Source organism: Hemitrygon akajei, chromosome 30 (assembly GCF_048418815.1).
Source record: "Hemitrygon akajei chromosome 30, sHemAka1.3, whole genome shotgun sequence".
NCBI classification, from domain to species: Eukaryota; Metazoa; Chordata; class Chondrichthyes; order Myliobatiformes; family Dasyatidae; genus Hemitrygon; species Hemitrygon akajei.
In genome coordinates this window covers 10,208,686-10,330,581 of record NC_133153.1, presented here as the reverse complement: position 1 = coordinate 10,330,581, position 121,896 = coordinate 10,208,686, and the positions used below count along the sequence as shown (strand labels likewise).

At 43.9% G+C, this 121,896-nt stretch overlaps 1 protein-coding gene and 1 long non-coding RNA gene across 2 annotated transcripts; one reads left to right on the top strand and one right to left on the bottom strand.

The window, feature by feature from the left end:
• Positions 1-5,794: 5,794 nt before the first annotated feature.
• Positions 5,795-64,606, bottom strand: LOC140718799 (uncharacterized). Its single transcript, XM_073032971.1, has 6 exons — positions 64,330-64,606; positions 63,594-63,719; positions 62,947-63,069; positions 17,575-17,679; positions 14,770-14,868; positions 5,795-7,711 (listed from the first exon to the last, which is right to left on the bottom strand). The coding sequence occupies exons 1-6, from the start codon at positions 64,336-64,338 to the stop codon at positions 6,731-6,733; spliced, it is 1,443 nt and encodes a 480-aa protein (XP_072889072.1). The 5' UTR covers positions 64,339-64,606; the 3' UTR covers positions 5,795-6,730.
• A 1,743-nt stretch (positions 64,607-66,349) lies between these two features.
• LOC140718800 (uncharacterized) lies at positions 66,350-86,484 on the top strand. The gene is made up of 3 exons (XR_012096793.1): positions 66,350-66,462; positions 67,159-67,213; positions 85,597-86,484. It is a non-coding gene; the product is annotated as an uncharacterized lncRNA (long non-coding RNA).
• Positions 86,485-121,896: the final 35,412 nt, after the last annotated feature.

Genomic DNA, 121,896 nt, shown 5'->3' with positions numbered 1-121,896 from the left:
GGCCAGCACAAGATCATGGGCAGAATGTGCTCTAGTGCTCAATGTTCTATTTGAAAAAGGTATACAAAATTATGAGAGGTATAGATAGGGCCAATGCAAAGAGGCTTTTCCCACAGAGGATGGGTGAAACTAGAACTAAAAGTCATAGGTTACAGTAAAAGGTGAAATTTTTAAGGGGAAGCTGAGAGGGAAATTCTTCACTCTGAAGGTAGTGTTAGTGTAGAATGAGCTGCCAGAGGAAGTGGTGATGCAGGATAGAATTAGAATCAGGTTTAATATCACTGACATCTCTGCAGTGAAATTTGTTGTTTTGCAGCAGCAGTACATTGCATACATATTTTAAAAAAAGAAAACTTTACAATAAGAAATATCATATAAAATTAAACTAGATAATGCAAAAAGAGAGCAAAAAAAAAAAGAGGTAGCATACATGGCTTCAGAGTCAATTCAGAAATCTAATGGTGGAGAGGGAGAGGTTTCTCCTGAAAATGTTGAGTGTGTGTCTTCAGGCTCCTGTGCCACCACCTTGATGGTATAAGAGGAGAGCACGTCCTTAATGATGGATGCCACCTTTCTGAGGCATCGTCTATTGAAGTTGTCCTCAGTGTTGGGGAGGCTTGTGCCCATGATAGAGCTGGCTGAGTTTACAACTTTAAGCAGCTTTCTTCAATCCTGTGCAGTGGCCCCTCCATTGAAATGATTTCAACATTTAAGAGAAGTTTAGATAAATACATGGATGGCAGGGGTATGGAGAGCTATGGTCCAGGTGTGGGCTGTTGGGACAAGGTAGAGCAACACTTCAGTAAAGACTAGATGGGCCAAAGGGCCTGTTTCTGTGCTGTAGTACTCTGACTCCTCTCCAGTCTTGATGAAGGGTCTTGGCCCAATACATCGATTATTCATTCCTCTCCATCAATGCTGCCTGACCTGGTGATTTCCTCCAGCTTCATGTGAGTTGCTCTGGATTTCCAGCATCTGCAGAATCTCTTGTGTTTACAAAGGCCAGAGAATTTGGTGGAGGAGAGGGTGTGCTGAGGAGGGCTGGAATGGGCGCAGTGGTATGGTAGTTGGTAAAAAAGATTCTAAATATATATAAGAACCTACCTAATTGTATCTTCCCAGCCAAGTGAGAAAGGAAGTGATATTGGATCTGGTTTTGGGAGTAAATGAAGTGTGTTACGGTGAGAGAACATCTGAGTAATTACAATCATAATCTTGTTATGTTTAAACTAATTATAGAGCCTTGTGGGCATCCAGTACAGCACCATTGCCTTTGGCTCACTATGTCTACACAGACTTCAAGAACTTATCCATACTATAATACAATATCCTGGCAATGCAAGTGTTCATCCAGATGCTGTTTTAAGTGCTATGGGAATAGCTACTTCTGATACTTTCTCAGAGAGTGTGTTTCACATTTTAACTACCCTTTTGAGTGATGAAAAAAATTCTTCTTCACTTCCCCTAAAAACCTCTCACCATAAACCTTTACGCTCTGGTCATAGACACAGAGGAAGTGGGTGAAGACCAGAAAAGTAGCAACATTGAAATAGTATTTCAATGAGCAGAGTATCAAGGGAAATGGAATTAATGCAAGCAAGTGGGATGATTATGGACAGACATGATGTTTGGTATTGACCTGATGGGCTGAATGGTTTCTTTTTCTGCTGTTCAGCTCCATGACTTGATGAGCTACCCTTTCTGAGTCCCTCATAATATTCTCCACCTCTATTTGGTCCCTGTCAGCCTCCTCTACTTAAAGAAAACAAAGCATGCCTATCGGGTATCTCATTACAACTGAAACACACTACCCCAGGCAGTGTAGAAATCTCCTCTGCACCTTCTCCAGCGTAATTACATTCTCCCTAAAGTGTGATGACAGTAACTGCACACAGTTCTGGTTTAACAAACATTTTATAAAGTTGCTCTAAGATGCTCCTGCTTTTGTATTCTATGCCCCAGCTAATTACGCTAAGTGTCCTGTGTGCATTCTGCATTGCCTTATCTCCAGTGCTGTCACTTTCAGGGACCTTTAGATTTGCACATCAAGGCCCTTCTGTTTCTCAGTTCACCCTAGGGACCTTCTCTTCATTGTGTATGTTCTACACGTATTAGACTCTCCAGAGTGCGTCACTTCACATTTATCAGAATTCAACTCCATCTGCCACTGCTCTGCACAACTCAAGAGCTCAGCAATATTCAGCAGCCAGCCGGTGGTAGTGGCATCAGCATCAACACCAGTCTTTGAGGTAGGTGGTCCCAGGTTTGGCTCCTTGCACGTTTTCCATCTGTGCGGGGTTGGGCGTCAAGCTAGCAACTTGGCCTCATTTTAAAAAAACAGACAAAGTGCTAAAGAAACGGCAAGATTGCTGCCCAAAACACCACAAGGTGTGGAGAGGAAGAACAATATCATGTAGCCTGAAACCACTCACCTATCACCAACACTGCCACTTTGTGTATTCTGCAGGTACAGAACCACGCCTCCTACATTCACACCCAAGTCATTAATGTATATAACAAACAGCAAAGGTCCCACATCGAACATTGCTGGTCTCTCTGAGTGAGGTTCAATATCATCGAGTCCATTCCAAAATGAAGTTGGTGATATGGTACGTTACAGAGATGAAAAGATTGCTCTGATTCCTGAGGTTTTTCTGTTCCTGGGGCAGAAAGTTTGTGGCAGTACAGTAAAACATTGATAATCCTCTGTCTGACCTGTCAGATATCCCAAAGCTTCAGCATCAGTCCCTGTAGGTGAAGATTGCATGAACTCATGATTCTGTCTGTCTACACAGCCCAAGCATTGACCAAATCATGGCTTCTCCGCACGCTTTGAGAGAACCAGATTTTTTGAAGAATCCAAATTCTGTAGGCTAGGAGAGATAGAACAGCCCTCTCTCTCTCTCTCTCATTGAGAGTCAATACCTCTGGCCATCTAAGGTCTTTATTTATCCAAAGTGCTGGCATCCACACTCCTGTTATAAAATAGAGGCTCTATTTGTCTGTTTTTTTCTAGAAATTTTATAGACAGACTGGAACTGTTTGTCCACAACACATGGAGACACATCAGTCCTGCTGAAGGGTCTCTGCCCGAAACGTCGACTGTACTTCTTTCCATAGATTCTGCCTGGCCTGCTGAGTTCCTCCAGCATTTTGTGTGTGTTGCTTGGATTTCCAGCGTCTGCAAATTTTCTCGTTTGTGACATGGGGATGGCTTGGTTCAACTGCAGGAAGCAGTTCTTCACTTACCTCCTCACTTGAAATCTGTACTTGATTGAAATTTTACTGCAAGGGAGCATTTGGCACAGAATTGAGAACCTCAAGTCCATGCATAAGTGGTGGAAGAACTGGAAAGTCTATTAAAGGGGTTTTCCCTCAATAGTAATGATCAGTTAGGCACCAAGAGGATCTGTATTTACTAACAAGTACTTTTATTGGCTCAGTTCACAAGCACGTGAATTTACACAACTGAACACCTTTGTGCACACCCACTAAGTTTCCCTGACCCTCCATGAACAAAGAAGAGAAAAGGTAACACCCTGCAAAAGGAGTCTATGCTGGCCTGGCTTTTTTCTTGATCCCAATGTAATTTGCATGATACTGACGTGGGGTTCTCAACTTCTGTGATGGTTGGTCTCCACACAGTTGTCGCTGCCTGTGCTCCCAAAATCCTCCATTCTTATTATCGGATCAATCTATATTTAAATTTTGTTGGCTCATCTGACTGTCCTGTGTCAATTTCTCATTGGAAGTGGCTCAAGGCTACAAGTAGTATTGGGGGTTATGGCTGTTTCCTCTAGCCCTGTGCCTTAGGTAACTTCTTCTGTCTAACTCAGACTGCTTCAAACCAGTCTAAACAGGTCAGCCAAACACTGGGCCCAGGTGACCAGATCACAGTCCATTCCTTCTTCATGCCTGCCACTTTACATGATAAACAACTTCTTATTGAAAGATGAGTAAGCAGTTGGTGGAGATCCAAAGCAATACACACAAATTGCTGGAGGAACTCAGCAAGTCAGGCAGCGTCTATGGAAATGAATAAACAGGTGATGGTTTGGCCCACGACACTTTTTCAGGACTCCTGGTATCAAGTTCAGCAGATCATCAGCAGAAACTCGTGTCCACATTCAATTGCTCTGATTAAATTGTCCCTGAGCAAGAACCAGTTTACCAGTTAACAAAATGGCAGCTGCAAGGGCAGCCTCACAAAATGGCTGTCTCCATTCCTGCAACCACAGGACAAGAACAAGGACTTTTGCTAGTCCATTTCCACTGCCCCTGCCTCATTTCCTTATTCACTGATTTGTAGATTGTAGTTATTTCTGGCCAACAAGTCAAACCAGCATAGGACGTATACTATGAATGGATTTATACTAGGGAATGTAATGGAACAAAGAGACTTAGGAGTACGAATGCATTGTTTGTTGAAAGTGGTAACACAGGTAGACAGGTTGGTGAAAAAGATGTTAACCACACTGGCCTTTATCAGTCAGGAGAATAAGGAAGGAATTGAGTAAGTCACTGGTGAGGCCACACTTGGAATACTGTACAGTTTTGGTCATCCTGTTATAGGAAAGATGAGGTTAAACTGGAAAGAGCACAGAAAAGATTCACAAGTAAGTTGCCATGACCTTTGCACTTCCCTGTAAATTCCCTGCACATCTTCTCCTCTATTTCTGTCATTCACTGGTGATCTACAGAATAGACCCAACATCATAAAGTTCTCTCTACTGTATCTAGATAGATTCTCTCTTTAACCTCTGCATCATCCTCTGTCCAGCATTAATTTGGGCAGCTCCTCCTTCCTGAACACTTTGTATCAAGCAATATCTAATGCTCAGTTCTACTCCATTTTAAGCCAAAGTTCTGCTGTAGCAGCCTCATCATTTTCCCAGGTGGCTATGTGGGCCTCTAGATCACAGCTTTATTTAACACATTATATGCATTCTCATACGTTTAGTAAACCAGACTTGGTTGTTAAATTACATCCAATTTCATCTACCAAAAAATCCTTCTGTGATTGATTCTAATGTGATCTGTCTTCTTACAGTGTTGCCTGTAACTTCATCCTACCATTTCCTTACTCTGACATTACTTGCTGGTGCACTCCTGTGCTTGCAAATGCTGTCCCTTCCTAAAATACCCAGTTATTATTACTCCCGACATTGCCAGACCAACTGCCTCCCTAAATACAATCCCTATCTTCCACTTCCAGGTTGGATTTTCTTCCTTCTGATGATACTCTCTGGTTCCCACACGCCTGTCAAACTAAGCCCTCTCCTTCTCAAGTGCTCTCAGAAAGCACCAGCAAACTCTCCCGTTAGGATATTATTCTCTTTTCTCCACAAGTGCAATCCATCTGACCCCTTCTCCCAAAAACTGTTTCAGTTCCCCAGTATCTGAAGCCACGCCTTTGCTGTCTTTATCTTTCTATTTCTGTACTAACACATGGGACTGGTGGTACTCACAGATTACAAAGAGTTTTATAATACTCCTAGGTCCACAACCCTCATCCTTCTTTTTACCTACTATGTCATTGGTAGTACAACACAGTACGACTGAAGTGAACTGGAAAAGGGGCTGATTTTCAAAGTAAAATATTAAACAGGGCCTTGCCTTGCCCAGGTTTATATCTAGTACCCCAGATTATCCGATTAAAGGCAAAAGGGGTTCAGGCAACAGTAAGACAACTGTGGGTGGTGACTTCTCCGCCTCCTTAGGAGATTAATTTCTAGCCAGAAAGTGATTAAAACTCTACACATCCAAAAGCATTCAATAAAGGTAATGCTGTAGGTGTCAGAATGCCATTTTATTTTGAAGTTTCATGGCATGACTTCCTTATTACAGAAAAGTATAAACATGGTTAAAGTATAAATAAAGCAATAAGCCAGTGTTAATTGATAGGATAATATAAAAAAACATTTCACTGGGTATAGACTAAGACAGTCATCTTGGGTTTTTTGCATAAATATTAATACTGGCAGTAAAAATAATTGGAATTCACAGAAATACAAATATTGTTTGACCAATGCAGTTAATCTAAAGACAATAATACTTGCGGTAATTCAAATACTGACTGGAAAATACAAATCATCAATCATACATTCATGTTTCAATGATTACAGAACCTTGAACTGAATTGCCTAACCCAGGTCAGGAGTAGATGTGGTAGCCTGTGTCTGTCACAAGCAAATCTCCTACATTCACGTTCAAGCAAAGTTCTTCCCATTACACTGACAACACTGTCAGAAGGAAAACTATTGCAACAACCTTCATCATACCATTGGACAATTTAAGAAAGGACATGCTGCATGCAGTAGGAATTCTATGTCCCCTGCATTTGCTCAAAATCAGGAAGGAGCAATGCAGCAGGAAAGCCAGAGAGTTGAAACAACAAGGTCAAAGCAAAGTAAGGGCAGAAAAATCTGTGGAAGCTCTTGTTAGCTAAAAGGCAAAAACTGAGCATGTGCAAAATGTTTGAATCTCCATAGCCATCAAGCTGGTGATTAGCATAATCATATTGGGATCATCAGTGCACGATCACAGAATCTCAGCTCCACACCATACAAACGATTCTTTTACAAAAAAATCATTTGCCCATAACCTCCCACTTCCTGCCCAATTTCTACAAACAAATTTAACACATACGAAACCTGGTTTAGGATTGGTGCATTGCATCTTGTCTACCCACCAAGTTTGTGCTGACATTCTTGTATATTACACAATCAACCTACGGCACACTCCTTCTATGGATAGTCAACTGATTCTTACGTCTTTCTTTCTCCTCCAAGGTGAGTGTGTCAGATCTTGTGCACAATTCCTTTAAATCTTTAAGTTCCTGCAAGACTTTGTCAGCCTCCGACCACTTTGCCACAGCTTCGCTTAGTAACCGTGCAGCATTCCGGTTTGACTGGCTGTCACGTGTAATATCGCTCTGAGGACGGTGCACTCCTTCTGTGTCATCACCTGGACTACAAACTTGTTGCAGAAGTTCTTCTGTTACCTTTAGCTCCAGTGCTATTTCTCCTTCCATTTGTTCCACTTTCTCTTTCTTTAGGCCTGCATAAGGGGCTTTATATACTTTTTTCATTACTTTTGGCTTGGAATCCGCTAAGATATCTCCCAAGGAAGAACATTTGGCTCTGGATAGATTTGATTTAGCAAGTGAACTAATACTGTTTGTTTCACAGGACAGCTTCTTCACTTCACCGTTCCTGGATACATTTACTTGGAGATTAGGCTCATCTTCTAGCCTATGTGAAACAGTTTCTACAGTGTGTGATAAAGCATTTCCTTTGAACTCCTTGGCCGCTGACTCCTCTCCTTCCTTGGCCGCTGACTCCTCTCCTTCCTTGACTGCTGACTCCTCCACCTCCTTGGTTGGTGGTTCCACCTCCTTGGTTGGTGGTTCCACCCCCTCCTCCGCTGCAGGCTCCTTCCCCTCCTCAGGAGTTGGCCCTTCCTCCTCTTTCTCGACTGCAGGCTCATCCCCTTCATTTGCCACTGGCTCCTCACTGTGACTAACCACAAGTTCTGACCCATCATCCACTTTTACTTTACTGCGTTTGATCTTCGGCATGAGGACAGGCATATTCTTGTTGCTGTTGTCACTAACTTTTGCCTTTGATTGCTCTTCACTTGTACCTTCAGTGGTAGGACTGTGAACGCCAAGTTCCAATCGCTGCATTCCGTCAGACACAGCCGAGGCAACCTAACATTTAAAAAGAAACTATGTGAGTCTATCGATACTTTCTAACATGACTATAAACATTAACCAAAAGTGAAAAGAAGTGATAAACTTGGCCATAAACACAAATCAGCTGGAAATCTTGAGCACACAAAATGCTGGAGAAACTCAGCAAGTCAGGCAGCAACAATGAAGGGGAATGAACAATCAATGTTTCGGGCTGCGACCCTTCATCAAGACTGGAAAGGAAGAGGGCAGAAGCCAGAATAAGGAGGTGGAGCGGGGGAGGAGTGTATGCTGGCAGATGATAGGTGCAACCAGGTGAAGATGCCTGGGTGGGGAGGTGGATAAGATTAGAAACTGAGAGGGTAGAAGAGGTATGGAGCTGAAGAACAAGAAATCTAATAGAAGAGGACAGTAGGAAGGAAGAAGGGAATCAGAAGGAGATGGGCAAGCGAGGAGAGGAAAACGGGTGAGAGGGTAACCAGAATGATGACTGGGGTTAAATAATCAGAAGTTAGAGAAATCCATGTCCATGACATCAGGTGTGAGGCTAACCAGACAGAGTACGAGGTGTTGCTCCTGAGTTTAGCCTTAGCAATGCAGTAGAGGAGGCCACAGACAGACGTTTCAGGAATGGGAATGGGTGGTCGAGAGATCTTGCAGCATCTATGGAGAGAGAGCTAAGCAGCTGGTGAATCAGGTATGGACTGATACAAGCTGCCTGACACAAGTATTTAACAACAGCAATCTCTAAACCAGGATAGAAATGTCAACCTCTAAGGAGAGAGAGGGTAAGCTTAAGGGAGATGTGCAGGACAAGCGTTTTTTTTTTACACAGAGTGGTAGCTACCTGAAACAAGCTGTTAGTGAAAGCCAATACAATAGTGACATTGTTAGACAGACACATGGATAGGCAGAGAATGGAGAAAGATGTGTCATGTGCAGGCAGAAGAGATATAATTTAATTCGGCATCGTGTTTGGCGCAGACGCTGTGGACCAAAGGGCTTGTTCTCATTCTCTGTAATCTATATGCCGAGTTTGATTGAGGAATACCGACATTGTTAAGTGGTGTGACCAAGGTTCAGATAGTAGGATGGCAGATTAGTTTCCATGCCAGAGTTAAGGGTCAATATAGAACAGCAATTGAGCGAGTATTACTAACTGCTGACTAACACACACTGTCTTAATTAATAATGGTGCAAATACTGATTTGCAGCCAAAAATTATATGTGTGCCAGCTGTACACAAGATACATGTTCAATGGTAATTAAATCATTAATTACAGTTAATGTTCAATGGGGTTCGATATTCAATTGACTCTTCTCCTTGCTGGAGTATTCTAGACCCAGTTCAGGCCTCAAAATGAGGGATCAGCAATTCAAGCCAGAAATGAGAAGAAACTGCTTCCCCCGAGAGGTAGTGGAGCTGTAGAAGTTGAGTGAAGTTATTCCCTGGTTGAGGGAATTCCTGAAGCTGGTGGGGTGGGTCCTGAGGCCCCTGTACTTACTTCCTGATGGCAGCAGTGAGAAGAGAGCACGACCTGGGTGGTGGGGGTCACTGGCGATGAATTCTGCCTTCCTACAAAAGCACTCCATGCAGATGTGCTCAATGGTGGTGGTGGTGGGGGGGGGGGGGCTTTATCCACTACTTTTTTTAGGCTTTTCTGTTCAGGGCATTGGTGTTTCCATACCAGCTGTCATGCAACCAGTCACCACGCATCTATTGCAGTTTGTCAAAGTTTGAGATCACATGCTGACGCTTCTCAAACTTCTAAGGAAGTAGAGGCGCTGCCATGTTTTCTTCGTAGTGGCATTGGTTAGAATGTGCTAGACTCAGGACAGATCCTCTGATATGATAACACTGAGGAATTTAAAGTTGCTGACCCTCTCCACCACTTATCCCCTGACGAGGACTGGCCCATGGACCTCTGGTTTCCACCTTAAGTCAATAATCAGCCGCTCGGTCTTGCTGATGCTGAGTGAGAGGTTGTTGTTGTGGTACTGCTCAGCCAGATTCTTAATCTCTCCCCCATATGCTGATTCGTCACCGCTTTCAATTCAGCTGACAGTGGTGTCGTCAGCAAATTTAAATATGGTATTGGAACCGTGCTTAGCCTCACAGTCGCAAGTATAATGCAAATAGAGCAGAGTAATAATCCCACAGGCTTGTGGTGCACCTGGGCTGATGGAAATTGTGGAGATGTTGTTACCAATCCAAACTGACTAGAGTCTGCAAGTGAGGAAATCAAGGATCCAATTGCACAACGAGGTATTGAAGCTTATTGATTAGTTTTGAGGGGATGATAAGTACTGAATGTCAAGTTGTAGTCAATGAAGAGTATCCTGATGTATGTATCTTCACTGTCCAGATATTCTAGGGCTGAGTGAAGAACCGATGAATTGGCATCTGCCGTTGATCTGTAGGGTTGACAAACTGAAGTGGATCTAAGTTGCTTCTCAGGCAAGAGTTGATGTGTTTTATTAGCAACCTCTCAAAGCATTTTATCACACTGGATGCAAGTTCTAATGGACAACAGGCACTGAGGAAGGTTACCACATTCTTCTTAGGTACCAGTATAATTGAATTGACTTTATTTCTTACATCCTTCACATACACGAGGAAAATCTTTACATTATGTCTCCGTCTGAAAGAGCAATGTGCAAATTATAGTAATTTGTAATAAATAGTATGTACAACAGGACAGTCAATATAACATAGAAATACAATTGTGTCAGCATGAGTTAATCAGTCTGATGGCCTTGTGGAAGAAGCTGTCCCGGAGCCTGTTGGTCCTGGCTTTTATGCTGCGGTACCGTTTCCTGGATGGTAGCAGCTAGAACGGGATGACTCAGGTCCCCAATGTACTTTGGACCCTTTTTACGCACCCGTCGCCATAAATGTTCTGAGTAGTGGGAAGTTCACATCTACAGATGCGCTGAGCTGTCCGCACCACTCTCTGCAGAGTCTTGCGACTGAGGGAAGTACAGTTCCCATACTAGGCAGTGATGCAACTAGTCAGGATGCCCTCAATTGTGCCCCTGTAAAAAGGATTTGGGGAGTCATGCTGAATTTCTTCAACTGTCTGAGGTGAAAGAGGTGCTGTAGTGCCTTTTTCACCACACAGCCGGTATGTACAGACCACGTGAGGTCCTGTGCTGTGTATTCTGAGCGACTCGAAGCTGTTTACTCTCTCAACCCCAGATCCACTGATGTCTATAGGGTTTAGCCTGTCTCCGTTCCTCCTGTAGTCGGCAACCAGCTCCTTTGTTTCTGCGACATTGTGGGAGAGGCTGTTTTCTTGACACCACTGTGTCAGGGTGGTGACTTCTTCTCTGTAGGCTGCCTTGTTATTATTTGAGATTAAGCCAAACAGCGTAGTGTCATCGGCAAATTTAATTAGATTGGAGCTGTGGGTGGTGACACAGTCGTGGGTGTACAGAGAGAAAAAGAGGGGGCTTAAGGACACAGCCCGGGGGGGGGGGGGGGGGAGTCCTGTTTTGAGGGTCAAAGGGGCACTCTTACCACCTGCCGGTGATCTGACAGAAAGTCCAGGATCCAGCTGCACAAGGCAGGGTGAAGGCTGAGGAATCTGAGCTTCTTGCCAAGTCTGGAGGGAATTATGGTGTTAAATGCTGAACTGTAGTCCAAGAACAGCTTTTTCACATAAGCATCCTTCTCCAGAGGTGTAAGGACGGTGTGTAGAGCCGTGGCTATTGTGTCATCTGTCAATCGGTTGTGTCGGTAGGTGAATTGTAGGGGGTCCAGTGTGGGTGGTGGCAAGCTGCAGATGTAGTCCTTGACCAGTCTCTCAAAGCATTTGCTTATTATTGAGGTGAGTGCGACAGGACATCAGTCGATCAGACATGTTACCTTGGTCTTTTTAGGTACCCGAACAATGGTGGATGTTTTGAAGCAGGAGGGCACTTGACATTGGGAGAGGGAGAGATTAAAAAGCCTGCTCAAAGAAAGTGGATACCTCAGAATGCCGAAGCGAGAGGTTAGGGACAGCAGTTGATCAACACAGGTTTGTAGTACGCGGCCAGGTGCTTTCAGTGGGCTTACCCTCATGAAGGATGCTCTCATATTGGCCTCAGAGACTGAAATCACAGGGTCATCGGGGGCTGTGGGAGTTTGTGACGGATAAAGCAAGCGTAAAAGGCATTGAGTTCATCTACAAGCTAAGCCTTGTTGTTTAGTTTCACTTTGTAGGAAGTAATAGCCTTCCCGCCCCCTGCCACAGCTGTTGAGCATCCTTCAGGGCAACATACACAAAATGCTGGAGGAACTCAGCGGGCTAGGCAGCACTTATGGAAAAGACTATGCAGTCGACGTTTCAGGCCGAAATCCTTTGTTTGTTCCGGAATTGCCACTCCATATGTGAGATGGCTTTCTGGACATCGTACCTGGACCTCTTGTATCCTACTTGTCACCAGACTGGAATGCTATTGATCTGGCCCTCAGCAGACTGCAGATCTCATGAATCATTCAGGACTCCTGGTTGAGGAAGACACTGAATAATATTGTGGGGGCACACTCGCCTACGACTGTTTTTATAAAGTCCATGGTGTATTCATTCAGATCCTCTGGTGAGTCCTTGAACACAGCACAGTCTACCAACTCGAAGCAATCCCGTAATCACTCGTCTGCCTTCCAGACCACCTTTTTGTTGTCCTTATCTCTGGAGCCTTGCTCTTTAGCTTCTGCCTGTTTGCAGGTAGGAGGAGGACAGCCAAGTGATCACATTTCTCAAAGCACGGTGTAGATATGGGAGGCCTCCTAATCATAGTATAGCAGTGGTCAAGTGTGTTGGGACCTCTGGTGCTGCAGGTAATATGTTGATAATAATTGGGCAGCAATTCCTTCTAACAAGCCTGACTGAAGTTCCCACAATGAGTTGAAAGGCGTCAGGGTAGGCTGTTTCTTGTTTGTTGATGTACGTCAAGTGGCTGCTTAACGTCGGCCTTCGGCAGAATGTAAACTACAGTCAGGATCACGGAGGACTCTCTTGGTAAGTAAAACGGTCAGCACTTAATCATTAGATGTTCCAGGTCAGGGAACAAGAGTGCAACAAGACCAGTGTATCCAAGAGCACCACAAGGAATCAGCGGTTTGGTCCATGGTGTGTACTGAGAAGCCCTTGATCCTACTAACATTATGTGGCATGTCCGGAGTGAGCCATGTCTCTGTAAAACGGAGAGCACAGTAATTTCTCATTTCCCTCCAATATAGCAATGTTGCCCTTGGGTCCTCAATCTTGTTCTCCAGCGAATGTACATTTACTATCAAGATGCTGGCGAGAGCAAGTTCCATGCCCCTTCATTGTAGCCTGGCTTGGTCTCCTCTCCTCCTCCCTCTCTTTCAGCCATGGCAGGTACCTTTGTTTGCTTAAAGCATGCCTGAGAGTCAAGTCTGCTGTCCTTCAGAAGATCGTGAAATCACTAGTTCATTTAAGACTTTTCAAAAGTATGTTACTTAAAGGGAAATTACAGGCTGCAGATTGCAGTGTAAAAGTAGTTCAAAAGAGATATATTTAGAACATTTGTAAGTTGCCCACAGCACGTCGCTGTGATTACCAGCACCATCTTATACAACCTATGGATTCACTTTCAAGGACTCTTCATCTCATGTTCTCAATATTTATTGCTTACTTATTAATTATAGTTATAATTTTTGTATTTGAACAGTTCGTTGTCTTTTGTACATTGGTGCCTATCCATCCTGGTGGGTGGGGTCTTTCATTGATCCTACTGTGCTTCTTGTATTTACTGTGAACGCCCGCAATAAATCTCAGGGTTTTTATATGGTGACATATATGTACTTGGATAATAAATGTTCTTTGAACTTTGAATTCTCTGGGCAAGAGGGTTCAACGTATTCTAGAAACAGACGGCTTTTTTTTTAAACATCAAGGGATAAGGGTGCAGGAAAGTGATACCAAGGTAAAAGGTCAGCCATGATCTCACTGAATGGGCTACTCCTGTTAATGTTTCTTATGTTATTGCTGGTTGCTAAATAGCAGTTTCTTAAAATTAATCTGCAATAAATTCTTTTTGAAGCGTTTACTCTGCTCTCACTACAACTGCTGCCATTCCCCTCCTGGTTTCACTTATCACCTCTCCCTCCCCCACCTTTTGAATCTACTCCTCATCACGCTTTTCTCCAGTTCTGCTGAAGGGTCTCAGCCCGAAACATCAACTATACTCATTTCCATATGTGTGTGTTGCATGGATTTCCAGCATCTGCAGATTTTCTCTTGTTTGCTGCCCGTCCTGATGGCTTTCAAAGATCTTCATTTTCTTTCGATTTCAGATTTCCAGAATCTGGGGTAATTTGCTTTAACATAGTTTCATCTTCAGCATGAACTGATGAAATGAAGGTGGTTCATTAATTTTAGGGCCTGTGAATTGCTGAGAGGGTTTGAATCAAAATTCCCAGTCCCTGAAATAATAACTCCAGGCAGACTAGATCCTCAGAGGTCACTTATTGGAAAGGTACTTAGCCATTTCACGCATACTTCATTAAATTTTCCTAAAGCCCGTTACTTGGACCTTTGGCATACCATAAATTGAACCTGCAACATACCAGGATATAGAGAAGTTTGAGAACTACAGATAATGGGTCAGTTATAGGGGATCAAACAGGTCAACAAAGCTGACTTAAAACTACAAAATGCATTTTGTGCTACACTCTTACGGAAGAGGAAATATCTGACCATCTCTGGAGCAGAAACGTAAATTGACCTTTGGATTTTAAATGCATCATTTTTGACCAATTAAAGCAATGTTTCTTTTTTAATGCATGTTCCATGTGGATGGGTCCTGTGGCAGGAAATGAAGCTGAAAACAGGGTGTGTCAACAAGCCTCGCCATCTCACATTGGATGCTGTTTTATAAATAGTTCTTGCTGCAGAGGTTTGTGAATCTTCCTCACAATCTTGATGCATAACATTCTTTCAACAACTCTTAATTTTGTAAAACTATGGTTGCAATGTGGTTCTCGGTAGTAATATTTAGTGAGTTTTGACGTGTATGCTTAAATTGTAGAAAGTCATAATTTTACAGCTATCTAGCCAACTTACCTCTCTCCGGTGCTGTCTGGTGGGTGGTCTTCGGGTGTGGTTTATTTTTACTCTGTCGCGCGTCAGGTGATCCAGAGAATTTTTTTCATCCACTGTAACCTGAACAAAAACAAGTTACTTAGCTACCAATACTACAATGCTCAGAAACACTGCAGGCACACAAACGTGATTACATGTCTGATCACACTCATGGTCCAAGAGTGAAAGCAAGGATATCCAGCCACATTTATCTGCACTGCTGTTCCTTGCATCAGCACATTTACGGGTTCAGGTTCTCAACTGCATACAGCAACTTTCATCAAGATACACAGTAGCTAAACAGCAACAACTCCATAGGAATATGATGAGTGCAGAATAATGGGTTACATTCTCTATCACAGGATCTAGGTTTTCATCATCTTACAGTGTCTCAAAATTAAAGTCATTTTTGTGGAGTAAATTGAGTGAAGTACTAAATTTTTTGATGAGGTAATGGAGTAGACTGATGTAGAACTTTAGAAGACATTAGACAAAGTCTCACACAAAAGGCGTGTTATCAAAATTAAGGCACATAAAATAAATGGGTTAGTTGTAACATTATTAAGAAATTGCCGTAAAACTCTGGAGATTGCAGGCAGTTTCCCGAGGGGCCCATGCTTGGACTACTACTTGTTATGATGTACAGTACATTAGTGAGGGCAGAAGTGCAAAAGTTGTAGGTGACCCCAAACCTGAAAGTGTAACCAACACTGAGAATGGTGTTAAAGTAGTTCAGTGGTTCAATGATTCCATTTAATATCAGCAAATGCAAACAGTATACAACCTGAAATTCTTACTCTTCACAGACATCCATGAAACAGAAAATAAAACCCAAAGAACGAATGACAGAAAAATGTTAGAACCCCAAAGCCACCCCTTCCCTTCCCACACACAAACAGCAGCAAAAACATCAATCCCCACCTCCTCCTCCCAGCATCTGCCTCAAGCTCCCCCTTACCCACTACGCAAGCAATAGCAAAGCCACCCAAAGAGACCATGATCTAGTGCAAGTGAGCATTGATGGGCTGGCAGGATTTATAGAAAACAGGCAGCTGAAACTTAACATGGAGAAATGTGATACTAGAAGGCCAGAAATCTTTGAAAGTAATGGGGCACACTAGGAACATGGCTCATAAAGTAGATCCCCATTTATCCAGAATTTGGTGGTGATGGACTCGCAGACTTTCTGGATTATTGGAAGTTACTTCATTAGTATTCCAACACTCCTTTAATGATATCTAAAAATGCTAAGCAGTAGTAATTCAGTGAGGCTGCTAACTTTGAAGAGAACATAGGAAATAGAGACAGGCAAGTTTCAAGGAATGCAAGACCTGGGGTCCCAGTGCCTGCACAGGGAACACAGCACACATTACAGTATATGAGCAGCCAAATGCCAAGCCACACAGCTTCTGAATGGTCAGACAGATTATCAGAGTTTCACCATGGAGCATACTGGATCCTGAATACAGAAGAAAATTATAAAGCAAAGAGAGTACTGGAAATATTTGGGAGTTAACAGTTGGTGAAGAACTAGAATTAATGTTTCAGTTCAATCATCCTTTATTAGCCTGAAATGTTAACTCTGCTTCTCTCTGCTTGCCCTGTTAAGTATTTTCAGCATCTTCTGTTTATATTTCAGATTTTCAGGATCTGCAGTGTATTTTTTTTTGCTTTACAAAATCATGAAGGTTATGTTGAGCATTTATTAATAAAAAAAACTAGTGAAGCAACAACTGGGTTATTAATGGGTATTGCATCCAATACGATGGATGTGTAGGAATGATATGTAGAACCTCAAAAGTACATAAAAGATTTGCTGGAAAGTATCCAGGAATGATAACTTTAACCACAAGGTTAGACTATGATGTTGTTGCTGTTCTTCTTGGAAGTTGAGATTAGTTGGAGGTACACAAGATCATAATGTGCTTAGATAAGGTCAATAGAAAGAAGGCATTCCTATCACAGCGAGTTCAAGGACCAGGGAACACAGACACAAAGTAACAAACATAAAATGCTGGAGGAATTCAGCAAATCAGGAGATCCTCCAGCATTTTGTGTCTGTTGCTCAAGATTTCCAGCATTTGCAGAATTTCTTGTGTTTAAAGACTTAAAGTAATGGAAAAAGACGAGGGATATAAGAAGAAGCTTTCTTACAGACTGGAATGTATTGCCCATCAGTGGTGGAAAGGGAGCTCTATTGACACAGCCACAGAAAAAAAGGAAGAATGATTCTTTCTAATTCCTGTAGAGGCTCGATCATTTCCAAAACAATGCAGCCCATTAAAGCCGCTTAACTACTCTGTGTAAAGGTTACTTCTTTATCTCCTGTGTCTTTTTCCATCACTTTCAGACATTGTTGCCTGAACCTTGAACTCACTGAAAACGAAACAGCTTCTCTCTATTTATCCCATCTAAGCACTTTATGAGATTGGAAAGCCCCTGGGAAGTGAAAGAGGAAAGTGAGGATACTTTGTTTTTGTAAAACTACGCAATAACTAACTACCAGTTACAGTCATCATTGTGATATGTGAATCTATTACACTCTTCATCTATGTTACCCTTTTATATTTTAATGCTCAACATTGTAAAAACATACTGACACTGGCCATCTGTCTGCATTTCCTCTCTGTCTGCTTCCAAGAGGGGGGAGATATTTGTGACTCACGAAGATCAAAACTTGTGATAAGTGTACACTTATTGAACAAAGAAGCTGAAGTGAGGACAGCAGTCACAAGTTGATTACCAATCCAATCTGCGCAGCAGCTTAATGACACTGAAAACAATTACCTTATCAAACTGTTCATTGTTGGCTTCTTTGATTGCTTCATTTAAGGCTTTCAGCCACAGATCCTTCTCTTCAGCATTTGGAACTTGAAACTTTGGTTCAGGAACCTGAAAAACAAGGACACAAATGGCTTAGTTCATGTATCAAATCATCTTTCATTATTCCTCAAACATACGTGGTGGTCTAGTCAGTTTTGCAGAAAAATGGGAACATAGTGCCTTTCGTGAGGTAAAGAACTCAAAGGAACATGGGAGGATATTGAGTGGTGTAAACTCAGAAAGTGATCTCCAAGTGCGTATTTGTGCATGTTCTTAAAGTTAGAAAGTCAACAAATGTTTACAGAATCAATGGGATAACTTCCTTTAATAGTATTCAACGTTCTAAGTAAAATTTATTATGAGAGTACATATATGTCGCCACATACAACCTTTTTCCTGTGGGCATACTTAGCAAACCTATAGAACAGTAACTGTAAACAGGATCAACGAACAACAATCTGTGCCAAAGCAAACATAAATAAATAGCAATAAATAATGAGTATGAAATAACAAGATAAAGAGTCCTTAAACTGAGATCATCGGTTGTGCGAACACCAAAGAAAGAGTGAGAGTAGCCTTTGTTCAAGAGCCTGATGATTGAGGACTGTTCTTGAACCTGCTGGGGTGAGTCCTGAGGCAGCCAAACCTTCTACCTGACGGCAGCACTGAGAAAAGGAGCACGGCCTGAATGGTGGGAATCTTTGATGGTGGATGCTGCCTGTCTACAGAAACTGATGTGCTCACTTGGTTGGAAGGGCTTTACCCGTGATGTACTGGGCCAAATCCACTGTCTTCTATAGGATTTTCCACTCAAAGGCATTGGTGTTCCCGTACCAGGCTGTCATGTAGCCCATCAGAACACTTGCCAACACACATTCATAGAAGTTTGCCAAGGATTTTACTGACATGCCGAACCTCAGCAGATTCCTGAGGAAACGTCATGCTTTCTTTGCAATTATATTTACTCCCCCAAATCTTGAGACTATGTCCCCTAGTTCTAGTCTCACCTACCAGTGAAAACAACTTTCCTGCCTCTATCTTATCTATCCCTTTTGTATCTTTATATATTTCTATGACATCCCTCCTTCTTCTGAATTCCAGCGAGTACAGTCCCAGGAGACTCAATCTCTCCTCATAGTCTAACCCCTTCATCTCTGGAATCAACCTGGTGAACCTCCTCTGCATTGCCTCCAAAGCCAGTTCCTCAAGTAAGGAGACCAGTACTGCACACAGTACTCCAGGTGCGGCCTCATCACTACCCTGTATAGTTGCAGCATAACCTCCCTGTTCTTAAAATCAATCCCTCTATCAATGAAGGCCAACAAGTAAGTGTTACTGGACAATAGTCATTTAGACAAGTTACCACGCTCTTCTTGGGCACCAGTACGACTGAAGCCTGCTTGAAGCAGGTGGGTACCACACACTGCCGAAGCAAGAGGCTGAAGATATCTGTGAACACACCAGTCAGCTGGTCAGCACAGGTCTTTAGTATTTGCCCAGGAACTCTGTCCGGACTGGATACTTTCCTTGGATTCACTCTTTTGAAGGCAGCCCATACATCTTCTTAAGATACTGAGATCATTGGGAGACATGGGGTGCATGATGGTTCCTCCTTATTCTGGTGGTCAAAGTGAGCACAGAAGGCATTGAGCTCATCTGAGAGCCAAGTTCTGCCATTCCCCATGTTGCAAGATTTAACTTTGTAGGAGGTTAATGGCATTCAAACCCTGCCACAGCTCTCGAACATCCCTTGTTGATTGCAGTCTCATCTCCACTTTACCCGTGAGATGGCTTTCTGGAGATCACACCTGCACCTCTTGTACCATTCCTGATCTCCAGACTTGTGAATGCCTTTAATCTGGCTCTCAGAAAATTCAGAATTTCATGGTTCAAATGGGGCTCTTGATTAGGGAAAACCCTGAACAATTTTGTGAGGACACAATCATCCCCAGCTGTTTTAATAAAGTCTGTTAAGATCCTGGTGTCATCATTCAGGTCCTCAGATGAGCTCTTGAACACAGTCCAGTCCACTGACTCAAGGTATCTGTAACCATTCCTCTGCCTCCCGTGACCACCCTTAGTCGTCTTGATCTCTGGAGCCGTGCTTTTCAAGCTCTGTTTATATGCAGGTAGTAGGAGTATAGGCAAATGATCCGATTGGCTAAAAATGCAGTCTCGGAAAGGAACAATAGGCATTCCTTATCGTAGTAAAGCAGTGGTCTAGTGTGTTGGGACCTCTGGGTCACCAGGTTACATGCTGTATTGGCATAAGGTTAGTATTGGCACAGAATAGAAAAGGTTACTCTAGACCCGTATACAATAGCAATTTGCTCACAGCTGGAATACCTGACACAGTTTTGATCACTGTTTCACAGGAAAGATGTGATTACACAGATGAAGGTGTGAAGACATCAACAAAGACGTTGCCAGGATGGGAAAACTGTAACTACTGAGTAAGATTACATTATCTAGGGTTCTGTGATGCAGAAGGCTGAAGGAGAAAACCCAACAATGCACCTAAAGTTACAAGGGCACACAAAGATAGAGCACACAAGAGACATTTCCCTCAGCAAACCGTTTAAAAAAAAAGCTGAAGGCACAAATCTGGATTAATTTTAGTGAAAGGACTTGAGACAGGAAAATCATTTTTCACCCAGGGATCTGGAACTCATCACCTCAAAGGGTGGAAAAGGCAGAAATTCTCATCAAATTCAAACATGTACTTGAAGAACTGTAAACTACAGGACTATGGAACAAGGCTGGAATTAAGGTTCTTTTTCAACTAGCAGAGAAACAATGGGCTGAATGGCCACTTCTACACTTCTAATCCTTTGTGATTCTGATGATGACAGAGCAGCCAGCCAAACTAAACCAAAAGAATAAGGTCTAAGAAGTACAACCAGAAATGGAATCCGTTTTTCTGACATGTTTCTTTCCCCTGTTGTTTGCTGTTCATTTGCAATATATTCCAATGTTGCAAAGAAAACCCCACAGATGATGACCTTGTGGCTAATTATTTCTAGCACCTTGTTTTACATCAGAGTTCCATGATTAGGAATATTTTAGTTTTGTTTTAAACTATATGGGAACCTTGTCAATATCCTTCTGATTTTACTCATGGATTTACTGTTCCTTCCAAGGGGGCACAGTTGCCCTTGTGGTCTGAATAAGTGTCTCTTAGCACCTGTCAGCTGTCTCTGCCTCTGTTCCAGGGTGGGTAACCAGCTTGAAGCTCTGAAGCTTCCCAAGCCCGATATGGAAGTTGTGTCCCAAACAAGACAAACCAGTTATCTGTTCACTTACTTGTTTTCCCCAAATCTGTACAAAAAAAAAGACAAGTTAAACCCCAATAATGAATACTATCTTACTGCAACTTCCTCTATTAATCCCAGCAAATACTCTCTCCGGTGCACAATTCCTCTTTCATTTCCTCTTAACAATCTTTTTAGTCCTTTCAATTTCGTGCCACTGGTTCTCTTTCACTAGCCAATCCGCTAGCTGTGGACGCCAAGTAAACGAGTATATCTAATGTGGAGATTGACAGGCTCTTGATCAGCAAGGGCATCAAAGGTTATGGGGAGAAGGCAGGAGAATGGGGTTGAAAGGGATAATAAATCAGCCATAGTGGGGCAGACACAATGAACCGAATGGCCTAATTCATCTCTTATGTTTTACGTTCAATAGCACTGAGCACTGGTCTCCCTCTCAGATTTGTTACTCTCTGTGTTCCTTTAGTCTCCATCTTAAGCCAGGCAAATACTGGGCAGTTTCCTGTCTTCAATCCACTCCCAAACTGTATGAAGTTAACTAATTCATACAGCACAGAAAGAGAACATTAACCCAACGTGTTCCTATTGATATTTATGCTCCACCGAATACTGAAGCATGAGAAGATGCAGCTCACTCAGGGTACGTAAGGCATTGACTCTCAGCACTTTGGTGCTTTGAGCAGCGGCTAATCAGCGATTGGGATTAATTGGCAAGAACAAATTAAAACAAGGTAGGGGCAAGTGGAGCAGCCATTGTGTGAGTGGACAGTATTACAGTTGGGATTCTGAGGCTTCAGCGAGGAGAAGCTTGAGTGAGAGAAAGTGAAAAGCTGTAATAGAGCTTTGAATAGAATGAATAGAGAGGCTGTTACAGTCAAGGTGCAGGACAACAGGAAATTGGGTGACAGTCAGGAAAGGGAAAGGGGTTAAAGAGCCAGTGCCGAGTATTCCCCCTCAACAACAGGTATACATTTTGGATACTACTGGGGAGATGACCTAGCAGAGGGAAGTCACAGCAGTCAGGTCCCTGGTTCTGTGACTCAGAAGGAAAGTGGGGGGGTGGGGTGGTGCAGGGGAAGCAGAGGTGAACAGTGGTGATAGGGGATTTGTTAGAGGAACAGAAAGGCTGTTCTGGTGACGAGAATGAGATTCCCAGATGGTATGCTGCCTCCTGGGTTTCAGGGTCCGGACATCTTGGATCGAGCCCTCAGCATCCCTCCTTAAGTGGGAGGGTGCACAGCCAGGGGCCGTGTTCCATGTAGGTACCAATGACATAGGTAGGAAGAGTGACAAGGTTCTGTAAAGTGAGTTTAGGGAGTTAGGTATTAAATGGCAGGACCTCCAGGGCTGTGATCTCAGGATTGCTACCCATGCTTCATGCCAGTGAGGCCACATATAAGAAGATTTCCCAGTTTAACATGTGGCTAAGGAACTAGTGTAGGAGGGAGAATGTCAGTTTTTTGGATCATTGGGCTCTCTTCCAGAGAAGGTGGGATCTATAAAGAAGAGATGGCTTGCACCTGAACTGGATGGGGACTAACATCTTAGCGGAAAAGTTTGCTGTTGCTGCACGGTGGGTTGGGGGTTCTTAAGCTAGAGTTGCAGGGGGAATGGGGAATGGGAACCAGAGTGCTAGAACAGATAATGGAGAGGTTTTGGAGGAAGATGTTGGCAAGACCTCAGTCGAAGCCAGGAACCAAAATGTTGAGCATGGTGTGACTAACGTCCTGAGCTGCATATATTTCAATGCAAGAGGTATCGTAGGAAAGGCAGATGAGCTCAGATCAACACCTGGAATTATGATGTTGTAGCCATTAGTGAGACTTGGTTGCAGGAGGGCAGGACTGACAGCTCAATAGTCCGGGGTTCCATTTTTAAAAAATGTGACAGAACTGGATGGACTCAAGGAAGAGGGGTGGCGTTACTAGTCAGAGTAAAGATCATGGCAGTCCTCATTCAGAACTCATCAAGTGAGGCGTTGTGGGTGGAAATGAGGAATAAGAAAGGTATGACCACGTTAATGGGGATATATCACAGACCACCCAATAGTGCACAGGATTTTGAGGAACAAATTTGTCGAGAGATTGCAGGTGACAGTAGGTGATTTTAACTTTACACATGTTGACTGGAACTCCCATACTGTAAAAGGACTAGATGGGATAGAGTTTGTCAAACGTGCTCAGGAAGGTTTCCTTAATCAGTACGTTTGAAGTCCCAAGGAGAGGATGTGCGATACTTGATCTGTTATTAGGGAATAAGACAGGGCGGGTGACAAGTTTGTGTAGGGGAACACTTTGCATCTAGTGATCATAACGCTGTTAGTTTCAAAGTAACTATAGATAGACAGGTCTGGTCTGCAAGTTGAGATTCCAGTTTGGAGAAAGGCCAATTTTGATGGTACCCCAAAGGAACTGGTGTACTTCGTAAATAGGAGGCCTTCAAAAGTGACTTTTGAGAGTACGAATCTTGTTTGTGCATATCAGAATGAAAGGTAAAGATGACAGGTTTAGGGAACTTTGACTTTCAAGCTAAGTAGCGGCCCTGGTTAAGAAGAAAAAAAGAGGCATAGGTAGGTGGGAACAAATGAAGTACTCAGGAAGACTGGTAAGAGGCAAAGTGTGGGAAAAAAGGGAGCATTTTCTGGTTGGCTGTCAGTGACTAATGGGGTCTGTGCTGGTGCTCATTCTTTTTATGCCATTTATTAATAATTTGGATGATGGAATTGATGGCTTTGTTGCAAAGTTTGCAAATGATATGATGATTGGTGGAGGGGCAGGTAGTTTTGAGGAAGCATAGAGGCTACAGACAGGCACATTAGGAGAATGGGCAAAGAAGTGGCAGATGGAAGACAGTGTTGGGAAGAGTACGGTCATGCACTTTTGGTAAAATAAATGAAAGGGTTGACTATTTTCTAAATGGAGAGAAAATACAAAAAAAACTGAGGCGCAAAGGGACTTGGGAGTCCTTGTGCAGGATTCCATAAAGGTTAATTCGCAGGTTGAGCTGTGGTGAGGAAGGCAAATGCAATGTTAGCAATCATTTGAAGAGGTCTAGAATATAAAAGCAAGGATGTAATGTTGAGGCTTTACAAAGTACTGGTGAGACTTCACTTGGAGTATTGTGAGCAGTTTTGGGCCCCCTACCTTAGAAAGGATGCATTGAAACTGGAGAGGGCTCAAAGAAGGTTCATGAAAAAGTCTGAACGGCTTGTCATATGAAGAGTGTTTGATGGCTCTAGGCCCGTATATAGTAGGAATCAGAAGAATTGAAACCTATCGAATAGTGAAAGGTCTTGATAGAGTGGATGTTGAGCGGATATTTCCTATGGTGGGAGAGTCTAAGACCATAGATTCAGCCTCAGAATAGAACAGAGATGAGCAGGAATTTCCTTAGCCAGAGAGTGGTGAATCTGTGGAATTCTTTGCCACAAGCAACTGTGGAGGCCAAGTCTTTAAGGCAGAGGTTGATAGATTTCTGATTGGTCAGGGCATGAAGGGATTTGCAGAGAAGGGAGGAGATATGGGGCTAAGAGGAGAATTGGATCAGCCATGATGAAGTAGTGAAGCAGAATTGATGGGCCAGATAGCCTGATTCTGCTCCTACATCATATGGTCTTATGGAGTATAAGAAATGCAAGAGAACACTTCAGAAAGAAATCCAGAGGGCTAAAGAAGGCATAAGATTGCCCCAAGAGATTCTGTAAATATGTTAAGAGCAAAAAGGACAAAATTAGACCTCTGGAATATAAGAATGGTAATCCCTGTGTGGAGTCAAAAGAGATGGGGGAGATCTTAGATGGATTTTTTGCATCTGTATTTACTCAGGAGATGGACACAGAGTCTATAGAAGTGAGGCAAAACGGCATCGATTTCATGGACCTTATCCAGATTACAGAGGAGCAGATAGAACATAGAACAGTACAGCACAGGCCCTTCGGCCCACAATGTTGTGCCGACCCTTAAACCCTGCCTCCCATATAATCCCCCCACCTTAAATTCCTCCATATACCTGTCTAGTAGTCTCTTAAATTTCGCTAGTGTATCTGCCTCCACCACTGACTCAGGCAGTGCATTCCACGCAGTAACCACTCTCTGAGTAAAAAACCTTCCTCTAATATCCCCCTTGAACTTCCCACCCCTTACCTTAAAGCCATGTCCTCTTGTACTGAGCAGTGGTGCCCTGGGGAAGAGGCACTGGCTGTCCACTCTGTCTATTCCTCTTAATATCTTGTACACCTCTATCATGTCTCCTCTCATCCTCCTCCTCTCCAGAGAGTAAAGCCCTAGCTCCCTTAATCTCTGATCATAATGCATACTCTCTAAACCAGGCAGCATCCTGATAAATCTCCTCTGTACCCTTTCCAATGCTTCCACATCTTTCCTAAAGTGAGGCGACCAGAACTGGACACAGTACTCCAAGTGTGGCCTAACCAGAGTTTTATAGAGCTGAATCATTACCCCGCGACTCTTAAACTCTATCCCTCGACTTATGAAAGCTGACACCCCATTTCTTAACCACTCTATCTACCTGTGAGGCAACTTTCAGGGATCTGTGGACATGTACTCCCAGATCCCTCTGCTCCTCCACTTTACCAAGTATCCTGCCATTTACTTTGTACTCTGCCTTGGAGTTTGTCCTTCCAAAGTGTACCACCTCACACCTCTCTGGGTTGAACTCCATCTGCCACTTTTCAGCCCACTTCTGCATCCTATGTTTGCTGTTTTGAGGCAAATTAGGTTGGATAATTCTCCAGGGCCTGACAAGGTGTTCCCTCCAACCCTGTGGGAGGTAGGTGCAGATTGCAGGGGACCTCGCAGAGATATTTAAAACAGGAAATTATCAGCCAGTGAACCCAGCATCAGATGTGGGAAATTTATTGGAAGGTATTTTAAGGGACCGGATATATAATTATTTGGATCGACATTGGCTGATTAGGGATAGTCAGCATGGCTTTGTGTGTGGTAGGTCATGTCTAACCAATCTTATAGAATTTTTCAAGGAAGTTACCAGGAAAGTTGATGAAGGCAAGGCAATGGATGTTGCAACAGGCACTTTAGCATGGCATTTGACAAGGTCCCGCACAGGAGGTTGGTCAGGAAGCTTCAGTTGCTCGGCACTCAAGATGAGGTAGTAAATTGGATTAGACAGAGTGGTGATAGATGGTAGCCTCTCTGACTGGGAAGTCTTTGGCTAGTGGAGTGCCACGGGAATCAGGGCTGGGTCCATTGTTGTTTGTCATCTATATCAATGATGTAGGTGGTAATGTGAGTAACTGGATCAGTAAATTTGCAGATGACACCAAGATTGGGGGGTGTAGTGGACAGCAAGTAAGACTATCAGAGCTTGTACTGAGATCTGGACCAGCTGGAAAAATGGACTGAAAAAATGGCAAAAAGAACTTAATGCAGACAAGTGCGAGGTCTTGTACTTCGGCAGGACCAACCAGGGTAGGTCTTGCATAGTGAATAGTTGGGCATTGAGAAGTATGGTAGAACAAAGGAATCTGGGAATACAGGTCAATAATTCACTGAAAATAGCATCACAGGTAGATAAGGTAAAGAAAGCTTTTGGCACATTGGCCTTCAAAAACCAAAGTATTAAGTACAGGAGGTGGGATGTTATGTTGAAGTTGTATAAAGCATTGGTGAGGCTTAATTTGGAGTATTGTGAACAGCTCTGGTCACCTAACTAAGGTGTAATTAAGGCTGACAGAATACAGAGAAAATTTACAAGAACGTTGTCAGGGCTGGAGGACCTGAGTTATGAGCAAAGATTGATTATATTGGGACTTTATTCCTTAGAACGTGGAAGATTGAGGGGAGATTTGTTTGAGAGATACAAAATTGAGGGGTAAATGCAATCAGGCTTTTTCCACTGAGGTGGGGTGGGACTACAACTAGAGATCATAGGTTGAGGGTGAAACGTGAAAAGTTTAAGGGGAACGGGGGAAATTTCTTCACTCGGAGGGATGTGAGGGTGTAGAATAAGCTGCCAGCACAAGTGGTGCATACGAGCATAATTTTAACATTTAAAAGTAGTTTGGATAGGCAGGTGGATGATAGGGGAATGGAGAGTAATGGTTCTGGTGGAGGCCGATGGGAGTGAGCAGTGTAAGTGGCTCAGCATGCACTAGGTGGACTGAAAGGCCTTTTATCTGTGCTGTACTTTTCTATGACTCTGACTGCATAAATTGTGTGTGCAGGTGGGAAAGTAAGGTGCAAAGTGGAATGATACGTTGAAAACAAATGCAGAACTGTGGCTGTTATTGAACTGTCAGTATTCATGAAAAGGAGATGCTCTGCACAGCACATTGAGCAGGCACGTGGATTGTGGGAAGGTAATTGCTGATTCAGTTAAAGACCTGTTGACTTGGGCTGACTGCAAGAGAAAGTTCCCACAATGAGCAGTTGCCAGATATAGGAGTAAACATAACTCTGCAATGTCATAAGAACATAAGAAACAGGAGCAGGAGTAGGCCATCTGGACCATCGAGCCTGCCCAGCCACTCAATAAGATCATGGCCGATTTGTCCGTAAACTCAGCTCCATTTATCTGCCCTTTCCCCATAACCCCTAATTCCCTTACTATGTAAAAACCTATCTAACTGTTTCTTAAATATATTTAGTGAAGAAGCCTCAACTGCTTCCCTGGGCAGAGAATTCCACAGATTCACCACTCTCTGGGAAAAACAGTTTCTCTGCATCTCCATCCTAAATCTTCTTCCCTGAATCTTGAGGCAATGTCCCCTAGTTCTAGTCTCACCTACTAATGGAAATAACTTTCCTACTTCTAACTTATCTATCCCTTTCAAAATTTTGTATGTTTCTATAAGATCTCTTGTCATTCTTCTGAACTCCAGAGAGTATAGTTCCAGGCAACTCGATCTCTCCTCATAGGCTAACCCCTTCATCCTTGGAATCAACCTGGTGAACCTCTTCTGCACTGCCTCCAAAGCCAGTATGTCCTTCTTCAAGTATGGAGACCAGAACTGCACACAGTACTCTAGGTGCAGCCTCACCAGTACCCTGCATAGTTGCAGTATGACCTCCCTGCTCTTGATTTCAATCCCTCTAACAATGAAGGCCAACATTCCGTTTGCCTTCTTAATAACATGTTGTACCTGCAAGCCAACTTTTTGCGATTCATGCACAAGCACTCCCAAGTCCCTCTGCACAACAGCATGCTGCAATCTTTCAACATTTAAATAATAATCTGCTCTTCTATTATTCCTGATGACCTTGCATTTATCAACTTTGTATTCTATCTGCCAGACCTTGGCCCACTCACTTAACCTCTTCACATCCTCTTTACAATTTGCTTTTCCACTCAGTTTAGTGTCACCAGCAAATTTTGCTATGCTACACTCAGTCCCCTCTTCCAAATCATCAATGTAAATGGTAAACAGCTGCAGGCCCAGCACCGACCCCTGTGGCACCCCACTCACCACTGACTGCCAACCGGAGGAACACCCATTTATACCAACTCTCTGCTTTCTATCAGTTAACCAATTCACTATCCATGCCATTACACTTCCTCCAACTCCATGCATCCATATCTTAATTATAAGTCTCTTGTGCGGCACCTTATCGAACACCTTCTGGAAATCCAAGTACACGACATCCACCTGTTCGCTCATTATGTCCTCAAATATTGACTGGTTTCCTTCTTTCGATGGTTCACTCAAATCACAAGGGCCAAGGGCACCATGATCATTAAATGCCTGTTAAATATGTGCTACACCCCTCCAAAAGTGCCCAAAAAGTCTCATATTCCCCAGAGGGAGTTGCTCATCAAACATGTAGCTAAAGGTGATACCCAGAGAAAGTCTACTTGTGCTTCACTATGCTCACAGAAGACTGGAGGCCATTCAGTCCAGGATGCCAATGCAGACGTTCTGAAAGAGCACAAACGAGAAGTCAAAGCCACCAATAAAAGCCAAAGAGAGGGCGTATAATAGAGCAAAAATGAGTGGGAAGTTAGAGGATTGGGAAGCTTTTAAAAACCAACAGAAGGCAACTAAAAAAAGTAATAAAGGAAAAGATGGAATATGAAGGCAAGCTAGCCAAGAATATTAAAGAGGATATCAAAAGTTTCTTCAGATACATGAAGTGTAAAATAGAGGTGAGAGTAGACATTGGACTGCTGGAAAACAATGCTGGAGAGGTAGAAATGGAGGACAAGGAAATGGTGGACAAATTGAATAAGTAGTTTGCAACAGTCTTCACTGTGGAAGACATTGGCAGTATCCTGGAAGTTTGAGAACATCAGGGCCCAGAAGTAAGTGAAGTTACCATTACTAGGGAGAAGATTCTTTGGAAACTAAATGGTCTGAAGGTAGATAAGTAACCTGGGCCTGATGGTATACACCCCAGGGGGTTGAAAGAGGTAGCTGAAGAAACTATGGAAGCATTAGTAATGAACTTTTAAGAATTACTAGATTCTGGCATGGTTCTGGAGGAATGGAAAACCACAAATGTCACACCACTCTTCAAGAAGGGAGAGAGGCAGAAGAAAGGAAACTATAGGCCAGTTAGTCTGACCTTAGTCATTGAGAAGATGTTGGAGATGATTGTCAAGGATATAGTTTCAGGGTACTTGGAGGCATATGATAAAATAGGCAGTAGTCAGCATGGTTTCCTTAAGGGAAAATCTTGCCCGACAAATCTATTGGAATTCTTTTAAGAAATAATAAGCAGGATAGACAAAGGTTGATTTTGTGTACTTGCATTTTCAGAAGGCCTTTGACAAGATGCTACACATGAGGCTGCTGAACAAGAGCCCATGGAATTTCAGGAAAGATACAAGCATGGATAAAGTATTAGTGGACGATATGAAGATAGGTGGAGGGGCAGGTAGTTTTGAGGAAGTAGAGAGGCTACAGAAGGACTTTGACAGATTGGGCGATGGACAAGGAAGTGGCAGATAGTTTACAGTGTCACGGAAGAAATAAAAACATTGACTATTTTCTAAATGGAGAGAAAATTTAAAAATCTGAGTTGCAAAGAGATCTGGGAGTCCTCATGCAGGACTCCCTAAGGGTTAATTTGCAGGTTGAGTCTGTGGTGAGGAAGGCAAATGCAATGTTAGCATTCATTTCAAGAGGACTTGAATATGAAAACATGGATATAATGTTGAGATTTTAGAAGGCACTAGTGAGGCCTCACTTGGAGTATTGTGAGCAGTTTTGGGGCCCTTTTACCTACGAAAGATGTGCTGACATTGGAGAGGGTTCAAAGGCGGTTCATGAAAATGATTCTGGAATTGAACAGCTTGCCTAATGAGGAGCATTTGATTACCCCAGGCCTCTAGTCACTGGAATTCAGAAGAATGGGGGGGGGGGGGGGGGGGAGAGAGAATCTCATTGAAACCTATCAAATGTTGAAAGGCCTCAAAAGAGTGGATGTGGAGAGGATGTTTCCTACGGTGTGCGAGTCTAACACCAGAGGACACAGCCTCGGAATAGAGGGGTGTCCTTTTAGAACAGATGAGGAGAAATTTCTTCAGCCAGAGGGTGATGAATCTGTGGAATTGGTTGGCACAGGTGGCTGTGGAGACCATGCCATTGGGTATATTTAAGGTAGAGGTTGATAGATTCCTGATTAGTCCGGGCATGAAGGATTATGGGAAGAAGGCAAAGGATTGAGGCTCGGAGGGAAAATCCATCAACCATCATGAAATGGTCGAGCAGACTCAATGGGCCAAATGGCCCTACTCTGCTCCTATATCTTATGGTCACTGGAAGCACTCAGCAGATCAGGCACATCTGTGGAAAGGTCAGAAGTTTTTTTTAAGCAGAGTTGGTGAACTCTTTCTCTGTCTGTAGATGCTGTCCAACCTGCTGAGTATTTCCAGCATTTTCTGTTTTTATTTCTGATTTGCATCAAATGCAGTATTTTTGATTTGAACTGGTAGTCCAATTACTACCAATTCCTTGCTCATTTCCTAAGGCACTGCACGTTTTCCTCTCTATGTACTTAACCAATTAACTTTTATAGAAATTTTTGTTTTAAATTTCTTGCACCAGCCTTTACAAGTTGTGGTTTCCTGACCAGCAAAGCAACACTAATTAGTAATTAAAAACAGGTGATCAGGAGATGAGAAATGGATGAGCACAGATGTGTTGAAGGGTTAGGTAGCAGGTTACAAAGATTTAGTTGGGGTGGGTACAAGGGTATTTTTGATACTACAACGCAGATAGAAATCTGGTGGGGAAACATTCCAAGCCAGTACCAGCAGAGGAGGAAACACAAAGCTGAAAGGAATCAGTTGCAAAGCTGATAAGCAATAAAGCAGGAGTATAATCAAATCTGACTGACAAAGGCAAAAGAAGCTCAGAAGATCACTGAATGATTCTTTGAAGGTTATAGCAAATCTACTGGATCTATGGATTTATAAAGGGAAAAGCACAAATTAGAGCACAACATTAGGATTATAAGGGTTTTACTAAAATGGATACAGCACTCAAGTTGGAGACTACTCACAGTCTGGAGTTTGCATTCAAGATGTGGCCTGAGTAATGGTGAACACAGTAATTTAGGTGCACTTTGACCAAAATTCCAGAGTGGTTAAGGAGGAGGAGTGACCCTGATAATAAAAAAATGGGATAATACCACTAGAAATATAGAGTCTTAGCATGAGAATCAAGTAGCAGAAGTTTTTTTTGCTTGGGGAGGTAAGAAACAAAAAGAACCTAAAAATAGTAATAATATAGATCATAGTGAAAATCAGGAACATAGACAGGATCCTGTCTATCAAGGATCTTTACACAGGATTTGGCAAACCAAATTAGCTGTAATGTGGTAAAAGACAAATTCAAAGCATGCAAAATAGATGTTCGTTGAGGATTCAACAAGGTAAAAAGCCAACTTAGATTTAGTACTGTAGAATAAGAAAGATTCATTAATAATTTGGAACATATATAAAGATTGAAAGTTGCTTAGTTCAATCTGAAGCCAGCATCTTGAAGCGAAACAAAACACATTATGGAGAGGTGTGAGTTGGCTACGATACAATATATGACAATAATTAAGCAGAGGGTATGGGTTTAAATTTAAAGGATTATTATAAAGTTTGCAAACAAATATATATCCCTTGTGGCTGACAAATTAAATCAAAGAAAGGGCAGAAATTGCAGCAAGCCTAAGGACTGAGACAGGGAGGACTCAGGGTAAAAGTGCAATTTCAGGAAAAGTTTAGAAACACATCAAACTATAAGTTTGTCTTCTCCCTCCTTGTTCAATCTCTTCCCACCTATGTTCGTGACACTTCTCATGCTTTGAATTTTTTCAATGATTTTAAGTTCCTTAGCCCCCACCGTCTTATTTTCACCATGGGCGTCCAATCCCGATATACCTCCATCCCCCACCGAGATGGTCTCGAAGCTCTTCGCTTTTTTTTGGATTCCAGACCTAACCAATTCCCCTCTACCACCACTCTCTCCCGTCCAGTGGAATTAGTTCTTACACTCAATAATTTCTCCTTTGGCTCCTCCCACTTCCTCCAAACCAAAGGTGTAGCCATGGGCACCCATATGGGTCCCAGTTATAAGAACGTAAGAACATAAGAGATAGGAGCAGGAGTAGGCCAATCGGCCCCTCAAGCCTGCTCTGCCATTCAACAAGATCATGGCTGATCCAATCTTAACTCTAGTTTTCACCAAATCCCACAAGGCAACAGTGCCAACCAACAGGGCACCATGCCGCCCATTTTATTTTATTATTCATCCCGCCCAAACCCATGTGATCACCCGGGGAAAAAAAACCGAGTTGCCAATTGAGGAGAAAAAATCTGGAAAATTCCTCTCCGACCCATCCAGGCTATCGAAAACTGGTCCAGGAGATCACATGGCTGATCTAAACCTAGCCTCATGTCCACTTACCTCCACTTACTTATGCCTGCCTTTTTGTTGGCTTTGTGGAACAGTCCATGTTCCAAGGCTATACCGGTATCCATCCCCCTCTTTTCCTTCGCTACATCGACGACTGCATTGGCGCTGCCTCTTGCACGCATGCTGAGCTCGTCAACTTCATTAACTTTGCCTCCAACTTTCACCCTGCCCTCAAATTTACCTGGTCCATTTCCGACACCTCCCTCCCCTTTCTTGATCTTTCTGGCTCCATCTCTGGAGACGGCGTATCTACTGGTATCTACTATAAGCCTACAGACTCTCACAGCTACCTGGACTATTCCTCTTCCCACCCTGTCTCTTGCAAAAATGCTATCCCCTTCTCACAATTCCTCCGTCTCCGCCGCATCTGCTCTCAAGATGAGGCTTTTTATTCCAGGACGAAGGATATGTCTTTGTTTTTTAAACAGAGGGACTTCCCTTCGTCCACCATCAACTCTGCTCTCAAACGCAATCTCCCATTTCCCGCACATCTGCCCTCACCCCATCCACCCACCACCCCACTCGGGATAGGGTTCCCCTTGTCCTTACCTACCACCCCACCAGCCTCCAGGTCCAACGTATAATTCTCCGTAACTTCTGCCACCTCCAACGGGATCCCACTACCAAACACATTTTTCCCTCCCCCCTTTCTGCTTTTCGCAGGGATCGCTCCCTACGCGACTCCCTTGTCCACTCGTCGTCCCCCATCCCTTCCCACCGATCTCCCTCCTGGCACTTATCCTTGTAAACGGAACAAGTGCTACACCTGCCCTTACACTTCCTCCCTCACCACCATTCAGGGCCCCAGACAGTCCTTCCAGGTGAGGCGACACTTCACCTGTGAGTCGGCTGGTGTGGTATACTGTGTCCGGTGCTCCCGGTGTGGCCTTTTATATATTGGTGAGATCCGACGCAGACTGGGAGACCGTTTCGCTGAACACCTACACTCGGTCCGCCAGAAAAAGCAGGATCTCCCAGTGGCCACACATTTTAATTCCACGTCCCATTCCCAGTCTGATATGTCTATTCATGGCCTCCTCTACTGTCAAAATGAGTCCAAACTCAGGTTGGAGGAACAACACCTTATATACCAGCTGGGTAGCCTCCAACCTGATGGCATGAACATTGACTTCTCTAACTTCAGTTAATGCCCCTCCTCCCCTTCTTACCCCATCCCTGACATATTTAGTTGTTTGCCTGATCTCCATCTCCCTCTGGTGCTCCCCCCCCTTTCTTTCTCCCGAGGCCTCCTGTTCCATGATCCTTTCCCTTCTCCAGCTCTGTATCATTTTCGCCAATCACCTTTCCAGCTCTTAGCTTCATCCCACCCCCTCCGGTCTTCTCCTATCATTTCGCATTTCCCCCTCCCCCCACTACTTTCAAATCTCTTACTATCTTTCCTTTTGGTTAGTCCTGACAAAGGGTCTCGGCCCGAAACGTCGACAATGCTTCTCACTATAGATGCTGCCTGGCCTGCTGTGTTCCACCAGCATTTTGTGCATGTTGTTGTTTGAATTTCCAGCATCTGCAGATTTCCTCGTGTTTGAAACTATAAGTTTCTATTGATATATACAAGGAAAAGATTAACAAAAGCACATGCTTTACAAACAACCAGGGAAACTATATTGGTGAATAAGAAAACCGCAGATAAATCAAATAGAGTCCTAAAGAGTTACAGTGTGGAAACAGGCTCTTCAGCCCACCGAGTCTTTACAAGGAGGTTTGGAGAACTTCCTCAAATCTTTTCTCCGTTTACCTCTCTGGACAAACGTGGAACAGCCTCTGGTTCGGAAGCCTGATGCAAACCTGGTCTAGCTGATGGAACCATTTGAATCTTGTCTTAATCAACAACAATAAGGCCATCACAAAACCTCATGACAATATCTTCCAGTTGCCTGTGCTCCACTGCAGATACGATTGACTGCTATACCAATTATTATCTCAACCTAGAGGAAAAATATCTACATAAACAAACATATTGCAGCAAAAAGATCAATAACAAAGGTTTCAAGGTGGTCTCACCATGTGACCACGTGAAAGCAAGATCTTTCTGAAAGCACCTCAAAGACAGCTTGCAACTACAGAAAGTCATGAGAAGCTGAATGGCGTATTCCTGCTTCTATCTCTTAAGTAATGATCCCACCATTGCTCCCAGATGAGCTAAATCTTTTTGACTCCCGATTCGATGTTGCCAACACTGAGCCCCTGAGGAGAGGCACCAAAGAGACCTGCACCTTGGTCATCTCGGAGGCTGAAGTACGCAGGTGTTTCCAATGAGTGGATAGTTGCAAGGCTGCAGGACTGGACAGCATCCCAGGGCGGGTACTCAGAGTGTGCACGGCACAACTGGCAAGTGTGTTTACAGACATTTTTAATCTCTCCCTCTCCCAGTGTAGAGTGCCCTCCTGCTTCAAAACATCCACCATTATCCCTATACCTAAAAAGACCAAAGTAACATGTCTGAACAACTGCCATCCTGTCGCACTCACATCAATAATAAGCAATGCTTTGAGAGGCTGGTCAAGGACTACATCTGCAGCTTGCCACCACTCACACTGGACCTACTACAATTCACCTACCGACACAACTGATCGACAGACAACACAATAGCCACAGCTCTACACATCGTCCTTCCACACCTAGAAAAGGATGCTTATGTGAGAATGCTGTTCTTGGACTACAGTTCAGTATTCAACACCATAATTCCCTCCAGGCTTGACAAAAGGCTCAGAGACCTCGGCCTTCACCCTGCCCTGTGTAGCTGGATCCTGAACTTCCTGTCAGATCGCCAGCAGGTGGTAAGAGTGGGCTCCCTCACATATGCCCGTCTGACCCTCAACACAGGTACTCTTCAGGGCTGTGTACTAAACCCTCTCCTTTACTCTCTGTATACCCATGACTGTGTCACCACCCACAGCTCCAATCTGCTAATTAAACTTGCTGACAATACTACAATGATTGGCCTAATCTCAAATAATAACGAGGCAGCCTACAGAGAAGAAGTCATCATCATGATACAGTGGTGTCAAGAAAACAGCCTCTCCCTCAATGTCGCAAAAACAAAGGAGTTGGTTGTGGACTACAGGAGGAATGGAGACAGGCTAATCCTTATTGACAACAATAGATCTGGGGTTGAGAGGGTGAACAGCTTCAAGTTCCTTGGCATACACATCACCAAGGATCTCACGTAGTCTGTACGTACCGGCTGTGTGGTGAAAAAAGCATGACAGCACCCCCTTCACCTCAGACAGTTGAAGAAGTTTGGTGTGGAACCCCAAATCCTAAGAACTTTCTATAGGAGCAGAATTGAGAGCATCCTGACTGGCTGCATCACTGTACCTCCCTTAATCACAGGTCTCTGCAAAGAGTGATGCGGACAGCCCAGCGCATCTGTAGATGTGAACTTCCCACTACTCAGAACATTTACAAAGACAGCTGTGTAAAAATTGCCCGAAGGATCATTGGGGACCTGAGCCACCCCAACCACAAACTGTTCTAGCTGCTACCATCTGGGACATAGTACCACAGCATAAAAGCCATGACCAACAGGCCAGCTTCTTCCCCCAGGCCATCAGACTGATTAATTCATGCTGATTCAATTGTATTTCTATGTTATGTTGACTATCCTGCTGTACATACTATTTATTATAAACTGCACATTAAGACGGAGACGTAACATAAAGATTTTTAATCCTCGTGTATATGAAGGACGTAAGTCAATTCAAATCAATTCCTCCAGTCAGAAGTGGCCATTGCCGCCAACTTACAATTAGCTTTTTTAGTTATTTAATGTAACTGTCCAGTAGTATTTGTGATTTCTGTGCAAGAACCTATGTATTCACCTACACTTCTTACTTATGATAAACAACAAAGATATTTTCTTCTTTGGTCCAAGGAGAACAATCTCACACTTTCACATTTTCAACTTCAGCTACCAGTTTTCCCATGAGCCTTACAGGTCCTAGCTCTTCAAGTACAGTATACAAGTACATTTCGGCATTTATTAGGTGAACAAAGAATTCACAAGTGGTGTCAGATCTTTGTAAAGATCAGCAAGTCATATTCTCTCATTTTTAAGCTTCTTATTATCTTGACCTTTCATAATTTATGCATTTTTCAAAATCTGCAGTCAGTCTCCTCAGACCTACTAAATTCATTAATATCCTTTTGCAACTTTCTGCTTCCATTTACTCTATTTAGCAAGCCTTTCTTTCACCATTGTTGATAGAATATGATTTTAATTATGCCAAACTCTTTATTGCAGCATTTCCTAAACAAAATGCATCTTGGGGGGGGGGGGGTTAAACTAAATTTGCAGGGGGCGGGGATCCAGAATGTGAGAGAGGATAGCAAGAGAAAGAATAAAGGACAGGTGGGGACTACATGGTTCCAGAATATTAAGTGTGTAGTAGAGGAAGGTGGGGCGGAACAAGTGATAAGGAGGACTTATGTACAGAGGGATGGTCTGACGGAACATGGAGTTAAATGTGTTGAAAGAATAAGTAAATTTAGGAAGGACAACAAAATTCTAGGGGTGTATAGCCCAATGGGAGTTCGGGGAGCTGGGTTAGATAGATAGATAGATAGATACTTTATTCATCCCCATGGGGAAATTCAACATTTTTTCCAATGTCCCATACACTTATTGTAGCGAAACTAATTACATACAATACTTAACTCAGTAAAAATATGATATGCATCTAAAATCACGCTCTCAAAAAGCATTAATAATAGCTTTTAAAAAGTTCTTAAGTAGTTTACTTAAATACATTGAGTCCTAACCCCGGCACTTTAACATATCTTACTCCTGGCGGTTGAATTGTAAAGCCGAATGGCATTGGGGAGTATTGATCTCTTCATCCTGTCTGAGGAGCATTGCATCGATAGCAACCTGCATCGATAGGTTAAGCACAATAGGCAGCGATTCAAACAGAGAGAGGAGAAATGGGTTAAAAATTCTATATCTGAATGCACGAAGTGTCAGAAATAAGGCGGATGAGCTTGAAGCCCAGGTGCGAATGGGTAACTATGATGTTGTTGGGATAACGGAGACATGGCTGCAGGGAGATCAGACCTGGGAAATGAATGTACAAAGGTATACGTGCTATCGTAGGGACAGAAATGTGGGCAGAGGGGGTGGGGTGGCCCTGTTGGTGAGGAATGAGATTCAGTCCTTTGCAAAGGGGGACATAGGGTCAGGAGAAGTAGAGCCTGTGTGGATAGAACTGAGGAACAGTAAGGGCAAAAGGACCCAAATGGGTGTTGTCTACAGGTCACCAAACAGTGGCATGGATATTGGGTGCAAGTTGAAAAGGGAGTTAACATTGGCACGTGGCAAAGGTAATGTCGCAGTAGTTATGGGGGATTTCAGCATGCAGGTGAACTGGGAGAATCAGGTTGGTGCTGGACCACAGGATAGGGAGTTTGTAGAGTGCCTACGGGATGCATTCTTGGAACAGCTTGTACGAGAGCCGACCAGGGACAAGACTATTCTGGATCTAGTGTTATGTAATGAACAGGATTTGATAAGCGATCTTGCAGTAAAGGAGCCATTAGGAGATAGTGATCATAATATGATAAGCTTTTATCTGCAATTTGAGAAGGATAAGGGCAGATCGGAGGTGTCAGTGTTGCAGATGAACAGGGGAAACTATGGAGCCATGAGGGAGGAGCTGGCCAAAGTTGACTGGACGGATAGCCTAGCAGAAAAGACAGTGGAACAGCAATGGCAGGTATTCTTGGGAATAATGCACAAGGTGCAAAATCAGTTCATCCCCCAGAGAAGGAAGGATTCAAAGGGGGGAAAGGGGCCACAGCGGTTGACAAAGGAAGTCAGAGATTGCATAGCATTAAAAAAAAGGAAATATAACAGAACTAAGGTGAGTGGGAGGACAGATGATTGGGAAGTTTTTAAGGAACAACAGAACTTAACTAAAAAGACAATACTGAGAGAAAAAATGAGGTACGAACGCAAGCTAGCCAGGAATATAAAGGAAGATAGCAAAAGCTTTTTTTAGGTATGTGAAGAGAAAGAAGATAGTTAAGAACAATGTTGGGCCCTTGAAGAATGAATTGGGTGAAATTGTTATGGGAAACAGAGAAATGGCAGAAGAATTTAATGAGTTCTTTAGATCTGTTTTCACTAAGGAAGACACAAGCAATCTCCTAGATGTATGGATGGGCCAAGGACATAGGGTAACAGAGGAAATGAAACAGATTGACATTCGGAAGGAAACGGTGATGAGAAGACTGATGGGACTGAAGGCTGACAAATCCCTAGGTCCAGATGGTCTGCACCCTAGGGTACTAAAGGAGGTAGCTCTGGAAATTGCGGATGCATTGGTAATCATTTTCCAATGTTCCTTAGATTCAGGATCAGTTCCTGAGGATTGGAGAATGGCTAATGTTATCCCACTTTTTAAGAAAGGAAGGAGGGAGAAAACAGAGAACTATCGACCTGTCAGCCTGACATCGGTGGTGGGAAAGATGCTAGAGTCCATTATTAAGGATGAAATAGTGGCATATCTAGATAGCAGTGATAGGATTGGGCCAAGCCAGCATGGATTTACCAAGGGTAAATCATGCTTGACTAATCTGTTGGAGTTTTTCGAGGATGTAACCAGGAAGTTAGACGGGGGAGATCCAGTGGATGTAGTGTACCTCAATTTTCAGAAGGCATTTGATAAGGTCCCACATAGAAGATTGGTGGGTAAAATCAAAGCTCAGGGCATCGGGGGGAAGGCATTGACATGGATAGAAAACTGGTTGGCAGATAGGAAGCAAAGGGTAGCGGTGAATGGGTGTTTCTCGGAATGGCAGGTGGTGACTAGTGGGGTGCCACAGGGCTCAGTATTGGGACCACAGCTGTTTACCATTTACGTTAACGATTTGGATGAAGGCATAGAAAATAACATCAGCAAATTTGCTGATGATACTAAGCTGGGTGGCAGTGTGACATGTGATGAGGATGTTAGGAGAATTCAGGGTGACTTGGATAGGCTGGGTGAGTGGGCAGATACTTGGCAGATGGCGTTTAATGTGAATAAGTGTGAGGTTATCCACTTTGGGAGTAAGAACAGGAAGGCAGATTATTATCTGAACAGTGTAGAGTTGGGTAAGGGAGAAATACAAAGAGATCTCGGAGTTCTTGTTCATCAGTCACTGAAGGTGAATGAGCAAGTGCAGCAGGCAGTGAAGAAGGCTAATAGAATGTTGGCCTTTATTACAAAGGGAATTGAGTACAAGAGCAAGGAAATCCTCTTGCATTTGTACAGAGCCCTGGTGAGACCACACCTGGAGTATTGTATACAGTTTTGGTCTCCAGGGTTAAGGAAGGACATCCTGGCTGTAAAGGAAGTGCAGCGTAGATTCACGAGGTTAATTCCTGGGATGTCTGGACTGTCTTACGCAGAGAGGTTAGAGAGACTGGGCTTGTACACGCTGGAATTAAGGAGATTGAGAGGGGATCTGATTGAAATATATAAGATTATTAAGGGATTGGACAAGATAGAGGCAGGAAATATGTTCCAGATGCTGGGAGAGTCCAGTACCAGAGGGCATGGTTTGAGAATAAGGGGTAGGTCATTTAGGACAGAGTTAAGGAAAAACTTCTTCTCCCAGAGAGTTGTGGGGGTCTGGAATGCACTGCCTCGGAAGGTAGTGGAGGCCAATTCTCTGGATGCTTTCAAGAAGGAGCTAGATAGGTATCTTATGGATAGGGGAATCAAGGGATATGGGGACAAGGCAGGAACCGGGTATTGATAGTAGTTGATCAACCATGATCGCAAAATGGCGGTGCACGCTCGAAGGGCCGAATGGTCTACTTCTGCACCTATTGTCTATTGTCTATAAAATGGAATTCAGAAAGCCGAACTCCTTCTTGAACAAAAGAAAGATATTGCAGTCTTTCAGTTACTATTTGTAACATTAATCACAAGTTAATTATAACTTTTAGTAGGAAATAGAACCCACATGTACATGAAAATGAAAAAAAAAACTGCAGATGCTGAATATCTGAAATTTAAACAGAAAATGGTGAAAACACTCAGGCATAGTCTGTGGAAAGAGAAAAAGTTAAAATCTCTGGTCAACAACTGGGAAAGACAAAAATCAGCCAGTTGTAAATTGCAAGAGGGATTAGAGAGAGTGAGTTCCTCTGAGAGGGCAAGGCTAAGGTTGGTGAGCAGATATGGTATAGACACTATCAAGTGAAAGGAATATTGGATATGGAGAATGAAAATACAAATGAAAGAGTATAATAGTCCTGAAATGCTGGTTGGTTATGCCCATGAACTCAAGGTGTGCTAAAAGAGAGCATTTTGAAGGAATATTAGAGATGGATGACAGTTAGCAGAAAAGGTCCATTTTAACCTCATTCGCTTACTATACCTGTGTGCTTATCCTCTCTCCTGGATAGAGGAAGGACAGCATTTTGATGATCCTTACTTTCCATACAAGTTCAAGTTCATTGTTATTTCAGCCATTTACACATAGACTGCCAAACAACATTCCTCTGAACCAAGGTGCACAACACAGGATATATAACTCACACACAAAACAAAGTAGTATTACCAAAAACAAATTTACAAATGATAAGGTGCATTTATGACACAAGTTAAAAAGTAAACAGTGTAACACATCTGTCATTTCATAGATGGTGAGACCATCAACCTGCACATTTAACTGATAACCCTTTGCAACTTCTGCCAGGTACAGAAGGAGCAGCAGCAAGCCATCAGGTCTTCAAAGTCTTCCCCGCCACCATTCAGTATGATCATAGCTAATCTATGCTGGCCTCAACTCCTCTTCTTTACTGGTATCCCATAACCCTCAAACCTCAATTTTTCAAAAAAGTATCTGCTTCCACTTTAAATACTTCTATTGATCCTACATCCTGGGTACATTCCTCATTGGGATCCCATATATCTCAGTAAGATCACCTTCGTTCTTCTAAACTCCAAGGAATGAAGACCTAACCTGGTTACCTCTCTTAATGGGAGAATCCTCTTCTCCCAGAAATTAGCCTGGAGAATCTCCTCTGGAATGTCTCCAATGCTACAATATCTGTTTTTGATTGGATCACAAAGGAACAATTTTCTTTGTATCTTCCAGGTCCACTCCCACATTCACCCCAACTATTGCCTTACTAAGGTGCTTTCCCATGCAATCGCAGGAGATGCAATCTTGGTTCTTCCACTCCCTCCCTTCCAACTGTCCAGGGATCCAGATATTAATTCACTTCTTCCAATTTACTGGTTGGCATTCACAATGTGGTCCTCCACACAGTGGTATGTAGATAGTGTGACTGCTTTCTATAAACACTGCCTGACCTGCAAGGTACTCTAATATTTTTGTGTTTATATACTGTAGTGCACATTTGCATTTACAACTGTATAAAGGGATTGTGGGAAGTGGGGTGATAGGTGCCAAAATTGGATTCTTCTCAAAATTAAATGAATTGCATTCAATCGCAAATTAGCTTTACCAAGCCAGGACAAGTTTAAGGGCTGGACTGCAGTCAAGCTGGCCTTTAGAGTGCACCAGAGTGTGTGGCATTCAGTCATCCAAATGACCATCTGTTGCTTAGTCACCAACTCTCATTAGACTGCTTCACCACAGGAAATAAGCGATACCGAGCTCTGTCTAAACTTCTGAACGCAAGGTATAATATAGGATTAGGCAAAACTATACAACGGAACTCCAGCCTGCAACACATAGAATGACACAATTTCCTAACTCAAAGGAAACCCAGAATTTAGAGTTAATCCCACAGATACATTGCCTAACATGCACACAGGGCCAACTACAGCAAGGCTTTTGCACTTTACAAACTCTGAACTGACCTTTAAAGCTCAGATTCCCATCTAAGAAATAAAATCCAAAATAATTCTATTTATTGGTCAATAGAACCCAATTGAAAACAAGAAGAGGCTTAAAATTTTCAAAATGTCAAAATTTAAGAGCATGAAATGGACAATGTTAATTAACTAATTGAAAATCTTTGTAAAAATCTTAAGTAATCATAATAACTCACCAAAATAATCGTAACACTGAATTCAAACAGTATCAAGCAGGTACTGGAGACACATAAGAAAATATGTATCTACTTTATTAAGGAATGCTCTGTTTGCTCTGGGAATGATTAAACTAGTGCCAGGATTGCGAGTTATCTCCACTCAATGACTGTTCTCAGCACTTAAACAGGCCTTGAAAAATATGCATTTTTAAAAACAATGTTTACAACCATAACATCTGTGTTTTTAAAAGCAATATCAAGTTAGTTATTTTTCCAACATGGAGGTCACGACAGGGAGTTCTACAGTGAAAGGAACAAAGGAGCAGAGACATTATTTCCTCCCTTATGAGAGTCATTGAGAGGGCTGATGCCTACCTTGTTAGGCTCACACTCAGGGCTGGAGGTCAAATACCACACTCACCATTAGCCACAATTCTGGGTGCAAAGTGCTGTGCCCTATAAGTGACATCCTTTGCAGTAGATTATTTGCTCCCTTTGGATATTCCTTACAGGGGCCCAAAGTGGGACACTAGGCCAGGGACTTGAACAGAGACAACAATAGGGGAGATGTCAGAGGAAGAGTTTTGTGGTTTTTTTTAACATGAAGAGTGGTAGGTGCTTGGAACACACTGCTAGAGATGGTGGTAGAGGCTGATGCAATAGGGACATTTAATAAACTCTTAAGATATGTTCATGGATGTAAGAAAAAATGGTGAGTTATGGACTGTGTAGGAAGACAAGATTAGATCGATCCTGGAATCGGTTTAAATGCTGGCATGACATTGAGGGCTGAAAGGTCCATACTGTACTGTTCTACGTTCCAAAAGGCTAGTATCTGACCTAAGAGCTACCACTTCATCCAGCTTCCAGATCTTGGCCAACCTCACTCAGAAACCCAGAGGACCAGCACACAGCTCCTGATTATTTTCACTTTCAGGGTCATCATTAAAGATGAGGTCAAAAAGCATCTCCTGCAATATCTACCAATAGTTTGACCCCTTCCCTTCACATCACCTCGGGAACTTCCATGTATGAATTTAGTATTCACAATGTTGTCGACGTGATACAATACAATGTAGATACCAAATGCAGGTTGGGACACTGCTTCACAGACACCTTGACTCAGTTCACAAAGCGGATCTTGAACTTCCTGCTCCCAATCTGACCTCAGTACTCTGGCTTCTTATGTTGTTCCAAAATACCCAGAGTAACCTCAAGACGGTACAACCCACAGAATGCAACTATTTCAGATATTCAACTTTCCAGTTTGTGTCAGAACTGACTAGTTGTGATCAAATGTCATCAACCTGTAATTTTAACTCAACATTTCACTCGCCACAAATAGATTACCTGAATTGCTGGATATTTCCAACATTTAGATTGCTCTAAGTGCAGAGACTGATATCTTAAAATTCAGGCACTTTTTAAACACTCTTCGCTCCAACCTCATCCTTCTAGCTACACTGATCCCAGACAGATGAGCTACAATTAATTGATCTTCACCACTTTCCCTCATCTGGCAATACCACCCTCAGCCTCATTTGGTCTCCCTTGGACCTTACCCTATAGCAGATGTTCTCTTTGTCATTTCCACTTCACCCACTTCTCAGCAACAAAAGGTGTGCTTGACTTAGAGTCATAGAAAAGTACAGTACAGAAACAGGTCTTTTGGCATTCTAGTCCATGCCGAACCATTTAAACTGCCCACTCCCATCGACCTGCACCCAGAACACAGCTCTCCATACCTCTACTGTCCATGAGGTTATCTAAACTCTGCATGAACCACTTGTGCTGGCAGCTTGTTCCACACTCTCATAACTCTCTGAATGAAGAACTCCCCCCCACCCCATGTTCCTCTTAAACTTTCACCTTTCACCTTAACCTATGAGCTCTGGTTATAGTCCCACCCAATCTCAGTGGAAAAAGCCTGCTTGCATTTAGCCCTTATAATTTTGTATACCTCTATCAAATTTCCTCTCAATCTTCTATGTTCCAAGGAATAAAGTCCTAACATATTCAAACTTTCATTATAACTCAGGTCTACTAGAGTATGCAACATCCTTGTAAATTTTCTCTGTACTCTTCAAACATTATTTACATCTTTCCTGTAGGTAGGTCACGAAAACTGCACACAATACTCCAAGTTAGGCCTCACCAATGTCTTATACAACTTCATAACATCCCATCTCCTGTACTCAATACTTTGAAAGCCATTGTGCCAAAAGCTCTCTTTATTTCTAATTTGTCTCTGAAGGAATGAAAGACGATTAATCTGAAGCTCTGTGTTTTTTGCCTCTCCATAGACATGCCTGACTCACTATTTCCAGCACTTTCTGCTTTTAAACATATATGTGTCACTTTCAAGAGATCTAGGGGCATTCTCTCCACATCTCTCTTCCACACCTTCCAGAATCCTGCCATTTACTTTGTATTTGCTTACATATAATCTACAATTTTCTACCTCACAAATGAACAAATGATTAATTTTGGTATTGCCTGCACATTTTTGTGTGTGTTTTTAGGTACAGCATCGATTTTCATGTTCTCTCTTCACAGAGGCTGCTAGACCTGTAGATATACACTTGGTGTTGTTATTTCATTCCTTGTATTCTCAGCAATAGTATTTTACCTCAATTAACATATAATTGTTGACTGGGTTTGCTGAGTGTGACTTAGATGCCTAGCAAGTTTCTCAACCTTTGCATTAAGATCTGGCTTTAAAGGAAATATATACCTCTACAACACCAAAACAGTTTGGAAAATTTAACAGCCTCTCAAGAAAAACTGCAGAATTTGGCCTGAATGTTAGTAACAAAGGTGCAAAGCTTTAACTGCATCAGTGGGCTCAATGACACAGGAACAGCCACATAACATTAGTTCCTGCAGCCATTGCACACATATGCCTTCAGGTCCCATTGTGTTCACATACAAGCTTATTACAGGACAGTGACTTGTTCCTCCTACAAATTCTTTACAGTAATTTGGATTTTATTTTAAAAATTTATTTAAAAATAAAGAGGAAAGATTTAAAAGTGCAGTTAGTGACATACACATCATCTTTTTACTTCTGCTTATTGTATGTAATCTTCTGCTTTTTCACCAACACAATTAATTTAACTCTGATTTCAGAATTTTACTCAGCAAATAAACTGCACAGCTTTCACAACAGTTTCTTAATATATTTTCTCACAACTAAGCCTGGCAACTTTCTCCACTTGGTATCACCATATGAATAAGCAATGTTTACAACAAACATGGGCAAAAATGCCTGCCCAGAGGTGAGCTGTAAGTAACTACGGTACTCCTTACATCAAGGGAGCAATCAGAACTGTACAGCCTGCAAGGGATCCATTCAGACCATGCAGTCTGTGCTGACTTATTGTTCAGCAATCCAAACCAATATCCTATATTTTTCAAGTTGGCCTGCAAATTATTTTCCCTCAAGTTCCTCCCCAACTGACTTCTTGACTGATTCTGTGTCAATTACCTTTACTGGAATTGAATTCTAAATCATAAACCCCCCCCCCCCCCCCCCACCCCTGAGTACAGAATTTTTCCTCCATGTATCTTTTGGACAAAATCTTAGATCTGTACCATATAGTTCTTGAAATCATCTGATGAAGAGGACTATACACTCCATTTACCCTACCTAGAGCAGTCAAAATTTTGTACACCTCCATCTCATTTCCTCTTAACCTCCTCTGAATTCAAAGAACCCCAGCTTTTCCACTCTAAGCTTATCTGAAACTCTCACCCTGAAATTGTAAATCTTTTCTAAAACTTTCTCGGGTGTTCAAGTCCTTAATAAATTTAGGTAACTAGTAATGGAAGCAATACTCCTGTTGTTCTAACCAGGTCCAGCAAAACTTTCCTGCTGTGCCCAAGTTTACAAATCCCAGTATCACATATATTTTCTCACTTTCAAGTATTTAAGCACCTATGTCTCAAATCACTCTTTTCCTGCACTTCCTTTGAAGACCTATTTTCAGGTCAAGTGGAGAAAGCATCTGGTTAATTCATAACCAAATCATTAAATCAGAATTAGCAGCCTCCAGCTATGAGAGAAGACCAACCCAACAGTTGGTGAAAATCTCTCAAGCATTGGCATTTCAACAGACCTTTATTTTCCATACTGCTAATTTTTGTAGAATGTAGAGCAAAGGAAGCTGTCATATATTAAAGGGCAAAACCCTTCATCAATGGACAGAAGTGTTGGTGAAAATATTTTTGTGCTCAACCCATGCAGCAGCTCACATCACCAAGACAGTACTGAAGAATGACTTGGTAGCGAAATAAACTACCTTGAGTAAGCAGTCGATCAATTTATGGCATCTGAGTTATATGTCGGCTTCTACCTGCTCAAGATAGTTGGTCACTAAATCTATTCCCTGCACAATAATTCCCTTCTTCTTTATGAACTGAGAAAGACTGTTTACAATCTTTTTGATCCCAGGGTGAACAGTAAACCTCATCACATACACTGTAACATCTAGCAGAATTAGCATGGGGACCATAGGAACAGGTTCTTTCTATTTATCCTGTTCTGCCCTGCCTGAGCTCGCCTGCTGTTAAATTCTTCATCATTCTTTATTGTCTCTAGACTTGGCTGTCTGAATGCAATCCTGGCAGGCTTCCCTCATACAAAGCAAGGTTATCCAGAAGTTCACAGTTTTCTGCACTTCCTTTAAAGATCATTTCCTGGACCAGTGCGGCAAGAATCCGAATCTTCAGCTTAGCATAAGGCTGAATAATCAATCCAGTTAACAGAACTAGCAAGGTATTTAACAGAGCAAAATACACAAATTACAAACACAAATAAACAGTGCAAACAAAAAGAGTAACAAGGGAATATTCATGGTTCCTGGACTATTCAGAAATCTGATGGTGGAGGGGAAGAAGCTGTTCCTGAATCAGTGAGTGTGGATTTCAGGCCCCTGTACCTCCTCCCTGACGGGAGAACCAAGAAGAGAGCATTAGCCGGATGATGAGGGTCCTCAATGATGGATTCTGCCTTCTTGAGGCATTGAGTCTTGAAGATGTTCTTGCTGTGGGGAGGGTTGTATCTGTGATGGAGTTGGCTGAGTCTACAACTGTCTGCAGCCCCTAATGACCTTGTGCTTTGGAATGCCCATACCAAGTTGTGACTTAACCACTCAAACTGCTCTCCATGGTTTTGCAAGAGTCTTCTGTCACCTCAAACTCCTAAAGAAGTATCTCCACTAGCGTGATTGCATCAATAAGTTTGGGCCAGGATAGATGCTCCGAGATGTTGACACCGAGGAAGGTGAAGCTGCTCACCCTTTCGACCGCTGACCCCTCAGTAAGGATTAGTGTGTTCTCCCAAATTGCCCTCCCTGAAGTCAACAATTAATTCCTTGGGCTTGATGATGTTGAATGTAAGGTTGTTTCAACACTACTCGACCAGCTGAACATTGTCACTCCTGTATGCCTCCTCACTGTCATCGGAAACTTTATCAACAACAGTGGTGTCTTGCCAACTTATAGATGGTGTTTGAGCTGTATTTAGCCACAGAGTCATGAGTGTAGGGAGACTTGAGCGATGGGCTAAGCACACAATCTTGAGGTGCACCTATGTGAATTGACAGACAGAAGAATTACAGGCCGATAGCCACTGAGGCAGCTCACACTGCTCTTCTTGCACAGCAACATGATCGCTGCCTTTTTCTTTTAAGAATGTGGGAACCTCAGACCGTTGCAGTGAGAGGTTGAAGATGTCCCTTAACACTCCTGTCAGTTGGTTGTTATGGGTTTTCAGTACCCATCTACATACACTTTCAGAGCCTGATGCTTTGGAGGATTCACCCTCTTGAAGAACGTTCTGACGTCAGCCTCCAAAGACAGAGATCGGGGGAGTCACCAGATGTTGGGGGGGATTCACAGAGATGTAGTGCTATTCCCCTTTACAAGGCGTGGTTAAAAGGTGTCAAACTCATTCATGCTATTAGGTTTTGCCTTATAGGAAAACCCTCCACAGCCATTGTGTGTCTGATCGTGCCTCTAACTTCATACAGAAACGATGGATTTCCATGTCATACCTGCAGTTCCTGTAGGATTCTGGATTGCTGGCCAACGCCACAGAGCTAGCTCTCAGCAGACTGAACCTCACCCACGCGGGCCTTATGGAGTCAGTGACAGCGGTGGCATATTCATTCAGATCCAGAGATCACTCCCTGCATATATGTAGGCCATTTCCAATATTCAGATTCTGGATTCAGGTTTCAGCAACACCTCTGATGTGCATCTCACAGCTTTAATATGCCCATTCATGATCACTCCCTCCTTAACTGCCCTCATTAATCTGTTAACCATACAGCCCCTTAAATTGCGTGTTTATTTAGGGCTTTTTCTCACTTCCACACCGATACAATTTAAAAATAAATTTCCAGCACTGCTAAAGGGTCACTGACCTGAAATTTTAACTGTTTCTCTTTCCACAGATTACAGTGTTCCAGTACTGATTTTATTTAAAAATTTTGTACATTTTTAAACCCTTAGCCCATAGCTCCCAGAGGTATCTATGCTCCTCAATTCTGACCTCTTGATCAACCTCTGATGTGTTCATTCCAACATTAACGACTGATTTGTCACTGGAACTATAAAATGGTGCCTCCTACTTATGCAGAGGATGGATGCTTCTCATTTAAGTGCATATTCAAAATAAGGCAGAGACTGAAGTTTAACAAAATGGAAGAAATAGGGGAAAAAATTGTGTTAATATTCTAAAAAAGTGCCAGAATAATAAACGTGAGGCACCCACGGCCACAACAAAGTCAAGAGTTTGAAATTCAATGTGTAACATTACATAGAGAGTGTGAGCTGGTTAGTATTATCATTCATTTCTCTCCACTTTAATGGGATTTGCTCTAATTTACAACCCACTGCAAACCTTACAATCAGATTATTAATTAACCTAAATAATAATTAACATCAGAAATAATCATCTGAAAAATTAATTAATAGTGGAATAAATTAAGCTGGAAAGGATTGGTGATGTGCTGTGGTTTTAGAGTATGGAATGAGGATTACTGAGATCCACAGCAATATAAGCTGAAGATTTCCACAATCCAAGCAAGTTGCTCTCATATTGACAAGCTGAAGTAAGTTTCAGCCACTGCTGTGCTTTGAGGAACGGGAAAAGTATTTTGTTCTAGAAAGAAATCACATTCCATAAGTTGTGTAATGCAAGTTTGGTCATTGGGCAAGGACAGGAGGATTTAATTAGAGTAAGACGTATGTTGGGATCCAGAAGGTGGTATTGGAGGATCGTCTACCCTCTCACTTGTCCAATGACTTGTGTGGACAGGAACAACAACGGCAGGAAACTGAAAAAACTGACCACAATACAATAGTACAGGGAGTCATTTTTGTTGAAAGAGTGAAAAGGAATTAAGATGTAGTGAAAAATAGTATAGGTAAGATCTATGTACTACACCCTCAAGCCATGTGTGAATTTCAAAGGTTGTGTTGTCTGCCCAGTTAAGGATCTCTCCTTGGAAGTGGGAGGGGAAAAAGCTCATTTTCATTGTCCATGCAGGGAGAGATTTCCCTTTAAGAAGTTACATTCTGGGAAATGTTTTGTATTGTGAAAATGCACAAATTGAAAAGGCGTTTCCCATCAGTTTCAATGTAAAACTTTGGCTGCATACCAAAGCTGAAGAATTTTGATTAAAAATACTTAAAAATAACTCAATACAAATATTGTAAAAAATAAATGTTAATACTTACATCTTAAAATAACAATATACAGAATGTGCATAATGTACCATTTTAGAGTATCTATTTACCAAAATGTACAAGATATCACTCTCTTTCTCCCTCTGCCCAGGTTTCTACTACACAGCCTTGCCACCCACTCCCTCTCCCATCAGCCTACATTCTCTCCTCTTCCAGCTCTCACTTCTCTAAGCCCCTCTTTTTGTCACCATCTTTGACCCCCTCCCTCCATTCTCCCACCCATGTCCTACCATCTCCTCAACCTTTGCAGGCACTCTCATCACCCTGGCTCTTGTTTAAGATAGTTCTACTTACTGGTCTGAGCAACAACTTGTTGGTGGCCAATGAAACAAAACGAAGCAATTAAATACTTCATTATTCACATTTTTTCTGGTAAATAATTGCTATAAACAGTGGCCTATGACTTCCTTGGTGGAGTTAAGTGGAATTGCCTGTACAATTTGGCATTTTTGTGGTGGGATTGGAGTCTCACTGGGGCAGGATGGTTGTAGCATGTCCAGGTTAGAGGTGCTGGAGCGGACTTGGAGGTAATTCAATGCAGCAGAGTTATAGAAAGATCTGAGTTTGATCGACTTAAGAGCCAAGCCGAATTGAAAAAGGTGGGTAAATCAATGCACAGAGCCAAGGTGAAGCGAGGTGAGGGAAGATCGGGAACTGCCCTTATCAAGGTGGAGCCTGAGCCCAAGGACAGAAGGGACGCAAGGTTTGGACGATTAAAACGATTGGGGTGTCAGAGGTCAGAGGAAAAAGATGGGCTGGTTCAGCTCACTGTTCCACGGGGTTTGCTTAAGTTTGTGCTGGACTGAGGCTGTATCCTGCAACTGGTGTACTTCTGAATTGGCCTCTGTGGACTTCTGAATTGGCTGCAGTGATGCCTGGCATGGTGAACTTCAATTCTGGAAGCTGTTTGCTTACTTTATTGTTTGCACGATTTGTTATTTTCTCTCTGCACATTGGATGTTCAGCTATCTTCTTTTGTTTTCAATGCGTTCATTGTTTCATGGCTATTTGTAAGGAGACAAATCTCAAGGTTGTATGCAGTACAACCTTGAACTTTGTAGTAGAACAAGTGCACTTTGAACTTTGAATTTTGTTCTCACTTCCCTTTGGCTAGTCAATATTCTCCTCTGCCAATCAGCTGGGAACTCTTATCCCTTTTTCAGTAGCACTCACTCTTTCACTCTCACTTTGTGATTAACAGAAAAAAATGAGGCAGGATAAACATATTACTTTCCATCAGACAATCTGTAACTGGTAGGGTGCTGAAGGGATCACTGCTGGCATTCAACTGTTTACAACCTTAAGTGAAAGGCTTGTCTGTATTATAGTAATATTTGCCGGCAATACCAGCTAGGTGGAATATCAAAATTCCAAAAGGACAAAAAGTTTCTGCAAAGGATATAGTTAGGATAAGTGGACGGAAAAAATTTAGCAGGTCAGAAATAACATTATGCAGTTTGGTAGGAAGAACAGAAAAGCAGAACGTTATTCAAATAGAAAGAGACTACAGACAGGGAACCAAGGTGCCCTGGTACATGAAACACAAAATGCTAGCGTGCTGGTAAAGTGAGGAATGAGGAAAGCAAATAGAGTCTTGTTTTTCATAAAAAGAGGATAGAATACAAAAATAAAGAAGTAACACTTTGTACAGAGCATTGTTGAGATTACTGAATAAACACCTGGATTACTGAATACAGTTCTGCTTACTTCAAAAGAATTTGGTGACATTGCAGGCAGTTCGGAAAAGAATCACAGCATAAGGTTAACCCCAATGAAGAGCTTAGAAAATAATGAAATGAGATCTTACAGAAACTGAAAGGTCAGTGGGGATAGAAGATGAAAGGATGTTCCTACAAGTGAGAACCTAAAGTAAGGAGACATCATTTACAGATAGAGTATTGCATTTTAAGATAGAGATGAGATGGAATTTCAAGTCTCTGTGGATCATGGATCTTTGGAACTCTCCCCTAGGGAGCTCTGGAACCAGAGTTGTCTAATGTTTATTTTTTTATTTATTTAGCGATACAGTGCAGGGTAGGCCCTTCCAGCCCTGTGAGCCACACTGCTCAGCAACCCCGGACAAACCCAATGAGCTCTAACCTAATAACAGAACAATTCACAATGACCAATTAACCTACACAGTAAGTCTTTGGATTGTGGGAGGAAGCCATAGGACCCAGAGAAAACCCACGCATTCCACAGGAAGATGTAGAGACTCCTTACAGTTGGCACCAGAATTGAACTCTGAACTCCAATCACACCCTAAGCTAACTGTTACGAAGCCCATATTCGAGGCCGAGAAAGAACTCTGAACACTAGGGGAATCAAGTTGTGGAATACAAGAAAGTGGAATTGAGGCCCAGAACAGACCTGACATGAACTTATTGAATGGCAAAGCAGAATTGAGGGCACACTCTGGTGCCTCTTTCTTACATCCGTCAGCTGCCAGGTTCCAACCTCTGAATTCCCTATTCTTTCTACAAGATTCATCTTAAAACCCCTTCTTGGACAAAGCTTTTATGTTAGTATCACCTATTCCAATATATTTCCCTGAGGCTGATTACATTAAAGAGCATAACATAATTGTCATTACAGTCCCAAGTACAAGCTGGGCGTGACTGACAGCTATATATTCTTTTAAACTTGGAAAGGACAAGGAAATTAAGCAAGGAAGGAAGAACAGCCACATGGGAAAAAGATACTTTTACAACTTTTTATATTATAAAACACAAGGGTTTCATTAAGGATTTAATTAAGATGAAAAAGCAGTTGGAAGATATCTACAGATCTCCAAAGGGCAATGAAGCTGTACCCGGTTGTATAAATACAATCACCAGAGAAGCAGTTTGGTAAAAGCCAGAGTATATTGGAAAATTTTTACTTTTACATAGGTTGGAAAAGAACTGTGCAAGTCATAAATGTATCAAAGCTTGTTCAGAGAGTTTGTTCAAACAAATGATTTAGAACAAAAGGGAAACATGTGACGACCAGCAGAACTGCTTGACAATCTGACACGGAATGAATAGTTTTAGATCAGTGAACATAACAGGAACAAAACTGATGTTAGGTTTGGGAAGAAAAAGGGAAAGTCACAAAAAGTTTTACTGTTACATGAGTTGTCTTCCATGAAACATGAACTATTAACAGGTAAACCTACAAACAGAGACATTCAAAGGAATATTTAATTCAAGATCAGTATCAAGGACTTTAATGACTGAAGTTTCCATTGTATACTAAATTTTAAAAAAAAGTAAATGAATTATTGCAAGGCAAAACGAAAGGATTGTAAAGTGCAACATCAAGAGTAAAAGTAACATTTTATAAATATACTTAAGAAAGGAAGTGACTAAAAAAAAACCATGGACCTATTATAGAAAGGCACAGGCGCTGCAGTAATCATGATAAGGAAATGGTAGGTGTATACTTTAGCAATATTTTTACAGAAAATAAAATACCAATTACAGAAAGAAAACAAAATGAAAAGGAAGATTTTTTTTTACTTTAATGGGGGAAAACAAATTAGATTTAAAATTAGTAAAGTTGTTTTCACCCTGGGATATTAAAAGCAGTGAATGAGAAAAATTAAAGCAGACTAACTTACAATCTTCTGAACATTCTCTTGTTGCAGAAATTGTACAATGGGTTGGAAAATTTAAATATACAGAGCTGATAAAAAGTATTCACCCCCCCCCCAGGAAGTTTTCATGTTTTTTTGTTTTACAATATTGAATCACAGTGGATTTAATTCGGCTTGTTTTGACACTGATCAAGAGAAAAAGACATTTTCATGTCAAAGTGAAAACAGATCTCTACAAAGTGATCTAAATTAATTACAAATATAAAACACAAAATAATTGATTGCGTAAGTATTCGCCCTTTCAGGCCAGTATTCAGTAAATGCACCTTTGGCAGCAATCACAGCCTTGAGTTTGTGGATAGGTCTCTGTCAGCTTTACACATCTGGTCATTGCAATTTTTCCCCATTCTTCTTTACAAAACTGCTTGAGCTCTGTCAGATTGCATGAGGATCATGAGAGAACAGCCTTTTTTCAGTTTGTAACTCCTCCAGCGTTGTCATAGATCTCTTGGTGGCCTCCCTCACTAGTCCCCTTCTTGCACAGTCATTCAGTTTTTCAGGACGGCCTGCTCTTGGCAGATTCACAGCTGTGCCATATTCTTTCCATTTCTTGATGACTGACTTAATTGTACTCCAAGGGATAATAAGTGACTTAGAAATTTTCTTGTATCTACCGCCTACCTTTTTGTAGAGGTGCCTGGAGAGTTCTTTTGTCTTCATGGTGTAGTTTTCCCCAGGATACTGAGTCACCAGCAGATGGACCTGTGTATTTTTACTACAGTCAATTGAAACACCTTGGCTGCACACAGGTGATCTCCATTTAACTAATTATGTGACTTCTAAAACCAACTGGCTGCACCACTCATTATTTGGTGTGTCTTATTAAAATATCACATATGAATACTTAAGCAATCAAGACTTCTGCATTTTTATATTTGTAATTAGTTTAGATCATTTTGTAGAGATCTGTTTTCTTTTTGACACACAAGAGTCTTTATCTGTTCATCAGTGTCAAAAAAGCCAAAATAAATCCAGTGTGCTTCAATGTTGTAAAACAAAAACACATGAAAACTTCCAGGGGGGTGGGTGAATACTTTTTATAGGCACTGTATTTAATAATGTGATATTTTTTCAGTGGAAGAGAGAACTCCAGACTTTTCAGTTCAATGTCAATTGTATGTACAGCAGTGGGGCACTAATTTGATGGATTTCTGTAGATGGCATCTCTCGGAGGGTACTGTAGAACAGTGGTTAATGCACGAGTCTCCAGAGGCCTTAACTACTGATAAGGGACACAAGTTCAAATGGTGTCATGGCAACTAGGAACTAAAACTAAAATAAATATACAATGGTAACCATGAAACGACTTGGATCTTTTGTAAAAATCTACGTGGTTCACTCATGTCCTTCAGGGAAGGAAATCTGCCTCTCTTACTCAGTCTGGGATGCACACAACTCCAAAGTCAAGAATGTGATTGATTGTTCCGTGCTTCAATTCAGAGTCAATTAGAGCTAGGCAATAAATGCAGCCACAAAGAAAGGCATCTATCTCCCGTGAGCAAATAAGCAAAATCTGGCAGATGCGCCTCTGTGTGGGGATGGGTGAGGTCAGGCATTCTCAAAGGAAAAGTGGAGTCTTCTAAATAACTGGGTCTGAAAAGAATCCAGGGCCACATAAATAAATAATTAAAAGTTAGTGTTTAGGTGCAGAATGCAATTAAAAAAAAATAAATCTTGCCCTTGATCTGAAGACAACTGGACAGTAAAAGCGAGCAAGTTAAGTTCCAGCTGAACAGGGCTACCTATAGAACTGTGGTCAATTCCAGACAGGGAGTGGTAAAGATTCGTAAATTGTGCTAAGTTAAGAGTAACTGTGTGCATTAATGTGGCTTGTAGCCTCTGAGCACAGTCAAAAGTCATTTTAAACAAGGTGGTTACAATGCAAAAGGGATTTGAAAGAATAGGTGAACAGAAACTGTTTCCTCTAGCAGTTAAGTCTAAAACAAAAGAAACAACTTCAAATTTCTCATGTATCTTTCAATAAAAGTCATTCAGCCTATCAGGTCATTTGATAACCTATTTCCCAGTAATCTGTTACATAACGTGAGAAAATATTAGGACAAGGAGGAGGCTATTTGGCCTTTCGAGTCTGCTCTGTGATTCAAAGTTCAATGTAAACTTCTTACAAAGTACATATGCAACCCGAAGATTAATTTCTTGTGGGCATACTTAATAAATCCATAGAATAATAACCATAACCAAATCAGTGAAAGACTGCAACAACTTGAGCATTCAACCAGTGTGCAAAAGACAATGAACTATGCATATACAAAATAATAAGGAATAAATAGGCAATAAATATCAAGAACATGCACTGAAGAGTCCTAGAAAGTGAGTCTATTGGTTGTGGAAATACTTTAATGATGGGGCAAGTGAAGTTGAGTGAAATTATCCCCTTTGGTTCAAGAGCTTGATAGTTGAGGGATAGTAACTGTTCCTGAACCTGGTGGTGTGAGCCCTGAGGCTCCTGTACCCTCTTCCTGACGGCAACAGTGAGAAGAGAGCATGTCCTGGGTGGTCCCTGATGATGGATGTTGCTTTTGTGTGACAGCATTTCATGTAGATATACTCAATGATGGGGAGGGCTTTACTCGTGATGGACTGGGTCATATCGACTATTTTTTAAAGGATTTTCCATTCAAAGGCATTGGTGTTTTCATACCAGGCTGTGATGCAGCCAGTCAATATAGTCTCTACTACACATTTATAAAAGTTTATCAAAGTTTAAGATGTCATGCCAAATCTCTGCAAACTCCTAAAAAAGTAGAGGTAGTGCTGTGCTTTCTTTGTAATCGCACTTCCATGCAAATAATATCACTGAGGAATTTAAAGTTGCTGATCCTTTCCTCCTTTTATTCTTCGTTGAGCTGACATTCTGACACAGCATCATTATCCAGTATTATTCCCAAGTCCCGAGATTCACTTAAGTAATCTATTGATTTCTTACTGAGCTTATTGACTGAGTTTCTACAGTAGTGTCTGATACAGAAGTCTAAAGATTCATCACCCTGAGTGAAGAGGTTTCTCCTCATCTCCATCCTAAATGGCTGATATCTTCTTCTCAAACCATGTTCCCTGTCCTAGACATCTTTTTGTCAGGAAAACATCCAGCCTCTAAGGCTCTTGAGAAATTCTAAGAAAACCTGTTTAAATCACTTCTCATTCTTCTAAACCTAAAACTGTCCCAGTATACTCACTATCTCTCAAAGCAATAAAATGAATTTCTGGAAGCAGTCTAACAAATCTTCATTGTACTCCTCTATGGCAGGTTCATACAGTGCCTTGATAAAAGTATTCAGCGCCCACAATGACTTTCACATTTTACTGTCTCATTTTCTACACTTAAAATATATTGGAGTAGGATTTTTTTAAGCCAATTTATAAAACATGCATGATATCACATCAAAAGAAAAATTCCAAAACCTGTCAACAAATTTACTAAAAATTAAAAACCAAAATTGTGAGGCTGAAAGACTATTCATCCCCTTTGTAATTCCTACGCTAACTTTCCTTAATATTACCTTACCAACTCACCCAATTTGTTGATGTAGAAAATTGGAGGATTGCCTGGTTTCAACTAATTAATAAAAATTAATACTCTCTCTCTCTCTCTCTCTGTAAGATCCAACAGTATGGTAGATTTTCAACAGACCAAACCAACATGAAGACAAAAGAGCATCCAAACAAGTCAGGGAAATGATAAAGGAGAACCACCAATCTGTGGAAAGGTACAAGTCTGTCTCAAAGGCATTGAACATACCTTGAAGCTCAGTGCAGTCCAACAAAAAAGTGGAAAAAAATATTAAACCACAGCCACACTGCCTAGATTACACCGTCCCGCTAAACTTAGTCACCAGAGAAGAATGACACTTGTAAGAGAGGCTACAGTGATGTCAACAGTCACTCTGATGAGCTGTAGAGGACAGTGGCTGCAAATGGAGATGAGGTTCATGGCTCCAGAATCTCTAAGGCCTTGCACAAAACGGTATTTATGGAAGAATGGCAAGGAAGAAGCCCTGACTTAAAAATAAAGCATATCCTTGCCCATCAAGATTTTGCAAAGCTTCACTTACAAGATACCGTAAAGACGTAGAAGATGATCTTGTGGTCGGATGAGAATATAGTAGAACTCAAAAGTGCACTGCAGATGCTGTGGTCAAATCAAGACGTACAAAAAAACTGGATGAACTCAGCAGGTCGGGCAGCATCCGTTGAAATGAGCAGTCAACGTTTCGGGTTGAGACCCTTCGTCAGGACTAAAGAAGGAGGGGGCAGGGGCCCTATAAAGAAGGTGGGGGGAGGGTGGAAAACCAATCAGAGGAAAGATCAAGGAGTGGGGGAGGGGAAGCAGGGAGGGGATAGGCAGGAGGGGTGAAGAAGGAATCTAAGGGGAAAGCACTATGGGTAGTAGAAGAAGGCAGAGTCATGAGCGAGGTGATAGGCAGCTAGAAGAGGAGACAGAGTGAAGGTGGGATGGGGGAAGGGAGAGGGAGGGAATTACCGGAGGTTGGAGAATTCGATGTTCATACCAAGGGGCTGGAGACTACCCAGACGGTATATGAGATGTTCCTCCAACCGAAGTCTGGCCTCATCATGGCAGTAGAGGAGGCCACGTATGGACATATCCGAATGGGAATGTGATGGGAATGATGGGAATTGGATATGTCCATACGTGGCCTCCTCTACTGCCATGATGAGGCCAGACTTCGGTTGGAGGAACAACATCTCATATACCGTCTGGGTAGTCTCCAGCCCCTTGGTTTGAACATCGAATTCTCCAACTTCCGGTAATTCCCTCCCTCTCCCTTCCCCCATCCCACCTTCACTCTGTCTCCTCTTCTAGCTGCCTATCACCTCTCATGACTCTGCCTTCTTCTACTACCCATAGTGCTTTCCCCTTAGATTCCTTCTTCACCCCTCCTGCCTATCCCCTCCCCCACCCCTTGATCTTTCCTCTGATTGGTTTTCCACCCTCCCCCCACCTTCTTTATAGGGCCCCTGCCCCCTCCTTCTTTAGTCCTGACGAAGGGTCTCGACCCGAAACGTTGACTGCTCATTTCAACGGATGCTGCCCGACCTGCTGAGTTCATCCAGCTTTTTTGTATGTCTTAATACAGTAGAACTTTCTGGCCTCGACACTAAGCATTTTGTGTGGCATAACTCTAATACAATGCATCAGCCAAGTAACATCATCACTACTGTAAAGTATGGTGGAGGTAGCAGAATGCTATGGGGATGCTTTTCAGCAGCAGGGACTGAAAATCTGGTATGGATTGATGGGAAGATGAATGTTACTAAATAGAGAGATCCTGGATAAAAACCTGCTAGCCTCTGTCAGGAAGCCTAAACTAGGGAGGAAGTTTGTCTTTCAGCAAGAAAATGACCCAAAGTGCACTGGCAGAGCAACCATGGAGTGGCTTCGAATGCAGAAAATTAATGTCCATGAATGACTCAGTCAGAGTCCTGACATTAACCCAATCAAACACCTCTAGCAAGACCTCAAGATTGCTGTCCACCACCACTCCCCAATTAACCTGACACAGCTTGAGCAATTTTGCAAGGAGTAATGGGCAAATCTTGCTCCATCACATTTTTCAAAGCTAATAGAGAATTATCCAAAAAGATTACTGGCTGTAATAGCTGTGAGAGGTGGTTCAACTAAGTATTGAGCAAAGAGGGATGAATGAACTGCTGACATTTCAGTTTTTAAATTTTTAGTTTTCCATGCTCTACCATTTTCCCTGTTTTTTGGGCTCTACTGTGAAAAAAGGAGCATGTGATTCACAAGTTAAAATTCTCAGTTAACTTGATCAAAAACCCGGGTTGCAATACTCATTTATGTGAACAAAGGGTTAGGGCTGAATACTTTTACTGTACTTTCTTAGGTAAGGAAAGCAAAACTATACACATGCTCCAGGCTGCATCTCAACAATACAATCTGTAATTAAACCGTCTCATAATAAAAGGAAACAGGTCATTTGCCCTCCTAATCACTTGCTGCACCTCTGAGACTTATATACAAGCACAACTAGATCCTTTCGAATAACACTACGCAGTATCTCATCATTAAACAGTTACTCTGCTTTTCTCCTTTGTGCATCAAAGTGACTTCACATTTTACGATACCCGACCTGCCATGATCGTGTCCAATTCTCTAAAAGCCTCTTTATATCCTCTTCTGTACACATGCCACCAATTCAGTATCATCAGCAAGCAGGAAAATACAAGACCATGACCCCTCAACCAAATCAATGATCGTAAATAGCTGGGGCCCGAACATTAATCCCTGTACTAGTTGACTGAGCCCAGCCAGCCCAGCTTATCCTGGCCCCCTCCTACCCCTTCCCCATTTACTTTCTGTACAATAAACAATTCCCAATCCATGTCAATCCAAAACAATCCCTTATTTCTGATTAGAGTCATTACATGTGTTCCAATCTTGTTAGTCAATCTCCTGAAGAACGGTCTTGGCCCAAAACATTGACTGGTTGTACATTTCTATGGACGTTGCCTGACCTGCTGAGCTCCTCCAGCATTTTGCGTGTGTTGCCAGTTAATTTCCTATCTGGAATCTTATCCAAAGCACTGAAGTCAAAATACAGCATATTCACTCATTCAGCCTTATCTATTCTATTAGTTACGCACAGAAAAGAATAACAATGAGATTAATCAAATATGATTTTCCCTTCATTGTTGATTCTTCTGAGTACCAAATTTCATTTTAAGAAGTTATGTCATTATGTCTGGCACTTTCCCCACCACCTATATTAGGCTAAGAAGATGGCACTTCCTGTTTTCTCTCTCTCAAATAGTGGAGTCACCTTTTCAATCGACAGGAACAATTCCAGCACCTACAGAATCTTCCAAGATGGTAACAAAAGGATCCACTGTCTCTAACACCATCTCTTTCAAAATTTAGGACGTAATCATGGATATATCAGTGTTCATGCTTACCTACCTCCCTTTTTGTCAAATACTGTATTTATTTGCTTCAATTCCTCACTCTTACTGGACCAACTAGTTTCTAATATATCCAGCATATCTTATGTGTTTCATTCCTCTACCATTTCTTTTTTCCCCTTCTATAAATTATCCTATCTTTATCTACAAAAGCCTCACAGTTGCTTTTGCTGCTCTGTGTCTTTTTCATACCAATAAAAGCTCTTGCTGTTCGTTTGTTTCTTTCCCATCTACTCTCATATTTTATCTTGCAATTCATTATCAATGTTATTGTTCTCGTTCATTACGTTCTGAAATATTCCCAACCATAGGGTCCTCCACTACTTCTGACTTCTGATATGTTCCTATCTTTAATGTTTCTAGTTAGTCGTAGATGAATTTCTTTTCCTTTTGGGCTCCTGTGCATTGAAAGAACTTGCATTTTTACAATTTGCTCATTATTTGTTTAAATGCCCGTCCACTGTCAAGCCTTTCAACACTGCTACCTTTTCTTTCATTCTGTCAACCTTCCCCCTTAGATTGAACACTGTAGTTTTACATCAAACTACATCACTTTCAGACTTAAAAGTAAAATTCCACGATATTATGGTCATGGCCCCTCAACAACAAAATCTTTCTCTCTTAGATTCTTGCCAACAGCTTCCTGATTCACTGACCACACATCTACATGAAGAATAACTTACCAATTAACCCATCAACCAACAAGTCTTTGAATACACGAGGAAACTGGAGCACCTAGGGGAATTCTGCGTGGTCACAGGGAGAAACCACTAGAGCTTATTAGGGTTAAGGGTAAAATTGAGAAGCTGGAAATGACACTACCAAGAAGCTATAGATGCTGGGCTCAATTGAAAATAGCAAGGCAGAGACTTTTATTCATTATCAACAAATGATGAGCAAAGACATGCATATGGAGTTAAGGTGTTGAGCAGCCATAAGTTGGCCTGACACTAATAACCATGTTACTCCAGCCCGTGCCAACACACGTCAATGACATTGTATCCTAGCCCACCTTCATGCTGCAACTCCCCCTCCCATAATAAACAATGAACAGTATCACAGGAACCGGCTCCTCCCCCCAGGCCACAATGTCTGTGTTGAGCATGATGCCAAATTAATCTGTTCTGCCTGTGTATGATTCATATCCCTCCATTCCCACCTCCGTTATACCTACTTTCACAACCACGTCAGCAGTACACTCCACACACCTATACCACGCTCTATGCAAAAAGAAAACCTGCCCCACATCTTCTCTTTAATTTGCCTTCTCATCCTAAAGCTATGCCCCCTAGTATTCAACATTTCTACCCCGGGGGAAAAGATTCTGGCTATGTACCCTTTCTGTGCCTCTGATTCGTCAGGTCTCCCCTCAACCCCTGATGCTCCAGAGAAAATAATCCGAGTTTGTCCAATCTCTCCTTATAGTTAACACCCTCTTGGGTGTTTACTATCCTGGTAAAACTATTCCGAAATCTCTCCACATCCTTCCTGTAACGTGGCGACCAGAACTGCATGCAACACTCCAAGTTTTATACAACTGCAATGCGATTTCCAGACCTAAAGTCTCTGCTCCTAACAATGGAGGTACGCATGCAATACACACATATAGCATATTCAGAGCTTAGCCCGAATTCTGTTCTGACATCACTTGCATCTGATTCTCTTCCTGTGCCCAGTTAACAACCCAAGCATGAAGCAATCTGTACCACCCAACAGTGACCTCTTTGTACAGTCGCCACCGCTATCCAGACCCTTATGCTAATCTCTATCACAGCTCTGTCCACATTGAAATTCTGAACTACTACTTACTCACCTTCGCTCCAGAGCAACGCACAAGAACCAGTCTGAACTGTTTTCTCTTCTTTAGTAATCCTCGTAGTTCCTGGCAGCACTGGTACTTCCCAAGGTCCACTGTCTCCTCGCACTGGGCATCACCCTGAAACAGCGGAGAATGATTCTCAGTAAGCAGATTCCAGACTCTGGCGACAGTCCTCAAATCCCAGTGAAACATCAGCAATGGGAGCCAAAAACCTTGCTCAGCACGAAGCTGTCTCAAAATCCCCAGAGACTGATGCCAACGCTCTCAGCTAAAACAAAGGCATCCCCAGATCCCAGGCGCAAACCTTAGAATAACCTTCAAATGTCTGGGCTGAAACAGTTCTGGAAAACAACCAAGTTCAGATCCTCGACCTGTAGGTTAGGCAGCATGGAAAGTGGTCCTTCAACCCAAAACGGCTATTTAATCAACAAGAAAGTTAATCTGTGCACTACCCCCAGATACTCAGGGGAAACTACAGGTAGTCCTAAATGCCTGGGCTGAACCAGTTTAACCGAACCACTCCCAAAGGTAAACCAGGGACAGACCTCAAAAGTCCCGGTTAATCCCAAAATGCAGGGAAAACCAACAAGATGGGCCAAGACTAGAGACTTGGTGAGTACAGAGACTTGCCCTGACGTTACCTGCTGCTCGTAGATGAGGAGGCGGCCTTTGTCTAGTCGGATGTAGCGCTCCTTCCAGGCACCCCCGAGGAGCCCACGGCTGCACTGCTTGCGGACCCAACCAGCCTGGCCCGGACTGCCACCCTCCTGGTAACACAGATACAAAGACAGTGAGAGATGGGAAGGAAATGAAGACTCCAACTGTCATCGCCTGAGATAGGATAATCTGGATTATGAATCAACTCCAATCCCTAGACCTCAGATCCTCCACCGCCAACTCCCTTAACTGAACCCAAATCCCTTAACTTCAGCTCCAGCCCCAACTCCAGTCAGTCAGCACAGTCATCCCCACAGAGGCAGACTGAGCTCCATCCACAGCCCGCTGGAGTCTTTCCCCGGGTAGGGTCTCCAGGACGATAGACCACGGACTCGGGTCCAGTGAGAGACCCCAAACCATGAACCGCTGACCGAAACCATCACCCTTTAGACACGGCCCCAGACCCCAGAGACCCCCAGTTCCAGACCCGGGCCACCTAATGCCCGAACCCAGCCCACAGTGCCCTCGCTCCGAGCCCCGGCCTCAAATCTAGACCCCGATCCCACCAGACGTGGACGGCGCCACTTCCAGGCCCCGACCCCACCCGCAGACCCCCACCCCCAGCGGACCGGGACCCTCGCCAGGCACATCCCCCGGTCGCAGCACGAGGAGTGCGGCAGGCGAGGCCCGGCTCGGACCGCGGCGGCCCCTCACACCCACCTCTCCCATGCCGGCGGCTCAGTCTCTGGGCAGGGACGGTCCGAGCTCCGAGCATCCTGTGAGGGGCGGCCCGGGCTCGGCGCTTCCTCTCTCTGACTCACCGCGCCTGCTTCCGGCAACAGGCCGATCGCGGGGGGAGGGGGAGACGAGAGGGACGGCAGGGAGGGGCAGGGGTGGTGGTGCTGATGGCGGGAGGGGGTGAGGGAAGGGTGCAGAGGGATAGGGAGGGAGGAGAGGTGAGTTACGGCTGGAGGAGGCAGAGAGTAACGGATAGGAGGGAGGCCGGCAGAGGATAACGGAAAGAGAGAGAGAGAGAGAGAGAGAGAAGCAGAGGGTAAGGGAAGGAGGGAGAGAGGCAGAGGGTAAGGGAGGGGGAGGCAGAGGGGAAAAGAGGGAGGCAGTGGGTAATGGAGGGGCGGGGAGGGAGACAGGCTAACGAAGGGGGAGGAGAGGGAGGGAAACAAAGGGTGACGGAGGGGAGGGACGCAGAGGATAACGGAGGGATGGGGAGGGAGGCAGAGGGTAATGGAGTGGAGGGAGGGAGGCAGAGGTTATGGGAGTAGAGTGGCAAGGTAGGAGGGAGTGAAGATAGAGGGGTTAGAGAGGGAGGGTTTAGGCATAGAAAGTTGGAGGTTTAGGGATGGAGTGAGGGAGGAAGTGGGAAGAAGGGGAGCAAGAATGGAATGAAGGAGAGGATAGGATGGAAGGATCATGTAGGGATGGACAGGTGAGTGAGGGAGGGGTAGGAATGGAAAGAGGGACCAGGAGGGAGGGGAAGTAGAGATGCAGGGTGTGAAGGAGTAAAGATGGGTCAAGGAGGGAAGGAGTGAGGGTTATGGGGTAGGGAAGGTGTAGGATGTAGAGTGGAAGGGAGGGAAGGGGCAGGGGGTTAAGGGAGGAGGGAGGAGTAGAGAGGGAGAATGGATAGAGGGAGGGGGAGAGATGGAGAGGGACAGATGAGATAGAGAAATTGAGGAACAGAAGATCGGGATGGACGAGAAGGAAAGGTTGTGGAGGGAGGGGTTAGAGAGAGGTGGGAGGGAGGTTGAATAGAGGGCATGTGTGGAAGGAGGAGGGGTACACCAGAGAAAGCCATTTTTTCCTAAGCCCATGCTGGCCTTTTGTACAAGCATATATGAGCATTTCTAATTTGTCTTGTTTCTTGGCTTTTTGCTTGTGGTCCTACAAAAACATTTCCAATGGAAAGAAATGACTTCTCCTTCAGGCACTTATTGCAGATCATTGTTATTCATCAAATGAAACAGATTATCACGGAATCACATAAAGTTTAGCACACTGAAGATCAAAAGCAATTCTGCTGGTCACCCTCCTTGCCCTGGCTCCAATGCCCTCTTAAGTGTTTTTTTTAGATGCCCATCCAAGCCTCTTTGCATTGCTATGGTTAAATCTGCTTCTGTTTCTACCCTGGGATAGTAAACCAGATCCTAACCAGTCACTGATTAAAGATTTCTTCATGGTCTAGGTTCACAAAGTCACACAGCACAGAAACAAGTCCTTCAGCCCAACTCATCCATGCTGCCCAAAATGTCCATCTACGTTAATCCCATGTCCCTCTAAATTTGTCCTAGCCATGTACAGTACCTGTCCAAATGTTATAATTGTACCTGATTCTGCCAATTCCTCTGGTAACTCCATACACTCTCCTCTCTCCGTGTGAATTAAGTTGTCCTTTAGAGCTCTTTTAAATTTTACCCCTCTAGATTTAGAGTCTCCTATTCTGGGAAAAAGACTGTGACAATTGACCCTGACTACATATGCCCTCCTGATGTTAACTTCTACCAGATCACCCCACAGCCTCCTTACTACAGGGAAAAGAATCCCGGGCAATCCAGCCTCTCCTAATAACTCAAGACCTCCAGTCTCGTTAACAGCCTCGTGGAGCTTTTCTGCACCCTCTCACATCCTTCTACAGTGTGACAACCAGAACGGCGCCCAGTGCTCCAAAAGTGCGGTCTAACCTACGTTTCATTAACCAATGCTGTTTTGGGTTCTTCACCTTGTGTGCCCCACCATTTGACCCCCAGCAATTTCTCTCTTGCTTTATGATTTAAATGCCTTTATCATGGAGAACAAACCCATCATCCCAATCTGTATCGTACCCTCCGGATTAAGGTTAGTAAATCTGTTTTGCAGCCTCCCTTAAACTTTTCCATGTTTCATGTATGTATTGTGCTGTCATGCTCCAGCTGTGACTAAACAAGTGTTTCATGAAAATTCTTCTTTGCTTCCTTGTTGCTGAACCGTGTGCTCGATGTAGAAAGGCCAGGCTCCCAGATACATCTATCACTTTCTCAACCAGCCCTGCCAGGTTCACACGTAACCTCACACTTGCCAGTACAGTATGTGTGTCTTTTAGAATTATGTGCTTAGTCACATTGTCTCTCCTCATTCTTGCTACAAAAGTATAACATATTGCATTTATCAGCATAAAACTTCATGTGCTATCTGCTTGCCTATCGCTATCTCCTTGAAACCCGTCAGTATCCTCCAAATGTTGCATTACCAGCAAAATTTGAAATAGTGTCCTGTGCATGTCCAAATCCATGAAGAAAGGTAGTGAGCAGTAGTATCAATACCAGGAGCTGCACTCGACTTTTCCCCTTCGGTCAGAGACTAACTTCTTAAAAAATCGGAATACAGAGGGAATTGGTGACACTGGAGGACTGTTCAAGGTGCAGAAAGTAGGATGGGGCTGAAGAACTGGGTCTTGGGCTAGGTTTAATCGACACAGTTTGTGGACTAGACTCTGTAGTTCGCATTATGAAGTGTTTCTGGTTTCTGGTTACTATTTTGTTCTATTTTGATCAGGGCGTACTGGAGTCAACAAACGACACCGCTCTATATTGAACTGAACAGAGCTAAAGTGAGTATACCCACGCCACTTTGACAGTGACTTTGCAGGCTGGTTTTATATTCTGTGTGTATCGCTCGTTTGTTTGCTGTTGCAGAATTTGGTTCTTTTTGTGCATGAGGTGGGGGGGATGATGTTTTCTTTGAATAGGTTGCATGGTTTTCTCTGTTTCGTGGCTGTCTGTGGGAAGGTGAATCTCAGTGTTGTATACAATGATAATAAATGTTCTTTGAACCTTTGGTCTCAGCAGTTCAAGTACCGTCGATGGAGAGATATGGAAAATTGATGTTCTGAGACCCCAAGCGTTGACTGACCATTGCCCTCTACAAGCAGGCACCTGACCTGCTGAGTTCCTCCATCAGCTGTTTTGTTTCATTCCAGATATCAGCTCCTTCAGTCCCACGAGTCTCCACACGGTGACTTGCAGCCCTGGGATAGTGCCCAATGTGACTGTCATCATTGGGATGGTTACCAATTATCATGGTACAGGGTCCAGTTAACAGCCAGCGCAGGTTAGTATCCAGAATGAGAGGAGCAGTAGTAACCATATGGAATCCTAGGAAGCATCAAGATAAGTAATTGAAGGAGAAATGGATAACTTGGCCCTTCCATTTGCTTTGCTGATCTTTTCGGAGCTCATTCCGTATAGTTCCATTTCTAACTCAATTAACTGAGCCTCCAAAATACTTTTGTGTCAAGATTTCCAAAGAGTCACCACTCTTGTGCTAAAACACCGGCCTTCAAGCCCTGGGAGAATTTTGTATGTTTCAATTGAATCACCTCTCAGTCTTCCATACCCTAGAGAATATAGACCCCACCTGTGTCATTTATCTCCATGGAACAAACCCACCACCCAGGAATCAATCTGCAGTCTTTCCTGACAGTGTATCTCTCCTAAGGTAAGGAGAACAGATCTGTGTGCAATATTCCAGAAGTCATCTCACCATCCTCTATCATTTGGACAAGATGGCTTACTTTTGTATTCAAATTCTCTTGCAATAAAGCACAATTAATTGTTTGCAATGCTATTGGACCGTAAGACTATAAGATATAGGAGCAGAATTAGACCATTTGGCTCATCGAGTCTGTTCCTGCATTTCATCATGGCTGGCCCATTTTCCCTCTCAGCCCCAGTCTCCAGCCTTCTCCGCCATCCCTTCATGCGCTAACTAATCAAGAATCTTATTAACCTCTGCCTTAAGTACACCCAATGACTTGGCCTGCTTGCTGCTTGTGGCAACAAATTCCATAGACCTACCGTTCTCTGGCTAAAGAAATTCCTCCTCACCTCCGTTCTAATGGATGTCCCTCTACTCTGAGTATGTGTCCTCTGGTCTTAGTCTCTCCAAACCATAAAACACTATCTGTTTTATGTTTCAGTGAACTCTATAGATACACCCACATCCCTCATAACACTGATACCTTCCATTCTTTTGCCATTTAATAAAAAAGTCTTGCTTTTTTGTTACCAAAATGGATAGCCTCACATTTTTACAGATTATATTCTATCTTCCATGGTCTTATCCATTTTCTTGAGCTGTATACTGTATATTTCTGTGACCTCTCCACATACTACTTTGCCCATATTGGTGCTTGGCATTGTTGAAGGGATTCTGAGTAACTGTAAGTACCAGGACAAGGGCCAGTTAACTACAGAACTGGGGGGGGGGGGGGGGGTGGGATTGGGCCCACGTTGAATAAATGGTAGAAATGAAATAGTTTTTGGAATCACGTACTGGGTAGTGTCCAAGTAATTCATTGCACTGGGTTAATGAGCAGAATTGGGTTATGCTTCGAGATAACTGTCCTTATGAGGATAATGTCCAGGCTAATTGGCAGCAATCTGTTAATTGGTGGCACTGGGATGGCTTCATGGCAGTGGAGGGTCCAGTGATCATGCAGCTCTTGGACCAGGTGCCAGGTAACTGGCATCACCGGATTAGTGACTGGTGAAGCTGTCAGTTCCAAGACAGAGTAACTGCCAGGAACCTGATATATCCAAGGTAGCTAGACCATCTGGGATGGGATCCAGTATAATTAGCAAAGCTTGGATAGGGTCCAAAGTTACTGGCAGGTGACTGGAAAGGGTCTAGAATAACTTGTAGTGCCCCGGACATGGTTTGGGATAAGTGACAACACCAAGCTAGAAGTGCAGTTGTACTAGAGAGGGTTCAGAGTAACCAGCAGTGCCCTAAATAGAGTCCAGGGTAATCAGCTACAAGGAGAAAGGGATTGCGGTAACTAGCAAGAAATAGAGTTTGGGTTAACTGTCAGGAGGTCTACAAACTGCATTGGGATAAGATCTGGAATAACTGGAAACTTCAGCACAGGATGCTGGAGCAGAGTGTCCCAGGCTGCTAGTAGTATATGGTTAGGAGCTGGGCTGTGTTCTAGGACACCTACAGCATTGAATAGGGACTGGAGAAACCAGCGAAAAGAACCCAATAATTTCTGGGAATACTAGCAATACCAGCTGAGGGACCTGGGTAACTAGTCGTACTGGGACAAGGTCCAGAGTGTCTAGCGGCTCTAGGATGGGTTTACAGTAACTAGTGGCACTGGGATGGGGTCCAGGGTAACTACCAGTACTCTGACAGTGTCCAGAGTAACTATTAGCACTATGACAGTGTCCAGAGTAACTAATACCATTGGGATGAAGTCCAGAGTAACTAGTAGCATTGGGATAAGGTCTACTGTAATTATTAGTACTCTGACAGTGTCCAGAGTAACTATTAGTACTCTGGCAGTTTCCAGAGTAACTATTAGTACTCTGACAGGATCCAAAGTAACCAGTAACATTGGGATGGTGTCCACTGTAACCAGTCTGCAATTCTGTGCTGAATGTATTAATCTGAATATAACAACTGGAGGTAAGCTGTTTGCTGGGGATTCTCACTCAGCCTGGATAACCATTCAATTGGTGGGCATTGTGGAATCATTTCTGACAGCGGGAAGTAAAACTAAATCAATAGGTGACCATTATGCTGTTAGTCAAGGTCAGCAGAGGAAACTACTTTAGGGAATACGGTGACTGCCCTGTGGTAGCTCCTGTGAATGTTGCATGCTTGACATCTGCGTAGCTGCGTTCAAAGTGCTCGAGCGGCTGTGTTGATGGATGTGGCTACACATCCTGAGAGCAGGACTGTAGCCGTGCACAGGCTACGTGGATCAGCTGCTGCAGACTGGGGTATGTTACCCTCCCAGTGAAGGCATTTCACCGGTGATGCCTCTTGCCATCTGTAATTCTCTTCTGTTCAGTTCACTGGCAGCAGCTGACAGAGGCGGGGCACAATGCCACATGAAGATGGTAAGGAGAGAATGCCGCCTTACTGGGGCTACTGCAGACTCTCAAATGATGCAGAGTGTTTGGTCCCAGCAAGGCTGTGCCCTCCCATCACAATCCTTATGGGACGAATAAATGTTCACAACGTTCAGGTCCTTTTGCCTTTACATTGATAATAAGAGGATGGGATAGGTTGCCCAACATACTGCTTCTGATACAGGGCTTATTAAAGATGAAATGGTTAACAGTGCAAGGCATGATGAACAGTCACTCATTTGTGTATTAACTTACACATGATCAGATATAACCTTCTGTATGAATTTACGATGAAAGCCAAAAATCACTAGCTGCTTCTATCAAACTGAAAAATGCATCTGATGCTCTTGTCTGCACACCATCTTGTGAAATTCCCCAGAGAAGCAGGATGCAGCCCATAAATGGTCGAAATCATGTTGCACTCTGTGGAGAGTTCAAGTTCTAGTGCTTAGCATTGCAAAATAGAGCACAGTGAGAAGTCATTTCTAGGCAAAAGTTTCTTCATGGAGTGTGTGGTTGAAATCTGGAAAGTACTGTCTCAAAGTGCAGGTTCAATAGTATCATTCAAAGGGGAATTGGAAAAATATTTGAAAGGAAAACATTCACAGGCCTTTGGGGGGGAAAGCAGGAGCCCGGAACCAACAGGACAGCCGTTTTGAAGACCGACGTCCTTCTTTGCCCGTCTCTCTCTGATGACGAGCCCTCCTTATGTATTTCGTAAATTTATGTCCTGCTAGTAAAAAAAAAACTCAAACAACACCTTTTTGCATAGAGTTACTCCTGAACAAGGATGTGGTTTTACTGCACATTATCATTAACCTGTAGTTCATTGATGCTGTATTTGGTCAGTGTTTGAATATTGTATGTAACACACAGTTAGAATGTTTGTATTATGATCCAATTAAGTGTTTAATTTGCTTGAAAACTAGGCAGCTACTTGGCACTGGATTGAAACAATTGCCGAGAGTAATTGATAACCTTCAGGTAACCTGTAGATTCAGTTAATGACACTGAATAGTTCAGAAGTTAGCTGGAGCTGAGGGCCAGCAAGAAAACTGAGTGAAGGAGGGAGGGAATAAGGATTCAGCATCAGTATTCAAATAGCAGGATGTGACTAACTGTTAAGGCCACAGCTTTTCTCTATATTTATAAATGGTTCAGATGATTGGATAAAAAAAACCACATGGCTGTGTTTGGTGGTGCTGCAAAAATCTCACATTGTAACCTTGGCAAAAGCAAGATTTAAATGACAGAAACATTAATGGATTAAGCAAGTAAGACAAATTGATGCAAATCTCTATTAATATAGGTAATCATGAGGTCACTCAGTGTGGATCTAAAAAAATCAGAGTATTTTGACAGAGAAGTCTAAAACCAGTGGAAGTCCAGATGTACATGGATGATTAGAACATCATGGCATGTTCAAAGAATGGTCAAAATGTTGGTGACTTCTATGTCTGATAGATTTAATCACAATGTTAAGTTCAAAGTACATTTATTATTAAAGTATGTATACTTTATGCATCCTTGAGGTTTGTCTCCTTACAGGCAGCCACAAAACAAAGAAACCCAATAGAACCTGTTTAAAAAAACATTAAACATCCAATGTGCAGTTAAAAAACCAAATCCTGCAAACAATATAAGTAAACAAATACCATTCAGAACTGAAGTTCATGAAAATGAGTCCACAGACATAAAGTCGGTCATCGCTGCAGCCTATTCAGGAGCACATTAGTTGCAGGCCACAGCCTCAGTTCAGCTCAGAGACGAGTAAACCTTGCAGAGCAGCGAGCTGAATCTGCTCGTCCATGGCCTCCAGCCCTGACACCTTGACCTTTTCAATCTGGCCCGGCACTTAAGTTGGCCAAACCTTGGATTGCTCCTCGTTCTCAGACCTGGGCCTTGCCATTTCGATGCGCACTCAGGCCTGGGAGCATGCTGTAGGTAGAATAGCCTTTATTGAATTATATCTAGAATATTGAGAAGTGCTAGTGTAGATTAGATCCTGCAACCATCAAAGGAGACAGCTGAGAGACAAGCTGGGGAAAATAGTTTGTGGTGAAAGATGTTCTTTGGGTAGAATGTCAACATATTTTTAAAAACAGGAGGAAATCTGCAGATGCTGGAGATCCAAAGAGACACACACAAAATGCTGGAGGAACTTAGCAGGCCAGGCAGCATCTATGGAAAAGAGTAAACAGTCAACGTTTCAGGCCGAGACCCTTCCAGGTCTCAGCCCAAAATGTTGAATGTATTTTTAAGATTAGTTGTGGACCGGCTGGCAAGTGTTCAGTCAGAAGGATTGAGAAGTCAAAGGAAAAACCTGAAGGCTTGTGGCACCAGGCTTAAGAACAGTGTTGGGGAAATGACACAACCCTGCTTGACATTGAGTTTCATTGAAATTGTTTCTGCTGTGGACCTGATGGTTAGGATCACAACTTACATCCCATCAAGAAGGAAACTAATAGTAAAAATGATTTTCTGAAGATGAATTTGATAGAGTCAAGGGGTGGAATGTAAATAAGGTACCAGGAGATCCAGTTGTTCATAACCATAGGCAGGTGTGGTCATTGTCAGATAAATTATCTCCACAAGAGTGATGCTAGCGGTTTCTAAGATCATACTGCTAGAGACGATGTAGAGTTCCAAATATATATCCAGTCTGAATGGTGAGCTGCCTTCTTGTAATGCTACCGTCTTTTTGGTAAAGCTTCTCCCACAGGGCTACTGGGTACAGAGTACGAGAAATTTGATCCAAAAATGATGAAGGACCTGCATTATACTTCCAGGGAAGGTTGTGGAGGGTGGCGTTGCCAAGTACCAACTGACTTGTCTTTCTTAGTGGTAGTATGTGTGGTTTTAAGGAGGTGTTGTCAGAGTAGCCTGGGATTAGAAACTACAGTGCATTTCATAGACGGTGCATCGTGAAGCTGCTTTACACCAGGGATGGAGGGAATGTATGCTTAGGAGGCCAATAATAACAGCTGCTTTGCCAGGATGGATTTGAAATTCTTCAGAATTGTTGGACCAGTACTTACCCAGGCAAATGGAGCTTATTCACCGTGGTCCTGACGAGTCTTGTACGTTGAACTCCTGTGTTACAGAAGGGTTGCTTTCCTAGAAAGCTGTCCATATTGTGATTTTCTGCAATGTAAAACTTATTTCCCTTGTTATAAGTGGGGATGTGAGATGATTCCCTCTCAACAGTAACGAAAGTACAGGCTGCTGTGTCTTCGCAGCAGAGGCCACTTAAAAGTTTCCTTGCTAGTTTCCAAGTCAACCTTCTAAATGGCCAAAAGCTTCATTCGGAGACCCAAGTGATTGTAACAGGCATTCACAAACTGCAAATAAAAAAAGAATAAATAAATAAGAACAAACAAATAAATATATAATACTAAGAACAGGAGTTTCGGAGTGCATGAAAGTGAGTCCATAGGTTGTGGAATCAGTTCAGTCTTGGGGTGAGTGAAGTTATCCACACTGGTTCTGGAGCTGAGGGTTGAAGAGTAATAACCGTTCTGGTGTGGGACCTAAGGCTGTGCCGATGGCAGCAGTGAGAAGAGAGCAGGGCCTGGATGGTGAGGCTTCTTGATGATGGACACTGCTTTAATGTGGCAGCACTCCTTGTAGATGTGCTCGGTGGTGGGGAGGACTCTGCCTGCCGTTGACTGGGCTGTATCCACTATGTTTTGTGGTGTCACAGCAACGACCTTCACTCAATGTCAGTAAGACCAAGGTCAAGTTCAAGTTTAATTATCATTCAACCATACATGAATACAGCCAAACAAAACAGAGTGCCTCTGGAAGAGACCAAGGAATTGATTGTGGACTTTGGGAAAGGGAAGTCAAGGGAGTAGACACTGGTGATCATAATGGAGAGGGAACTTCCTGGGTGTCAACATCTCTGAGGATCTGTCCTGAACTCAACATGTCGATGCAATTACAAAGAAGGCACCACAGGAGCTATATTCCATTCGGAGTCTGAGGAGATTTGGTACATCACCAAAGTCACACATGCATTTCTACAGATGTACCGTGGAGAGCATTCTAAACGGTTACACCACCATCTGGTTTGGAGGGGCCTCTGCACAGGGTCAGGAAAAGCTGCAGAAAGTTGTAAACTCAGCCAGATCCATCATGGGCACTGGCCTCCCCAGTACCCAGGACCCTTTCAAAAGGCAGCATCCATCATTGAGGACCCTGTCACCCAGGACATCCCCTCTTCTCAGTGCTGCCATCAAGGAGGCGGTAGAGGAGCCTAAACATGTGAACTCCGCATTTCCGGAACAGCTTCTTCCCCTCTACCCTCAGATTTCTGAATGGACTCTGAGCTCATGAACACGTGCTCAGTATCATTTTCTTCCATCTACAATAGGGATGGTGAGGGAGAGTGATGGTAATGTCACTGATGCGAAGGGTAAGTGGTTACATTCTTTTGTTGAGCTCATGTCTGGAGGAAGGTCATTGAAGAAGCAGCAGATTGAGTCATACACACAGGTGCGGTGCCTTTAACCCAGCGTACCCATGCTGACCTTCTTAGCCTATCTACACTCAGACCATTTGTCTGCATTAGAACCTCATCCTTCAGTGTCGGGATCTAAGACACTGCCCTGAGCAACTCTGATATTAATGTTCTTGGGTTGGTGTGATTGGACTCCGGTAACCTCAATCATCTGGTGTTGTGTGAGCTATCAGTCCAATCTTTAGAGTGCTTTTCCTTGGCGCCTTCAGGATTATCAGGACTTCTTGAAGCCACTCTCAGTCATTGATGTCAAAAGCCACCACTCTCACTTTACCTCTGGAATTCATTTCTCATCTCTTCCCATAACTCTTGCAGTCTTCTCCTAACCCCTTTAGCATTATGGAGTAGTCTACATTTCCAAGCATCAGCTTCAATAAATCCTTCTCCCTTCAAAAAATCTTCAATCTCTATATAAAACCCCTTTGATCTTCCCAGATCCTTCAGGTTTCTTCTGACTTTCCACATCTTTCACTACCCCTCAGACACTTCTGCTTTCTATCCATCGACCCCATCTGTTCCACGGACCTCCCTGATCTGCTGATCTCCACCTCAGGCATTTCCTAGCAACCTGGACAACACATTCCCAGATACCTACAGTCACCCCTATTACGATTCTATCTCTGTCTTAAAAAATATTCAAAGAGAGTTCCAGACTCACAGCCCTCTGAGTGAAACACTTAAATTTCTGTCCTCTAGTTTTTAAATAGTAGCCCTCATGAAGAAGGATGCTAGTGGCTCTACTTCATTGGCATGCCTTCTTCATTAGGAGTTTGAGGAGATTTCGCAGATCACCAATCACTTTCAAACTTCTATAGATATAGAGTGGAAAGCATTCTTCCTGTTTGCATCACAGCCTGGTATGGAATCTCCAATGTGCAAGATCACAAGAGACTGCAGAGGGTTGTTGACTCAGCCAGCTCCATCACGGGTGCAACCATCCATCCATCAAAGATGTCTTCAAGAGGTGGGGCCTCAAGAAGGCGGCATCCATCACGAAGGACAGTCACTACCCAGAGCAAGGCCTCTTCTCCTTTGGACCATCACGGAGATGGTACAGGAGCCTGAAGGCCTCCACTCGATGACTCAGAAATAACTTCATCCCCTCCGCTGTCAGATTTCTGACCGATGGGATGAACCCATGAACAATACCCCATTATTCTTCTGTTTGCACTATTTATTAATTTTGTAATTCATGGTATTTTTATGTCTCCGTTCTGTATTGCTGCTGGAGAGTAACAAAATTCATGTCATATAAGAGAGCAATTCCCATTCTGAGGTTCTCCCACAAGAGAAAATATCCTCTGTTCATTTGCCTGTTGCACCCCCTCAGGATTTTATATTTTTCAATAGTCCCGTTTCACTTTACGGATCTCTAAGGGATACAAGCTCAGTTTATCCAATATTCTCTGGTAAAGCAATCTCCCTTACTGTGTATTAATCCAATAAATCTTTTTTGAACTGCTTTATTCACATCCTCCCTTAAAGAAGGAGACTAGTACTGAACTGTTGTGGTCTCACCAATGGCCCCTCTAACTGAAGCCAAACCTCCCTACTTTTGTGTTCAGTTCACTTTGCATTAAGCAAAGGGAACGTAAGCAATCCCAGTTGTTTGCAGAATGACATACAAATCAGACCTTTGCAATCTGTCACCAATTAGATAACATATCTTCTATTGCCAAAATTGGGGTGTCCATTCTGGGGCAGCTCACTCACCTTTGGTCCCCACCGGACACTCAGCTTCCAAGTAAGCTTTTGAAAGCAACAGCAGCCACACCCCAGCATACTGCTTCGACTGGCAGGCTAAACCAGGAGAAGGTAGCCAGCAGGCATAAGATAGGGACATACCTGCCCTAGCATGCGGCGTCTGCTCCAGCGGATTGGGCGGATGAGATCTACAGTGACCAGGAAGGTGGTACTGCAGCGCTCCCTGGAGAGCGAGGGGCATGACAAGGCACAGAAGATGTCACGGTCATCCACTGCGACCACGGAAGACCCCGGTTGTGATGACTACTCGTACTAGTGAACCCATACCTCTGAGGTCGAGAGAACGGAACCGCCCCAGTGCTATGGCTTTTCAGCTTTAAAAACTCTCCCACACAGCTTTCCTGTCGTCATCAGATGAAACAGACTACCTCCATTGCCAAAATGAACAATTTTGCCTCTTACAAAATATACTCCCAATCTGCCAAATCTTTTTCCACTCACTCAACCCATTGATCGGTTTTGTAATCTCCTTTTGCCCTCTTTCTTGTCTTTGTGCTGCAGGTGGCGGGGGGAGATGTGTTTGTACCAAAGGGCGTAAGGTGCTCTTTCCCTCGTTAGCCTGCAGGCAAGGTGCAGAACCTGCTTAGCACCCACTCCCTCCCCGATCAGAGTCACATGAAGTCAGGGGAGCAGGCGGTGCATATCTCGGTTAGGTGAGCTCTGACAGTCTGGAGAGTATTGATAATGGCTGGAGTCGCTCGTCTTGCACAGACACTGCCTAGAAGAAGGCGGCAATGGCAAACCACTTCTGCAGAAAGGTTTGCAAGAACATCGTGGTCATGGGACAGTGATTGGCCATGTCATATGACGTGGAAGCTGATGATGATCTTTGTGCCACCTTTGCCTGTACTTCTGGTGCCTCGATTCAATTGACACACAGCTTGTAGAAAGTTGTGGCTCCAGCACCAATCGCTGAGGCACACTATGCAGTGCACCCTACCAACCAGAAAAAGAACCACACACTACATGTTTAATCTCAGCCAGTCAATCTGCTGTCCATGCTCGTTCTATATTTTTATGCCGTGAGCCTTCTGCATGCTACAATTTAAACAGCTGCCTTCTCTATCCCTAACTGTGGTCCCAACATGAAAACAAATTTCACTTATGTCACTTTTGGATCTTTTGTCCACACTTCCTTCCCATGTCCATTGGTTCAAGATCCCTTCACCAATATGAACAAGCTTGCTACGCCTAACTTGTTGTGACTTCATGACTTTAAAAACTTCTAACAGATCTTGCAACCTCCTCTGATCCAGGGAGAACAGTTACGCCTTCTCCCGTTTATCCAAACAAATAGTCATGGATTCTGTATGCAGAGCAGACTGTGTGTCACAAATTCCGTGTCCAGTCATTGTGAAAGAGGTGCAAGAGGCCACAATTATGAAGAAAGAAAGAGTGAAGAAGGAGTTGGATACATAAGAATTGGATGGAGATCCAGGCAGGAGGTGGAGGTGGAGGAGGGGATGAATGAGATAATGGAGAGAAAGGTGAAGAGAGGAGGCTAGGATGAATGGGATGAAGAATAGATTGTGAATTATGAAGTGAAGATAGAGGAAGAGGAGACAGATGTAGGAGCAGGGGAAGAAGAAAGCAGTGGGGAATGGTGCAGGGCAATGGAAGCTGAGTGGGACAAGAAGATGAAGGAGACCCGGACCATCAGAGTCTCAAGGATGAGTTCATTATCAGGCGATTTCACAGAGTATGTCTGTTCTTTAATGACAGTTTATTTTAACATTATTGCTAATTTACAGGGCAGAACAATTGACTGGAATTCTCATCCCACCGTAGTAAATAATAATGTTTCAATTTACTCACTTTAGTAAGTCTGGGATGAGAAGTCAGCATTAATCGTACTAAGTAGGAGGGATACAGCACTGCTGCTGGGAATCCTTAACCTATATATAGACTGGATGAATCAAATTTGCCCTAATAAGGAGGAAGAAGAATACATGGAGTGCGTGTAAGATGCTTTAATATTGAGAAATCAACTTGAGAAAATACTGATTGGTGATCTCATTGTCAGGGGACTTTATGAGGGAGAGTAATATGATCAAGTTTTGCGTTGTACTGCAATGTGAAATGAGGGTCTTAAACCTGAACAAAGGGAACTGTGAAGGGAAGAGAGGACGGTTGGTTGTGGCTGACTGGGAAAACACACTGAAAAGCATGGAGATGGACAGGCAAGGTGAAGCATTAAAAATTGCAGAAGTTGCAAAAGAATATGTATCTTTAAGACACAAAAAAACTCAAAAGGAAATGTGATTCATCCAAGGCTGACCAGAAAAAATTAAGTTGAGTATTATATCCAAGGAAGAGACGTACTGTATAAATTTGCCAGAAATAGCAGAATGCCTGAGAATTGAGGATGTTTTAGAACTCACAAAAGGGGAACCAGAATATCTATTTTAAAAAGGACATGATAGAATATCACAATAGTCTAGTGAGAACCATCAGAATGGATCACAAGATCTATTATACTGTATAACTGTAAAAGGAAGACACTAGCAAAGGGACCTGTGGGCTCAGTGTAGAGATATTTATTATGGGTCAATGAGGGAATGGCTGAAGATTTAAGGACTTACCTCAGATTTCATAGGAGGAGGCTCCCAAAATTTACCATATATATTATTAAAACAAAAGGGAAGAGGTTTAAGCAGTCTTAAAGGGCATATAAGGGGAAAGCTTTTTACACAGAAAGTGGTTGTTATATGGAGAAGGTGGATTCAGATACAATTATTCTGTTTAAGAGGCATTTAGACAGGCATTAAATGGGTACAGAATAGAAGGGTAGACCCCTAATGTTGGCAAATGGGATTCATGTAGATGGGCAGAAGAGTTGGCATGGACCAGTGGGCAAAAAGGCAGGAGGATGGCCACAAAATTAGCACCCAGGGCATTGGAGGTGATGTACTGAGAATTAGATATTAAGAAGCAAAGAAAGAGAAGAGATTAATGGAGCTTTTTCAGACTAGCAGAATACCACAGAGATGGGTGCTCGGGCCGCAACTATTTACAATCTATATCTATAATTTCTGAAGGGTCCATTATGAGCTAGGTGGGACAGTGACTAGGAAGGAGAAAGTAAAGGGGTTTCAAGGAAGATACACAAGCCGACTGAGGCGAACATGGCACCGAGAATAGGACATGGAAAAATGTGAGTTCACCCACTTTAAGAGAAAAGCAGGGCATTTATTATATAGTGAGAAAGTGAGCAGTGTTGATATTCATGTGGACCCTGTACATCAATCATTGAAAAGCAAAACGCAGTGCAGCAAGTGAATGGATTACAGGAATAAGGAAATCCTGTTGCAATTGTATATGTATTATGTATTAATATAGATCCCTTACTTATAGAGAGAGAGAGTGCAGTGAGATTGACTTGACTGGTTCCAGGGCTGGTGGGATTGCTGGATGATAAAACATACTGTAAGTGTTACATGACTTTCTAGTGTTAAGGAGATGGAAAGACAATCTCATAGAACCATACACACTCAGTGGTCTCATTACTTAGGAACCTAATAAACTGGTCAATGACCAATCGTTCATGGTCTTCTGCCACTGCAGCCCATCTACCTCGAGGTTTATCATGCTGTGCATTCAGAGGTGCTCTCCTGCACGCATGATTATTTGAGTTACTGTTGCCTTCCTGTCAGCTTGAACCAGCCTGATCATTATTCTCTGACCTCTCTCATTGACAAGATTTTTTTGTCCATAGTACTGCAACTCACTGATTTTTTTTTGTTATTTCTTTTATTCTCTGTAAAATCTAGAGACTGTTTGTGAAAATCCCAGGAGATCAGCAGTTTCTGAGATACTCAAACCACTCCTGGCACCAGCAATCGTTCTCACGGTCAAAACCACTTGGATCACATTTCTTCTCCATTCTGATGCTAGGTCAGAACAACCACTGAACCTCTTGACCATGTCTGCATGTTTTTATTTATGCATTAAGTCGCTGCCACATGATTGGCTGATTGGATATTTGCATCAATGAGCAGGCGTCCCTAATTAAGTGGCAGTCTGGATGCAGGAAAATTACTTCCCCTGCCGGGGGAGTCTAGGTCTTAGGGAGTAAGCTATCTAGGACTTGAATGAGGAAATAATTTTTCACTTAGTAGATGGTGAATCTCTAGATTTCACAGCCATGGATGGCTGTGCAGGCTATGGCACAGGGTGACAGATTTCTGGGCATTAAAGAGATCAAGAACTATGGTGACTGGGCTGAAAAGTAGCACTGCGGTCGAAAATCAATCTTGGCCTTGATGAAGGGCAGACCCACTGCAGGGCTGAATGGCCGACTCCTGCTCCTATTTCTTGTGTCATTGTGTCGTGCTCTGGTCAAGCCGAAATGATTATCAGTCTCTGGAAAGGCCTGAATGCTCCAAAGTGAAAGACTGGAATTGGCAGTGAATATTCACTTTGAATCCTCCACAGGGGATTAAATAAAAACACAGCCCTCCCTTCCTTAGTTATGAGTATCATCCTTCCCTGCAAACTTACCTTGTTGACGCTGCAATTGCAACTTAATTGTCAGCACCTAATCTAATCCAATTTATCAGCGACTAGTCTCAGCTTGTAGATTCTCCATGAGAGTTTCCCGCATCCCAGACATGTGGGTTGATCGGCCATTGCAAATGGCCCTAATGTGTGGATGAGTGGCAGGGGCTGGGAGAGTTGATGGGAGTGTGGGAAGAATAAATAGGATCAGAGTATAAATGAGGGCTCGATGGTTGGCGCAGAATCACTGGACTGAAGGCCTCTGTTCCTGTGCTTTATTTCTCTTTGACCCTTTATGACGTCAGAGTCTCAGAATCAGAATCAGTTTTAGTGTCACCAGCACGTGTTGTAAAATTTGTTAACTTTGCGGCAGCAGTACAATGTAATACAGGATAGATATAGGAAAATAAATAAATCAGTCAGTTACAGTAAGCATATATATTAAACAGTTAACTTTAAAACAGAAAAAAGTGAGGTAATGTTCATGGGTTCAATGTCCCTTTAGAGATCAGATGGCAGAGGGCATTGCTGTTGCTGAATTTCTGAGTCTGTGCCTTCAGGCTCCTGTACCTCCTTCCTGACGGTAGCAATGAGGAAAGGGCATGTCCTGGGTGCTGGGGGTCCTCAATGATGAGCACCACCTTTCTGAGGCACCTCTCCTTGAAGATGTCTTGGATACTGCGGAGGTCAGTACCCAAGATGGAGCTGACTAATTCTCCAAATTTCTGTAGCTTCTTAAGATCCCTTAGAAGGCAACATCAGGCAACAACGGCTTATATTTTCACGCTTTTCAATGATACAAAGCTTCCCAAGGCACTGCATGCACGGTTGACCAGTCTATGAGAAACTACCAAGGACCACAGCACCTTTCGTTCTGTGGCTGACCACAACGCTGCAATCGGCTTCCCCCGCAGCCCGAGGGAATTCACGCTCTGGAAAGATGGAAGGAGAGCTGGGATGGTGTGACGGAAAACAGAGAAACGGATTAAACTTGCGGAAACCTTGATCAGAATGTCCTACGGTGCTGTCAGAATGAGATCAGAGTCAGTATCGGGCTCCTCATCACTGACATTTGTCTTGAAACTTTGTTTTGTGGCAGCTGTACAGTGCAAGATATATAAAAAAAATACTGTAAGTTACAAAAAAATAAATAAATCCTGCAAATTCAGAATAAGGACCATTCAGCGGGGAAGAAGCTGTTCTTAAAATGCAGAGTGTGGGTCGTCAGGCTCCTGTACCCCCTCCCTGTTGGTAGTCATGTCCCTGGTTGTGAGGATCTCTGATGACTTCGCCATCTGGAGCCTCGGCACCGTGGTGGTTTGAAGGGGAAGGGGGATCGGGTTGTGGAGCGACAGCATCCCATTTGATGGCTTGCTGCCTTCAGTGAGAGTGGCTTTGAACTCTTTAACTCGGAAGGCAGTGGAAGAGTCAAAAAGGACCAGGGGACAAGGTGGGAAAGCAAAGTGGCTGCAGAAATTCATCTATGGCCTTAATGGACACTTGTGGTGGTTCAAGTAGTGGCATGGTCTACTCCAGCCATGGGCATTTAGCTGCCTAGAATTTCCTGCCATTACATGAAACATAGAAACATAAAAATCATACAGCACAATACAGGCCCTTCGGCCCACAAAGCTGTGCCGAACATGTCCTTACCTTAGAACTACCTAGGCTTACCCATAGCCCTCTATTTTTCTAAACTCCATGTAGCCATCCAGGAGTCTCTTAAAAGACCCTATCATTTCCACCTCCACCACCGCCGTTGGCAGACCATTCCACGCACTCACCACTCTGCATAAAAAACTTACCCCTGACATCTCCTCTGTACCTACTTCCAAGCACCTTAAAACTATGCCCTTTCATGCTAGCCATTTCAGCCCTGGGAAAAAGCCTCTGACTATCCACAAGATCAATGCCTCTCATTATCTTGTACACCTCTATCAGGTCACCTGTCATCCTCTGTTGCTCGAAGGAGAAAAGGCTGAGTTCACTCAACCTATTCTCATAAGGCATGCTCCCCAATCCAGGCAACATCCTTGTAAATCTCCTCTGCACCCTTTCTATGGTTTCCATGTCCTTCCTGTAGTGAGGTGACCAGAACTGAGCACAGTACTCCAAGTGGGGTCTGACCAGGACCCTATATAGCTGCAACATTACCTCTCGGCTCTTAAACTCAATCCCACGGTTGATGAAGGCCAATGCACCGTGTGCCTCCTTAACCACAGAGTCAACCTGCGCAGCAGCTTTGAATGTCCTATGGACTCGGACCCCAAGATCCCCCTGATCCTCCACACTGTCAAGAGTCTTACTATAAATACTATATTCTGCCATCATAGTTGACCTACCAAAATGAACCACCTCACACTCATCTGGGTTGAAATCCATCTGCCACTTCTCAGCCCAGTTTTGCATCCTATCAATGTCCCGTTGTAACCTCTGATAGCCCTCCACACTATCCACAACACCCCCTACCTTTGTGTCATCAGCAAATTTGCTAATCCATTCCTCCACTTCCTCATCCAGGTCATTTATAAAAATCACAAAGAGTAAGGGTCCCAGAACAGTTCCCTGAGGCACACCACTGGTCACTGGCCTCCATGCAGAATATGACCCATCAACAACCACTCTTTGCCTTCTGTGGGCAAGCCAGTTCTGGATCCACAAAGCAATGTCCCCTTGGATCCCATGCCTCCTTACTTTCTCAATAAGCCTTGCTTGGGGTACCTTATCAAATGCCTTGCTGAAATCCATATACACTACATCTACTGCTCTACCTTCACCAATGTGTTTAGTCACATCCTCCAAAAATTCACTCACGACCTGCCTTTGACAAAGCCATGCTGACTATTCCTCATCATATTATCCCTCTCCAAATGTTCATAAATCCTGCCTCTCAGGATCTTCTCCATCAACTTACCAACCACTAAAGTAAGACTCACTGGCCTATAATTTCCTGGTCTATCCCTACTCCCTTTCTTGAATAAGGGAACAACATCTGCAACCCTCCAATCCTCCAGAACTTCTCCCGTCCTCATTGATGATGCAAAGATCATCGCCAGAGGCTCAGCAATCTCCTCCCTCATCTCCCACAGTAGCCTGGGGTACATCCTGTCCGTTCCCGGTGACTTATCCAACCTGATGCTTTCCAAAAGTTCCAGCACATCCTCTTTCTTAATATATACATGCTCAAGCTTTTCAGTCCACTGCAAGTCATCCCTACAATTGCCAAGATCCTTTTCCATAGTGAATACCGAAGCAAGGTATTCATTAAGTACCTCTGCTATTTCCTCCGGCTCCATACACACTTTTCCATTGTAACACTTGATTGGTCCTATTCTTTCACGTCTTATCCTCTTGCTCTTCACATACTTGTAGAATACCTTGGGGTTTTCCTTAATCCTGTCCACCAAGGCCTTCTCATGGCCCCTCTGGCTCTCCTAATTTCATTCTTAAGCTCCTTCCTGCTGGCCTTATAATTTTCTAGATTCATATCATTACCTAGTTTTTTGAACCTTTTGTAAGGTTTTCTTTTCTTCTTGACTAGATTTACAACAGCCTTTGTACACCACGGTTCTTGTACCCTACCATCCTTTCCATGTCTCATTGGAACGTACCTAGTCAGTACCCCACGCAAATATCCCCTGAACATTTGACACATTTCTTCCGTACATTTTCCTGAGAACATCTGTTCCCAATTGATGCTTCCAAGTTCTTTCCTGATAGCCTCATAGTTCCCCTTACTCCAATTAAATGTTTCCCTAACTTGTCTTTCCTATCCCTCTCCAATGCTATGATAAAGAAGATAGAATTGTGATCACTATCTCCAAAGTGCTCTCCCATTGAGAGATCTGACACCTGACAAGGTTCATTTCCTAATACCAGATCAAGTACAGACTCTCCTCTTGTAGGCTTACCTACATATTGTGTCAAGAAACCTTCCTGAACCCATCTAACAAACTCCACCCCATCTAAACCCCTCATTCTAGGGAGATGCGAATCAATATTTGGGAAATTAAAACCTCTGACCACAACAACCCTGTTATTATTGCACCTTTCCAGAATCTGTCTCCCTATCTGCTCCTCGATGTCCCTGTTACCAATGGGTGGTCTATAAAAAACACCCAGTAGAGTTATTGACCCCTTCCTATTCCCAACTTCTACCCACAGAGGCATGCTGCAAGGGAAGTGTGAATCTTGTGGAGAATATAGTCGACACAGCTGAATAGCTGTCTGTATCTGTGCGAAAACTACTGATAAACCATCACTGCAATTAATGGCCTGTAACTTCCCTTTCAGAGATGAGCTTTTGAATCGCCTGTACGACTTGGCAATTTTGCAGGACGGTTTTACTGTGGTGTGTACAGGCCGAATCGAGGTGGTGGAGCCTGGGCCCGAGGGTGTGAAATGAGCCAATGTTTGGCCATCGCTCGAGCAGGCTTGGAGCCAATCCAAGACAAGGCAGCAGGGCTGGGGCCCGAGAGCAAGGAACAATCCGATGTTTGGCCAGTTTAAGGGCCGGGCCAGACTAAAAAGGTCAGGGTGCTGAGGCCAGCGGTGAGGGATGGGCCAGTGTTCAGCTTGCTGCTTGGATCTCTGTGCTGAACTAAGGTTGTGGCCTGCAACTAATGGCTCCTGGACCTTCTGCAATGATGACTGGCTTCATGGATGTGAGGTCACTTTCGTGAACTTTAGTGGTAAATGTTATTTGCTTATCTTTAAGTGTTTGCACAATTTGTTGGTTTTTTCACATTGGGTGTTTAACAGTTTATGGGCTCGATCGGGTTTCTTTGCTTTGTGGCTGACTGTAAGGAGATGAATCTCAAAGCTGTTTATAGTACACTAACATACTCTGATTACAAATATACTTTGTATTGTGAGTTACTGGTTGAAGTCTGCAACGATGCTGAGTATGCAATTGAACTAATGAGTCTTATGAAGCAAGATGTGCTGGTTGGAGTGGGATGCAAAGTCCTGTGACTGGGCATTATTTTGATTATTGTTGGGAATGAGGATGTGGATGGTGCTGTTTTAACCATATGGTACTTAACACAGCTTGTACCTCTCAAATCTGTTTCACTATTTAATAAGACTGTGCTTAATCTGACTGTAACTCAGCTCTGTAGTCTTATCCACCTACCACATCACCAGTAACTATTCACCCCTTGTTTATCACTTATCTCTGTACCTCTACCTTAAAAATATTCAAATTCGCTGTATCTGCTGCCCCGGAGGACGAGAGTTTCATGACCTTCCGTAAAAGAACAAAAGAACAATTGCATTGTGTCTGTCTTAAATTGGTGATTGTTGTTTTTAAATGGTAGTCCCAAGTTGGGGTTCCTCACTCAGGACAAAACATCATCTACTGATCAAGACCCCACAGAATGTTTCAAGTTTTACTCAAGTTGCCTCTCACTCCTAAAGTCTCAACAAATACCAGCCTGGCCTATTCAACGTTCCATGACAATCTTTCCATTCCAAGTTTCAGATCTGTAAACCTTCTCCGAATTGTAACCTTGCTCTTGGAAGGTCTTTCACCCCTGTCAGGAATGTGGCCACGGTCAGGAGCTACTGGTGATGTCCTTATCCCCAGAGACCAATTCAATCCACAGCTGTTCAAGCAGCCTAGCGAGTTTCCGTCCTCCTTTCAAATCCCTGCACCGACTGCAGAATCAGACGACCAATGTGTGTGTCCTTCAGCTAGGACCTGTAACCTTTACAGAAGTTCCTGCCAGCCTTTAGGAAGCATCTGACCATCCTGACATCGGACCCATCTGCTGTCAGTGATCAGTACGGCTGTCCGTGGGCTGCAGGAATCGTTCCTACCCATACTTGACTTTATCCCACCCTTAGACTCCTCTGATTCACCCCGCACCAAACCTCTCTGTTCCACCCCTCTCATCCTCAGTCCTCCAATCCCTCAACCTCATTCCTGTCCCTCCCACTCAATATTTTGTCTTCGCTGAATCCCCTCCCACATTCTTCAGACTCCGCTCCTTTGACCTCAAACGTTTTACAAACAAGTTCAAGGCCATGCTTACGTCCATATAATTTCATTTGAAATCTATATTCTGTAGAGCTGTAGATTCATGCAGAGGAGAAAAGGCTCTTCTGCCCATCAGGTGTCTGCTGACCACCACACTATTACTCTAATCCTGTATTCATCCTCTTACTATTCCTCCCACATTCCCATCAACTCCCCTCACATTCTGCCACCTATCCACACAAGAGGGGCAATCACCACTGGCCAACTAATTGTGGGCGACACGGTAGCGCAGTGGTTTGCACGATGCTTTACAGCGCAGGCGACCCGGGTTCAATTCCCACTGCTGCCTGTAGGGAGTTTGTACGTTGTCCCTGTGATAAGGTGGAGGGTCTGGTTTCCTCCCACAAACCTACCAGTTGGTAGGTTAATTGGTCATTGTAAATTAGACTAGGGTTAAATTGGGGGATTGCTGGACGGCATGGCTTGAAGGGCCTGTCCTACACTGTATCTCAATAAGTAAATAAAATCTAACAGTCTGCGCATCTTTGGAAACAGGAGAAGCCATAGGGAGAACATCCAAACTCCACACAGACGAGCCCCAAGGTCAGGACTGGACCCGAGTCTCTCGTGCTGCTCTGCGAACTGCACCACTGCTGCCCTAAAGAGGAAGAGAATTGACCCAAGCTCTCTTTGAAGTGTCCCTGCATTAGCAATGATAGCAATGAATTGGACATTTTTGGCAGGAGGTTATTCTGCGTTGTAAAGAGTGACTGATTTCCCTGTACTCTCAAATCTTTTTGAGTATGCCCTCGGTTCCCTCCTCCCCTGAGGGAAGCATCCCTTCCGGAATTTTCCTGTGAAGGCATCAGACTTGGAACTTAGAGCCCTTTGTGTTAAAGGAGGTGCAAGCAAGTTGCAAGTGTGAGTATAATTTGGAACTTGCTTCCTGAGTTTAACACCTTTTGCAAGCACAGGCTGAGTTAGAGGCTGTGAATCTTCATATGCTACAAAAATGCACTGACAGTGAATTTCAGACTTTTGTCTTCTGACTCTAAACACCAGATGAGTAAGTAAGTAAGTTTTCGGATTTTATCTCATTTCTGTGTTTATTTTCTCTCTAACCGATTTCTGATGAAGGGCTTTTGACCTGAAATGTAATGTTAACTGTGCTTGTCTTCCCACAGATACGCCTGACCTGCTGCATGTTTTCAGCATTTTCTGATGCCTCTTTGTTCACACTCTACCTCTTTCGACAACAGTCATGTGCTCACATTTGCCTCCCAAATCTTGGATTCCTCTGACAACTTGACCCTGTGGTCTACACTACACAGCAGGGTTTCTGTGGCTCTCCTGACTACTACGTTACTCACGTTTTTAAGTGACCACAGATTCTTCCTTTGATTTCCAAATTCCTGGGCATCTCTTGGCACCAAGCCAATACTTGTATTCTGGGCTAAACTGGCCTACCGTGTGAGACTCGGTTGCTGTGTTTGAAGAGCTATAAATATAAAGGTAACATTGCATCTAAACTCAGCCACGGTTGCTGTGCTTTGCACTGTCAGCTGGTTCGCTTTCTGCCAAACCCTGACCTCACTTCTGACTTTATAACAGTTCACAGCTTCTGAGAGTCATTGAGTCCTATAACACAGAAATAGGTCCATTGACCCATCATGTCCTTGTTGTCTACTCCACTTAACCGCATTTAACTGCATTACATCCGTAGCCATCTACGCCTTGTCTAGATGCATCTTAATGTTGGGAGCGTCTGCCTCCACCACCTCTTCAGGTGGAGCATTCCAGATTCCAACGACCTTCTGTACGAAAACATACCCTCAGGTTCCCACTAAATCTTCTTTTCTCACGTTGAACCATTGGCCTCTTATCTTATACACAAGGGGGTGCAGAAATTTTTAGTATCCACCCTTGTCTATCCTTCTCATAATGTTATATGCGTCTGTTAGGTCAACCTTCAGTCTTCTCTCCTCCAAGGGAGAGAAATCAATCTCCCCCTTGCCTATTCAGTCTCTCCATGTAAGTGAAATGCTCCAGTCTGGACAACATCCTGATGAACCTTCTCTGCACTTTCTCCACAGATTCCCTGTAATGTGATGATCAAGTACACACAGTACTTCAGGTGTGGCCTACCTGATATTTTACAAAGTTCTACCCGTGTTCTTAGTTCCAATGACCTTCCCAGTTCTATTTCCTCTTCAGTCCTGGGGTTGGACCCACAACTTCTGGATTCTTGGTGACTTCCAGTTTCCACTATCATTGTAATTTTTCTGCTACATGACTCTGAACTATTCTGGGTCTTCAGCACTTCCACTGGTACAACCTCTTTGAACAGCTGGACTGTGTCAGTGTCTACTTTTATAGATGCACAGTGGAGAGTGTCCTCATGTGTGGAGAAACAACATTGTTCAGGGATGGAAAAAGCTACAGAAAGTGGTGGTCAGAGCCCCGTCCATCGCAGGAAATCCCTCCCCACAAATGAATACATCTGCATGGAATGCTGTCACTAGAAAGCTATGTCCATCATCAAAGACCCCCACTATCCAAGCCATGACCTCTTCTCACTTCTACCATTGGGCAGGAGGTACAGAGCTTCAGGTCTCACACCACTGGGTTTGGGAACAATAATTACCATCAGACTCCTGAACTAGTGTGGTTGACATCACTCCCCTTGACTCTGAACTAATTCTATGACCTGCAGACTCTTTTTTTGAGGCTTTTGAGGCTTTGACTCGAGAGGCTTCGACAAGAAGAGGCGGAGAACGAGCTTCACTCTAAGTGAGGTAAGGCTGGGTAAGTTCCTTTCAAAGGAGAAAGTTTCAAAAGTTGAGGCAAGTATTGGGTAGGTCATGGCAGCTGAGATCGGCCCCATGGTTTGTTCATCCTGCAGCATGTGGGAAATCAGGGATACTTCCAGTGTCCCTGACGACTATGTGTGCAGGAAGTGTGTCCAACTGCAGCTTCTGGCAGACCGCATTGAGCGTCTGGAGCTGTGATTGGATTCATACTGGAGCATCCGTGATGCTGAGAAAGTCGTGAATAGCACGTTCAGTGAGTTGGCCACACCGCAGGTAAAGGCTACACAGGCAGAAAGGGAAGGGGTGGCCACTAGACAGTGTAGCAGTCGGCAGGTAGTGCAGGAGTCCCCTGAGGTCATCTCCCTCCTAAACAGATATACTGTTTTGGATACTGTTGGGGGAGATGTCTCATCAGGGGAAGGCAGCAGCAGCCGAGTTCATTGCACCATGGGTGGCTCTGCAGCACAGGAGGGAAGGAAAAGGAGTGGGAGAGCTATAGTGATAGGGGATTTGATTGTAAGGGGAATAGATAGGCGTTTCTGCGGCCGCAAACGAGACTCCAGGATGGTATGTTGCCTCCCTGGTGCAAGGGTCAAGGATGTTTCTGAGCAGCTGCAGGACATTCTGGAATGGGAGGGTGAACAGCGAGTGGCCGTGGTGCACATAGGTACCAACGATATAGGTAAAAAACAGGATGAGGTCCTACAAGGTGAATTTAGGGAGTTAGGTGATAAACTAAAAAGTAGGACTACAAAGGTAATAATCTCTGGATTACTACCAGTGCCATGTGCTAGTCAGAGTAGAAATAGGAGGATATTTCAGATGAATACGTGGCTTGAAAAATGGTGCAAGGGGGAGGGATTCAAATTTCTGGGGCATTGGAACCAGTTCTGGGGGAGGTGGGACCGGTATAAACAGGACGGTCTGCACTTGGGCTGGACTGGAACCAATGTCCTAGGGGGGGTGTTTGCTACTGCTGTTCAGGCGGCTTTAAACTAATGTGGCAGGGGGATGGGAACAAGTGCAGAGAGACAGGGGTGTAAAATGAGGGTAGAAGCAAAAAGTAGTAAGCTGAAAAGTAAAAGTGGCAGGCAAGCAAATCCAGGGCAAAAAGCAAAAAGAGCCACTTTTCAACATAATTGTATAAGGGCTAAGAGTGTTGTAAAAACAAGCCTGAAGGCTTTGTGTGTCAATGCGAGGAGCATTCATAACAAGGTGGATGAATTGAATGTGCAGATAGTTATTAATGAATATGATATAGTTGGGATCACAGAGACATGGCTCCAGGGTGACCAAGGATGGGAGCATGCAAGGATATTCAATATTCAGGAGGGATAGACAGGAAAGAAAAGGAGGTGGGGTAGCATTGCTGGTTAGAGAGGAGATTAACGCAATAGAAAGGAAGGACATTAGCCTGGAGGATGTGGAATCGATATGGGTAGAGCTGCATAACACTAAGGGGCAGAAAACGCTGGTGGGAGTTGTGTACAGGCCACCTAACAGTAGTAGTGAGGTTGGGGATGGCATTAAACAGGAAATTAGAAATGTGTGCAATAAAGGAACAGTAGTTATAATGGGTGACTTCAATCTACATATAGATGGGGTGAACCAAATTGGTAAGGATGCTGAGGAAGAGGATTTCTTGGAATGTATGCGGGATGGTTTTCTGAACCAACATGTCGAGGAACCAACTAGAGAGCAGGCCATTCTAGATTGGGTATTGAGCAATGAGGAAGGGTTAGTTAGCAATCTTGTTGTGCGAGGCCCCTTGGGTAAGAGTGACCATAATATGGTGGAATTCTTCATTAAGATGGAGAGTGACATAGTTAATTCAGAAACAAAGGTTCTGAACTTAAAGAAGGGTAACTTTGAAGGTATGAGACGTGAATTAGCTAAGACAGACTGGCAAATGATACTTAAAGGGTTGACGGTGGATATGCAATGGCAAGCATTTAAAGATCGCATGGATGAACTACAATTGTTCATCCCAGTTTGGCAAAAGAATAAACCAGGGAAGGTAGTGCACCTGTAGCTGACAAGGGAAATTAGAGATAGTATCAAGTCCAAAGAAGAAACATATAAATTAGCAAAAAAAAAGCGGCACACCTGAGGACTGGGAGAAATTCAGAGACCAGCAGAGGAGGACAAAGGGCTTAATTAGGAAAGGGAAAAAAGATTATGAGAGAAAGCTGTCAGGGAACATAAAAACTGACTGTAAAAGCTTTTATAGATACATGAAAAGAAAAAGATTGGTCAAGACAAATGTAGGTCCTTTACAGCCAGAAACAGGTGAATTGATCATAGGGAACAAAGACATGGCAGACCAATTGAATAACTACTTTGTTTCTGTCTTCACTAAGGAGGACATAAATAATCTTCCGGAAATAGTAAGGGACCGAGGGTCTAGTGAGATGGAGGAACTGAGGGAAATACATGTTAGTAGGGAAGTGGTGTTAGGTAAATTGAAGGGATTAAAGGCAGATAAATCCCCAGGGCCAGATGGTCTGCATCCCAGAGTGCTTAAGGAAGTAGCCCAAGAAATAGTGGATGCATTAGTGATAATTTTTCAAAACTCCTTAGATTCTGGATTAGTTCCTGAGGATTGGAGGGTGGCTAATGTAACCCCACTTTTTAAAAAAGGAGGGAGAGAGAAACCGGGGAATTATAGACCGGTTAGTCTGACATGGGTAGTGGGGAAAATGCTAGAGTCGGTTATCAAAGATGAGATAACAGCACATTTGGAAAGAGGTGAAATCATCGGACAAAGTCAGCTTGGATTTGTGAAAGGAAAATCATGTCTGACGAATCTTATAGAATTTTTTGAAGATGTAACTAGTAGAGTGGATAGGGGAGAGCCAGTGGATGTGATATATTTAGATTTTCAAAAGGCTTTTGACAAGGTCCCACATAGGAGATTAGTGTGCAAACTTAAAGCACACGGTATTGGGGGTATGGTATTGATGTGGATAGAGAATTGGTTGGCAGACAGGAAGCAAAGAGTGGGAGTAAATGGGACCTTTTCAGAATGGCAGGCAGTGACTAGTGGGGTACCACAAGGCTCAATGCTGGGACCCCAGTTGTTTACAATATATATTAATGATTTAGATGAGGGAATTAAATGCAGCATCTCCAAGTTTGCGGATGACACGAAGCTGGGCGGCAGTGTTAGTTGTGAGGAGGATGCTAAGAGGATGCAGGGTGACTTGGATAGGTTAGGTGAGTGGGCAAATTCATGGCAGATGCAATTTAATGTGGATAAATGTGAGGTTATCCACTTTGGTTGCAAGAACAGGAAAACAGATTATTATCTGAACGGTGGCCGATTAGGAAAAGGGGAGATGCAACGAGACCTGGGTGTCATTGTACACCAGTCATTGAAGGTGGGCATGCAGGTACAGCAGGCGGTGAAAAAGGCAAATGGTATGTTGGCATTCATAGCAAAAGGATTTGAGTACAGGAGCAGGGAGGTTCTACTGCAGTTGTACAAGGCCTTGGTGAGACCGCACCTAGAATATTGTGTGCAGTTTTGGTCCCCTAATCTGAGGAAAGACATTCTTGCCGTAGAGGGAGTACAGAGAAGGTTCACCAGATTGATTCGTGGGATGGCAGGACTTTCATATAAAGAAAGACTGGATCGACTAGGCTTATACTCACTGGAATTTAGAAGATTGAGGGAGGATCTTATTGAAACATATAAAATTCTAAAGGGATTGGACAGGCTAGATGCAGGAAGATTGTTTCCGATGTTGGGGAAGTCCAGAATGAGGGGTCACATTTTAAGGATAAAGGGGAAGCATTTTAGGACCGAGATGAGGAAAAACTTCTTCACACAGAGAGTGGTGAATCTGTGGAATTCTCTGCCACAGGAAACAGTTGAGGCCGGTTCATTGGCTATATTTAAGAGGAAGTTAGATATGGCCCTTGTGGCTAAAGGGATCGGGGGTGGAGAGAAAGCAGGTACAGGGTTCTGAGTTAGATGATCAGCCATGATCATACTGAATGGCGGTGCAGGCTCGAAGGGCCGAATGGCCTACTCCTGCACCTATTTTCTATGTTTCTATGTTTCAAGGACTCTTAACAATTCATGTTTACACTGTTCTTTGCAGTTTGTCTTCTTCTGCATGTTGATTGTTTGTCCGTCTTTACCTGTTTATGGATAGTTTTTCTGTAAATTTTACTGTATTTTTTACAGACAGACAGACAGACATACTTTATTGATCCCGCGGGAAATTGGGTTTTGTTACAGTTGCACCAACCAAGAATAGTGAAGAAATATAGCAATATAAAACCATAAATAATTAAATAGTAATAAGTAAATTATGCCAAGTGGAAATAAGTCCAGGACCAGCCTATTGGCTCAGGATGTCTGACACTCCGAGGGAGAAGTTGTAAAGTTTGATGGGCACAGGCAGGAATGACTTCCTATGACGCTCAGTGTTACAGCTCGGTGAAATGAGTTTCTGGCTGAATGTACTCCTGTGCCTAACCAGTACATTATGGAGTGGATGGGAGACATTGTCCAAGATGGCATGCAACTTGGACAGCATCCTCTTTTCAGACACCACCGTCAGAGAGTCCACAACATCACTGGCCTATTTAATGAGTTTGTTGATTCTGCTGGTGTCTGCTACCCTCAGCCTGCTGCCCCAGCACACAACAGTAAACATGATAGCACTGGCCACCACAGCCTCGTAGAACATCCTCAGCATCGTCCGGCAGATGTTAAAGGACCTCAGTCTCCTTAGGAAATAGAGACAGCTCTGACCCTTCTTGTAGACAGCCTCAGTGTTCTTGGACCAGTCTAGTTTATTGTCAATTTGTATCCCCAGGTATTTGTAATCCTCCACCATGTCCACACTGACCCCTTGGATGGAAACAGGGGTCACCGGTGCCTTAGCCCTCCTCAGGTCCACCACCAGCTCCTTAGTCTTTTTCACATTAAGCTGCAGATGATTCTGCTCACACCATGTGACAAAGTTTCCCACCAGAGCCCTGTACTCAGCCTCATCTCCCTTGCTGATGCATCCAACTATGGCAGAGTCATCAGAAAACTTCTGAAGATGGCAAGACTCTGTGCAGTAGCTGAAGTCCGAGGTGTAGATGGTGAAGAGAAAGGGAGACAGGACAGTCCCCTGTGGAGCCCAAGTGCTGCTGACCACTCTGTCTGACACACAGTGTTGCAAGCACACGTACTGTGGTCTGCCAGTCAGGTAATCAATAATCCATGACACCAGGGAAGCATCCCACCTGCATCACTGTCAGCTTCTCACCCAGCAGAGCAGGGCGGCTGGTGTTGAACGCACTGGAGAAGTCAATAAACGTGACCCCCAACAGTGCTCGCCAGCTTGTCCAGGTGGGCGTAGACATGGTTCAGCAGGTAGACGATGGCATCCTCAACTCCTAGCCGGGGCTGGTAGGCAAACTGGAGGGGGTCTAAGTGTGGCCTAACCATAGGCCGGAGCTGCTCTAGAACAAGTCTGTCCAGGGTCTTCATGATGTGGGAGGTCAATGCCACCGGTCTGTAGTCATTGGAGCCACTGGGGCGCGGCGTCTTTGGTACAGGGACAAGGCAGGACGTCTTCCACAGCACAGGAACCCTCTGGAGACTCAGGCTCAGGTTGAAGACATGGTGAAGTACTCCACATAGTTGGGGGCACAGGCTTTGAGCACCCTGGGGCTGACACCATCCGGGCCTGCAGCCTTGCTTGGGTGGAGACGTTTCAGCTGCTTTCTCACCTGTTCAGCTATGAAGCCCACCGTGGTGGTTTTACCATTAAGTGCCTGCAAGAAAATGAATCCCAAGGTAGAATATTGTAATAGATACTGCGGTAACAAATTCACTTTGAACTTCTGAACTGATCACAGTCATTGATGTGGTGACTCTGCTAGCTGCCTGGACTAGGTTGTGCCACACACCAGCCGTGATTCTGGAGAGAGTCATTGGCTAGCTGTTGAGTTTGGATCAATTTGATCTTTGTTACGACACTTGAGTGTTGTTTCTCTCTTATGTTAATGTCAAAGAAGTTAAAACTTCTGACACTCTCCATCTCCATTCCCCTATGAGGACCGGCTCATAGACTTCCAGCTTCTACCTCCTGTAGTTGATAATCATCTCTTCAAGCTGAGGGGGCAGGAAGGCGTTTGCTTCTGAATTTGCAACCCCTTCACGTCAACTATGATCAGGGTACAGTCACATGACTCCCTCCACCTGAGCTGAGAATTAAGTTTAGATGTTTTCCTGTAATGATTTGAATATATTTCTTTCAGTCCAACATATTGTCAAACAGGTTTATTATTATCTGAAAAATATTTTAAATTACATAGACTGATTTCAGATACAGTATATGCAATGTCTTTGGCTGTCAACAGGAGTTCAGGGTTGCAGGTTTGAGATCTGCTGTTTAAGGATACACAGTGACTGCAGATGCTGGAATCTGGAACGACACACAATCTGCTGGATGGGTCGAGCAGGATGTGTTGGAGGAAAGGGGATGTCGAGGTTTCACTTTTGGATTGAAGCCCTCCAAGCTGCCCGAGGCCTCAGTGCAGAGATAACGTGGGTGGTGAGCATGATGGGTCGCTGGGGTTGGCTATTAACTTGATCCCAAAGCACTGCCTCAGACTAATGTCCCACTATTCCCTGCATAAATCCAGGATAAATGTTGTATCCTAACAATTTCCACATGGTTGGGCCTTTATAACTTGAATTTCTCTCTGAACCCATTGAGCAATCTTGTCCCCAAACCATTAATGTTCCTACCTTTTCCCAAGTTTTGAAAATTCTGTTCTCCGTGGTCCTTGCACTACCCACATCAGATGTTAATACTTTCTTCATTTCTCTCCTTTCAGGTAATCTGGCCTTTCAGTTTCTTCAGTTCTCCTGCCGCCAATATCTTAACCAAATCTCTTGCTCCCTTTCTGCTCTCTAATCCCCTCAAGACTCAATTGAAGAATTCACTGCTGCCTCCCTATCATTTGCAGCATTATTTGCCCCATACTCAACATCCTACGCAGCACATCCACTGCAGGGTGGTCATGCCGATCTCTGACTTATCCAGTTCTGTGGCCTCTTCCTGCATCTCCATAATGTGTTCATGAGGCTGTTCTCAATCATACCATTATGGTGGATAGACATATCAACATTGGTCTGGTCCAAACTTGCCTGAGGAATAATGGCATCTTCCCTCTCAATGATGCTGTTTCATCTGGCTTAACCTTCTACCACCTGAATCCTGCAGATCACTGTTATAACTAGGCAATTCCCTTCCGTAAATCACATTTTGTTTTACCCATTGCTCAGCAGACACTTTCGCCACCTTTAACCATTATACCATTCCAGCCCACCGCCTCTCATTACAGCCTTGTTTCCATTTTCTCATGACTCTTCTCTGCATTCTGTGATCCCGCCTGGGCTCAGATCTACTCCTCATCGTGCTTCTCTGCCCTGTGCCAGTACTGCCAGGTTGGTCCTCTCCCCCACCTTTCTTCCCATGCGCTGGTCCCGCTTCTCCGCTCGTTTGTTTTGTTCGTGCGGTCGCGCTGTCTGCCGGCCTTTCCCGATCTTCCTGTTATCATGACTGTTGTGCTGGTCACCCTGGACCTATGCCCGTTCCTACCCCTTGCCTCCGTCGGGCAGATCCAGCCGACCTGCTGCTGCCCGGCGGTGGTTCTGCCCGTTCCTATCCCTTGCCTCCGTCGGGCAGGCCCCGGCCGGTTTGCTGTTGCCTGGCGGAGGTTCTGCCCCATCCTCCTCTTCCGCCCGAACCCTGGGATTGTGCCCCGCACCCGCCTAGGGGTCTGCGTTGTGCTCAAGCCTCCGGTGTTTCCGCCTGGGAGGTGGTCCTTCCCGGGATATATGCGGCCCGCCCAGGGAGGGCTCTCCGCCAGCCTATCTAGCCACCTAGACCTGCCTGCCAGCCTGCCTGAACCCGGGGACCTGTCTGCCTGTCTGCCTGAACCCCGGGGACCTGTCTGCCTGCCTGAACTCCGGGAGCCCGCTCCGCTCTGCCTGCCTGAACTCCGGGAGCCGCTCCACTCTGCCTGCCTGGACTCCGGGAGCCCACTCCGCTCTGCCTGCCTGGACTCCGGGAGCCCGCTCCGCTCTGCCTGCCTGAACTTCGGGAGCCCGCTCCGCTCTGCCTGACTGAACTCCGGGAGCCCGCTCCGCTCTGCCTGCCTGAACTCCGGGAGCCCAGTCTGCTCCGCCTGCCTGACACTCTATCTACCTGAACCCCAGCTCTACCCTTCAGTGCCATGGCATCCCCATCCTGTCCTCCCCCTAGTACTTCAGTGTCTGCGTCCTGCATTTGGGTCCATCCGGCCCCCGTTCCTGACAAGAACACACGACACTAACACTGAATCAGAAGCTCACCAATCTCCTGCTTGCATATTGCAAGGCAGCGCACTCTTACAACCAGCTATGCCAATTTCTGGGTTGTCCCTTGTGTTCACGTTTGGATCCCCTCAAACCCAGTCTCAGGACAAAGAGCTGAGACAAATCGACAGCTCCTGAAACAAGGAGGTTCAATGCTTCACTCCTGGACAAGCAGTCTTGGTGCGGTATTACAGAGGTGATCAAAATTTGGTACTTGGAAGGATTGAGGACAGAACAGGACACTCTTCTACACAGCAGAGATTGCATCTGATGTCACCTGGAGGTGACACCTCCATCAGTTGAGGAGAGCAGAGATGTAGTTCCAATGTGTTAAAAGTGGGTAATAGAATTTTGTAGGATATTGGACAATTGTCAGAGCAGAAAGGAGTCTGGAGCTGCCAGAACCACTTCCTACTGTCCCAGAGTCAACTCCTACAACCACGACAGAGGAAGCCCCAGAACCTGAAATTGTTTCACAGCCACAAATTTCTCTTGCCAAGGAGAGAAAGACATTATTCCACAAGAGTAAGAAATCCTCCACACCAGTTAAATCTTTAGGGCTGGATGAGACAATTTAAAATGTACAGGAGCGAGATATACCAACTAGTGGAGTGGTGTCGCAGCAACAACCTGGCACTCAACGTCAGTAAGACGAAAGAGCTGATTGTGGACTTCAGGAAGGGTAAGACGAAGGAACACATATCAATCCTCACAGAGGGATCAGAAGTGGAGAGAGTGAGCAGCTTCAAGTTCCTGGGTGTCAAGATCACTGAGGATCTAACCTGGTTCAAACATATCGATGCAGCTATAAAGAAGGCAAGACAGTGGGTATACTTCATTAGGAGTTTGAAGAGATTTGGTTTGTCAACAAGTACACTCAAAAACTTCTATAGACATACTGTGGAGAGCATTCTGACAGGCTGCATCACTGTCTGGTATGGGGGTGGGGGTTGGGTGCTACTGGACAGGACCGAAAGAAGCTGAAGAGCGTTTTAAATTTAGTCAGCTCCATACTAGTCTACAAAGTACCCAGGACATCTTCAAGGAGCGGTGTCTCAAAAAGGCAGTGCCCTTTATTAAGGACCTCCAGCACCCAGGGCATGCCCTTTTCTCACTGTTACCATCAGGTAGGAGATACAGGAGCCTGAAGGCACACACTCAATGATTCAGGAACAGCTTCTTCCCCTCTGCCATCCGATTCCTAAACGGACATTGAACCCATGAACACTACCTCACTTTTTAAATATCTATTATTTCTGCTTTCAGCATGATTTTTAATCAATTCAGTATACGTATACTTTAATTTATTTATTATTATTATTTTCTTCTTTTTCTATATTATGTATTGTATTGAACTGCTGCCACTAAATTAACAAATTTCACGACACATGCGAGTGATAATAAACCTGATTCTGGATGTCTGTATGGTAGTTGTACTATATAGCATAATGTGTATATATTTGAGATGCATTATATACTGAGTTGGAGTTTATAGCTAAGTTGTGTATTTAATATTTCAGTAATATTTAAGTAATATTGTAAATATATTGTTTGATTAAGCATTGTTTGTTCTCATAATTCATCGTGAGTTATATGTGAAAGTATGTGAATGGCACACGTCATCACGTCACCATGTCATGTGCACGTCGCACCGAACTAAAATGAAGTAAACACATTTATCCCTGGGTTCCAATGTTTTTCTTTTGTTTAGTTTCTGGAGTTACAAAGCATAACAAATAAAGTAAGGAAAACAGTAAAAAATTGAAAGTCAAAATCAAAAGCATAGTATTAAATCTGAATGAACAGAACATAATATCATCTGTGAGCAATTATGATATTGCTTGGTTTGATCTGATACGGATCACAGAGATGCAGTTGCAATGTGTTTAAAGTGGGTGATACAATTTTGTTGGATATGAACAACTGGTGACTCATATGGATTAGGTCAACAGTGAAAATTGCCCCGGCACTGAAAGTCAAGAATGAGGATAAGTTTTGGCAGAAATAAGAGTCTTCATCTTCACTGTAAGAGCTGCATTTCCTCCCCATGGTGTTATAAAGAATCTTCTCTTAATTCCCTGCCAGATTCCTTTCAGAGAAAGTTGATTGGTTCTCTTTTTGCCACCCTTAATTGCACTGAGTTCCAGTTTGTAACTTCTCTCTGCTTAAGCAAAGAATTTAAAAATATCTGCATCTTGTGTCATTTGCTCTTCACTTTAAATTTCCCCCCCAACCTCCCAGTGTATCTCATATACCTTATGTAAGGTAGTCACAGTCTGGTATAACTCCATCAAATAGCATCCCTGGTCTAAACTTACAGCCGAACATTTATCTCTGGAACCAGCTGAGTAAATATTTTCTGCTGCCTGTGCATCACTTTCCAAAATTCAGGGGCCAGAATCAGGTGCAATACTTCTGTTGTGGTTTAACCAGTCCACCATCACCTCACCACTTTTCAAATTTAAGCCTCTATTTTTGAACTCTCAGATCCCATTTCCTGTCAAAATCAGTATATGTCCCAGCTCCGACTAACCTCTAAATATTTCAGTGTCATTAACAGAACCTGCTTGAAACAGTAAAGACAGTCAGCCGAGCTTCAGGTTACCTGAAGGTTATCAGTTACTCTTGTTTCAGTCCAGTGCCAAGTAGCTGCCTAGTTTTCAAGCAAATTAAACACTTAATTGGATCATAGCACAGAACATCCTATCTGTGAGTGGCATAGAATATTCAAACACTGACCAAATACAACGTCAATCAACTACAGGTTCATAGGAAATGATAATGTGCAGTAAACCACATCCTTGTTAAGGAGTAACTATGCAAAAAGGTGTTTGTATTTTTTTTAGCTAGCAGGACATGAATTTATGAAATATATGAAGAGGGCTTGTCATCAGAGCAAAGAAGGACGTCAGTCTTCAAAACAGCTGTCCAGCTGGTTCTGGGCTCCTGCTTTCCCCCCAAAGGCCTGTGAATGTTTTCCTTTCAAATATTTTTCCAATTCCTCTTTGAATGATACTATTGAATCTGCCTCCTCTGCATTTTCAAGCAGCACATTCCAGATTGTTACCACAGATGGCATGAAAGAATACTGCCTAGAAATTATATCCTATTTCTCAACACTTTGCCATAAAAATTGGGTAATACTTAGAGGGGAACATGATTTTGACCATGTCTGGGTTGCATCTTGCCTCTCTGGGCAAATTGATTGGGTTCTTTAAGTCAATTCACGGTTGTGATTTTCCTACAATGTTACGTCATGCTTCAGCAGTCATGAAATAAGTAGAGGTTTCAGATCCAGGCAATGACTGCTGGTTGACGTTCATATACAGAATTTCCCCAGCAGAGCATCTCGTTCGGACTGTCACGTGAAGGGCCCCTCATATTGCAAGAGGAATATTCAGCAATAAAAATAGAAAATGCTGGAAACATTCAGCAGGTCAGGTGATGTCTATGGAGAAAGAAACAGTGATAGCATCTCAGGCATTTCATCTGTCCTAATATCAATTCATGTGCTCAAGCTTTAAGAAATGTTTTTGTGGTTGTTGTTACTGTTTCTCTCTGCACCTTGTGGCACATCAGGCGGGAACCTTGCCGTTTGTTTGTTATTTTTTAACGGGGCCGAGTTGCTAGCTCGACGCTCAACCCAAGCACGCAAGGAGCCGGCCGGGTTCGAGCCCGAGTCCACTCGCCTTGTAGTGCGGATGCCACTACACCACTGGCAACAGAATGTGTTAGTACATTTAAGAGTGTCTCTCAATGCAAGTCATTAGTGTTTGTAGTGAATTTCCGGAGTGTGAGGAATCTTTGGTTATAAAGTTTAAGTTCAACGTAATTGTTATTCAACCATACTCATAAATATAGCCAACACAACCGAATTCCTCTGGAGACAAGGTGTAAGACACAGTACCGACGGCACACAGCACACATAACAACCACGACAACAGAAAAACATGGGCACAGATAATAATATAGCCCAAGTCTCTGAGTGGCATAGCCTGCAAATGGGTGGTGCAAGGGAGGTTGACCTGGCCCAAAGTGTCTTCCATGGAGCGAACACTGGAGGGCAGTACGGAAAGGAGGGCCCAGTCCTCAACCCAGTGTGGATTCCAGTGCGCACACAGAAGCCTCTGCTCTCTCCCACACTATTTTTAGCATCTCTGCTCCTGGGTGGCTGGAACAGGCAACACCATGGCATGCGGGCCTGGGCCATGCCACAACCGAGGCAACGCAGCTACCCCACCATCGGTCTCACCAGTGAAGCAGTGAACCAAACTTGAAGTATTCTACATTACCAATACACTACAGGGTCTTGTGATCACAATGAAAAAAAGTCCAAGACAATCATTTGCACTGTTTGTTGGACTGTGCACGGCGTCTGCACAACAACAGTACACAACAAGTCCAGGTGTCAACATGGTGCAGAATAAGTCCAACTCCATCGCTATCAAGCAACTTCTTGGTGGGGTAGACCTGCAGTACTTGAAGTTCTTAGTAATCAGCAGTGTGTCCTGTGATTGAAAAAAAGCTGTAAAGTGAAAACAATGACACCTTTGGCTGGACCTGGAGAGGCTGCTACGACTGTGTGTGCTGCCATCTTACCGGAAGGGACTGGATTATGTTGGCTGCTTTACTGGGGCAGCGAGTGGAAACACAACCGATGGTGGGAAGGCTAATTTCTGTGATGTGCTGAGCTGTGTCCTCAACTCTCTGCAGTCACATGTGGTCTTGGGCAGAGCAGTTGCCATACCAAACTGTCTTATATCTAGGTAGGACTCTCCCTATAGTGCACCTATAGAATTTGGTGAGGGTCAGCAGCTAAATTTCCTTAGCTTCCTGAGGAACTAGAGGAATTGGTGCACTTTCTTGGTCATAGCATCCACATGGCTTGACCAGGACAAGGTATTGGTTACATTTACACCAATGAACGTGAAGCTTTCAACCATATCCAGCTCAACACTATTGCAGTAAACTCATCCACCACCCTGACCAGCTCTTCTGTTTCGCTGAAATTATTGCTCCTTACCGGGGTAAACTTCACCCTGCCTTACAGAATGGACAGTTGGAGATATCGAACTACTTTCAAAGCCAGCGGGATACCTCCCTACAACTGCATGGTTTTAAAATTCTTTTATCAATTGGACCATTGCAGGAGTCCCCATACCGATAGGTGACTTCCCACTGACATCACCCGGCCCTCTGAGCAGTTCCAGCACTTCATGTCTCTATTTTGCATTAGGACCAGCTGTTTCTTGTTAAAATTCCAGGTACCACCTGAAATGAACTTGGGTCTCCTGATTGTTGGTCCAGGTCACTGATTGTTTGTCCAGTAAACTCGGCAGCTTGGTGCATGTTGGTGGTCAGTTATTTCTCAGCATTGCCCCAGCTATGCGGTGGAGGCCACCTCAGTGAATGTCTTTGATCTCACTAATTGTCTGTACAAGAATCGGGTACTCATTATTCATTATCTCCAGCGTCATTTAGTGTGACTTTATAGTCTCCACATGGCACCATCAATATTGGTCCTGCCCACTCACCCAGGCTGGTTTTCACAAGGACAGCGCACTGTGCTGGCTTATTCACCCTGACTCTATAGTGGACTGCTGTCGGCCCTACAATGGACTGGCTCTGCGATGAACTGAGGCTGTGGCCTGCTCCAGCTGCAGTGATGCCTGGCTTTGTGTCTTTCGTAAACCTTCAGTTCTGCATGATTTGTTTTTCTCTCTCCGCTCATTGGGTGTCTGACGGTCTTTTTTTAAAATGGGTTCTTTTAGGGTTTCTCTGTTTTGTGGCTGCCTGTAAGGAGACGACTCTCAGGGCTGTATAACATACACATACTTTGATAATAAATGTACCTTGAACTTTGAGCAAGTACCAGCGGAGCTGCCTTTGAATATTCCTCAAGGTCTTTCCCACAATGTGGGCATCACTATGGTGCAGCAGGTGGACCCATTCATTATTCCTTCCCCGTTCCAGCAACGTGGGTTCAATCCTGACCTCGGGTGCTGCCCGCGTTGGAATTTGCATTTTCACCCGGTGACAGAGTTTTCTCCCGGTGCTCTGGTTTCCTCCCACGTGTGAGTTGGCCGGTCACGTGGCCGTTGTAAACTACAACTGGTGTACAGAGAAGTGGAGACGTTGATGAGGATGTGGGAGAAATCAAAAAGGAGTGATGAGGGATGAACGTAAATTTGTGCTTGATGGCTGGCATGGTTCAGTGGGCTGAAGGGCCTGTTTCTGAACTTTAATTCTCTACAATTCTAATATGTCAATGTGAAATTCTGACAATGTGCTTCCAGTCTAGCGAGGTTGTGTTGGCCCATCTTTGCCCAATGAAGATGACCTGTGAGAGTGCCTGGCTGGTAATGGGGACCACTGGCCTTTGTGTTGCTCCACCCACACCATTTCTATTCACCTCAGTAAAACTCAGTTTATTTTTCATCAAAGAATGAGTTAGCCAGCATAAGATTCAAGGAATGTGCTCACCTTCCACTACCCAGGCTTTTCCGTTCATTCTCTGCAATTTTTGCCACTGCCAAAGAGGTTCCACTATCAGACATGACTTTCCCTCCTGTCGTTTCAGCATTTTGGACCTTTCATGATGCCATTCGTCCACTCTTCTGTTCCTACCAATCTCCCCCCTCCTTGTGCAACACCAGGCACTGCAAAATTTGTCTTTTTGCTTCTTCCTTTCCCAGCAACCACGGCGTTGACGAGTCCTGCTGGGTGAAGCAGCATTTCACTTTCACTTCTTCCAGGTCAGTGTACTGCACTCTCTGGAGAAACCAGACGCAGACTGGGCTTTGTGACCCCGAGCTTCCCCTTGCCTCTTACTTCTCCATCCCATTCTCACTCTGACCTGTCGGGTTGTGGCTTCCTGGACTGTTGCAATGAGACCTACAGCAAGCCTGAGAACCTGTACCTCATCGTCCATTGCAGCTCTCTGGACAACACTGAATTCTATTGGCCTTTCGATTTCCCTGCCTGCACTTTGTCTTGTTTTGTCTCTCGGGGACAGGTGAGCACTCCCACCTGGCCTGCCGGGTAAGCCACCTTGCTCTGCACTTCGCACTCCTACAGTCTAACCGCAGAGAGCTGTGTACGCAGCTCAGCACATCACAGAAACCGTCTCCCCTGCCTCGGTAAAGCATGATCAAAGACCCACCCACCCTGGTCCCCCCAGTTTGATCAGGTAAAAGCCCGAAAGCTCCTACCACCAGGCTTCAGGACATCATCCACCCTGCGGTTCTGAGATTATTAAATGGCTCCCTAGCATGATAAGCTGAAGACCTGGCGTCACAATCGCCATTGATCATCGAAATGATCTTGCATTTTATCATCTGCCTTCACTGCACTGTCTTTGTGAGTGTAACGTTTTTGTCTGCAGTCTCTTCCTGTTTTACCTTGTAATGTCTCAATGCCCTGTTGTAAAGAATTGATCAGTACAACTGGTACACAAGGCAATTTCTTTTCAAAATATTTCGGTACATGTGACAACAATAAACTAATTTACCCATTTGCTAATTTACAAGGTGCAAAGTAAATTTATTATCGAAGTACGTTTGTGTCACCGTGCACAACCCTGAGATTCCTGCAAACATACGCAACAAACCTATAGAATGGTAACTGTATCAGAATGGATGGGAGATCGACTGGAGTGCAGAAGACAACACACGGTGCAAATGCAAACAGAAGAAACAGTCATATAAATAAATAAGCAATAAATATCGAGAAAATGAGATGAAGAGTCCTTGGAAGGGAACGTTCCAATGATGGGCAAGTGAGGTTGAGTGAAATTATCTCCTTTGTTCTAGAGCCTGATGGTTGAGGGGTAGTAACTGTTCCTGAACCTGGTGGTGAGAGTCCTGAGGTTCTTGTACCTTCTTCCCGATGATGGCAGCAGTGAGAAGAGAGCGTGTCCAGGGTGATGGGGTCCCTGACGATGGACGCTGCTTCCCTGCAACAGCTCTTCATGTAGATGTACTCAATGGTGGCGAGGGCTTTAACTGTGATGGACTGGGCTGCATCCACTACTTTTTGTAGAATTTTCTGTTCAAGGGCGTTGGTGTTTCCAGAACCAGGCTGTGATGCAGCCAGTCAATATACTCTCCATCACACATCTATAGAAGCTGCTCCAAGTTTTAGATGCTGAATCTACACAAGCTCCTAAGGAAACAGAGGAGCTACTGTGCTTTCTTCATAATTGCACTTACGTGCTGGGCCCAGGACAGATCCTCTGAAGTAAGGACACTGAAGAATTTAAAGTTGTTAATTTACTGTCTCACTTTAAGGGCTCCCATTCACTCATTGGTCAGATAACCAGTTAAACCCTGGGAACCTCAATTTTACCCTAGCGAAGATATTCCCTTCCCCATCCTCCCTGCAGTTTTATGATTTTTTCTTCTTCCTCCTCAGCTCTAATGAAAGGTCTTTGACCCGTTTCTCTTCCAGCAGATGCCACCTGACCTGCTTACTGTTTCCAGCACCTTTGTTTCCATTCGTACATGATTGGGTTGGTTATTAACCTTGACTTGAACATGGAGTGTTTGCTGCCATTAATACTCGTGGAACAGATTCTGTACAAAATAGCTCTTAGGGTTTCCAGACGTGAGGTCATACTTTGTGTTGTTTCATATAACCACAGAAATTGCTTTTGTTGTCTGACTTACTCTTGGATCTGCAGGCTATCGAAATGTGACCTTTCTTTTGGTAACTGGAGCAGTTAGTTCTTCAAAGTTGTGTGGTGATCATTGCATTTAGAATAACTGAATGAAGTGGACACACTGCAGACTCTGTTTTGTAGAGTTATGGCTCCTCGACTGAGGACCGCGGCTATTCACAGGCCACATCCCTCTTCTGTGCCAAATCCCCACGGAGGCCTCAATCTGTCTAATGCTTACCTGCCTCTCCTTTAATTACCCCAATGATCTGAGTGTATATGCACTCCATGGCTACTTTATCACGTAACTCCTGTGTGTTTATTATATACCACTGAGTGTCGTCTCTATAATTCTCCAGGACGGAGAATTCCAGGGGCTCACCACTCTGCCAAGATGACATTTCTGCACGCTTCAGTTTTAATTGACTGCCCTCTTGTGCCGTAACTATAATCCCCCATCAGACCTACTGACATTCTTACACAGGTTGTCCATCATGTCCGCCAATGACAGGAAACCTGTGTGGGAGAGTTTTTAAAGTGGAAAAGACGTTTCGCTGGGGCAGTTCCACTCTCTCAACCTCAGTAGTCAGGTCCAGTGTTACGGACAAGAGTCACAACTGGGGTCTTCCCTGGTTGCAGTGGGAGATCATGACATCTTCTGTGCCTTGTCATGTTCAGCGGTCTCCATGGAGCGTTGCAGTTGGATCTCGTCCAGCCACTCTGCCGGAGCTGACACAGGCGTGTCCCTACCTCACCCGGGTATGAGGCTGCAGGCTGCCCTCCCCTGGTTTAGCCCGCCTGTCGAAGTGGTGAACTGCGAAGCAGCCGCTGTCACGTGCAAACAGCTGTTTGGAGCCACAGGTGAGAGCTGAGTGTCCGGTGGGGACCAAAGGGAAGTGGACACCGCAAGGCGCTTCACCAGCTTTAGACAGTTGCAAGCTTCAGACCACAATGAATCAGAATTGATGCATGAAACACACTTAAACTTGGCCAGCCAAGGGCCGTTAACATCCTTCAACAATCCTGAAGAGAAAGTGCCATCATTCACTTTTACCAAAACGAGGTACTGGTTTGATCTCAAGACAGAACATCTTTTATCTTTATATTTGTTATTGTTTATCCTTATATCTGTCTGAACATTTGTTGTCTTTATCAGAATCAGAATCAGGTTTATTATCACCAGCATGTGTGGTGAAATTTGTTAACTTAGCAGCTGCAGTTCAATGCAATACATAATATAGAAGAGAAATAAATAAATAAATAAATTAACAAACAAGAAATCAATTACAGTATACGTATATTTAATAGATTAAAAATTGTGTAAAAACAGAAATAATACATATTAAAAAAATGAGAAGTGTTCACGGGTTCAATGTCCATTTAGGAATCGGATGGCAGAGGGGAAGAAGCTGTTCCTGAATCGCTGAGTGTGTGCCTTCAGGCTTCTGTACCTCCTACCTGATAGTAACAGAGAGAAAAGGGCATGCCCTGGGTGCTGGAGGTCCTTAATAATGGACGCTGCCTTTCTGAGACACCGCTCCTCGAAGATGTCCTGGGTATTTTGTAGATTTACAACCTCCTGCAGCTTCGTTTGGTCCTGTGCAGTAGCTTCCCCCACCCCCACCCCTATATGTTGAGTTTTGAAGTCGCTGCTATGGACAGTTACAAAACCGGCAAGCCACAGGCCCAAGGATGACAGTATGGCCCACAGATGGATCCATCAGAGAGGTCATTCAGATCTGCCAGCTTTGCAGCCAAGGTCCATGGAGCCAGGCAGGCTCACTCTGCATCTAAAGGTTAAAATGGCCCTGATCCGCTCAGCCTCCGAACCAGTAGGACTGGCTGAAAGTCGTTGTATGTCACTGGTAGTTTGCTGCAATCACACCGTGAGGATAAATCATCTCCTCCAGGAGAAGTGAGCAGCAGACAGCACATCCACATCAGTTTGGCTGAATATTTCTGAATGTTCATGGGATTTCATCTGGTTTAATGGGCATGGCAGCACTCAACAAATGGATGGCGCCTACCTCCGCCCTGACCTCTGCCCTGGCCTCTGCCCTGGCCTCTACTCTGATCTCTATCCACCCTCAAACTTGCTGCACAAGTTGATAGGGTGGTTCCGAAGGCCTTCATTAGTTGAGGTACTGAATTGAAGAACGGTGAGCTAATGCTGCAGCTCAGGTTAGACCATGACTAGGCTGGTTGCCTCATTATAGAAGGGATATGGAAGCTTTAGGGCGGGTGCAGAGGAGAACCGTGAGTACCTCAACTCACCTCCTGTTGCTCCAAACATTACCTGGTGGTAACGTTCTGAAAGCCCGGGTTAGAAAACGTCTTTTATGAGGAGAGGTTGAACAAGCTGGTGCTTTCCTGTTTGGAAAACAGAGGATGAGAGTCAACTTGATAGAGGTGTATAAGATTATCAGAGGCCTAGTCAGTCCAGGCAGCCAGCACCTTATTAATTTATTTAGATAAGCGCAGGATAGGCCCTTCTGGCCCTTTGAGCCACGCCATCCAGCAATCCCCCAATGCAGTCCTAGCCTAATCACAGGATAACTTACAATGATGATTTAACCTACCAACCAGTCTGTCTTTGGACTGTGGGAGGAGACTAGAGCACCAGGGCGAAACCCACACGGTCACGGGGAGAACGTACAAGCTCTTTACAGGCAGTGGTGAGAATTGAACCCGGGTCGCTGGCACTATCAAGCGTTGTGCTAACCAATAGCTACCGTGCCACCCCAGGGCCAATATTAGAGGACGTCTTTTAAGGTGATTGCAGGGGAGTTTAGGGGAGATGTCAGGGGCTGTTTTTTTTAACACAGCGAGTGGTAAATGCCTGGAAAGCACTGTGGGGGCTGGTGGTAACAGAGGATACTTTAAGGATGTTTCAGGGACTCAGACACATAAAGGAATGAAAATGGAGGGTTATGGTATGTGGAGGAGGGAAGGTTCAGGTTGACTATGGAGTAGGTTTAAAGAGTAGCACAACATCATGGGCTGAAAGGCCTGTACTGTGTTCTACCTTTGGACTGATGGAGCCATCTTCCCACTGGAGTTGATCAAGTGACTCCACGCAAAGCTCTGTGCTAAGATGGGCTTCTCCAGGCCCCCAGACGACTCACTCAAGCATTCATGCTTCCAGACTTGGCCCGAAGTATCTCAAAGTTGCACTATTTAACTGTGGGCCACCTAGTCCTCTGGACACCATGCTGGGTTGGGGCTGCCCTCCAGAGTCTGCTCAACGGAAGACAGGCTGGAGTCTGCGGCTACGCTTGTGCGAGATTAAGAACTGCTGTGGGCTTGTTCTTGCAGAAACGTGGCTTCAGGACAACGTCTCATGCACCATGGATGTACAGGCCGTGACACATGGGGAGTGGGGTACATTATTTTTTATATTATCATTTTTTGTATCTATGTTTTTCTGGTATCATAATTATATGTGCTGTGTGTGACTGTCAGTACTGAGTTCTGCACCTTGGCCCCGGAGAAGCGGGGTTTCATTTGGCTGTATTCATGTACATGGTTGAATGACAATTAAAATTGGACTTGAGATGGTCTGGGAAGTCCTCTGGTCACACTGTGGGAAGTTCTGATGGCTCATTGTACACAAGACCCTGTCCCAAAGGTTTTCGGGCTCAGAACCTCTGCCACAGGATATGGATAACACCTGCAGTGAGGCAACACCCTCAGGTTCTGGCCTCTCATCGTCTGGTACAGCTTTACAAAGTCCTTCAGCCTCCTCAAAACAGACCCAGACTGTCCAGCCCCACCTCATAATAGAAGCATTCCTCTCATCTCCACTACTCTGAGTGATATTCCTCTTCCATCGGTCCTTATCTTGGGCCAGCACCCCCCTCCCCTTCCCTGATTGGCTGGGCAGAGGTGACGTGCTGGCTGATGCAGTGATGAGGTCATACAGGCACTCTCTGTGAGTTCAGAGGTTTTTATTGTGAGGTACGACTTGCCTGCCTGCTTTGCATCAACCCACCGTGTAATAGTCCATTGACAGCTTTAGTGTCCAACAACATAGCAACGAAAGTGCTTTTTGGGTGCTTTGGAGGTTTCAGCATGAATTTTATCCGGAAATGTCTGGGGTGGAAACTACCATTTTCGGTCGCCATCCCAATGAATTCCATTTTCTTTTACTTACATTCTAAATCAGTGCTTTTCGACACCAACGAGGAGGTAACAGCTTTTGGTTTAATTCTGATTTGTTTCCCGTGAGCTCTTTGTGAGGCTGAATTTGCATCGATGGTTGTGTGGACTAAGCTGGTTTAATGGTTCAGAGAGGGGGAGCTTTATGAAAAGCCGGTGGATCAAGATTGATTAATGTTCAGCATGCTTGTAAGGCAGTTACTTCAACTTTCCTTACAGGAGAAGTGTTACACTGTATGTTAAGGCCAACTCATGTCAGAACATATTGATTCAATTTATTGGTAAGATGAACAAGGGTAATTTGTTTAATCTACATTTTCATATTTCCTTACAACATAGAAGAAGGCTTCTCCTCTCCGCTCGATTTCAGGTTTCAGAATGGTCCAAGAGTCCATGAAGACCACCTTGTTATTCCTTTTTCATTGATTCACGATGGACATTGGTGCCAGCAAATCCAATTCTGCTTCTGATTTTAAGCAAGTTTCAGCCCAGAGAGCAGCAGACGTTTTCCCTGTATGTTATTTTCTCTCATTCACATCAATTCAACCCAGATTTTGCCCCCACAACTCGAGATAATGCACAGTGGTCAAATAACCTGACGGGGCTTTTAGGGACAAGACAGTGAGTTATGGTACCAGCTGTTGTATTTTCAGGTTAGAGGGAGTTTCCCGAGTTTCAGTTCTAGAACATAGAACATTACCGGTTCTTCGACTCACAATGTTGTAATGACGTTTTAACCTTCTCTAAGATCAGTCTAACATTACTCTCCATTCTTCCGTCATCCATGCGCCAAACTAAAAATTTCTTAATGCCCCCTGATGTATTTGCCCCTACCATCACCCCTGGCAGGGCACTTCACACACTCACCACTCTCTGTGTGAAGAGCTGACCATAGACACGTCCCCTATATCACCTTAAAATCATGCTCCCTTGTATTAGCTGTTTCCACCCTGGGAAGAAGCTTCTGGCTGTCCACTCTATCCCATACCATATCAGGTCACCTCTCATCCTCCCACACGGTCTGCTCCTATTCCTCCCCGAGGCTATCGTAAAGGTCAGGGAGTTGTGGTCACTGAAATGTCCTCCCATCTGACCTTGCTGAGCACCAAGTCCAATATGGCCTCTCATCTACTTGCTCTGTCTACATATTGAACAGGAATCCTTCCGGGACACAACTAACAAATTCTGCCCCATCCATCTAGGGCCATATTGTTTTTGTTATGCATTTGACATCTTAGACTTGGGTACTGAGTGAAATTTCCTCTTGGCACACAGCATGGAGCTGGAGGTAACATACACCATGATCTTGAGAGACTTCAAAGGGGCACTGAAGGAAATTAAAATCCAACACCCGGAATGTGAAGGTTGACATGATAGGTGCCAAGTACAAACAGAAACAATACAAGGCAGTGTAACTCCAGAAAGACACTGGCTTATTTGTGCTTGTACCTTCAAAGCAGTCCTTAAAGCATGTGAATTTACAGACCTGTATTGTTCAAAGGTCAGAAAATTAGACTAAGCCTGATTAAGGTACCAGTTCAGTGTGGTATTGTAACTTCGGATTCATTAGCTGTGAGGAGGGATTTACGTCAGTAAATAATACAGCATGAAACCAGGCTCTTCGGCCCATCTCATCCATGCTTAGCAAGGCATCCATTTAAACTCATCCCCTTAGCCCACATTTGTACCTTATCCCTCTAATCCTTTCCTATCCAGAAACTCAGCTTCGTAGGGCTACAGATGTATCACCAACACTAATCCCATCACAATGGATGTGGGCTGAGAGCTGCACTTTGCTGACATATGTTTTTGTGACGTGTTATTTTCTATAAGAGTCGGGTTTTCTGCTAAAAGCAAAAAGCCTAAGGAAAGATTTTACAAAGATAATTCAAACAAGGTGCTTAGATAGAATATGCAAAGAGAAATTGGACCTGGTGGCTGTGGGTCTGATATCAGGAGGGAAAAGGTTTAAACAGGGCCAGAGGCAACGTGAGGGAAAGCATTTTCAGGCAATGCTTGGTACATATCTGGAAAATATAAATATGTTCGAGGACTATTGTCAAAAAGGAATTGGGGTAAAATCTGTGGATTGGGAGGGACAGAGAACTCTACGTCAGGAAATAAGAAATCGCAGAGGAACCCAGAAGTCAGAGAAAACTCCAATGGTTTGATCACATCTGAGTGAGCGCGGAAGAGAGTGCTGACTGGCCAAAAGCTCTGAGAAATGTTACTTCTTGCAGCATTTCCCCCTCTGTGTCTTATAAGTGCACAGGAAATATTCCTAGCCTGCCAATTAATCCGTGATAAAGATGGCTAAACTCTTAATACGCTTGTTCTATTCTCTCTCTCTCTCTCCCTGCCTCTTCCTTTCTGCCTCTGTATCATTCATCATTCTTTCCCTGAGTCTCCTCTCTGCCCCTTTCCCTCTCTCTGCCTCCCCCTCTATTTTTCTCTCCCCCCTCTCTGCTTGTCCCGCTCTGCCTCTGTTTCACTCTCCGTCTGCCTCCCCCTGCTCCTCTCCATCCCTGTCTCTTCCTTTCCCCCTCTCTCCCTCTCTCTCCCTCACTCTGTTTGTTAGCCATTTCTCATATTTCCAATTCTTCCTGGTTCATAACAATGATTACTTAATGTCCCACAACTGCATCCAAACCCCCTCCATAAAAAACAGATGCAAGGTATTCATTCAGAACATCACAATCTTCTTAAAGCTGCCCGCACATGTTGCCATTTTGACCTCTCAATTGTTTAACACTTTCCTTCCTAAACCTGCTTCCCTGTATCGATGAGTGTAGCTGAAAAGCTAGTGAGCTGTGATTAGGCATTGGGTATGTACAGTAGCTGTGGGTTGGAGATTGGACGCTCTGATGTTGACATGAGGATTTAGATAATATTCTATCTGTTGTGCGATTGAATAGTGGGGTCGGTGTAGATGACGTGTATATTGAGCAGTTTAGGTGCTGGTGCCTGTGTGTGAATGAGGGAGGCTGGTATATGCTAAGGAAAACTGTTCACTTTTCTTTAGCGCATGGTGTGTTGGGGACATTAGGAAAGGGATGTAGGGGCTATTGGAGTGTGGCAGGGTTCTGTGGGCTGTGTGAAAAGATGTGAGTGGTGTGCCTGAAAGGGGATTGGAAGGTGAATTCTGCTTCACATCGCTGCAGGGATGGTGGAGGGGTGTGGCAATCGAGGTGTGCTCGTGACGTTAGATAGAGGAGTGTGCGCGGAGAGGTGGAGGGAGTGCAGTGATCTGGCGGCTTCATAGGCATTGGATATATGCGTGTCCGAGAGAGGGTTTGGCTATTGTGTGTGGGGGAAGTAGATGGACGTGGTGGGTGGGGTTCGAGAGTTGGGTCTCTGAAGGACATGTAGATAGCGAAGTTTATATAGGGCAATTGAATAGTGATGTTCTTGTGAGGAAGGGTAGGAAGTCACATGTGGCAATTATGATGGCTGTCTAGTGGGAAATGATGGTACCTGTGGAGAGTGGCTCAGCTGAACATCTAGCAGTTCAGTGAAAAACTGAGGCAGAGAGCAGTTTGGAGCTCGGAGCAAAGACCAGGAAATGGGCTGAATGTAGGGTTGGTATAAATGAGTGGTTGATTGCCAGTATAGACTCAGTGGGCCGAAGGGCCTATTCCGTGATGCATCTCTCAATGACTATGACTCCATCTGGTCTATGCCTATGTTACCTCGACTCAAGTACTGAGAAAAAACTTTGGTAGAAGAAATGAAAGGGCTGACTAATTTCTAAATGGAGAGAAAATACAAAAATCTGAAGTGCAAAGGGACTTGGGAGTCCTTGTGCAGGATTTACTAAAGGTTAATTTGCAGGTTGAGTCAGTGGTGAGGAAGGCAAATGCAATGTTAGCATTCATTTCGAGGGGACTAGAATATAAAAGCAAGGATGTAATGTTGGGATTTTACAAAGGACTGGTGAGGCCTCACTTGGAGTATTGTGAGCAGTTTTGGGCCCCTTATCTTAGAAAGGTGTGCTGACATTGGAGAGGATTCAAAGGAGGTTCACGAAAATGATCCCAGGATTGAATAGCTTGTCATATGAAGAGCGTTTGATGGCGCTGGGCTTCTATTCGCTGGAATTCAGAAGAATGAGGGGTGACCTCACTGAAACCTATGGAATGGTGAAAGGCTTTGACAGAGTGGATGTGGAGAGAATGTTTCCAATGGTGGGAGAGTCTAAGACCAGAGGACACGGCCTCAGAAGAGAGGGCCGTCCTTTTAGAACAGAGGTGAGGAGGAATATCCTTAGCCAGAGAGTGGTGAATATGTGGAATTCTTTGCCACAGGCAGCTCTGGTGACCAAGTGTCTATGTATAGATAAGGCAAAGGTTGATTGATTTTTGATTGGTGCAGGCATGAAGGGATACGGGGAGAAGGCAGGAGACTGGGGCTGAGAGGAAAATTGGACCAGCCATGATGAACTGGCAGAGGCAACACTCGATGGGCCAAATAGCCTGATCTATATCTTATGGTCTTAAAATGTGAAGCAAGGTGAAAGATTAGAAGGAGAAGGAGTCACCAACACACACAAATTGTGGAGGAACTCAGCACATTGGGCAGCATCCATGGAAATGAATAAACTGTTGACATTTTGGGCTGAGACCTTTCTCCAGCCGTTTGCGTGCATTGTTTTTGATTTCCAGCATCTGCAAATCTCTCATGTTTATGTGGTCGGTAGAGTTGGATTTCTATAGGGTGCCATGCACTTTCTGCCGGATGTTAACAGGAAGAGTTCACGGTCCCGGAATGAAATCCGTACAACACACAGGAGGCACTCGGCAGGGTCAAACTACAATGTGGTAGGTCGGAGGAAGAAAACACATATCTCCTTCTAACTTGCATCTTCTTGGTTCCAGCTTCAGTGCGACTGCAACTCGGAGGTGTTCAGCGAGAGCTCACGTTCCAGGAGCTTGTTGTATCAAACGCTTTTTGGAACGTGGTGGAAGCACCTGGCAGCTGGAGCGATGGCCGGCGCTGTGTCACGAACAGGAACTGCTCCCCTCGACCGGCTCAAGATCTTTGTACAGGTAACGTGAAAAGGGTGAAGGGAAACAAACGGATTGTCCTGCATGCTGGAATGACTTACAGGAGTCTCCCAGTGCCAGCTCTCCCATTGAGCCATTCGGTGTCGTCGGGCTTTTTTTTAATGAGTTCCTTTACGTTTTATTGTTTGTGGCTGCCTGTTAGGAGATGAATCTCAAGGTTGTTTAATGTATACATACTTTGATAATACATGTAGTTTGAACTTCGAGCCTACCCAATACAATCCTATCTCCTTATGGATTAAAACACAGAACATAGAACAGGCCCTTTGCCCCACCATGTCTGTGCTGGCCATGATAGAGTCATACAGCACGGGAACAAACTTTTCAGCCCAACTGATTCATGCCAACCATGGTGCCCCACCAGGCTTGTCCTATTTGCCTGCATTTGGCCCATACCCCTTGACATACCTCCCATCCACGAGTAACCCCCTCACTGGGGCTCGTATACAAACTCAGCTTGTTAACTAACTCTGCTAACAGCCACGTGACGCAGCGGTGGGAAGGCCCCCTTTCATAAACAATATACGACTAGGGTCGGTATGATTCAGGGTTCAACCAAGCGGGGACTCTGAGAATTCCGATTTAAGGAACCTCGATTTGAGCGAATGCTGTGTAAATACTGTCCATACACAATTATCGGTCGGCAAGAAATAACAGATCGTGCGCCGTGTAAAATTATAAAGAAAGTAGATTCACTAATTTCAGCTTTATCAAACAGTTAATAGAAAAAAGAGAAAAGATACAAAAGGGCCCATTACAATTAAACTAGTCTAAATGCGCACGTAAACATTGGCGCTCATTTCTGTAGTGGTTGCGCTGAATTGACATTACCAATCACAGTCAGAACTTCCCTTCATGGACTCCTTCATCTCGTGAAGCACTCCTCGTATTAGGGCCTCCCCTTCGGATCGGGTCCTCCTCTTCATATCTTCTGCCAAAGACCGTGTACCCGACCACCTTCTGTCTCACATTTCTCTCTGCCCAGCTCTCTCCAGAACCTTCTCCCAACCCCACCATCCTGATTGGCTGACACAGCATTCTGAAATTGAACAACGTTGCTCCTTAAGCTTTAGCCGAAACCAAAACATTCTACCAGCAGGGCACACCGCTTTTTCAGAAAGCTGCTAAAATGAAATTCCTACAGCATAGCAGTAGAAATGTTAACCAGGGGCTTACATATGTACCCGTCCTATTATCTTTTAAATGATGTTATTAAACCTGCCTCAACCACTTCTTCAGTTAACTCATTCCATATAACCACCACCCTCTGCCTGAAGAAACTGCCCTTCAGGTTCCTTTCAAACCTATTCCACCTAGTTTTTACTTCCGATTACCCCAGGATGATGCTAGTTTGATTAATCCTATCATCACCCGTGCCCCTCTGATCTTTAGCTGTTCATGTGTCTGTCTAAATGCCTCCCAAGTGTTACTATAGTGCCTATTTCCACTACCATTATGAAAGCATCCATCTGACTCGAGGGCCAGTGGGTGGAGTGACCTCTACGGGGCACAAGCCTGGGTGGAAGGTATGGAGATCCTGAGATGCCCAGTCATCAAGATCTCCCTCTCGGCCTCACCAGTGTAGTTGAAAGGAAAGCCTATGAAGCAACATGTTTGGCATCAGCTTGGCTGCTGGAGCTGCCGGAAGGATGTTCAGTGATGTCCAGCCGCCTTAAGCTCCACTCCGGATTTGCTGTCTGGGTTTACTCCCGAAGCCTTCGTCTCTCCAAAGGTGGTCCACAAGGCCGTGGGGCTATTGACCCATAGCTGGGGATCTGGTTCTCGAGTACCAGGACGTGTCCACACACCGGTGGGCCTGCGTGCTATTATGTGTGCAGGGGCCAGACCTCCTCCCCATCCTCTGTAGTTCAGCCTGACTCCAAAAGGAGTTCAGTTTCCGTGTGTCGCCAATAAGGAGGCAGTACGAGAGGCTCGCTGTTGGAGAGTCGGTACGTGAGACTCGCTGTTGGAGAGGCTATGTACTGGCAGGGAGAGACTTGCACCTTCAGCTCTCCTTTTCACAAGACAGCTAGGCGGCGGTGGAAGCTGAAAGTGAGAGTGATAAGCACTACCCACTACACTACCACACTCCCTCCACTAATATAATAATAGGCTTTCTGATTCTGTTGTCCAAACTTAGAGAATGGTTCAATGATGAATGGGGGTAACTTCACCAAGGTGTTTAAGTGGCTTAAGAACAGAACTTGCTGGTTACATAGCATGTCAGGCTGTGTCTGTAGACAGAATTAATGTTTATGTCCACAGTCTGGAATTCTTCATCATAATTGGGAACGAGAGAAACAAGTTAGTTCGTGTAGTCAAGAAAGTAGGGGAGGTGGGATAAGCAAAACAAAGGGAATTTCTTTGATAGGACAAGACCATGTGCCTGTTTATAGCAGAAAGGGGGGTGTTTAAGATCAGATTAAGTTGCTTGTCCTGTGTAATGTGTCCCTACAGTTAAGTGTGTGGGATGTATTGTGAAGGATATTCACTCTCCAGGGTCCAAGAGGTTTATTGCAAACCTCAGCTTTCTAGCATAGTAGCACAAACTTTCGATCAGAGTTGCTTGTGATGAAGTTAAACTTCTAACCATTATTCCTTGGTCAGCTTCTTGTTGTAAACAGGTAAAAAGTGAGGTGTTGTAGGCCCATTATTAACCAACCTAAGACAGTGGGTTTACGTTCATTGGCTTGCATCAAACCAGACAGCTCTGGCTAGGTCATTTGTGCCATTGTGACTGAGTTCAAGGGAGCTTGCAGACCCGACTGGTTTGGTTGCTTAGCACATCAAACATGGTCACTGCTATAGCTGACCGATCAATAGTTGGGAGATTTGTGTATTCAGCGAGTCTGACACATAGCATTAATTTTAGGTGGGTCTGGGATCTCTGTCTCCAGAAGCTTTTAGACCATGTGTGTAAAGTTGTGGTCACAGGTATAGTTGATCAATCAATAGTTGGGATATTTGTCTACTCAAAGATTCAGCCCTCACAGCATTATTTTTGGGTCTGTTGGATCTCCGTCCACAGCAGCTGTTTGATGATCTGTGCGAATTACTTTGTCCCAGCAAAAGTATCTGAAACACATCACATGCAGAGAACGCCAACCAGTAGCAGGGTATTATAAATATTAGAAAGCATTCAGGAGCGTTAGGAGTGACAAGAATGACAGAAAGAACCAGAATTCAAAACTCAAACTGGTTTCTGTGGCGGTCACCTCTTTCACCTTGCAATTCGATGGCAATACTCTTATTTCATAAACATTTTACGTGTATTTGGAAATAATTCATGGTTTATAAATCTTCTATAATTTCAGAATTTAAAAAATATAAATCAGAAATCCTCTGTGAGTTTTAAATATGTGTTAAGAACTATTTGTCCAAATTTAAATGTCCATCATTACAGAGATAAACTGTGTCTAAACTACTTTTTTAGCTGGAAGTATCTCTTCCTTGGTAGGGAGGGGGACCCAGCAAGTGGTGGTTATTGGCAGCTAGATCTCATCCGTGCAGAGAGGAGACAGGGAAGTATGCTGGTCTCTGAAGAGCAGGATGATTTCATGTACCCAGCCTATAGTGAAGGTACTCATAGATACCTATATCAGATGGCTCTTAAAATGTCCTTTTGAGTTTAGGGCTTTGTAGACAGTGAACCCAATACCATCACGGTGTTGGGCTAGACAGGCATTACGAAAGAAGGGAAATGTGAAAAAGTGAGCCAGAACGAAGGCAGGCAAGTGCTAATGCAAACAGGAATAAGATTATAAGAAGTTTGAGAACCCAATACTGAGTCCTAGTGTCAGCTGGTGCAGATATGGCCCAAGTGCGGAGGGAGAAAGAGGCACTGAAGAAGGACAACAGTTCACTGACTTTAATGAGAACTGCTGCAGAATTTAAAGAAAAGAGAACAATAAGCACAAGGCCAACAGGGCTGTTAACTAAATCTCTCAAAATGAAAGTTAATGCTGATACAACGGCTGAAACCAAACCCCATGTACAAACGAATAGAATACGGCATCAGTCAAAATGGCAGTCTTCCTTTCCCAGACAAGGGTGAGGGTAAGCAAGAACGGTAAACCTTGCTGTGCTTTTGGTCAAGTGAGAAGGAGGGAGTTAAACGCCAGCATAATGGAACACTAATTGGCTGGAACGTGCAAACTCAGAAGCACGATTGATGGATCTGTTCTGCAGTTCACCTGCACGGGCGTGTCGACTCCGCAGCAGAGTCTGTGGTTGTGACACCTCAAAGAGGGGCTGAGGTTAGAGGAGCAGGAAATAGATGAAATCATATGACTGTACCTGTGAAAGAACCATCCAGGGAGACCCATTCCTCCTCGTCATCACAGCTGTCTTCCTCTTCAAGCATCTACCTAATCTGCATTTCTCAGTGAAGTATCTTTGAATTATTTTTCTTACAACAGTAATGGACAATTAACTCTGTTCCTATTGAATGTCAGCCTTTCCATTATTGGAAATAATTGCTTCTAATTTAGTCTCCATTCTCCATTTTAAATGCCTCTATCAAGCCCCTTGAGATTTGAACACAAAATGTTTCTAATTTCTGGGACCATGTGTAGCTTTGGTCAGATCCAAGGAGGTGAGATAATCAGTCTCCCCCCATCTCTCAGTTACCCAGCGCTCTGGTTATAAGATTGTATTTGATCTCTTGAAGTTGTTACTGAGCAGTCAGTTCCAATGGGGTATGGGAACTAAATAGCGTGGCTAATCTACACACTTGACTTCTTCACTTCCAAGCTAATCACAGTCCACTTGCTTCAGTGATTCTGTAAAGTCTTTTATCGTCAAAGAAATGAAAGATGGAAATCTGAAGTAAAAAACAGTTCAGCAGGTCAGACAGCAGTTTGGAAAGGGCCACAGCTGACAGATGATAGTGTTCACAGTGACCATAACTGAGCCGGCTCCTCTGCCTCGGGATGACGACTAACGGGATTGCCCGCTCCATGTGTTGGACATTCACCAACACCCTGTCCTGTCTGAACATGCGCAGCGCAATGTCTACCTGCAGCTTAAGGGCACAGAGAACTGATCTCAGCTCTCCATCAACGGGCTTGACCCTGGAGTCGTGGGAACGTGGCCCCTGTGTCACCGTTCCGGTCAGTGGAGAGAGGCCGGGACCGCTCCGAGGGCCCCGAGGCCCGCTGGTGCTGAGACAGCACCGTGGATCTCTGCCAGGCTGAAATCCAGTCCTCGTCTGTCAGCCCTCTATCTCTTCCACATATCACCCCCAGCTTCTCACCTATCACCGGCCATCTTGCACCCTTCCCGCTCCCTCCCTCCTTCTTCCTGCCCCTCGTTTTCAATCCTGATGAAGGGCCTCTGTCTGAAACATCGCTCATTCCTCTCCACTGCCCGACCTGCTGAGGTCCTCCAGCATTTTGTGTTGCTCAAGATCTCCTGCGTCTCTTGTCCATCCTGAGCAGCTGGCTGTTATTACTGATGCTCTGCACAGTTCCCCAGGGATCGGCACAAACTCTTGGTGAGCACCCACAGGACAGAACAGAATCGGAGTTTTCTCGCAGAGCTGCACTGCACAC

What these genes read in the sequence shown, in the direction of transcription:
- LOC140718799 (XM_073032971.1), bottom strand. An exon ending in TCCTCATCTACGAGCAGCAG is followed by an intron (nt 63,070 to 63,593) that starts GTAACGTCAGGG and finishes CCGCTGTTTCAG; the next exon opens with GGTGATGCCCAGTGCGAGGA. An exon ending in TGCGTTGCTCTGGAGCGAAG is followed by an intron (nt 17,680 to 62,946) that starts GTGAGTAAGTAG and finishes CTTGTTTTTCAG; the next exon opens with GTTCCTGAACCAAAGTTTCA.